This window comes from Monodon monoceros, unplaced genomic scaffold (genome assembly GCF_005190385.1).
Source record: "Monodon monoceros isolate NGI ecotype Baffin Bay Population unplaced genomic scaffold, NGI_Narwhal_1 Super_Scaffold_4, whole genome shotgun sequence".
Classification (NCBI taxonomy): Eukaryota; Metazoa; Chordata; class Mammalia; order Artiodactyla; family Monodontidae; genus Monodon; species Monodon monoceros.
Genome location: NW_021703781.1, coordinates 13,063,959 through 13,208,137, shown reverse-complemented (window position 1 = coordinate 13,208,137; position 144,179 = coordinate 13,063,959). Strand labels below are relative to the sequence as shown.

The window sequence follows — 144,179 nt, the reverse complement described above, 5'->3', positions numbered from 1 at the left end:
GAGGGCCTCCACAACTGATCTCATTTACAAAATTCTACCAGGATTTTACTCTGTTCAAGTTCTCCTTAATAACTATTAATACAGCTGAGGTACCTTCAGCAATTGGCTCTGGTGTCAAGGTATTTTTGAGAACATCATGTTTCTTTTGATTTGGGGTTTAAGACTTGGGATTTTCTATTTACACAGGTCATTTTTTCTTGGCTTAGAAAACAGTAGTAAGGCTCAAGAGTAGCACAGGATTAGCCAACCCAGCTTCTAGAAACTACAGGTCATTTAGTAACTAGTCAGCATACACAGAAGTAACCCAAATGGTTAAACCTAGTTGCGCACGTAGGTGCAAGCAAAAGATTCCTTGGAACCTGTGCCACCCTTAGATTTCAGGGCAGGACTGGCAGCTGTCTTAATATTCTAGAGATAGCACTGGTTCAGTTAACAAAAATTTATTAAATGCCTCTGCATGCTAACATATATAGAAATGGATAAAAGATGGTCTCTGTCCTTTAGAAATTTACAGCTGATCATTATCTTTCTATTTTCGGCCAAACTTGACTGTGAAGAGCACCTGCAGCTTCACAAAGTGCTAAAAGAAAGTGTAACTTCTGCTTCATAGTTTACCAGCAATTACATATTTACTATTAAAGCCTTTCTATATAGAGAGCCCTACAGACATTCAAGTTGTATGAAGAAGGCTCACCTTACCAAGTGCATAATTATAATTAGTGGCTCTTTAAGTCTTACCAAGCAGCCACCCACATTTTCAATATTTCTCAGCCACCTCTGACGTGCTGTGTCCAAAAGGAGCAACAGACTCATTGTCTAAATCCATGAGGAGCTACATCACACAAGCAGCACATAAAGCTTGCTGCATGATTGATGCGATCTCCAAAAATATCAAGTGATAGTAAGATAAAAAGAAAAGTTCATGATGGGTACATATAATGCTTGAAAATAGATGATTCATTCTCACTTAATGATAGTTACAACATTACAACGAAGATGTGTATTAGATGTTAAAGCAGACATTGAAGAGGAAGAAACTTCATTCGGACTTCATAAACAAATGACCGGTGAAGGAATGTCAGCTGCATTACATTACTACTTTCCATATTGGCTAACTAAACGATGTGCTCATTAGTTTATTGGGTTAATAAACGAGAGGCTAAAAAATGTACACGCTCTTAAAGTGAAATATTTACACAGAGCCAAAGGGAGACTGACTACTTTGAGTTAGATTTAAACCCTCTGTCTTTTGTAATGATTAATACCATGAGGCAATGAAAGAGTAATCAGCTTGTAATTCTGACTCGGCGGTGACTCACCAAGAGAACTTGGGAAATTCTCTTAACCCATGGGCCTGCATCTCCTCATCTGTAAAAGGTTAAGATGAAACTGATTCTTGGGGCTCTACCTAGTTCCATGATTCTGTGCCATCAGATAAAAATTCTAAGGGGTTTGTATTTGTAACTGAATCTTACATATAATAAAATTGGTCTGGTGTTTTCAAAGTAGTCTTGTAGGATCAAGGTCATTTAAGGACTGAAGTATATCCCGGCCTGAGAAACACTCCACGGCCAAGACCCATGATATAGCTGCAGTAACTAAATTGCTAAGCTCTCCAAGAAGAATGGGGTTGATGATATATTATCATGAGATATAATAATGTAAATGAAAATACTTTGCAAACTATTTGGGGCTATATAAATGTTGAGTGTTAGGCATTATTATCTTCTCCATTTATTGAGGGACCAACTTACAGAACTGACTTCAACAAGGCCATATAATAAGTCAGGGACAATTTGGAAGAAAATACGTCTTTTACTCTGACATTCCTTCCTTTCCTTCATCCCACCAATATTTATGGAGCTGTTTCTAAGTTTAAAGTACCAGTGAGGGAATTAAAGAGGTGTCTAGGACACTACTATTTTCAACAAGTTTGCAATCCAGTAAATACGTATGAAACAGCAGCATCTGTTTTTCTTTAATGATTTTATGTATAGAAGATGATTTTTCTTCACCAGGTTTTAAGCTCTTTGAAGTCCCCCAAAGACTTTTATTTCCTTTGACTACCCTTCACTATGCTCAGTGGACTATGGGGCATATTGATCCTAAAAATAGTCTTTGATGGGAAAATAAAAAATAACCTCTGTGATAGGATTTAGACCCTCTAAGGGGCTAAACAATATAACTTCTTACCATTATTTATGTTTGACGCTTCCTCTAGTGCAACTCAAAAAGACATCTAGACACTTAGGATTCTATAACTTTAGACTGATACTGGACCACTAACAACCAAAAATAATAATACAAAAAATAACAACCAACTTTTACAATAATGAGCTAATAATTAGTAGCGCTAATAATGATTAGCACTAGTAACGTGCCAGGCACTGTGGTCTGTGTTTATATTCATTATCTTATTTATTCTCCACAATAATTTTGTTAAGTTGGAACTGTTTTATTACTCCCATTTTACAGGTGAACAGACCAAGATTTAGAGATGATAACCGAAATCACATGGATAGTGAGGGGCAGAACTAGACACTGAATCTGGTCAGTATAGCTGCCGATACCCAAAGGGGGGGTACCATTTCTGGAAGCTGAATCTACCTGATTTACCACATTAAAAAATATCTAGAATTTTAAATCAGTCTAGACCAGTGTTCTCAATGGAGGACAATTCTGCCACCCAGGGAATATGTGACAGTGTCTGGAGACATCTGTGGATGTCATGACTTCACATGTGCTATAGAAACCAGACATGATGCTGAACATCCTTCAGATCAGAGCACCACACCCCCAACCCCCAACGAAGAATGATCTGGTCCAAAATGTCAATAGAGAAAACCCGACCTAGACCTGTCTTTCCATGCCAGGGCAGTTCTGAGGTCAATCAGGGACTCCCTTCTAATGGCTCAGGCAGTCATCGCAAAACATGACCTAAAAGGCCAGCACAAGAGCTCAGGGAAACGTAAAGAGGCAGCACATGTTCCCAGAGCTTCTATGAAAGGCAACATGATGTGGAATATTTTTTTCCCAGAGGTAGGAAGAGCATTCTCCTTTGATATGTATTATTTTTTGGTGAAATCTGAAATTTGTAAAGGTTTCATTTATAGTTCATTTCTCCCCAACTACCCTCCACACTTTTCATTAATTTAGAACAATGTCCTATTGTTTTTTTAAAATATAAAATCTAGCTGAAGATTATATTCAGCTGCAACTAACACAATACTGTAAATAAACTACTTCAATTAAAAATTTTTTTTAAATTTACAGTGTTTATTCATTTTTAGTACTTTGTTTTAAACATCTTTATTGTAGTATAATTGCTTTACAATGGTGTGTTAGTTTCTGCTTTATAACAAAGTGAATCAGCTATACATATACATATATCCCCATATCTCCTCCCTCTTGCGTCTCTCTCCCACCTTCCCTATCCCACCCCTCTAGGTGATCACAAAGCACCGAGCTGATCTCCCTGTGCTATGTGGCTGCTTCCCACTAGCTACCTATTTTACATTTGGTAGTGTACATATGTCCATGCCACTCTCTCACTTTGTCCCAGCTTCCCCTTCCCCTTCCCCGTGTCCTCAAGTCCACTCTCTACGTCTGTGTCTTTATTCCTGTCCTGCCCCTAGGTTCTTCAGAGCCATTTTTTTTTTTTTTAGACTCCATGTATGTGTTAGCCTATGGAATTTGTTTTTCTCTTTCTGACTTACTTCACTCTCCATGACAGACTCTAGGTCCATCCACCTCACTACAAAAAATTTCGTTTCTTTTTATGTCTAATATTCCATTGTATATATGTGCCACAACTTCTTTATCCATTCATCCGTCGATGGACACTTAGGTTGCTTCCAGGTCCTGGCTATTGTAAATAGCGCTGCAGTGAACATTGGGGTACATGACTCTTTTTGAATTATGGTTTTCTCAGGATATATGCCCAGTAGTGGGATTGCTGGTGGTTCTATTTTTAGATTTTTAAGGAACCTCCATACTGTTCTCCATAGTGGCTGTATCCATTTACATTCCCACCAACAGTGCAAGAGTGTTCCCTTTTCTCCACACCCTCTCCAGCATTTACTGTTTGTACATTTTTTGATGATGGCCATTTTGACGGGTGTGAGGTGATACCTCATTGTAGTTTTGATTTGCATTTCTCTAATGATTAGTGATGCTGAGCATCCTTTCATGTGTTTGTTGGCAATCTGCATATCTTCTTTGGAGAAGCGTCTGTTTAGGTCTTCTGCCCATTTTTGGATTGGGTTGTTTTTTTGATATTGAGATGGATGAGCTGTTTGTAAATTTTGGAGATTAATCCTTTGCCAGTTGCTTCATTTGCAAATATTTTCTCCCATTCTGAGGATTGTCTTTTGGTCTTGTTTATGGTTTCCTTTGCTGTGCAAAAGCCTTTAAGTTTCATTAGGTCCCATTTATTCTTGCTTTTATTTCCATTTCTCTAGGAGGTGGGTCAAAAAGGATCTTGCTGTGATTTATGTCATAGAGTGTTCTGCCTATGTTTTCCTCTAAGAGTTTTATAGTGTCTGGCCTTACATTTAGGTCTTTCATCCATTTTGAGTTTATTTTTGTGTATGGTGTCAGGGAGTGTTCTGATTTCATTCTTTTCCATGTAGCTGTCCAGTTTTCCCAGCACCACTTATTGAAGAGGCTGTCTTTTCTCCACTGTATATTCTTGCCTCCTTTATCAAAGATAATGTGACCATATGTGTGTGGGTTTATCTCTGGGCTTTCTATCCTGTTCCATTGATCTATATTTCTGTTTTGTGCCAGTACCATACTGTCTTGATTACTGTAGCTTTGTAGTAAAGTCTGAAGTCTGGGAGCCTGATTTCTCCACCTTTATTTTTCTTTCTCAAGATTGCTTTGGCTATTCGGGGTCTTTTGTACTTCCATACAAATTGTGCAATTTTTTGTTCTAGTTCTGTGAATAATGCCATTGGTAGTTTGATAGGGATTGCGTTGAATCTGTAGGTTGCTTTGGGTAGTATAGTCATTTTCACAATGTTGATTCTTCCAATCCAAGAACATGGTATATCTCTCCATCTGTTTGTATCATCTTTAATTTCTTTCATCAGTGTCTTATAGTTTTCTGCATACAGGTCTTTTGTCTTCTTAGGTAGGTTTATTCCTAGGTATTTGATTCTTTTTGTTGCAATGGTAAATGAGAGTGTTTCCTTAATTTTTCTTTCAGATTCTTCATCATTAGTGTATAGGAATGCAAGATTTCTGTGCATTAATTTTGTATCCTGCTACTTTACCAAATTCATTGATTAGCTCTAGTAGTTTTCTGGTAGCATCTTTAGGATTCTCTATGTATAGTATCATGTCATCTGAAAACAGTGACAGTTTTACTTTTAGAAGTATATAGCTAAAGTCTTGCCTATATTTGAGACTCTTTCCATCTAACAGTTATATGGCTTTATCTATGAGTAGCTAAGATAAATAGCTATGGCAATTTCATGGTAGTTAAAATCACATTTCTTAGTAATCTCTAGATTTTCAGGGACCATTAGAGATCCCTGTGTGAATCTTGAAATAATGAAAAGTACATTTTAGCAAATATTTTAGGTATTCTACTATTGCTGCATTGATTTAGAAACACATTTCTAAATCAATTTTTTTCCCTGCAATTTTAACTTGTAATAAAATGAGTCTTAACAAAAGCGCCCTTTGCAATCTAAATGCTTAGTCTGAGTAACAGAGGGCCAAATTGAGAATTAATTAACATTTTGAAGCCATAGTGCTATATTGCTTAATCCTAAATTGTACTTCAAATAGGGATCGATTTCTACACTGGAGCAAAAAAACCCCTATTTTCTCTTTCCATGCTTTTTTTTTTTTTTAATAAAAAATATGGATGGCATGTCTTTAGACAATAAGATTAAATAATGCAATCATTAAATGTTTCTGATGAGGCCATAATAATATCCTATTACAGAATCCATGTTCTCCAAGTCATCTTTAAAACTTTGAGAAAACAATCATTACTGAATAAGGAAGACAGAAAACCAACCAATACTGAACACATTAGTATAATTTAGTATTCATAAAACTGATAATAGACATCTATTTCTAAAAATCCTTAAAGCACAGGTAATAATGGAGCCAGTCAGCAATTTGCCACTTGCAATTAATCACTCTCTTCATATTCACAACATTCAATTCTTCTTGCTATTTGAGAGTAATGATTAATTGATAAAAGTTTAACAAGTGCACTAATAGCAGGTGCTCCTAATTGCAAAGTCTTCAGAATGATTCTCCCCAAACCTACTTTATGTTAATTTTTACAGCATGAGTCATAACACTTTATGATTTTACTTTTAAAACGACTTTTCTTTTAGTCACCCTAATTTAATTAAGAATTTTAACTAGGTACATGTATCAAGAACACCAATGAATTTTAAATTTGTGAGTTTGATTACCGTAAGAGATTAACAAGAGGACTCATAAAAATGCACGGCTGCCAATTAGAAGCACCAACACTGTGTAAATTAGAATTTGTTAATTGGTTTAGCAAATGTAAATTCAATTTTTTGAAATTTTATGAACTGAAACATTGATTATATTTTTGTGAGCCTCCAGAAATATCTTATTAGTAATGGTATTTGTTTCAGCAGTTCCTGAGATTATGCTTGTATTTTAGCCATAAATATTTCTATTTCATTTATTTCAAAAATATCTCATTATAGAATTCATTTTTCATCCACACATGTTTGCCCCTCACCATCTACACTATTAAGTGAATATTTAAGTACACATTTTTCTTTCATCTGTCTTTCCTCTCAGCAAGACAGATAAAATATGCATTCAAGGTAAGGTTTGTTACTTTGTACTATAATACTAAAGTGCATGTAATTAATTTAGTTTCCTTAAACACTATGTGTTTATGACAAAACCTACAGATGCTTTTTACAAAGATGAATACTGAAACAGCATTTCAGGTGTGTAGATTAATACTGTTTGCCTCTAGGAAACAGACCCAGGAATCTTGTACGTTTTAATTATAAGAGGAGCAGAAGCTGTACTTCAGTATGCATTGTGGAATGGCAGGGTCTCTTAGCAATGTAAGATTAAAATCCATTCTCAGCGACATATAGACACAGTCTGAACACTAACCTCCCATCAGTCACTCCCAGGCTGAATTGCAGTCAAGAAAACTGAGGGCAGAATTGAGGACAGGCCTAAAATACTCTTATGGCAGAGTCTACATACTGTAAGTGAGGAGCTGGGGAAACAGTGCATTGGATTGTTCTGTGAACTCAGCACTCCATTTTCCAGATAATGTGACTCATTTGATAGTAACCACAAACACCCTCACTTGGCCCCTTAACTACTCCTACCCCTCCCAGAACTGTTTTTGAAAATCACAATGCATGATAATCTCTCCTGAAGGCTCCAAATTTAGCAGAAATTATTTGGCTGTTCAAAACCTCTTGCATTAATGCATTATCCTAAATTAGTGTAATCAGATTATTCTATCCATGATTAGCTCCCGAAAGGGATAAAACACAGGATGAGACCAGACGGAAAAGGAATCATGAACTCAGTGCCTTCCCCTTTTATCAATGTGGGTAGGAAAGGACTTGACATTTACAGAGAGCACGCCTCATGCGTATAGTTCCTCATCATCTTTAAGCAGGAACTGGGACCCACACAGCCAGATACAGGAACCAAGTAGCAGAAGGAAAGCATCTGACCTGGGAGGGCTCCTGCATGAACTCAGGGTTAAAAGAGATGGAGTTCCTAGAAGTCAGCTGGATCACAGGAGCAGAGCAGTCCCTGACTGCCAAGAAACAGGGTGGCTTTGATTTTTCACCCAGATCCCGTCCTCCTTGTTACACTCACCCTTCCCCAACATGATCTTCATGTTATACTAGTTTAAATGAAAAAAAAAAAAATGTGGAAAACCACCTCAATTTCCAAAAACCAAAGATTGTTTAATAAATTTAGATATTAGGGGACTATTATGCCACTATTAAAATAATAATGAAGACATAAATAGAGAGAGAGAGACATGGAAATATGTTCACTACTTCTTAATTCATTGGTTCACCGAATATTGTTGCATGCTTGTTATGTGTCAGGCTCTGATCTGTTTCAGCAGTAAAGAAAACAGTGAGAGATTCAAAAAATTAAAAACTAAACAAGTACATAATGTAATTTCAGGAATGATCGTTGCTATGAAGAAATATAAGGCAGGGGAAGGAATGGGGGGAGTATGTGGGAATGACACTTGAATAGATAAAGAGCTACTAAGACCATTCCCAGCAGAGGGAAAAGTCAGTGTGAAAGCTCAGAACTGGGAGTAAGAAGGCCAGACACATGGGGGGGAAAGAAAGCCTGAGGCTGAAAAGGAAGCAGAATGAGAGGTGGGACAAAGAATAAAGATTGCAATGGTGGCAGCAAACTGGAGATGCTCTAGCGCCCTCATTTAGCTATCCTTTCCCAGGATGGTTCCAAGGAAGGAACCATCATCTGTCCCGAGGTGGTGGTAGCTCTGGGTGTAAGAAGGCATCTCTGGATGCTGTGCTCTACACGTGTTAATAACCAGGGGTGTCGAATGCATTTGTCTCCTACCCAGTGGAGAGAGTGCAAGGACGTCTGCACCCTAAATATGTGCAATTAAAAATAAAACACTGTATAGGCCAGATGGATACATCTGTGGGCTGTATGAGGCCTTTGGGCTGGAAGTTTTTTCCCCCATTTTAAACCCATTTAGTGAACATTCCAGGACTGACTGTGCTGGAGAAATTAGGAAAACGTGTGTTGCAGTCTAAGGAAACTCCTTGAGCGGAGACTTTCTCTGGGAGCAGGCCAACTTTCTGATACATTGCCCTTTTCCGTCTTTTCTAGATGTACCCTGGGACATCTTCTCTAGTAACAGAAGCCCGCTGTAAGTTTCACCGCTTTGAAGCTCCCCTCATAATGTGGTATTGGTAAACTTTATGGCCTGCTCCTAGCCAATACAGGGACTCTTAACTCTCAACTCTCCAGTTGAGGTATTTTGGGGGAGTCCTGGGCAAACCCATGCCACTTGAAGCTACAATTTCTTAAGCTATTAATAAGGAGAATAATATTTACCTTTCCCACAGGGCAGTGTGATGGTTGATTAATAAGTGCTTAAAGGATGCTTTGAAGATTACAAGTGTCAGCTATTACAGTGATTATTATTAGCTGATCCTACAATCCAGAATTAAAATGAGCACCAGGTTACAGCTGACTCTTTCATCTTCTGTACACACGTTCTATCCACTGGAGGAATTAGATTTAAGCCCAGCATAATTAATTAATGTTTATAAAGCATGTTTTTAGTCTCAACTGCTCTAAGTGCTGAGCGCAGTTAGAAGAAACACCACAGCTTTGGTGTGAACCTTGTAGTAATATTACATTCTGATTGACTTCATTTACATCACAGATCAAGTACTCAGGGGCTCATTTCTACTTTCTGTGCAGTGCCCAGCAGCCTGCTGGCATATCATAACTATCCAATAAAAGCAGAAATAAAGTTGTAATCTCCTTTCCTTTTCTCTTGATTTGTCTTCACATATTAAAAAAAAAAGTAGACAGGAAAAAAGATGCTCTCTTATTTTTGGCAAAAGATGACTCAAAATCTTTGCTAATGGGAATATGGAATCTTCTTTCTCCTGCCTACCAATCAGGAAAATGAAAGTTATTTACTCTGGGATGTCTGGTTTTATCACTCTTAAATCATTTATAGTCCACTAAGTGCTTTGAATAATGGAGGAGCTAGGAGGGCCCCTGATTTAATTTGATCTCCTGTGTTTCTTTAGTATCTTTGTGCTTTCTTACATTTAGGGGAATAGCACGGAAGAGAGAGTTAAGAATGATTTTTTTTAAAGAAAGCTATTAAAAGCTTTTACAAGCTTTAGTAAAACCTCTCTGCATGCAGGAAGGCCAAATCTCCAGGGATTTGGAAAAAGGCACCCTCAAAGTTAAACATTTGAAGAGCAAACTAAATTCATGACTTTAACATCACTTCCTTTCTTCTCTCACCCTTATCCTCCTTGTAAGATACAACATTGGGTCAGCACATCCTTTAACCCAAAATCTCCAAGAGATTGCAGTATCAAATTATAACAGCACATATTTGTCTGACATTTTAGTTTATAAAATTCATATGTACTGGTTTTCTATTGCTGCCATAACAAAGGACCATAAATTTACTGGCTTAAAACAGCAACTTATTATTTCATAGTTCTGTAGGTCAAAAGTATAGGCACAGGTTGGGTTAGCTGGTTCAAGTTTCACAAGGCTGAAATCAAGGTACCTGTAGGGCTGTAGTCTTTTCTTGAGGCTCTGGGGATGTATTCACTTCCAAGTTCATTCACTGTTGCTGGCAAAATTCAGTTCCATGTGGCTGTAGGACTGTGGTAGCCGTTTCTCTGAAGCTGTTGGCCAGGGATTATTCTCTAGTTTCACCGGCCACCCACACTCCTACACTGACGGCTTGCTTTCTCCATCTGCGAAGACAGAAATGGTAGATCAACGCCTTTTCAAGCTATGAGTCTTTCTGATCTCACCTCTGCCTCATCGCTTGTCTGCTTCCCACCTGAGAAAATTCTCCTCTTTTAAGGGCTCATGTGATTAGATTGGGCACAGCTGGATAATCCAGAATCTCACCATATCAAGGTCTGTAACCTTCATTATATCTCAACGTCTTTTTTGCCTTGTAACATAACATATTCACAGATTCCAGGGATCAAGGCATGGACATCTTTGGGGATAGGACATCTTTCTGCCTATTATTTCATGGAACTATTCTACTAGGCAAGGAGAACACTATTATCCCAGTGTTACAGACAAAGAAATGCAGAATCTCAGTAGTATAAGTGATTTAACCCAGATCACAGAGCAAGTATATGGCAGAATCCAAGGGTAATGACTAAAGTCTTTCTGTTATTTTCAGTTATTCTTTGCTTTCAATAAATATTTAAAGGGTGCTTTTTAAGGGTCAGGTTTTGTACTAAGCCTGGGAATAAAGGGGTGAAAACTGAAATTTCTGCATTCAAGACGTTCACAATCTTCCAGGCTAAACTGACAAATATACAAGCCATTTTAATACCGTTTGTAAAGGCTTGATAAAGAATACAGAAAGAGCACAATCTCAGGGAAGGAAATGAGTGGGCATTAGGAAAGACTTCCTGAAAGAGGTGATCCTTGAAAAGGCTTTTCAAGAACAAGTAGGAGATCATCAATTAGATATCCAGGGTTTAGTGGGAAAAGCAGGTGCAAAGTCTTTGTGGCAAGAAAGTCTAGGGCTCCTTTAAGAACCGGCAAATGGGATAAAGGGCACAGGTGAAGAAGAATTAACAGAGAAGCTGTAAGGGTGGGTAGTACTACATTGTGAAAAGCTTAAAAAAAAATACTCCCCTTCCCACCATGGAAAGGAACAGTTGAAGCATTTGAGCCAGGTTTGACCTAATCTAATGAACATTTTAGAAAGGTATAAAATGAGGAGATTCAATTAAATGGAAGCTGAGATGCTGAACAACAGTGACCATCATATTCAAGGCACTTGTTAATATTTTGAGGTTTAAAAATACAAATTAAACATTTGTCCTTAAATTTTTTCATCTTATGTCAGAACTCTTTTGGTTGCAAGGAGCAGAGAGCCAATTCAAACTAACTTTGGCCAAAGAAGGAGAATCTATTGATAATCACAGGGATAAATGGTTTCAAGCCAAGCTGGATGCTGGAGCTCAAATTATGTCATTAAGGGTCTATCTCCACCTCTGACTTCTGACCTTCTCGTTTGGACTCATTTCAGAGAGCTTTCTTTCATGTTGTACCAAAGATGACCAGCACCAACTCTAGGTTTACATGGACTTTACAAGTAATAATCCCAGAGAAAAGAGCATGTCGGGTCTCCCAGCATCCTTATGATTCAGAAAAAGGGTTTGGTTTACCCATGCCCAGCCATGGACCACTCTGTTCACAGGGATAGGGTAAGTCGATAGCTTACCTGAGTTATACATCCACCTCTCTAGTAGAAAAAGTGGAGCCATCCTCATGTGTTGGAGTTGGGGTATTTTTTGAAATAGGGAAATGATAGATTTTCTGAAACAGAGAATGGTAGGTGAATATATCAGATCTCCATTACACCAGTGCCTACAAACCACCCGAGGATCTTGTTAAAATGCAGATTATGATTCAGTAATGTTGGGGTAAGATCTGAAATTCTGTATTTTTAACGAGCTCCCAGGTAATACTGCTGCTGCTGCTGCACGGACCACATTTTGAGCAGCAAAGCACTATGCTATCTATTGAGGGAGCCAAGGTCAGCATGTGGAAAGATATAACCATAATAATAAAAAGTACAAATGGTAATTCAAGATGATGACAGAAGACATGTGGAAAAAGGGAATGTCACACAAACTGTAAAGGCCATAGGGAGCTTAGGATTTCAAAGAAGAGAGAGTTTCCTTAAGCTACATCAGCAGTTTTCAAACCACGGTCTGCAGTTTGACATGGGACCTTTTCAAGAGGTCCATGAGGTCAAAACTGTTTTTTAATGATAATCCTAAGATGTTACTTGGCTGTTTCTTGTTAGCACACGTAGTAATGGTGTAAAAGCAATGATGAATCAAACAGCTGGCACCTGGGCATGAATCAAGACAGGGGCATCAAATTGTATAGTATTTATCATGGCCATGTTCTCATGAAAAGAAAAGAAAATGGCACTTTCATTTAAGAATGACCTCAATGAAGCAGTAAAAATTATTAATTTTTATGAAAGCCCAAGCCCGGATTTTATTGTCTTTTTAATACTTTGTGTGGTAAAATGGGAATTACACATAAAACAATTCTGCTGTATCCCAAAGTAGAATGGTGTCAGGAGGAAAAGCACTTGTGTGATTGTTTGAGTTATAAGCTGAAGTAGCCACTTGTTTTTAACGGAAAACATTTATTACTTGAAAAAGTGACTAGCAGATAAACTATAGTTATTCTAACTTGGGTATTTGAACATTTTCTTAAAAATAAACAAGTAAACCTACTTCAAGAAAAGAAATGATAGCATTCATTTTTAATGATAAAGTTTGAGCTCTCAAGCAAAATTAGAACTTCTGAAAATGTTTATCAGTCACCATGAGCTTCACAGCATCTCAATTTTTAAAGGCTTTTCTGATGAGAATGAAGCTATATTAATAAATGTGATTTTTTCCACATTGCTGTATCATCATCTGGGTGGTTTACATAATTCAGTGACTCAAATTTTCCAGATGGCCAATGCATAGTGTTACAAAACTATGCATGGGTAAAACACCCAATGAAAGTGCAAGACAGACCTATAGATTTAACTATAACATGTACAAAAATATCATTGATATGGTTTCAGATTCCATATTGCAATAAACCTGTAACAAACTACCACTTCTTAGGTTTGAGTGTAGTATCAAAGAAGAATATCCAGAAATGTCAAAAAAAAGCTATTAAAATATTCTTCCCATTTCAAACTATATAGTGTATCTGTGGGGGCCAGATTGTTTTCTTGTACTTCAACCAAACATATATTGCAGCAGACTGAATGTGGTAGGTGACATAAAAACTCAGCTATACTCTCTGAAATCAGACATTAGAGGGATTTGTAAAAATGTGAAACAAAGTCACTCTTGTCACTAATGATTTTATTTATCTATGGCTTTGGAAAATATATTTTTTCCTAAAAGGATGTCATTTACTTTAGCATGCGTTTGATTTAATGTTATTTTTAATGGCATAAAAATAGAAATTAAAAAAATTTTCCATTTCAAGTGTTCTAATTCTGTAAGTATTTATTGATATAATCCACGTACAAAAAGCTCTTGGGGTTCTTAATAGTTTTTGAGAGTGTAAAGTGGTCCTGAGACTAAAAAGCTTGCGAATTACTAAGCCAGGCTTATCAGAAAAACTTAAGATTGCTAGTTTTTTACTGCGATTTAATTATGGGTATATCATAAGAGAGCAAAAGCATGGATCCTCACTCTTAGAATAAGCTTCTGTCATCTAGTTGGGCAAAATCTTAGGTAATTTCTTAGATATGGTATTTGGAATAGAATCTATGCTTTTAGAATCTATCAGACAAAAAATAAAATAACCTCCCCAGAACACCCTTAAGTGAATGTAGTTGGTCTTATTTAAATGCCACTGAATAGAATGAGGCATTAATGTTTCTCCCTTTGTTTAAAATGTGATTCTTCAAAATAAAATTTAGAGATCAAGTCTCTCACATTTTTGAAATAAATGCTATTTGGCAGGGCTTCCATTTGTCCTGGTCTTTCTATTGCTTTTTGGGATGTCAAGACACCCTTAAACAGCTCTTTTGGGTTAGAAGTTCTCTTTTTTTTTGGCACTTTGCCTTCCCTTCTAATGCTACTAAAGGTTGGATCATTAGAAAATTGACCGATAGATGTATTCCACCCAAGGTTATCACCTCAAGATAAGGTTATGAAACTCCTTATATGGATAGCCATACTCCTTCTACCTGAAAATAAAGCTTTAGAAAAATAAAACTTCAGGGCTCTGTACAACAAGGTTTGTACCACTTATTATATTCCAAGTAATTTTCGAGATGCTTTACAAATGTTGACCCATTTAAATCTTGTAACAATCTTATGAAGGGACAATGAAATTGAAGAACATAGAGGTTAAGTTACTCATTCAAGGTCACACAGCTGTGGCATGAGAGTCCAGAGAGTCCAGACAATCTGACTTCAGACGTGTGTCATTAACCAGGATAGTATGCTGAAATAGTGCTTTAATTGGGGATAATTTTAAAAATAATATTTCAAATGAAGAGTTGCTTGATTTTGCTGGACATAATCTTAATTAAATTTACTTGTGCTTTGGACAAATACGCTTATGCTTATAAAACTTCTGAGAAGAGATTCAGGAGCAACTGAAGGCACAGGGGATAGAAGCTGCAATGATTTGGAGTTGCCAGAAATCTAGCTACGCTGCTCAAACTCTGCCAGTAAAATACCCAAGAATGGCAAAAGTATGAGAGCCTGGTTCTCTGGTACTAGTGACAAATGCCTTTGAAATTTCATGCTTTCTTTTGTAAATGTTCTTGAATTCTGCAAACTATAATACTATATTTTAATACAAAAATCATGTTTTAAATGACTCCTCATTGAAAATAAATGATGCTCCAAGAAGACCCAGTTACTACAATTCTTTGTTGCTTGAAGTGGTTCCTACCATACTGTCCCAATCTTAGAGAAGCCTGGCTCCATAGAATACTTTTGGAAGGCCCAGGAGGGTTATCTCCTTTTTGTATCTCTTCTTCATGCACTATTGTCCAGAACTCTATACAAGTCCGAACTTGGTTACATAGCTCTAAAATAAAATGACAGTAAGACAGTGCAGGGAGCAGCGGGGGGGGGGGGGGGTACTCTGTAAGCTCTATAAGTTTGGCAAAGCCATTGAATGGTCCCCCTTTCATTGCTCCTTTTAATTTAAACCCATAGTTATGGAGTCAAATACCTAAAGAGACAAGGCAGGCAACAAGAATGAATGACCCAAGCCAGGTGGGAAATGCTGGGGACTCGGGCACATGTGCTATTTAATGTGGGCTGCACCACACACCTCCAGCCCAGTAAGAATGGGTCCAGATTTGCCAGGTATCATTTTTTTTTTTTTTTTTTTTTGCGGTATGCGGGCCTCTCACTGTTGTGGCCTCTCCCGTTGCGGAGCACAGGCTCCGGACGCGCAGGCTCAGCGGCCATGGCTCACGGGCCCAGCCGCTCCGCGGCATGTGGGATCTTCCCGGACCGGGGCACGAACCCGCGTCCCCTGCATCGGCAGGCGGACTCTCAACCACTGCGCCACCAGGGAAGCCCTAAAATATTTTTAATTTTAGTAAATAATTCCATTTTATAAAATATGTGGCCAACCAAAAGAGTTTCAGGCCTATGCTATACATTCTTCTTTAATGTACAGCATTGAAAATATTAAAAATATTTTATTAAATTTATGATTTCTATAAAACAATTATTCACACTTTACTAAATTTCTATTCTAAATTTCTAGTATTTCTATTATCTATTAAACTTCTATTATTATCTACAATAAATTTTTTTTTTTTTTTTTTTTTTTGTGGTACGTGGGCCTCTCACTGTCGTGGCCTCGCCCGTTGCGGAGCACAGGCTCCGGACGCGCAGGCTCAGCGGCCATGGCTCACGTGACCAGCTGCTCCGCGGCACATGGGATCCTCCCAGGCCGGGGCACGAACCCGTGTCCCCTGCATCGGCAGGCGGACTCTCAACTACCGCGCCACCAGGGAAGCCCTACAATAAAATATTTTTAATTTTAGTAAATAATTCCATCTTATAAAATACGTGGCCAACCTAAAGAGTTTCAGACCTTTGGCCTATGCCGTACATTCCTCCCAGAAACCCCATAAATGTTCAACATTCACAGTGCACAACTCTATATGTCTTTGGTTGGAAGATGGATACTCTCTGGCAGTGTGTGTTTCAGGGACAGTGTGAGAAGAGAAACTTTTGTCCTCTGATCATATTAAAGTTTTTGTTTCTTCCTACTTACAAGTCCCAAGAGGGAGAATTAAGATGACTCTTCTTAAGTAGGATAAAGAATGACCTCTTTATCACGTTTATGGTATTATCCTCTGAGGATCACACATTTCTTTTGCTCTTTCTTTAGCGTAAAAGGGGAACAACTGTTTCCCGTCCTCTGAAAAAGTCTTTTTGTATTTTGAAATAGTTATTAAGGTTCTCCTTGCTCACATCTTTGTTCTCTTCAGACAAAATAACCCCACATCCTTCAACATTTCCTCAAGGATTTCTTTTCTTTTTAAATTTTAATTATTTTCATTATAGACCTCTGGACCCTCTCCAAGTCTCCCATATCTTGCTTATTATGTGGTCACAGTGGAATGACTTGTCCTCATAAAATCTCAGCCAAAACTAAGTACAGATAGAAGATTATTTGCAGTTACTACATGTTATGTCTCTGTGTGACTGTCAAATGGCATTGCATCTCTGACCAATACGTTAACCTGTAATCTGCTCCAAGCCCCGTATCATTTCCAAAGCTTTTATGCGAAGCCAGTTTTCTTCTTATTCTCATGACATAATTTGTGACTTTTACTGCCTTATCGTTCATCCTATGTACTTTTCTTTCTGTTTACTCTTTTCTCCATACCCAGAGTGCTGAAACTTTAATGCCAACATCTACATAGTGCCCAGTATACAACAGGTCCTTAAGATATGTTTACTGAGTGAAATAACTCAAAATACGATTTAGGCAATATTTCCACTAAAAAAATTTTATTGAATCTAGTAGAAATTTCTGGTACCTTTTTCAAAACTTGACTAAATATCTGGATTCTCTTTAGAGAAAGATCTGTGTATAAGTCTTGGCCCTTGATTCTTAATAGCTATTTGACTTGGATAAGTTATTTAAATTCCTTAAGCCTTTGTGTCTAACCTATAAAATATGCATAACAGTATCTATCTCAAGTTACTGTGACATTTATATGAGACATTGCATGTAAAATAATTGGAAGTGTTCTTAGTATATAATAAATCCCCCCAAGATGCTAGATTAAGAAAAATATACTATCCCAAACAGAGTTCTATATCTGAATAAGTTAAAGAAGAGATTATTTCATCTCAAGTTTTCCCTTCTAAAAGGTCTTATGCTGGAAGTTATTTCTGGACTCTAAGAATTCTTGTTCATGGTATTCTGTCTTGACACTTCACTTTCTCATCTTTCTGCTCAAATTGAACACAAGCATAAATGTTTAGTCCCAGTAAAATACTCACTACACAATGTTAGCATCTCAAAATCATCAGTAGTTTTAGTTTCATCTTTTCCTATATCTTCATGAGCTAAAAATCTAAATGGAAGATAAGAGTCCACTGACACAAAAAGAAAATGTATAACTGCTATTGAAATACTTTAAGGAAGAATAAAATATTTGAGCATTCAAAGAAGACGCCTGGTCCCAATGCAAGGAAAGAAGCAGGTCTTACCCAGACTGTGCTCCAAAGAAGGTGCTGGATAAGTGTCTCTTGGCTGATGGTGGTGGTGATGGTAGTGGTGGTGTTGAAGTCGTGGACAAGTTCCCATGTCACAGAAAACAGGGTGCAGCCACTAGAGGAACAACAGAGTGTTAAGTATCCCAGTGAGTATCAGACTATGGCAAATCTTTAGGAATGACGGGAGAAGTAAGAGGAAATGACAGTACAGAAGTGACTCACAGCAACAGGAATGTAACAAGCTGTCAGACTTCATGGATGTTAAAATTCACAGTTCTAAAATGGTCACCAACTTAACTCCTGAAGTGTGTGTCTCAGCAGAAATTGTAGTTTAAAGTGAAGATTTACAGCTTCTTTAGCAGGAGGTGAGTTGCTTAGGAACAAAACTTTTATAAGGCTTATTAGTTGCCAACAAATAATAGCATTTAGGCCTGTCATCTGTTAGCACAAGTGGCTATAAGGTGATAACTCACATAAAGTTTATATTAAGCTTAGGATTCATTAGAATAATTTTTGTAATCCAGATGACCTTGCAAGCAATTTTCAGTTTTACCACTACAGTAAATCATTTCATTTCCTACTCAGAACTACTTCAAAATTATAATGTGTCCCAAGGACACACTGAACTTCATTTTTGTACCTGCCCAGTTTTACCTTCTCCGTGAAAAAGGTCGTTGACAATGAGATAAATAAAATCATAAGATCCTATAATCATCACTACTACTATTAGGCTCACTGATTAGGATAAATCAAATAGTGAAAAGATTACACTTTTTTATGTTGAGGAATACAACACCTTTCAAATTATAATATATTACTAGCCTAAACATTTGTGCCAATTTGTTGTCTATATTTTCTTGGGATGATTGAATACAAAATGCCTCAAAAAACAGTGAAACTAACACAGGTCTAGGAATCAAATGACAGAATTTTGTATTAATTCTATCACATTTGATACCTGTATACCATTTGTTAGGCAAAAACGCTGAGCCTCATTTTTCCCTTTAGTTAAATGGGAATGACTTCACAGTGCTATTTACTAGTACAAAGGTGATAATGAAGTTCATTTAAGACTCACAAGGGCTGAATGCACACATGTAAGGCTCAGCTACTACTACTACAGCTACTAATACTACTTTTACTACTATTACGGCTATGACAATGGCTACCACCACCGCTAACAGCATTATTCTTTCTTGGATTTGCTTCAAACAGCTATTTCTCATCCTGGGTTTGTATATGATTAATATAGATAGATAGATAGATAGATAAACTACGTATGTACATTCCTCTCATACCTATATAATTAAAAACAATGAAAGATCATGGAGAGTGTGGTAATATGCTTTTATGTATTTATTTTTAATAAAATTAATACATATCAATTACAAAAAATGTCAAAAAATAATACAGAGTTTTAATGTAAAAAGTAAAGTATTTGAAGAAACAGAAGAATGACTGTCTTGTATTATTCTCTCCCAATTCCATTCCCCATTTGAGTCTGTTTTTTCAGTCTGCTGCTCTCAAGGCTAGCTGCTTAAGGAACAGAATATATACATTTTGAATGTAAACTGTTCCATACGAGGTAAGTTTCTACACAAGTACGTTAGCAGGTAAGGGCCTTCAAATACTTTGCCTTTTAGTAAAAAGACAAAGCTAACTTAAAATATTGTCATTGACAAACAGATTTTGAGTGCCTGTTAGACACGGTGCAGAGTACTGGATACACTGACAAGTACAAATTCTCAGCTCCATTTTCTGCTAAGCTTCTTGCAGACTGTTTTTCTCTTCTATCTATGGTGACCATTATAGCATCCCTCTTTTTATTTTTAATAGATTTTAAGATTATCTTACAGTTCCAACTTTGTAATTTATTGCCTCTGGAATGTGTTCCTTATTACACATATGAAGTCAATTCAATTACAGCAATCAAATGTACCTAATTTTATTCCAGGTTTCCTTAAGATAGTGATTTCCATCCATCTTAAATGGAGTAGCTGGAGATCTGAGAAACAAGATAAGGTAGACAGCGCTATAAATGAGCCTGCCCAAGATTATCCAAGGATTATCCAAGTGGTGCCGCTACACCGAGGTAAAATCTGGTTGCTGATACTGACAGAACCAAGGCTATGTTTGGTCTGCGCAGGCAGGGGTCATCAAAGAGTAAGGCATCAAGAAGACATAAAACATGCTCTCACTTAAAATTATAGCTTAAGCATTTCTCCATGTAAATTTAAATGACTATATGATAATCATGCAGATACCATTTACCACTGTTGTGTTACAGTGTTTCTAATGTTGCATTATAAATAATGGCTACGTGGAACGCATAAAGATCTCTACATATTTGTGCTCATTTCATTAGAGCGGAGTCCCTGAGGTAAAAGTTTAAGGTCAAAGAATATGAAAAATGTAATGACTACATACAATATTGCCTAACTCACAACAGTTTCACTTACAGCCTGGATGCCTGAGATGACGCATCCCGCTGATTCCTCCACCTGCCCTCTGACTCCTCACTCCTGGTTTGGTTAATATCCAAAATATATAAAGAAGCGATACAAATCAATAGCAAAACAACAACTAAACACCCCGCCCCCCTGACAACAATATGATTTAAAATGGGCAGAGGAGGAACTGAATAGAAGACATACAAATGGTAGGTACAGGAAAATGTGCTCCATATCACCAACCATCAGGGTCCATGGTGCATGAAATGGTGCATGAAAAGGCACATGAAAAGATACACAACATCACTAATCATCTGGGACATCCAAATTAAAACCACAATGAGATATCACTTCACAGCTGTTAGAGTCGTGATAACAGCCACTGTCTAGGATTGGGAAAAAGAAAACCCTTTTGCCCCGTTGGTGGGAATGTACATTGGTGGTTCCTCAAAAATTTTAAAAACTACCATATGATCCAGGAATCCACCTTCTGAGTATATATCCAAAGGAAATGAAAACAGGATATCAAAGGTATATTTATACTGCTGTGTTCATTGCAACATTATTCACAGTTGCCAAGATATAGAAACAACCTAAGTGCCTGTCAACAGACAAATGGATAAAGAAGCTGTATATATACATAAAATGGAGTATTATCCAGCCATGAGAAAGAAGGACATCCTGCCATCTGCCACAACACGAATGAACCTTGAGGGCATCAATGTTAAGTGAAAAAATTCAGAGAAAGAAAAAGACTGTATGGTATCACTTATATGTAGATTTTAAGAAAGCCAAAACCCATAGAAACAGAGACTGCACTGGTAGTTACCAGGGGCTAGGGGGTGGAGGAAAAGGTAAGATGCTGGTCAAAGGGTACAAACTTCCAATTATAAGATAAATGAGTTCTGAGGATCAAATGTATAGCATAGTGACTACAGTTAATAATACTGTATTAGATACTTGCTAAGAGAGTAAATCTTATATGTTCCCATCACAAAAAAGAAATGGTAATTATGTGACATGACGCACGTATTAGCTGACGCTATGGTGATAATCATTTTCCAATATATAAATGTATCAAATCAATATGCTATATGTCAATTATATCTCAATAAAGCTAGAAAAAATATTTCTATTTTTTTCTCTTGCGAATTGCTGATTAATATGGAAAACCTTATACAAACTTTAATAGCTTGTTTGACGTTTTATATAGAAATGATCTCAACCCATTGTCATACTTGTATAATAACATTGCTTCCAGATTTTTTTTTTTGCCTTTTAATTTGGATTATGTTTTCTTTCATTTATAGAATAAAAAGTATTTTATGAAATCAAATTAATGGCCATTTCCTTTATTGTTTGTTTTATTTCCATTAAACAACGCAATTAATCACAGGTAATAATAAAAGGTCACTTAAATAACTCTAAACTAATACTACTACCATCACCAGCACCACCACTGCAGTTTGATGTTTATCCTTCATAGCTTTTTTTTTTTTTTTTTTTTTTTGCGGTACACGGTCCTCTCACTGTTGTGGCCTCTCCCGTTGCGGAGCACAGGCTCCGGACGCACAGGCTCAGCGGCCATGGCTCCCGGGCCCAGCCGCTGGGAGGCACGTGGGATCCTCCCGGACCGGGGCACGAACCTGCATTGGCAGGCGGACTCCCAACCACTGCGACACCAGGGAAGCCCTAAAATATACATCTTTAATCAGCTTAAAATGCCCTGCAGGGATTGGCTCGTGTCTGTTGCTCCAGTCTCCTGCTTTGACTCTTTTCGACTTACAGCACTATTTTTTTTTTTTTTTTTTACATCTTTATTGGAGTACAATTGCTTTACAATGGTGTGTTAGTTTCTGCTTTTATTTTTCAGGTCCTTGGAGCTCTTTCTCAACTCAAGCCACGTACTGTTCCCTCTCCTTGGGCTGCTCTTCCCTCCCTATCATCTATGCCTGACTAACTCCTACTCAGTCTTCGTGTTATATATTACTCCTTCTGATTTGTCTTCCCACAGTTTCCCCAATCTAAATAGTATTTCTCTTTTTGCACTTTTCATTTTTCCTAATAATATGAATAACACGTATTAATAATCATTTGTCTATTTATTTACTTAATATTTGCCTCTGCCAGTAGACCATAAGTTCCATGAGAGGTTCTAGTCACTTAGTGGAAAGGAAATATTACCCAGGATCGAACACCAGGTAAACTTCTAAAGTGCTGAAAGCATTTCATATCTTGATTTTGGTGGTGGTTACGTGATTGTAGATATTTATTTTTACATATGCACAAGCATATACATTTGTAAAAACGAAGATTTCTGAAGTTTATCATATATGCATGTTATTCTTAATGTTTTATACTACTTTTTTCTTTAAAAAGTTTAATGAATTAAATCAAAGATACACATTTTAAAATTTTCATAGTAAATATCAGATTATCTTTCAAAAGCTGTAACAATTTAGGTTTCCACCAACAGTATACGAAGGTACTCTTTTATCCCCATGCCCTCATCAATAAACTCTTTCCACCAACATGACAAGCAAAAGATTGTATCTCACTGATGTTTAAATTTGCTTCCTGGATTATTAGTAAAATTGAAAATTTTTAACCCATCTTGGATTTATTTTAATGCATGATATAAGAATTAATTTATTTTGCCGATCCTGTTGTCTGAGTGCCATTTATTGAATAATCTTTCCCTTCCCCTTTGGTTTGTTATGCCATTAATCTTTATCATAGTTTTGTGATGTCAATGGCCTTTATAATATAATAAATTCTTGTATGTAGTAGGATCTGTGTCTGAGATATCTGTTCTCCTCTATTCATTTGTCTCTTTATTGTTTCACCAGTGCCATGCTGATTAAATTAACATAACTTAAAAACAGTCATCCTCATTAATCTTCTTTTTCAAATGTAAAAAGGATCCTGATACTCTAAATGATGTCTAAAATGGTTTTGTCAAGTCAAAAATTACCGACTGAGATTTTGATTTGAAATTCACCTTAGGTAGGTTTCATTGGGGATACAGACATTATGATGGAGATTTGCATGCAGGTAGTTTATGGAGAATGCTTGTGGGAATAACACCTGTGAGAGAGTGAAGGCTGCAGAGGAGAAGTCCAGCTATGATGAAGTTACAACAGAGGCTCCAGCTGATCCCATCAGAGGCTATACGGCTAGGATGATTCTTCTGGATTGACCAGAATTAAAACAAAGGGGCTACATTAACCAGGCAATAGATACAGGTTGAGGGCCAGTTCTAAGAGAAGGACTCAGCTCTGAGCTGTCAGGCGCCAACACTCAACCTCTGGAAGTGAGAGTCTCGATCCTGAACGGGGATATGGGTGGTGAAACCACAGCGTCCACTGCACAAGCTTCACAAAACTGCTTCCTTTGCCAGGGAAATGATTAGCCTTTCCTTTTATTCAATTTTTTTATATCTTAAATAACTCTTTGAGGCTAAAAATACAAAAGAAGACAACTGGAAAAACGAGTAACTTTTCTGTACAGTGACTGCTAGTCAAAAAATAAACTCAGTAGACTGCAATAATGAGCCCAAATCAACAAGGGAACTTAACAGGAATAAACAACCATCTTTTATTCAACGTTTGCTAAAAGTATAACGTGGCCATTAAAAAAAACCAATTCTTTCCTTTGCTTCACTTAGTTTTTTTAAACTCTTTGCATCCTCCTTGGGTGATGAAGTAAACGTTACAAGCCTCCTCTCCTTCTTTTTCCTGCTAAGTCTGCTTCTTTTGATGTAGCTAACAACAAACACCCAGCATTTGCCTGCACAAATATCTGCTGAACATCTCTTTCATCCCAGTATATTCATTATCTTTCTCCCTCAAACCCAGTCCTCCCTTGTGTTTTCTTGGGGCATGTCCAACTGTTCTCCCTCATAGCCTAGTTTCAGTTTGTGGTCAGGATTTACCACTTCTACCTGCCTCTTGTTTTTATTCTCAATGATATGGACAAAGTTCACATCAATGTCATTTGTTGCGTGGACTAATGTTGTAAATTTCTAATTGATTTCTGTATCTCCAATTATTCCTGTCTATAACCAATTATGTCAGCGACAACACCATCATCACCACCTACGCTCAAACTCATTGATGATTCTCTGTCATTTGTAGAACAATAAAATCTAAGTGTGTTAATACGGAATTCAAAGCTCCGTGCACTCTTGATCTCACCTAGAATTTTGTTCTATAACCCAGCTTTACTGTACCACTTGCATTCTCATTCTTCTTGTTGGTACTGCTTTTCTATGTATCTTTATCCATCTATAAATATAATTCTCCCTCTGTCCCTCTCTAAAGACAGTATATTTATCTTCAAGACTCAGCTCAAATGCTACCTCAGGGAAGTAGTCTTACATTTCCACAGCAGAAATTAATTGTGCATCCTTCTATTTTCCACAGTGGTTTGTTTATGCCACTTTTAACATGCATATTGCTTTATGTTTATAAATATATTTATAATATATTTTATGTGTGTGTTTTCCTAACTAGACTGTGTTTTAGAAGGCAGATGTTTATTCATCTCTGTATTCTTCACAAAGCCTAGCCTAGTACGAATCTTCACTGTGCAAAATATATGATTGTGGAATATAATTCTGACGTTTAAAACAACAGGGATGCAGTTCTTTCATTCATTTGGTCCTCATTGGACTGCTTCTAGAGCTAGATTGTCCAACATGGTCACCACTAGCAAAATGAGGCTATTTAAATGAATTAAAATGATATGAAATGAAAAATTCAGTTCCTCGGGCACACCAGCCACATTTCACACACACTATAGCCACATGTGACTAATGGCTATTGGACTGCACGGCTATGGAACATTTCCACCGTCACAGAGAGTTTTGTTGGACAGCACTGCTCTAGCACGTTTGCAACAGAAAGCTTTCAGCTGTAAGTAACAGAATATACAACTTGTCTTAATTTGAGTTCCTTGAAAACAGACCCTAGACAAGGTCTTAGACACATGTGATTTATTTAGAAGGTGATCCCAAGGTCAAGGAAAGCAAATTTGAGGGGAAAAAAAGTGAGACGGGGGCTTCCCTGGTGGCGCAGTGGTTAAGAATCCGCCTGCCAATGTAGGGGACATGGGTTCGAGCCCTGGTCCGGGAAGATCCCACATGCTGTGGAGCAACTAAGCCCGTGCGCCACAACTACTGAGCCTGAACTCTAGAGCCTGCGAGCCACAACTACTGAAGCCTGCGCATCTAGAGCCCGTGCTCCGCAACAAGAGAAGCCACCGCAATGAGAAGCCCTCACACCACAACGAAGAGCAGCCCCCGCTCGCAGCAACTAGAGAAAGCCCGCGCACAGCAACAGAAGACCCAACGCAGCCAATAAATAAATAAATAAAATAAATCTATTAAAAAGAAAAAAGTGAGACAAGGAAGGGAGACAACCCAGCAAAAGCTGAGTTAATAAGTGGGTTTCTGCTGTGGGCAACTTGGACTCTGTTGGAGCCCTTTGAGAAACCATGTTTAATGCGTTTCAGAGATGGGCCACCAGAGTCGGGGGAGACTTAACCCCCCAGCTCCACTAAATCCCATTTCCTATTGATTGAGGCTCAGGGGGAAGGGACTTAAATTCCTCCTCACCTATCATGTTTAGCACAGGACCTTCAAGAAGAGAAGAGGTTCAGGCACCTGAGGTGGAAAGCTATCAGAGTGCTGGCTACGAGCAGATCACCTCAGGTGGGCAAAAGGGAGGGGTAGGGGCTTCAAAAGACAGTGCTACAGTCCTAAATAGGGCTTAGGCAATAACTAAAATGGATTGCCCTACATAAGAATATCTGCAAAATGGAAAAATGAACACTTGTTAATTCAGTGGCTTCATAATAAAGGAGCCCTGGGTTGGTGGTTCTACAATAATCTTGGCTTTCCTCCTAGCATCATTTCAGGTCGTCTGCAGCACATCCAAACATCACCCCACGGGCGGGAAGGGGTGAAGCCCGGTCTCGGATCTTTTCTAAAGAGTGAAGAGAACTTTTCTAAAGGCTCTCCTGAAGACTTCCTCTTGAATGTTAGTGGCCAAGATTGCATCACATGAAGGTGGCAGGGTAATAAAATTGCCATGATTGACTTAAACTAATCAATATTCACCTCTGGGCTTCCCTGGTGGCGCAGTGGTTGAGAGTCCCCCTGCCGATGCAGGGGTTACGGGTTCGTGCCCCGGTCCGGGAAGATTCCACATGCCGCGGAGCGGCTGGGCCCGTGAGCCATGGCCGCTGAGCCTGCGCGTCCGGAGCCTGTGCTCCACAACGGGAGATGCCACAACAGTGAGAGGCCCGCATACTGCAAAAAAAAAAAAAAAAATTCACCTCTTGGGTCTGGGGGCGGGGCTGCCTTTCTTGAGCAACTACTACCACACCCTCCAATATCTGAAGAGAATAGGCCTCTGCTGGCTAAGAGAAGGCACAATCGGAATGGAGATGTGTATGCGCTAGGTGAGCAGCAGTCTGTCACAGGTATAGGCACCAAGTTTTGAGAAGGATATTAACAAACTCAAAGGAATCTGGAAGAAAAGGACCAGGATTTCCAGGGCTGGAAAATGCATCATATTTTGAGTAGAAAATGGAACGAGGTAAATCCAGATCTTGATGTCATTAAACCACCGAATTAACCAACCCTTGAATTTTCCTCTGTAATGTACAGAATAGAAAACTTAAAGGGTATTATGATAACGATCATTATTGAAGAAATACCATTGGATAGTAGATCAAGGTTAATTCTGATGTACCAGGGGATATAGCTTGAATCAGTGTGGGAGTTTTATATTTTTTTCATATATTTTACAGTTTTCTCTCTTTAGCAATTAGAGCTGTTCATAATAACATGATAAAGTAGTAATATCCTCACCAATATTAAAACTGAGCAAAAGCTGAGTGATGTTAACAATTTACATTCCAATAATGCTTTATGCTTCTAAGTATAATTTCATTTGACTACTCTTAAAATGCTATAAGGTGGTAGTGTGTAGATACTATTACTTCTATTTTCCTATGGAAGGAATGAAGTTCAGCAAGTTTAATGATTGCTCAAATCGTGAAGCTAATAAATGGCATAGATGTGACACACTCAGATTTTCTGACTCAGAAATATTGACAATTTCTAAAACTTTATAACTGGTAGCCTATTTAAAAAGTCTTACGTAATTAAAAATAATTTTGTAATAGACCTGGATGTGACACTCGTTCTGCTTTATTTCCTATAACTAGCACTATTTTCCCAGGAATGCCCATCATTAACCACTCTATTTCTCTCTTCCCTTGATAACTTAAACTTACATTTCTTATAGCCCCTGCTGCTATACTCTCATGTCTTACAGATTCTGCCTGTCTTCTCCTTTAGCTGAAGATGCTTTGTTTGGTATTAGTCATTATGTAGATTTTTTCCCCCTTTCCCAGTATTCTATGGGGTCCAGTTTGTGAATACATAAAAACACAGCTAGAGGAAGTGCCCTTGTTTCTCTCCTTGATCAGTCTGAATTTCCTTTCTTTCATGGAGTGGTCTGGTTTATTTCATGATTTGCTGGAACATAATAAACTCTCTCCTTCCCTTCCTTTGTATGACATATGAATGATTAGAACTGCTGTTCCAGTTACCCTGTCCTCTGTTCTTAACTTCCTTACTGGGTGGAGGTCAGTGCCTCCGTACAGCCAGCACCCATTGAGTTCTCTTCAAATCAATTAGGGAAGTCTAATCTGAGCTGTGGGATCTTTTGATTTAGTTCCGGATGTTGCTTTATGGCTCTAATTTTTATATTCGTGCAAACATACTATTTCTCTAGTTCTTGAGTTGGAATTTTTTAACAATCACCAGAGCTTCAAACTTTGCAGGATTTGAAGCAGCTATAGGTACAGGAAAAAAAAAACAACTTCCCATCTCAAATATGCTTGATGCAGGGGTTCCTTCAGCTTCTTACAGGGGTTACTTTTGAGATAAGAAGAGTGACTGTTATACTGTACTGGTGATTTTGATATGTGTTATTTGGGGACTAATCCAAAGAGTACCTAAGAATCTTTAACTCCAGATATATAGCAGAAAACACTAATCCAAAGAGTACCTAAGAATCTTTAACTCCAGATATATAGCAAAAAACACATGAAAAGATATAGATTAAGTAAATGACTTTCCAATTACTGCAGTGATGCTTGCTTGTTTCTTAATGTCCACTTTGATCTGCTATTTTCTACTAATTGGTGCTTTATTTTATAGTAGCAGTAACAAAAATAATAGTAAGTAACAATAACAGTTACTGAGAGTTTACTATGTCGGAGGCATGATTTTAAACATTTTGCATGTATTAGCACAAAAACTTGGTCAACAGAGTACCATTGGTACCCTCATTTTACATATTTGAAAACTGAGGCACAGAAAGATTAAGTAATTGTGCTAAGTCACACAGCTTTAAATGGTGAAGCCAAGACTGCTAGTCAGCCAGTCTAGCTCCAGAAAACCATACACTATTCACTATACTATTATATTATTATTATTATTAAATGTACTCACTATGTTGGAAGTTTTAGAGGTATGGCAAGAAAGCACAAAAGAAACTTGTGTCTTAGACGGTATTAATGCGTTTTTTATTCCCTTCAAACAAACTCCTGCTATTTCAACTTGCATGTTTATGCACTGGCCAACTTTATTTCATTTTTATTAATTTCTACACTTTGCCACCTACCTAAAGTGTGTATGTGTATATGTACATATATATAAAATAAATTGTTAAAGGTGATATTCTTGCATTAAGTCCTCTGTTTAGACCTCTAAAATCTTTGAGGTTAGAGAGTGTGCCTTGTGAATTTTCTGAAAGGTTGACTTGAACTGTCTTTGAAGGAAGCCCAAACCAGGAAGTAAAAGAGAGTGAGAGGAACAAAACTAACCAGAGCAGTGACGAGAAGGATTCTCAGCAGTTGTTTGGACAATGAAAGCAAGTGAATAAGTGAGATAAAAGGTTTAAAACACAAGTACTAAAAAAAAATAGTTTACATAGTACAAATATTCTTATCTAGGGAGAAAAAATTGGGAATGTTAGGAAATAAAAGCTAGTCTAATGGTATTATAAATTTAGGATTAATTTTTATAAATCAGAGAAAAAAGAAAAATTAAATTTCTACAAAGAGCTATAGATATATGCAGGAAAGAAATTGGAATCATTACTACAGAGCTTCAGAAAAATGAAGGAAAAGTCAAGGAGATGGATAGGGAAAAAAATGTGACAAAGCAGTGAAAAAAAAAACAAGAAAGAAAAATATTGAGGGCGCAATATTTGCAAAGACATTCCCATGATGTTTAATGACTAAAAGTCACAGATACATAAAATGTGAGAGAAAGGCAGGGTTCAGTCATTCCCACAGCTGGCTGCTGAAGGAAAGGCTGCAATGTTTCTTTATTATGACAACTGACCGGCCAGATAAATTATGATTCAGTAAGTTACAGGTGTGGGAAATGGAGTGGAAACGTACAAGGGACTCAGCAAACTGTAAACCTGCATTGGCTTTATCAGTGGACTTGTGCTGAGTCCATCTACTTGATGAACATCCTTATCAGCCAGCAAATATAAATGACTTATGGGAACAATATTTCAAGGAATAATGACACAGCTATATCTAGTATTCTTCTAAGATCTGGCTTATTAAATATTAAATATCAAAGCTGTAAATTATAGTAGCAGCTTTATATAACTAAATTAAATTCAAACAAAACCTAATTTCCTTAATCATTGGCTGTAATCCTCCAGGAACATATGCTATTAACTCAACTACAAATGGCACTGAAATTGTATGACTTCAGTTATTTGATATCAAATTCTAATCCAGGGCACACTTCTCTGTAAATCTCCTATAGGGATTTTAATACTTCTACAATTATATTGGCTTCTTACAGAGTAATCTTTTCATGCTCTTATTTCTCACTCCTTTATCCAATTTCTTTTTTTCATACTCTTATTTCTCAGTCCTTTATCCAATTTGTTTTTCTTTTTTCTTTTTTTCTCTCAGAGCATATTCTAGGTCAATTTTTCAAAACAAACTTCTGTGGAATTAAAAAAAATTATCCCAAATGATCACCAGAGTTAACATAACCTGAGATTCTGCACAGAGAAATAATTAAACTTAACTGGGGGGCTTCCCTGGTGGCACAGTGGTTGAGAGTCCGCCTGCTGATGCAGGGGATGAGGGTTCGTGCCCCGGTCCGGGAAGATTCCACATGCCGCGGAGCGGCTGGGCCCGTGAGCCATGGCCGCTGAGACTGCGCGTCTGGAGCCTGTGCTCCGCAACGGGAGAGGCCACAACGGTGAGAGGCCCGCGTACCGCAAAAACAAAACAAACAAACAAACAAAAACTTAACTGGGAGTATTTATAGATCCAATTAACTGTCTATGGCCATGTATGTCGGGGCAAACCCAAAATAGTAAAAAAAAAAAAAAAAAAAAAAAAAAGGAAGAAAAAAAAAGTGATCCATATAATTCAGCTCATTGTCTCCATGGCCAAATGTTTATCTTGGAGTTTGCTCAGTGATGAAGCGCACTGTGTCTATTGTAATTATGAACAAATGGCTTAAGTGAATTTATTTTGTGCTCTTCTTGGACAAATGTTATCCATTTTTTGAAGAGTCCATTATGGTCACAGGCTAAATAATATATGACTAAGAATCTAAAATTACTTAAAGTAAAAGATTTTGAGAAGGACAGAAGAATTAGTTCATCCTATGGGGACGTACACAGCAGTACGCAGATGAGAATCCTGGCAAAAGTAGATGCCTGGGAAGTTTGGGCTTCTGTTCATAAGTAGTGATGTGATGCATGGGGAGACTGGTGTTGACAGACACTTAGAAGAAGGAGAGTAATTAGTTCAGGTTTTAACCCTAGATGTCAGCCTTCCTCAGCGTAAGGAGGGGGCAGTCCAGGACTGCCTTGAATCCAACAAGACGGTAATTCAAGATAGTGGGCGTCAGCAAGAGGGGATGGTTGCCTTCGCAGAGAGCAATAGGTCATAGCTATTCCCCTCTGCATCTAAAGGCTGAAAATTCTTAAATGTTATTTTCTCCAGCTCAGACCTTCCCGGCCTTAAGGTTTTTCCAGACTCACTTTTGCTTGCCTATCTATATCTTCACCTGGATGCCTAACAGGAAGATCAACATAAAGTCGGCTCCTCTTATAGTCAGGGTCTCGTCATGGGATATCTGGCATCCTTGAAGGTTAACTTTCGTCTAAGCAGGCAAGTTTAATGAGGAAAAAGTTTACAGAGGTGTGGGTAGAATGAATGGAGCCAATACCTGATGCTGAAGCTGGGATAACATTGGGAAGCTGTTATCTCCTTTAAGCCTACAATGTAGGGACAAGGGCAAGGAGCCCAGAGAAAGATTTGAGCCACGGGACAGAGTCTATTTGATTGAAGCAGTAATCCCGGAAGGTAGTCACCGGCAGAGATGAGGTAGACAGGAAGGGATCATAAGGAATAAATTCTCCTATTTTTCTTTTCTCCTGTCTCCTGCTGTTATCTCACATATGTACACATCTATGGAATACACACATCATCTATCTATCTATTGGGGTGGCCAGAAAGTTCGTTCGTTCGGGTTTTTCTGTAACATCTTATGGTAAAAACCTGAACGAACTTTTTGGCCAACCCATATCTATCTATGTATCTACCTATCTATCTATAGTGATCTCTTATCCATATAAATTACAGAGACAAATTCCTCATTCATATATATTTCTATAAGCATGTATATATGTATGTATAAGTCAACTTTGGTCTATATTTTAAGTAAACGTAAGAATCAGTGTCTGTACTAGTTACTGTAGATATCTAGGCTGGCTGATCCTTACATGCGGCAACTGGCTTTGAACTCTTACTTCTAATAGGGTCCCTCCAATGCCTAACAGCGGAGTCCCCAAAGGCTGAGTCCTCAACCCTCAACTCCTTCTCCTTATGTCCTGTTCTCAGAATTCAACTATTGCCTTTATGCTACTGTGGGCTCTGACCTCAAGGCAATAATTCATAATTCACAGGAACAGTATTTGATTAGGAGTGAATTTAAAATGAGGTCTCTCTTTTGCTATGAAAAGGTGTAGAATTAAAAATTAAATAGACTCACTTTTGCCCTTTCTTGATGAAAACCGAAGCAACCCAAACAAAACAAACAAAAAAGAAAGGGAGCAGGTGGTCCGTCAAGCTAGCAGTGACCGTCTAAATTACATTCTTAACACTAGCCTTGGTTTGCTCTGTAATCATGAGCAAGGCTTGATCGAGTGTGGTTTACGTCATATGTAACTCAAATGTTCCCAGGTCTCTCCAGCTTGTGGCTCTCCAGCTTACAGTAAAGTCACCGAACGAGTCTTTCCTCAAGTCTCCGAGGGCCGATGGCTGTCAGGCATGATTGACACTCCCTCCGCCCTGTTTGAGGGTCAGTGCTCTTGAGACAGACAATCATCTCCATAAGGGCCAGGACTGCACTTACAGCTTCATTGCCACTTGCCTCGGACTCTCTGGCTCTCTTCTTTAAGGCAGCAGGAAAACGGCTTTCCTTTCTCATCCCTATGCTTACAGGGGATGTCCCATGGTGGAGTGGCCTGATTCCCTGGTGACAGCCGGTTGTGATACTCACCCAAAGCATATGGGTGACTTAGGGCTGGAGGAGTTACAGAACACCCAGGACCTCTCCTTCCTCCCCTACTTGGGCTGCTCACCTGAGTCTGACTCACAGAGGCAGAATCCTTCATCTAGCTTGGTAAGTGATTTCTCTCAGGGGCCCTCCTACACTTTGTCTCCGAATTTAAACTCACAACCTCCAACCCCAAGCTGCATCAGGCTACATCCCTGCTGTGGACGAAATTCAAGTCTTTTGAGACTTACGGGTCCCACAGAAGCCTGGAGCGTGGCTAGGTCTACGAGTTTGGAATGTACAGAGTTGGGGGTGACTGTGGAAAAGAAAGGATGAACAGCCTCTTTCTCTCTGAAGTCAGGAGAGCAAGTTTCAGCAGCCCTGTGCAGCGTGGGGCTGGGAAAGGGTGGGGCAGTGGCAGGGGGATAGAGAGGGAGTTCGAGGTGTGCAGGAAAGGGAACAGTCATCCACCTTCCATGCCAGCATGTCTAAGCCTCAGCTCTGCCCTCAAGATTCCTTGATAGGTTTCTGTGGCCAGCCACACCGAGGTTTCATTCCTTGTAATCAATTTTTAGCTTATTCCATTAAGGATATTTTCATCTGTGACTAAATTCTTCAGCTCTTAGTAGTTTGGGAAAATGGTAAAACTTGTCTTGAATACCCTTGACTCAAAATTGGATTTGGTTGATTCATTTTTGAACTTAATCTTGAGTTTCTTATAAAAAGTACCACTGTCTATTAACCTACTCCCTACTGTTTCATCATTCATCACTCATTTTACCAACCCATCTTAGGGAATTTGTTGTTGTTGTTAGAAGGCCATCAATTTGATAGGAGTTAGTAACTTAGCAGGAGCTGTGTTGAGATACGATTTTTCTTAAGGCTCTATGGGAAACAAAGGCAGCATTGGTATAATTCTTGGACCTTGGGCTTGTTAAAAAATTCCTTTCTTTTTCCCCCTACATTGGGGATTTAAAAAAAAAATGCAGCAGTAAGAACTGCAGTCAATTTCATGCTCAATACAAAATGTTATGAACTGAAAAGTTCTGGAGGCTTCAAAGGAAAAAAAAAGGAACATACGAACATATGGCTCATTTTAAAGGCATAAAGCTTACCTATTCAATTAGGTAACTTGGAGAGTATACCTTCAGCCATTGCTGCAAAGTCTCCACAATTTTCTGAAGAAAGTTACTCTTCAAACCACAACTACTGTTTTGTTTTGTTTTTTTTTCACAACTGCTGTTTAATAAAAAGAAAAGATGCCGTAGTCATGGTATTTGCACAATATTTCTGCATTATCAGTTTCTGACTCAGAAAGGAAAACAAAAAACAAAAAATCTTTTAGTTTCCCCAAGGAAAGTCTGTACCAATCTATTAAGTGAATCTATCATTGCGTCTACTGGAGAGTTTAGAAATAGTGTCAGAGAAAAATTGTGCTGCTTTTATTTACAGCTTCATAGGTCATCTCCGAAAGCTATGAAGGCAGTACAGTGAAAAACTGGAACAGTGAGGGATGCCGTAGACCCCACTCTGCTTGGCTTTTCTTTAGGACTTACAGCATAAAGGTGGTATATTAACATTGAAAATATTTCAAGAGCTCTCTTCAACTCTGTCAAAAAAGTAGTTTTGCCCAAAGAATGAAAACCAACTCCTTACAAATATAGGGGCCTTGCAACAAATTAGGGCCCTAGAAGTTGTGTGATTAAACACACACATACAGAGAGACACCAGACTCTGTGTTTGTCAGTCTAGTTTATCTTCTAGGCATGCGTCGATTGCAAACTCCTTAGACCTAAATCAAATCTTCTACAACTCAGCAGGTAGCACAATGTCAAGACATCAGGATAACCAGGCCATGGCACCTGCTAGCCCTGCCGACAGCCAAAGATGACAAGTGAAAAAGCATACACTCCCCCCAGTGAGGGAGGAGTAGCCTCCAGGTAAGCCTATATGTATAGTTGGTTTCTGCTAGAACCTCCAAATAAACTTTTTAAAATCAATGTTTTTTGTCATTACAACCCTAAGGATTCAGAGGAAGAAGTCCCCTAGCCCCACCCTGGAACCTAGGTCACTCACTAGAATACTACCTGCATCTTTTCCCCATTGTGTTGCAAAGGCTCAGCATATGGTAAGCTTTCCATAAAATGGACTGACCTTCTCCTCTCTTTTCCAGTCATCCCCTACTATTAGCAACTTTGCCATGCTGCCCCTGAAACAGCATGGGAAGATTCAGCAATTTATAATCCAGCCCTCAAAATATCAGGAAGGGTATTTTGGGTCTATGCCCAGCCTAGAAGTTTAACAGAATGGATTAGCACGTGCAGACAATTATTGGACTGATAAACTTTGAATAAATTCCCTCTTCTGTGATAGTAACAAACGTCCTCAGGTAGGGCTGTGGTCATTACATTAGTCAGCTCAGGACAAGATATCACATACTGGGTGGTTTAAACAACAGCCATTTATTTTCTCATAGTTCTGGAGGCTGAAAGTCTAAGATCAAGGTGTCTGCAGGGTTGGTTTCTAGTGAAGCCTCTCTTCCTGGCTTGTGGATGGACACCTTCTTGCTACGTCCTCATATGGGCTTTCCTCTGTGCATGCACAGATTGAGCAAGAGACCGCTGGTGTCTCTTCCTCTTCTTATAAGGACACCTATTCTATCAGATTAAGGCCCTACCCTTATGACCTCATTTAACCCTAATCACCTTCTTAAAAGCCCTATTTCCAAACACAGTTACACTGGAGTTTAGGGCTTCAGTTTTGAGGGAACACAATTCAGTCCATAACATTCCACCCTCATAGTACTTAAGTTATGACATATCAGTGGGAAGAGTAAATATCACTCAAGGGTTTTCCGTCCTCTTCTGGGAAAAGGCTTAGTGTGTTTGGCTGTACACAGGACAGTTGTGTCATGTTACGTATAAGGATGACATTGTTATTTACCTTATTTGGAGATTAAATATGGCTTAAGGAGAAGTATATGGATGACAAAGTTGACAAGAGGTGGACTTGTGATGATTAATTTTGTGTGTCAACTTGACTGGACCATGGGGTGCCCAGATATTTGGTCAAACGTTATTCTGGGTTTTTCTGTGCAGGAGTTTTGGGCTCAGATTAACATTTAAATTGGCAGACTGAGTACAGCAGATTGCCCTCCATAATGTGGATGAGCCTCATCTAATCAGGTGAAGGCACGCATAGAACAAAAGGCTGACGCTTCTACAAAAAAGAGAGAATTCTCCTGCTTGAGAGCCTTCAGAGTGGAAGCTCTGTTCTTCCTGGTTCTACAGCAGGCTGCCATTCTTCAGACCCCAACTGGGACACGGACTCTGCAGATCTTGGACGTGCCATCCTCCGTAAGCACGTGAATCGATTCTTTATAAGTAATACATGTACATGCACACATAATATGTACAAACGTAAATCCTTTTCTTCCTGGAGAACTCTGACTAATAGTCATTCATGCATTTCAAAGGCTGGCTATTGTCCACTTGTCACTTAATCATGTATACACACATTTATTGTAAACGTTTCCTGTGTATTCATGTTCACTCTTGTTGTTGCAAAATTTAGGAATCAGACAATCCTAGCCAGAGTTCCCACAGTTCTGTGACTCCTAATTTGAGTCAGAAATTTGAGTGGTTATAAAATATTCAGATGATTACAAAATATTTCCTTAATTCTCTAACTTACCAGCCGCACGAACTATGATGAGTTATCTGCTCTGAAATCCCGTTCCTCATTTGGCAATGGGGATAAAAATACTTCCCCTTTCTATACTGTGAGATCACTTTAGAACCTCATGGGATGACTCGTAAAAGCTCTTCTAAAGATACAAAGTGTCATCACATCACTGGCTGTATTACTATTACTACATGACATGCATATGCATTTGTAACTGTGGGTTTATTTTGAATTAAAAATTCCCAAACTTTAGGAAACAGATCTTATCTCTTATCATGACAAACACCTTAGGTTAAATGAAGGATGTTTACTAAGTGGCTCATGTGCCCACTGCCCTGGCCAGTATCCAAAGTCTACCAGGGATGCACTTTACCACTGAGCTTGGGAAGAGCTTTAGAAATCTTCTAATGCCTGTATTCCTGGCAGCCACGACCAGTGGACCTGAGTAGGCACACAAGTGTATACCTTGTTGTCATCTCTGAATTAGTTATTAATTAATCAGTTCTGTGGGCCTTATGGACCTGCCAAAGGAATGTCTAGATTACTGTTAATTTATATAATGCAGCATAGATCTACGTAAGAGTGAGGAACATATGTCCAACCTTAATTGCTGCATTTAGCAGCCATCCACTTTGCAGCTGTGTCCCACAGCCTTTGTGACCTTTGTGTTCGGAAATACAGACATGTCTGCCCTCCTCTGCAAATTTCTTTACAAATTCTGCAGGTCGTGGGAGCTGTCTTTGTAGAAGAGAGTTTTTTAAAGGGAACAAGAAATCAGAGACACTGTGCCAAGAGAAGAAAATAGGCTAAATTATCCACCTTCCTCACCAACCCTTACTCGCCTTCCTCCCCAACTAGAGGCACAACTAGTCCTTCTGGGGCTATTTTCCCAAGTCTCCTTCAGATTACACAGAAAAAAACAGAGCTCTCTGATTAAAGTTAGCCTAAGGTTTTATGTTTCTTTTTTCACTGAGTCATACAAAACAAACAAAACACAGTCAGCTCAATCAAAATCTAACCAATCATATAGCGTTGTTAAACACGGCATCGACCGAAAGAAAATATGAACTCCTTGCCCAGGAAGGATGAATGCCAAGAACAGAGTAATTTTCTGGCTATGTCTTTCATATCTATAAATTTTATTTTTGTGCAAGTCACTACGTTCCTGAATAGCTGTTGATGTTAAACACTGGGGGAAACTTACAAATGGGCAGTGAAATGCATTAGGGATTACCAGATGTTAGCTAGCCACACTCCGTGAGAACCTTACTCACATCTGGTTTTGACCTCCAGAGTACATAAAACACTTTCTTTTCTCTTCTCTTATTCAATCTCCTTATTTTCGTGGCCAAGTATATACTGGAGGCAAAAACTTTTCAGACCAAAACTTGGCATGTGAACTCTCGATTTGGCTGCAGTTGGGTTACTACCAATTTGCAAAATAAAGTATGAATAATAAGTAAGAGTGCAAGTAAAGTAAATCTTTACCATCTTATCAGGGAATATAAATCATCCTGGCACATACGTCAACCTTAATTTCTGTGTAAAAGTTCCAGATGTAGTTATGATTCTATTTTATAAACATAACCAACTTATTAGGAATAATGAGAGCGAAAGACCCCATGGATCTCATGAATGGCCCTTCCTCATGAACACAATCTGAGCCCAGAGCCTTGGAATTCGACTGAGTTCACTTGACAGTGTTGCCTCTATACAGGTTTTCCTGGTCTCTTTGTTCCCGTCCCTCACTCATTTAAACGCCTCTTCCCTCTACTTAATTTTCTGCCATGTATATGCCTCCTCTTGACCTACAAACAACAGATTAGCCTTTTGGGGTGCAATCAGGGCCAAAAAGGGCATTTTTTTTAGAACACATATCTGCAGTAATGATTTAGGATACCAACCTCCACTATTTTTTGTATTTCAAAGTAGGCTTCAACATGAAACGCTTGCTATGGGTTTTCAAACCTAAGCTCTTGGTCCTATCAGACTCCCACTGCTGCTCTGCCCGCCTGGCACCTGGGCATCAACACCTCTCTCTGTCCACTGTGTGCAGGTCTTGCGTAGACTGGTCAGACCACCTAGGATTAGCCACTGTCAAAGTTGGCTCTCCTTTATTAGGTACCACTTACTGTGGTCCAGGTGCATTACCTTCTCCAGCGCCACAACAGCCTGTTAGGGCAGAACTCTTAGAATGAGGAAAGGGAGGCCTAGATTCATGTACTTGCCTGTAGTTCCACAGTTAGGTCACTTGGTACCTAAACCCTTCACCAGGAGCTGCTTCTTTCCTGGCCATATTAGAAGCATCAATTCTGACCGCTCCTCCCATTTCTGCAATCCTTGGTCATTGAACAAAAGGTATCGCCACTCCATCTCCTCTCCTTGGTGTTTTTTTTTATCCCCTACTGCTCTTCAATTCTGTACCCCTGAACAATGCCAACACCCCAGGTGCATTCTCCTGGCACCCCATCGAGCTTTTGCCTTCATCTAAGTGTCATCCTCTGTCAATGTCATCTGGGTTGAACATCTTCTGCCTCTCTTAACCCTCCAGACATCTCCTTTCTTTACTCAGAAGCTTGACACATGGATTGGTTTTCTTTTCTAACAAATTTAGTTTTAAGAGACTGTGACTTTCTCTGATTCTTACAGGAACGTTGGCTTTCATGTCGCTTTTATTTTCTTCCAGTCTGCTGACTTCCTTCTTTCCCTTTTTGCCCTGCCCACGACCTTTACAGCTGAGGTCCGAACAGCAAATATTCACCATCCTTCGTTCTCTTAGATCCCCACACTCTGCTCACCCTGTCTGGGAAAACTGAACCCAAGATGAAGGCTACAACCTACTTTCTCTGTACTCTCTCTACCGCTGGACAGTTGAAGGCCGCCAGAGGAAGCTGCATATTCCTGTATGTTGTTGGTGCTAATGCTAGCTTGGAATGTTCGTTAACCCTTTACTTGCCTTGGATGAGAGTCCACTCTCTTCTCCCTCAGATACAGGCCCAAGGCTGTACCACACTCCTAAAGATCCCCACCCAGCGCCCTCCCCTCCCTGCCAGCACACGGCCTCACGCCCTACTTCACTGTGACGACAGCCCCTCGAGCCTGATATGTCAACTTCCCGTCTTAAGATTTTGCCTTATCTAAATCCACATGCTTCCTTCCTTCCTTGCAATCTCAGAGGACAAGAAGCCTCTTCTCCTGCCTGGAGTCCCTTCCCCCGTCTCTCCATTCGGCTAACTCCTCACTCCTCTGTTAAGGCATCTCAGATGGTCACTCTTCCAAGATGGGCTCCATCAAGCTGGTCCTATAGTTGGGTCAGGTGACTCCCATCTACCCTCGTGCTTCTGACGTGCTAGTGTAAAGCTGCTTAGGTGTTTGCTGCCTGGGGACCAGGCTGGGAGGTCCCCAAGGTCAAAGACCTGATCCTTCTCACCTTTAAATCCTCAATGTAGTGCAGGCCTGTCACCTAAAAGGGACACAGTTTTACTGATTTGTTTTTGTTATCAACTTCCTTCCTTAACTGAGTGTTTCCGTAACAGTCTAGACAAAAAAAAAAACAACCCAAAACAATCCTCCCCTAAAAAAACCCACCAGACTAACAGACCCAATGAGGACATCCTATGCTTTTACATCTCATTTCTATTAAAAAGAAAGATTTTATAGATAATGCAGTATATAACATATATTATGTGTGTGTGTATATATATATATATATATATATATTTATACATATACACATACCTATTCATAATTTTTCTAGTACTTTATGTGCAATAAAAAATATCTTTTGTTTTCCATTCTTAACACTATTATACACTTTAAATAAGTCACCTGCCCATTCCGGGCCTCAGTTTGCAAAGTGAGGAGGCCGGACTTGGTAAGCTCAGTGAACTCTTCAGTAATGAGATGATTGTTTGATGACAATGATAATCAAGCAGAGACTCTAGGCCTGGGCGACAGCAGAAAAATAATTGACTCTGCTATTCTAAAAGTATTTTCAAACTATCACATAATTATTCCCTTACCTGACATTTCTAAAGTGAGCTTTTGAATTTATAAGCTGCTTTCAAATTAAATGAAATAATCAGATACATTCTTATATTAGTATGTCAATTTCCTTTTTGAAAATACACTTTTAAATTTTATAATAATTTTAGATTTACGTAAAGTTTGCAAACATAGTGCAGACAGTTCCTGTATACCCCTCATCTGGTTTCCCTCTTGTTAATATCTTACATTACTACCAACTGAACTCTAGACCTCATTTGGACTTCACTAGTTTTCCACTGTCCTTTTTCTGTTCCAGGATCTCAGTGAGGACACCACATTCATTCATCATGTCTCATTAATTTCCTGTGGGCTGTGAGAGTTTCTCAGTCTTTGCTTGTTTTTCATGACCTTGATGGTTTCGAGAAGTACTGGTAGGGTGTCCTGCAAAATGCCCCTCAATTTGAGTTTGTCTGGTGCTTTTCTCATGGTTAGACTGGGGTTATGGGTTTTTGGGGAGGAAGACCACAGAGATACAGTGCTATTCTCATCACATCATATCAAGGGAATGTATACCAACATGACTTATCACTGTAATGTGAACCTTAACCTCAGTGTCCTTTTATGGAGCAATTTCATATTCGTTACCTCATGTGACTCTTTTAAGGATCATGGCATGTACAAGCCTGGCATCCCCAGCTCCATTTTACAAAGGAAGACCTTGAGTTGGGGTTTGGAGACAAGGCATTATGACTGTCACACTATCAATCTCTCCCTAGCCCCCTGACGGTCTCTTCTAAGTCACACCTAAAAGAAGCATTTATAAGAAGCATCATACGGTGCTTTCCTGTATACATTCATTTTAGTGCTCCTGTGGTTAAGAATTTTCATGATTAAATGCTACATGTTATCTTCACGACTACAGCTATAATCCTAGGCTTATAATCCTAGGCTTATTTGGACAAATGCAAAATGGATCAACATGTCCAATCAACCAATCAAGTAGCCAAATAATCATTATTTAAATTCACATTTGGAATGAACTTTCTTTTTTCAAACGGATGACTTGGTGTTTGATAGTCATACTTTATTTTCTGGAAGATTCAAGCCTTCTTACCAGACCCCAAAAATCTTTAAAAGAAAGTTGTTTCTTCATCTGTGAAATAGGCTTGTGATTTACATAGAGATACAATATTTTGGGTGTGTATTTCAATATGATAGGAAGGGGGCCTGATAACTGTCCCTCTAGAGACACTAGTAACAATAATAATCATTGGTATTATAATGATAGCAATAATAATAATAGCTAACATATTTAGCTCTTACTATGAGGCAGAATCTGTGCTAAATGATCATCTCATTTCATCATCAAAATCTATGGGTTAAGTGCTACTTAACCCATAGATTTATATCCTCATTTTGCAAATGAGAAAACTGAGGCTCAGCGAGATAAAGAAACATCAAAGTTTACACAGGTCATATTCTTGAAGCATTTACTTTGCTAGGGCTGCCATAATAAAATACCACAGACTGGCTTAAAGAACACATATTTGGGACTTCCCTAGTGGTCCAGTGGTTAAGACTCAATGCTCGCAATGCAGGGGGCCCGGGTTTAATCCCTGGTCAGGGACCTAGATCCCACATGCCGCAACTAAAATATCCCGCATGCCTCAATGAAGATCCCGCACGTGGAAACGAAGACCTCACATGCTCCAACTAAGACCTGGCACAGCCAAATAAATTTTAAAAATAAATAAATATTAAAAAAAGAAAAGAACAGATATTTACTTTCTCACAGTCCTAGATCACAGAGAGCAGTTTGCTTCTGTCTGAGGCCTCTCTCCTTGGCTAGCTGAATCCTCACATGGCCTGTCCTCTGTGCATGTGCACTCCTGTTGTCTCTGTGCACCCAAATTTCCTCTTTTTATAAGGACACCATTCAAATTGGATTAGGACCCACCTTAATGGCTACATTTTAATTTAATTACCTCTTTAAAGACCTTATCTTGAAATCCACTTACATTCTGAGTTACAGTACTAGAGGTTGGGACTTTTAACATATGGATACTGGGAGAACGTAATTCAGCCCATAACAGGAACTGTGACTCAAACCCAAGCTGCATGACTCCCAAGCCAAAATCTTAACTATTTAGCTATCCTGGGAAATGAATCTTACACCTTCAGGGTAGTAAAACCACCAGCATTTTTAGACTTACTTATCATCACAGCCAATCATGCAGTGTTTCCACTGATCTGTGATCTCCCTCCATGTGATAGAATGAAGCACTGAGCTCATACCAATAACATTTACTACTTTATTATTTACCCCATCATTTACAAGCAGCTGGCCTTAGAAGAGGACTCAGCTATGATGCCAGCTGGGGAATAACATATTTCTGTTTTGGGGTGTTGCTTATTCAGCTCTCACTCATATCTTCATTTATTTGTTCAACAAATATTTACTGAGTGCTTGCTATAATTTGGGCATTTTTCTAAGCACTTTAGAAATATCAGTCAATTTAATCCTCATAATACATGAAGGTATTATCATTATTCTTATCTTACAGATGAGAAACCAAGGCTCAAAGAGGTTAAGCAACTTGCCAATCACTTAAGAGGTGGTGACAAGGCTTGAAGAAGGCAACTTGAAAGCAGCCTCACTCCAGACCCTTTGCCTATACTTCAGATTTCTCTTCCTTTCTAGCTGTTAAAGTGTCTGAAGATGGATAATTACCTCTGACTTTTCCTTTTTTAAAATAAAAGTAATTATTACAGTTACTAGTAACTTAGCAAAGATCTGTTTTTCCTCTACTATTATATGTAATGTGAAATAGTTGCAATTAGAGTTCCTATTTAATCCTTATGTTTCAGAACAGTAAATAAATCTGTGAGTTTTTTGGTTCAAATTTGTGATCTAGCAGCTAAGACTTCACCTTTGAAATAATAGAAAAGATTTTTAAAGCCAGAAAGGATGCAATTAAAACAGTGCTTTGAAAGCATGGGGGGACAGACCAGGCATTTTGAGGAATTTCAGGAAGATAGAATACAGAGAGGATAGGGTCAATGGAGAAAGTAGAGCAGAAGAAAACAGCCTAAGAGAACAGAGATGAGCACAGCTCTTTCCATGAGAGCCCCTAAGACGCTAAAGTCATACCAGCAAGTGTGAAGAGCAGCTGTGCTCAAGGTATTTATTCAATAACTATATTCAGGCCGTCTATATTGGGGACCACCACTACTCCTTACCTAGAGCCCTCAATGATCTCGAGTTAAAATCTGAGAAGTGTTCTTGAGAGAAAGAGGGGGGTGGGCTGGGTGAGACTCCTAGTAAGGGTGTAAAGAGAATCAGAACACTCTTGGGGGTGGATGTGGCTCATGCAGCAGCCAGGGCTGGGGGATGGGGTAGAGGAGAGAAATCAAGGCAGCTCTACCAAGGCCTGAGTGAGACGCACTAAGCACCAGCTCTCAGAGGCTCATGGGAGCCCTCCTTACACTGACACCACTGCCTGCTTCTGTGAGTGTGCGTGTGCGTGTCAGAGTGATGTCTGAATAGGATCAAAATGGGGCTATGGGAGAAATGAACGTTATTAGGAGGTTGTGGCTTTTGAGACCAACCTGCAACTTTGGTAGCTCTGGATGCAGACATGACTTTGGATTGCATCACTATTGGGAGGCCATGGGTGGGACCGTAATTGCATGCACACTCTTCAGGTAGTACAGGCGGGGACACCTCTAGCCCTGTAGGTGTGGGAGATTTTTTTAATTGCTCAGTGCTTTTTTCTTTTTTAAAGATTATTGGACTCTTGGCTTGAAGGTTTCAAAATATTTTTCAAAGCTTCCAGTTTTCTAAAACGGGTTTAGGAGAAAATTAAAAAGAACTAACCTTAAGGTGCTCGTTAATGACAGTTTTGTTTTTCAGATCCAGACACAACAGAAACTATACCGAATCTAAACCTTCAAAACAGAGAAAAACAAAGATGTGGGGAAGATGTCAGATTGACCTCCTTTCTTTTCTGTTAACCTCTCCCCCTGGAGAGCCCTTCAGGAGACCTGAGAAAGAGAAAAGTAAACCCCTAAAGCAGGCAACTGGTCTGGCGCTGTCAGCCAGGTCTCGGTCTCCTCCTGGTGAGCACAAAAATTTCACAGCACATCCACTTCAAGCAAGGCCACTCTGTGAGCGTGATGGATCAAGACAAAAGATAGGACCACTCTACAATCATGTCTGAACACAGACAAAACATGAACATTGTCCAAACCACAAAAATGACCAAACATTCCCCACCTATCTAAATTAGCGTCAAGACACTCAATTGTAGAATTATTAACGCCTACTTGCTGATAGCATCCAATTTAGAGTAAAGCCCCACCTTCTTCAGCCCTCTTTAAAATCACCTAACACAAGCCCAATCCTTTCTAGTAAGTCTTTTCTAACCTTTCTGACAGCTTCTTAGTGAGACACCCCACAGTTCTCCATGGAGTGTGTACTCCCTCCCTAAAAACGTAATAAAACCAACTTGTTCAGCAATAGATGTGTTCCTGGTGGTGTCGGGATGGAGGACTTTGACAGGTCTTAGGAATGTCAAGTTTCTCTCTGCACTTTTATTATTACTTGTCTCAGATCATCAAAGAGCAGCTCCCCTGGACTAAGTTTCCTGGTCCAGGCAGTAATTGCCAACGTCTGCCAAGCTCTTAGGACGTGCCAGGAGCTTTATATGAATTAACTCCTTTTATACTCACAATGGCCCTACGAGTTGAGAGGCTTAGTACCCCATTTATAGATGAGGAAACTGAGGTACAAAGGTTACACACAACTAAGTGGCTGAGCCAGGAGTCCAGGACAGCCAGTTGAGCCAGTGCTGGGACTCCAACGTCCACACCATGCTGCTTCCCGCTGCACAGAATCACTGCTGTACAGTCACTGGTCACTGTGCCATCAGCCTGCACTGAAGGGCACTATAATAAACAGCCCCAGGATATCACTGCTAGGTTTCCTGTAAGATACAGAAGAATGCAGACGCACAGGAAAAAAAAAATCTCCTTAATCACAGCACCAGAAATAACTGAGTTTCTTTTAAGTAACTGGATTTTTTTTCACCTAATGAAGACAGTAATTGTATAATTCAGAGATTTCAACCTAATTTAAGACAGGTATGGGATGCTTTTAGACTGAATAAACCTAAGCAAGAAAGACAATTCTCTTTGAGTTTTACTTTCAATTTTACTAATGTGGTCAAGAGAGCATTCCTGCTTGGTAGTTAGAGGACTAGCTTTTTTTTTTTGGCCGCATCACGAGGCATGGGGGATCTCAGTTCCCTCATCAGGGATGGAACAGAGCCCCCTGCAGTGGAAGCCCAGAGTCTTAACCACTGGACCACCAGGAAAGTCCCAGGACTAGCATTTCTTTATTTTCCCAGAAAGAGGGAGGTTGAGGCACAGAGGCTTGGAAGGTAATAATTAATATCTAGCAAGATCTCAATAACTTAGCTTCATTTTATTCTACTGATTTTTACCTTCCATTTATAGCCTACTACACTGATTTTCCATTTACAAGTGATAAAAAGATTTCTTGAGTTCGTTTAAGGAAAAATGTTAATAGTGGTACAGGTGGTAGGAGACCAAACAAGGAAACAAAAATCATGAAGGTGCTTTGGGAAACGCTGACTTCAGTTGCCTCTTTGCCTTGGGTGCTGGCAAGTCGGAGTTTACTTCATGAGTCATTGATGTCAAGGGTACAGTTCCCTACTCCATGAATTTCTCCGTCTGACCTAAACCTAGCTTTATCTTGTCTCCCCCTCACTGTCCCCTCTGCCCTCTTGTCTTGCCACCCTACTTCCTTTCAGAAAAAATAGTGTGTGGGGGGGCGAGACATAATAAAGACTATCTCTTTGCTTTAATAACACCTGGTCCAAACAGTGGAAGTGACCCGGGCTACCCGTCCGCTAAGGGAGGGGCAGGGAGCTCTGGGAAAGCCCAGGGTGCCTCGTTTCCTCTAGTTCGGGAAAGCTTTAATTCTTCAAACTGGGCTGGAACCTTATTTCTAAACCTGCCTGCGCGGCAGATTCTCCGGCTCTCCTGCGTCCCATCTCAGAGTCACCGTGAGAGCCTGTTCCTGCAAGAAGTGTGAGTGAATTAAAGTACTTCAGTGGAAAAGTAAGGGAACCCCCCAGCCCCCGACGTCCCCCTCCCCCTTTCTGGCTATGCAGCCCCACGACCTTCAGTTCGCCTCCCTCTTTCCAATTCCTCGGAGCGGCGACGTTCTCGAGGACCCCACGGAGGCCGGGCGGCGGGGGTCGAGGGCAGGGACAGAGAGAGGCCTCCCCACTCCCCGGGATTGGGAGGGGGATGGGCAAGCGCGGGAGAATAACGCCTGGGAGCCCAAGCAGCGCAGCCCCAGACTCCCCGGAAAGCCCGAAAAGCTGGGTGCAGAATCGCCTCTCTTTCAAGAGTTCTCAGGAAGTTTGGGGGAGGGGCGCTCCGCTCGCTCCTGTTCGCGGGAGGGTGAGGGAGGAGGACAGCAGCGGCAGGTCTCGGAGCTGTGTCGCGTCCCGCCCTCGGACGGGCTCGGGTGCTCCCGGCGGCGGGGTCTGCGGGGCGCGGGCGCGGGCAGAGCGCGCCGGGCGGCATGGAGGGACTGGTCCTGCTCAACGCCCTGGCCACCCGGCTGCTCTTCGTGCTGCACTCGCTGGTTGGAGTCTGGCGAGTGACCGAGGTGAAGAAGGAGCCGTGGTACTGGCTGCTGGCGCTGCTCAACCTCTTGCTTTTTCTGGAGACGGCTCTGACCCTCAAATTCAAGCGCGGCAGAGGCTACAAGTGGTGAGCGCACCCTGGGTGAGGGATGGGCACGCCGAGTCCCCGGACGCTGTCCCCTGCGGCACTCTCAGGCGGCCCAAGAGCCCGTCTCCCCGACGATTCTTTACTGGGATGCGGAGGACACCCTTTGTCCTCGCTGGGAGCATCGAAGGAGCGCGGGATGCTTGGGCGTCGCTTGGACACAACGGAGTGCCCCAGGGTCCCAGGGCAACCCGGGAGAGGGGAAGGCTCCAGTTGCAGCCATGCGCCACCCAACCCCAGGTCTAGCAACTTGAAAGATGGGAAAAAAGAAGGGAAGCGCTTGCATGCTCTACAGAAAGTGCTCCAAAGTGGGAGAGTAGTGGGGCGACGGGGGTGTCATGTGCTCTGCGTTCTGAATTTGGGGTGTGGTTGCGCACGGCTTAGCCTGAGTGCATGCAGTTATGGGAATGCCTTTCGCCGGGCATCAGCGACTTGTGTAAGGGCTTGTGCACATCGGGCAGCGCTGGGGCAGCACTTCCCGGGGTGAGAAGCCACTCGCAGCACGTCTGTGGTTTCAGCCGCTTCGCCGCAAACCAGCCCCAGCATGGCACTAGCTTCAGGTGTCTTCCGGGCTTGGTTGCTTCCGAGCCTTGGTTAATGGTCAGCCCATCTTGTCAAATGTGTCATTTCTTGCTTGTTTCAAACAGTCTGCTTAGTTTCACTTAGATTTGTTCTATATCACCTTAGGAAGTTACCTTAGATATAAATGTGTGATTTTTGACATTGGTTTCACTTAACCTGCTTAGATTCATCTTAATTTGCTCTAACTTGTACTAAGATGGTACTTTTGAGATGAATGTGCATTCCTGAGCTTGTTTGCTCATATAAAGTTTATATAGCATTTACAACGTTAAAAAAAAAAAAAAGATGGGTTACGATGCTGGTGAAGGTACTAGCAGGCAGTGGTTCAGCCTTCACCTCAACGTGCCAAACCACAGACTCTTTAGTGATGTTTTATTTCCTCCCCAAAGACTTGGATGGCAATCAAAGAATTGAGAAAAAGATTCCCTGCCATTTACAAAGAGCCTCTACCTCTATGGCTCCACTCCCAGGAAATTTTCAGCCCAAACTTATCTGAGTTAGGCCTCTTTCTGTATTATTTTTTAAAACAATGAGTCTGTGTTTTCATGTATTCCGTATTTAAGAAGAATACCAACTGCTATGAGATAGAGGAAAATACTGTTAGCCAATTCAAGAATTGTATACATGATGGCATATTAAGAAAAATTAAAAGAAAAAACCCCTCTGGACAGTTTTACATATTAAACTACAAAAGGCTGTGTATTTCACTACAATCCAAGGGAGAGAATGCGTTGTCTCTTAAAATCATGTGAGTCTTGCTTAAATTTTCCACTGTCGAAAAATTTCTAGAATTATCAATGAAGGAATTATTCAAGTAGAATCAATTTAATACAACAAGGATTGGAGGAATGTCACTGCCCCTCCCCCCATTAACAGCTTATCAAGCAAGAGAGAGCTGAGGAACTTTCCAGTATGCCTTTCGGAAATCTCAAAAGAAAAATAGTATTAGTTCCCCAAATAAGCCTTAGGGTTAAAGAAACAAAATGGAGAAAAGTGTTCACCCAGCAAGCGGATCACATGAGATTGATTTAGCTTTTACTGAGTAGCTTTAACATGCTAGGGTAAAAAATATCTTCAGTAACATGAAGATGAAATCTGAGGCTTAAATATGTTCCATGGAAAGTAGTCCTGCCACCAGCCATCATCAGAGCTTCTGGGAGAAATGTCAACCTCAGAAGAAGGACCAGCTCAACTGGCCCTGAAATATCCTCCTTCTTCTCCAAGAGTGAGGGCTTAGCTCACATTTAGTCAAAATTCCATGCCAGTTGTGTAGAAATACTGTAGGCAATGGAACCTTCATGTCCGTATCACCATTGACCACTGATTGACCCAGATTGACATGTAACTTAAAACTGAGAGAGGACAAAAGGATGGGCCAAAAACTGGTGATGGTCAATATGGCAAATTAAACAGGAAACTGGGGACATGTTTGTATATGGAGCATGGATTCAAAATCAGACAGATAATGGAGTAAAAATTGGGGCTTTCCTACTTACTTGCTGTGAGGCACTGAATAAGTTACTTAACCTTTTTGAGTCTCGGTTTCCTCATCTATAAATACTTATCTCATAGGTTGTTATGAATTAAATGAGATAATATATATTGATGGTCAATGAATACAAAAGAAATGGTCTTTTCTAGATCCTAGAGTTTTTCTTATTTTTCTTATTATTAAAAAATATTCTGTGTCCAGTGGACATATTTTCTGTCTGTAAAAGTCAAAAAACTTTACCTGAGAGACTGGCCAGTAAACCATTGGTTCAGAGCCAAAAAGCAGAAAATAATTCTCATCTTTATTTCAGAACAGGCCCATGATGTATATTGTATATTATAGCACTAACTGAAAAAAATTTTTGCTGGCTCAATATCAAGATTATATTTGAGAGTTAGCAAAAAAAAAAAAAATCCTTGATAGACTTGGCTATTATAAAATTTCAGGAACAAATGAGTCTTTGTAAAATGATTTAAACAGAAATGTGATAAGTAATTCTTTGTTCTACTGATGTTACCAAATAAAACCGAGTCTACAAATATCGTCATTTTCATGATGGACAAAGGTCACATGCTGTTCTTTCATAAGTTTGAGAAAAAAATCAGAAAGTGGAATGCTAAAAAAATATAGAAAATTATCCTAGATATAACATGGTGACACTTAAAAAGGGTTTGATTTGGGACATACTTCATTTCTGGATTGAAGTTTTCTGAGTAAGGAAAAGCATGATTTTTTGTTGTTTTTGAACATTAAAAAAAGTTGTCATTAGAAAATCAAGGCTGATGGGATAAAAAAAAGATAAAGTAAAAATGATGGCAGTAGGAAAATGTTCCTCTAAGTAGGAAAATGTTACTACAGAGCTCTTTATGTAGATCTACATAATATAAAGATATATGTATCTTCTTCTTTTGGCTGAGTTGGGTCTTCGTTGCTGTGCATGGGCTTTCTCTAGTTGCGGCGAGCGGGGGCTACCCTTCGTTGCGGTGCGCGGCTTTCTCATTGCGGTGGCTTCTCTTGTTGCAGAGCACGGGCTCTAGGTGCATGGGCTTCAGTAATTGCAGCACATGGACTCAGTAGCTGCAGCATGCAGGCCCTAGAGTGCATGGGCTTCAGTAGTTGTGGAGCATGGGCTCTAGAGCACAGGCTCAGTAGTTGTGGCACACGGGTTTAGCTGCTCCACGGCATGCGGGATCTTCTTGGACCAGGGATTAAACCAGTGTCCCCTGCATTGGCAGGCGGATTCTTAACCACTGTCCCACCAAGGAAGTCCCTATATATGTATCTTTCGATCCATTGGTCTTACATTTTTGACTCTACCCTATAGAACCAAAAGTACCCATATGCAAAGACACACATACAAAAATACTAATTTTCATCTTGTTAGTGGAAAATAAAGCTAAAAGCAACCTGATTATTCACCAATAGATTGGTTGAAAAATTGTAATATACCCATACTATAGAATATTTTGCTGGTATTAAAAATAATGAACTAGGGCTTCCCTGGTGGCGCAGTGGTTGGGAGTCCGCTTGCCGATGCGGGGGGCACAGGTTCGTGCCCCGGTCCGGGGGGATCCCGCGTGCCGCGGAGCGGCTGGGCCTGTGGGCCATGGCCGCTGGGCCTGCGCGTCTGGGGCCTGTGCTCCGCAGCGGGAGAGGCCGCAGCAGTGAGAGGCCCGCGTAACGCTAAAAAAATTTTAAAAAATAATAATAATGAGCTAGATTTTATCTATTGACTTTGAGGGATGTCCATGATATGTTGTCAGAAGAATAAAGTTACAGACTTATGTATATTATGCCCTCAATTTTTAAACAAGCTTGTCAAAGAACTACCCTTTGTATCAATTGAATACATTGTCTATTTATTAGTCAAGAAGAAGAAGGAGGGGGAGAGGAGGAGGTGGGGAGGCAGGAGAAGAGAATGAGAAGAAGAAGAAAGAGGAGAAGAGAAAGAAGAAGAGTTGGAGGAAGAGGGACAACCCTCTCACACTGAAAATCAATCAATCAATCAATCAATCAAGGCCTGAACGGTGGACTAAACTCTGTTTACACATGAAGTGAAAATTTCTCTTCTGGAATATCAGATCCATGAAACTCCTTTAGACTGCTCTAGGCTAGTTTGAACATTGTTCTTTTTATTAAAATTTGCACCTGGCCCCAAATAAATTAAATCTATAGAAATCATGGTGCAATAAACAGAGCTAGAGAGGAAAATGTGAAAAAAATTTCTTGAAACGCAGCAAACATATTACACTTGTCCAAAGAATGTTTCTTTAGCTATTCTTTGGATAGGAAAAATGGAACTAGAGCTGCTGAGCTCAGCTGTCCAGGGACAGGCAACATTACATCAACACTAAGAACTTGCCAGTTGGAGGAGCTTAATTTGTTGGAATCCTATAGAATAAAGAGGGTAAGCCAACGACACGTTCCTTGTTAAGTCCAACAAATGTGTGCTGGTGGAATTTGGCCCTTTTCCCCTAGTATTTATTAATTTCATCTGCTCTTCACTTACTTTTCATTAAGATGAAAATTAGTTTCACTGCTTTATTTTTTCTTGATTTTGTTTTCTGTTGTCTGGGGAACAATCCAAAGGGTCTGTGAATCACCATTTAGGTACAGTCAAACAGAAGATAAGATTTCCAGTTGCTTTCTAGCTAATACTGATAAAATATTCCTCAGGAAATAGAAAAGCGATCAAGATTGTGACAAATTTGAAGCCTGTTCACTTAAAAGCAGGTGGTATCTGAGAATAAGTAGAAATCTAAGTTGAATTTATTGATAAAACTGTAGAATTGTAAGCACTGAGCTTTCTTCATCAAAATTTCAAGAATACAAGGTAAATATCATTGAGTTAATAAAACAGCTCACTTATATGGTCACCTTTCTGCATTGTCTCTTTCCCTTCTCTTTTTTTTTTTAAAATAAATTTATTTATTTATTTTTGGCGGTGTTGCTACCAGCAGGCTTTCTCTAGTTGCGGGGAGCGGGGGCTACTCTTTGTTGCCGTGTGCGGGCTTCTCACTGCGGTGGGTTCCCTTGTTGCAGAGCACGGACTCTAGGCGCGCAGCCTTCAGTAGTTGTGGCTCGCGGGCTTAGTTGCTCCGCGGCATGTGGGATCTTCCCAGAACAGGGCTCGAACCTGTGTCCCCTGCATTGGCAGGCGGATTCTTAACCACTTCGCCACCAGGGAAGTCCCCTCCCTTCTCTTTTATTAGGTTGAATCAGACAACTACTTGTTGACCTGCCTACTAAGTAAGCATGACACATGCTAGGCGCTGTGAAGAAACAGAAAACAGACACATTTGAGATTTTAAAATAAAACGTAGCATTTCAATGAAGTGTTCAAATGTGTGGGAATAAGAATAATTGTGAATATTTAGCATTTTGTGATGTTCGGGCTCTTTCAAGTGTTTTACAGAACTTCCCACTTGATCCCGACAGCAACTGTAGTTATTTTCTGTTTCTGTTTTCTCCCATTTTTAGGTGAGGAAGCTGAGGCACAGAGCTGTTAAACCATTTTAAGATCATTGAGTTGGTGATGGGGAAAACAGGGATGTTAAGACTCTAACAATTTAGAGGAGAAAAGGATGTGGGGAGGAGTGATGGGGCAGGGTGGGGACATGGCCAGGGGATGGTGAGTAGGGAGGGAGAGGGGGCTTTACAGCATTTGAGCCGCAGCAGGAGAAGCAGATATGAGAGAGAAGAGTGCCAAGGCTGGGTAAGTAAAGGACATCCTGAGGGAGGTGAGTGTGGGGAAACGATAACAGATTTCTCTGGAGGAAACACAGAGCCTTATCATTCTTCATTCAGCAAAAATACCTGGAACATCTCAAGTGTGTTAGATGTTTTTTTTTTAGTGCCAAGAATACGGAGGTGAATAAAGCAGGTAAAATCCTGCCCTGAAAGAACTCGTATCTTAGTCAAGGGACTCAGAAAATAAAGTAAATAATAAACAAGTGTGCTGACTGGGAACTGGATAAAGGCAGTCAAAAGGTACAAACTTCCAGTTATAAGATAAATAAGTACGAGGGATGTAATGTACAACATGATTAATATAATTAACACTGCTGTATGTTACATACGGACGTTACTGAAAGTAAATCCTAAGACTTCTCATCACAAGGAAAAACTATTTCTTCCCATTTCTTTTATGTGTATCCGTATGAGATGGATGTTCACTAAACTTACTGTGACAATCATTTCATGATGTACGTTAAGTCAAATCATTAATGCTGTACAACCTTAAACTCACACAGTGCTGTATGTCAATTGCGCCTCAGTGAAACTGGAAGAAAAAAACCAGGTGTGCTGATAAGTAACAATAAGCAGGTAAACAAATGAGGGATCAGAACTATGAAGGCCTAAGTGGGATGGGTTATAGAGGGATGGAGGCCCGGGGGAAGGTTCCACTGGGTGGAAAGAGAGATGTCTAGCTGGGGAGGCGACGTGTGAGCTGAGTCCGTTAGAGAGAGAAGGAGCCAGGCAAGGGAAGAGCCAGGGAGACGATGAAAGAAGTGAGAGGAAGAAGAGCTATGCGTGCTTTGGGACACTTCTGACATCCTCCCAGAAGACAGAGAAATACTAACTTTCTCTTCTAGTCTTCATTGTCTCTTCTCCCCATGTCCCCTGCCTCCAAGTGAGAAATTCCTTCTAAATTTTATATTTGATCGTATCTCATTTTAAAAAATTGAAGTATAGTTGATTTATAATGTTTTAGGCATACAGCAAAGTGATCCAGTTATATACACATACAAACATACATACACACACATATATGTGTATATATATAGTCTTCTTCAGATTCTTTTCCATTATAGGTTATTACAAGATACTGAATAGAGTTCCCTGTGCTATACAGTAGGTCCTTGTTGTTTATCTATTTTATACACAGTAATGTGTATCTGTTACCATATCTCATTTGAAACATCATGTGTTTGAAAATGTCTGGCTGGCCCCCAACTAAAAACAGGAAAGATAAATTAAACATCAAAAGAGATTCCATCCTAAATTGATTGCAAATTCAAACCAATTGTGTAAAAAACTCAGTGAAATCTGATTTGATTAATCAACTGTATTTAGACGGTTCAGCAGCGGAAATGAAAAACCTAGACTTGACAGGTATCATATGAGGTCTGATCCTGAACAAGTTTTGAGCAGTGTAGAAGAGCTCTGTAGGATTATAATGCTGTAGTATTTGATAATATGTATCTTCCTCTACCAAAACTGCTTACAAAAACGCCACAGAGGACGTTGGGAAATAAAAGCACTCTTCTCCTGATCTTGTTGGGTATCAGAGAGGACGAAATGAAGGCATTTAGAAGGAGACCCTATGATTTCCATATGGCCAGGGTGGGCACCGGAAATTCTCCCAGGAGATAAACTGTTTCTCTTCTTGTTCACATTTGCTGTCCAGATTTCCTGGTATCTCTCCTTAACTTTTTAGTTATTCCAATAATACTTTCCACTGTGCGTTGGACTTACCAGCACTGCCTGCAGTGTACATCCAGAGCTTTATAATATTCATTATCTTCCCATGTGTTTGTGTGTATGCGTTTTCTATCCTGAGCCTTGAGCTCAAGGCAAAAGGGTGACTTACATTTATTTGCATCCTTTTTGTAGGCATACACTGAATGTTACCAGCAAATGACTTTGTTTTTAGTGATCCGAGTCATGGTTTAGGAGGAAGAGTCTTAACCTATCTTGAGTTAGAACTATGCTTTGCTCCCAAGAAGAAGTCATATTTTCTTCCTTTATTTCACAATGAACTTGGGATCAAATCAATAATTATGGCTGCATTTAGAATGGGACCCCCAGGAAGTTGAACCACTGAATGATGCCCGTGTTTTTCTCCACCAGTATGTTCAAGTGAGACATTTAAAACTGAAAATTAAGGCTATAATATTTTGTAACTTCGTGTACTTGACTGGGAGAAAAACAAAGTACAAATTAGTGTGGGCAGCTCCCATGAGTCAGTGTATATGTGTATACCCCTACTTCTAAATTTCAAGCATTTCTCCTTCTCATAGCAGTGACATTATTATGCATACAGCATCAGGACGAATCTGAATAGCTTCACTTTTACAACAATGGAAAATTCACCTTTACATGGAGGTTTATTTTCCCCATGTGCATTTCCCTCCCTACTCCGGAAGTTCCTCTAAAGTACCAATATCAGGCGTGTTAGACCCGGAGTGCATAAATCATTTTGTGAAAGAAAACCCGTGGTTTTAAAAAAATAAAATAGTATTTTTTAATATGCAGGTATGAAAAAATGAACTTTCTTTGAAAGTCACGTTAAGGATTGTTAACAATCCACAATTTTAATATAAAATGCCAAGGTGGGGCTGATTTTGTTTAATTTTCCTGAATATAAACTTACCACCCATAGTTGTTCAGGGAGAGGGGTTATATTTTATCTTTGGGTTGTCTGACCTCCAAGAAGTAGCTGGTATATGACTGACTTAATGTTGTATGCTTATTAGAATAAAAATTAGTAATTCTTAGAAAAAAAAGAAGTCCTGAGGGAAGACATATGGGAACATATGTATATGTATAACTGATTCACTTTGTTATAAAGCAGAAACTAACACACCATTGTAAAGCAATTATACCCCAATAAAGATGTTTAAAAATAAAAAAAAATAAAAAAAAAAAAGAAGTCCTCTCTACGACGGATGCCTCTGGCAGCCTTGGTTGGGTCCTACAAGAGTCCTTTGCTTTCTTATTTCCCTGATTGAGCCCCCCGTCCCACACACCTATTTTAGTATTAGGAATGGCCTCTTAATGTATTGGCTGCGCCATTTTCTGACAGTCTGTTGATAATGGAGATGAGGATGATGATGAAAGTGATGGTGATAATGCAGGTGGTGACAGTTACTGAGTACTGAGTACTGACGATGCTCCTAGCCTGCTTTACATCCATTATCTCATGTGATCCTCACCACCACCCAATGAATTCGTTCTCATCTTTATTACTCTTTTATGATGAGGATGCTGCCGCGTAGCAAGGCTAGGTCACTTATCTAAGGTCACGACTAGTAATAATAAATCACAAAAACAATGCCTAGCATATGGTGAGCCCTCACTTTTATTGAGCCAGGCTTTTGCACTGAATGGATTACCTCCTTCACTCCTCACAACAGCCCTCGTGCTACTATTCTAGCTCCTACTTGCAAACGGGGAAGCCAAACTCAGAGAAGTATTCCCACGCTCGGATTAAACTCCATCAGCCTGTTTGTTGCGCTCTGCGTTCAGTAACCAAACTGGGTTTTGCCTGTGGACAGTATAACTACGTATATTTTGGGGGTCAAGGATTCCCTGCAGTAGAGAAAGGGTCAAAGTATTTACTCTGTTTCAAAATTGGGTAGGTAAATCTCAGGTGACTTGCTAATGAGTACTAGGATGGTTTTGCTTAGAATGTAGAAAATTTCAGACTCCACATGGCCACGACTCAGAGACACTTGCACAAGCAGACGTCCCTGTAAAATCAAAGCAGATGCAAAAGAAGACAGAAGAGGGGAAAAATTCTAGAGCGTCTTCATTTTTGGTCCTGAAGTGAAGAACCAATCTCTTCCACAGAACAGAAATAAATACCATTGTCTTTTATAGAGTGAAATAAATTGAAGTGTTATATAAATAACATCCATAATGCATTTAATCCTGAGAGACCATTAAAATTCATTAGTCATTAGTGCTTAAGTTCGCTTGTTCATTAAACAATCATTTATTATAGTAGGTGCTATGATGGTGTTCTTGAAGGAATATAAAACACGCGCAGTTATATGAGGACAAGACAAAACAATACTCTGAGAACCAAATAATTTTCCACAAATTAAGTCCAAGAGTGCAGAAAGGCTTCAGAATAAAGATACGGTCTGTATGGTAGACTTGTTGGACATGGAAAATTTCTCAGGTATGTGCTTTATGTCCTAGCCTTTGAAGTGGCTGGTGGTTTTACAAGAGTGGAGAGAAGAGAGAAGGGCTTTTCGGGTTGAGGGAATATCATGAGGGTAATACACAGGGTTTCAGTTGGAACCAGTTCATTTACGAAGATGTCACGATTTCCTTTGCCTCAGAAATTCTATGAGCAAAACAGTAATGTAAATCCTAAAAATCGATGCATATTTTGTCCCTAGAGCTCGTTTAGTCATCCTGAAGCATTTTGTTGAGGTTTGAACGTGAGCAACTTCAATTTTAATGGAGTTTGTTCTTGCTTTAGATATCATCTTGGAAATTCTTAAGTGAAGTGAAGTATGTAATACTAATTTTGCTAGTGGTTGATATTATACTTTGAGAATGTTACCTTATTGGAAAAACAATCAGCGACAATGAACAAAGAAAGTTATAATTAAAGGCCTAGTGTTCAGCTTCAGAAGTATTCTCCTTTTTACAAAACCTAGATGTGGGCATTCTTCAAGGGCTTTGGAAATCTAAAGAACGATTCCACTGTAATAGGTATTCCTAACCCATTTGAAGTTCCTCCCTGTCTCTTCTGTTCTCGTTATTAGTCTGCTCCCCCATAAGATCCTGGACAAAACAAACCCATCATCTGATCTTGGTACCTATTGAAACATACACACTCCATATTCAATTTTCCATTGCTGGGGAGTTCTCACCAGCCTACGGCCATTTGGTTGCGGCCTCCCCTCCCCCTGCTCCTCCCTTATGGGCGGGCACCAGCAAAGGGCTCTAGGAGGGAGTTGACAGATTAGTGATTTCCCAGGCATTTGGGGGTCGTGTGTTCTAGAGGAGCACAGGGTGCATTTTGAGGGGTGGCAGAGAGGTAGGTGCTATCTGGAGGCTGTCGTGTTGGACACCCTTACCCCCTGTGCTAACAGAAAGCCCTCCTGAGCAGCCCAGATGGAAACCGTGGCTGTTAAGGCCCACTTCAAGAAACCAGTCTACAAGTAAGGAGGCCAGACAGTCCTTAAGTTGTTAGACACGGTTTAGGGGCTCATGAAAGGATATCTTGACCTAGTTTCTTGATTTCCATGAAAATAAGCCTATTAATATAAAGTGCTCCAGAAATTTTGAAGACCCTCGAGGCTGTTTAACGTGAGATTTTGAAACCTGGGTCTAGTACATCCTGACAACTCCACACTGCCTTTGTAGAGTAGGAAATACTGAGCAGTGAAATATAAATAAAATCGCAGTTCGCATCAAAGTAATTTTGGAACATTATTTTTGCTCCATTTAAATATTATCTGTCTTCAGATGTATGCATATAATTACAAGATTAGAATCCTCATTGTTTGCAGAGAGAAAAGCTACACAGGGTAGTGGGTGATATTATGGTTAATTTTTCTTCTACTTGCCTACTTCCATTGTTGTATGTTTCTAAAGTGAATAAATGTTACTTTTTCAATAAGAAAACAATAATAAATATCATTTTGGGGAAGAGGAAAATGGAATCCTAATTCTACGCTAATGGTGAGTTGAAGTAGATATCCATTGCAGGACTAAATTGCTAAATGTCATGACATAATCATTTTGTGAAAAACACTGTCATGTTGAAATGACAACTTTGTATGGCAAATGATACTTTATATTTGGATGAACTGAACTGAAAATAAAGCAACGAGTATAGCTCTTTAAGAGCTCAGAGCAGTGTCTAGCATGTAGGAAGACCTACAAACATTAGTGAACAAATAAGTACGTAAACAAATAGAGAAAAACATCTTTTAATGTAAGGTGCTCCTGCTGTGTATTTAGAGAGAGTTGGTGTGTTGGCTAAGGGCTGTGAAATAAAAAACAAACAAACAAATAAAAAAAAATTTCTGTGGAGAAAAATTATCTTCAGGAAGGCTGGAATTTAGAAAAACTAGCTGAGAAAAGGGAAAGCAATTTGGCATTAAAGTATTAATGCTGGGCATCTTCTATATTGTGATAGGGTAGTGATAGCTGGAACTGTAATAAGTCTGAGTTTCCAAGGATAGGTAGCTCATCAGTAATCAAGTATTATCAATTTTGTAAAAATATCCCACCTGGACATGTCTTATTCATTTAATCATATATTTATCAGTTTTTGTCAGTCTCTCAATAGTGTAACATAATTTTATAAACAAGCAACCAGAAACCTGATTTATTTCTGAGATGGCTAGACCCCTCTCTGGTATTAGTGCTTGTGGTTGGTATCTACTTACTTTTGATACAATTAAGACATGAAAACTGGAGTAAAATGATTTGTAGCCCCTAAGAAAGGGCATGTAATTTGGTTAATTACCCAGAAAAAGGTGGGATCAGGCTTAGTTTTTAATTTTTAGAATTCACATTCTCCTTGGTTCCAAAAATGAATCACTGACAATGAACTATCAAGAATATGACAAACCTTCAAAATAATAAGTAACAGCTAAATGTCATCTTGAAATATTAAAATCCTTCGTAGTGGCAAAAAAATACCAAATTTATACAAGAACAGAATAATTAGTTTCCTTCAGAAGAACTTCTGATAAGAATCAATTTATGATGATATTTCAAAAAGAGATTTCTAGTCAAACCAGCAACAGAGTGTCAAGAAAGTTGGAATTATAAATCAACTAGGACCTTATGAAATCACTGACTATTTGGGGGAGCCCATCATGTGCCAAACACTGTGGAAGGAGCTGAGGGCATAACGTTGAGCAGACAAGACACAATCCTGTGCTTGTATCAGGTTGGCCAAAAAGTTCGTTCATTTAGTGACTACGTTGTTCAATAAAGGTCTTCATGAAAATGAAAAGCGGCCTTTATTTTTACTTAAAACCAAACGAACTTTTTGGCCACTCCAATATTACTCAGAATTGCTGGGAGACAATTAGTGACCACAGGTACACATACACATGTATACATATACGTATATATAGTCATAAAATTTGAAACTGTATGGGGTGAAAGTGAAGAGTGTTATATATAGAACAAGCGTAACAAGGAGATCTAATTTAGGCTGGAAGGACAAGGAAAGCTTTTCTGTGGAGTCCTATAGAGCTGACGTGAATTTTGAGGAGGAGATAATCAGGTGAAAAGTGAGGGAGAGAGGTATTTCAAGGGGGAGAAATACATGTGTGAAGGCCTGAGTTAGGAACTCACTCAGCTTTTTTCCAGAACTGAAAGAAAACACCATTATAGGAGCACAGTGAGAAAGAATGCAAGCAACAGAGACCAAGAGGTAGGCAGGGTGCTGATGGTACAGCATTTTATAAGTCATGATGAGCAAAAAGCCCACGCCAACCATGACTGTGTGACAGTAACTGCCTTAACCGTGAACGTGAAGTTAGACATAATGATGTCCACAGCACTGCAAACAACTTCCCTTGATTCAGGGAGTCTCAAATAGCTTTGGCTTTGAGAAACATAGTTTAAAAATGGGATTGATTTTAAGTTATTTGAAGAAACAATCTTCTAACCAGGTATTCTGTGGGTCCGCTTTAAGTGTAGGTGCTGAATATGTGGCCATGAGTGTATCTGCAGAGCTGAGCCTGGGTAAGGCAGCAACTCACATGTATTGAGCATATACAGTATCAAGCTCATAACACTGTCTTATTTAATCCTCACAACCACCCTATGAGGTGGATATTATTATACCCATTTCCATAGACAAGGACATTGAGTCTCAGGAAAGGTAGCGACTTTCCAAAGATGAATGAATAGAAGAGGCAAGATTCAAGTTTGGGTCTCTCAAGTTCATGAAAATGCTACCACAGTGTCACAGTTCCTCAAGGGACACAATAAGAGGAGCATACTTGTTACCAGACCCGCTGAAATGGGAAGAAAATGTCCTCGTAGATGCCAGCAGCCTCCATTCACTTCATTTGCTCAATCCTCCCTTTATTTATAAATTCAGGCATTCAAGCATTTCAGTATTTGCTTAATAGACATTAATTAAAGACTTAAAAAGACAACTGAGACCACTGAGGAGGGGAAAAAATGAAGGAGAGGGAAGAGGGAAGGGACATAAAGATATATATGACTCAGGATCTGTCTTCATGGAACTTAGGAAAGCGAAGTCATATATACACACGACAAGAAAACAGTGGAGAATGTGTTGGGTCACAAGAGAAATACAAGTTAAGATTAACTGCTGCCATTAAGTCCTATATTGCAAAATACAGGAAGGACGTCGATGGGTAGAGACGTAAGAGGAGGGCTTTCCAAAACAGGCAGTCATAATTTGAAGGGACGTTTGCTCCAAAAACCATGTCAGAGCCTCTCTTCTCAGATGGACCAAGCTGAAGGGGCAATAGAGCCCTTTGCTCTTAACAGGGACCCATGGTCCAATAAAACATATGCGACATATGGTTGAAATGTCTTCTTCATGTCCCAAATAAAACCTATCATACATGTTTTAATACTTCTCTAGATTATAGAGACTTATTTTCTCCATAATTAAAAAAAAAAGAAATTTCAGTTGTACAACTACCACAGCCTGCTACTGGGGGGGGGGGGGGGGGGGGGGGGAGGGGGAAGGAGAGGGAGCAAGTAGGGAAGGAAGCTCCTGATTCTCATTTGCTATTGACCACTTCGCAGACTAGGCATTTCGTTGGTAATTCTACCTGGAAGCCTTTGGAAATTCCAGCAAATCCTCTTAGGTGTAGGGTTAAGAGGGTGGGAAATAGGGGGAGAAAGACTATGGACTCATACACTCTTGAGCTGAATATGATTAATTCTCGGGGGGTTAAATGTGACTCCCTCTTCCCACCCCCTTTTCACTTACATCAAATAGGTCTGATGAAGAGGGGCTGAAGTGAGGGAAACTTTCTAAAACATTTTGTTTTGTTTCATTTTAAATACACAGCAGGTTGAAACTACTGAGTTGCTCAGCTTGATAGAATGTGGTAAAGGAAGAGGAAGGGGAAGGGGAGATAAGATTACATAATGGAGGCTTTGAATATCAGAGAGAGAATTTAGATTTTCTGTAGTAAGCAGCACAGAAAATCCTGGATTTGGAAGTTTTTTGTTTTCTAATATAACTAGATTCCTAATTAGAGGAAATATGTTGAACCAGGATAGTATTTTTTTCCAGTTATAGAAATAAATCTTATGCATAGAAGATGTTAAGGGTTATTGTTCTTTTTTATCCTTAACCTCTTTCAAGAGCTATGTTATGTTCAGTCTAGAGTCTCCCTAGATTATTATTATAACAGTATTGTTAGGGGAGTTAATCCCAAAATTAATTCCAAGAGAGTCAACAAAACTGCAGTCCAGCCAACATTTGATGTATCCAAACAGACATTTACATATTCCCTCCGACTGTCCCTCCAACCAGAATTCATTTCCTTTCCCAATTTCACAAAGGAAATATTCTCTCCTGATGTTTCCCTTGATATGGAAGGTCAAAGAATTAAGTGTTCCTTTTCTTTTTGAAAGCATGTTCAACATGGGGGCTTTTGATATCTTGCTGCAGCCCAGCCATCGTCTAAATCAGATTTTAATAATATCATGACGCATACCCCTTTGTTTCAAAATTATTTTTTGCAGGAATTCAAAGGTAGGGTAGTGTCCATTTAAATACTGATTTTTTTTTAACATCTTTATTGGAGTATAATTGCTTTACAATGGTGTGTTAGTTTCTGCTTTATAACAAAAGTAAATCAGCTATACATATTAAATACTGATTTTTTTTAAAAGACTCTCTTTCTTTTGCCCTTTCTCCCTTCTTCTCCTCAGAAGTTGAAAGGAGATATTAATGAAAGGGTTAACAGCCTTTAAAAAGTCCATTCTAAAAATTTTCCTGCATTTAGGTTTGCTCACTTCTTCCCCCACTGGATTATAACAGTATGAATTTAGTGGCATTTCATCTCAAACAATTCTATTTTTGAGCAATTAACATTTCTATTTTTCAGGTCACTTTAAACCATCACATATGTGTACTAAAAGTATTTTAATAAAATTATATTGACTTACAAGTTTGACTTTAAGATGATTCATAAAGCAAGATTCCAATCTAAATTAAATGAAATTGGAAGAAATAAATTTGGAAGAAATAAATTTGGAAAGTATGTAATTTTCATCTTCTTTCAAATTTTTAAGGACATGTTTTCATTGCACAATGTCCCATAATTATATTAGTGGTAGCTACTTGTTATTGAATGCCCAACTCTGCCAGGCGCTGCTTTATAGAAAGTACAGTTGATCCCTGAACAGTATGGGTTGGAACTGTGCAAGTCCACTTATATACATATTATTTTCAAGAAATACATACTATAGTACTACATGTCCCATGTTGTTTGAATCTGCGGATGTGGAACTGTGGATACAGAGGACCGACTACAGAGTTATATGTGGATTTTCAACTGTGCAGAAGGTCAGCGATCCTAACCTCCACGTTGTTTAAGGTCAACTGTATAATAAAAATTCCTGTGAGATAAATGTGACAGCTACGGACTGAACTGTGTTCTCCCCAAATTCATATGTTGAAGCCCTAACCCCCAATGTAACTGTATTTAGAGACAGAGCTTTTAGGAGGTCAGTAAGGTTAAATGAGGTTCATAAGGGTAGGGTCCTAAAATAATAAGATTAGTGGCCTCATAAGAAGAGAAGAGAGGGCCTTCCCTGGTGGCGCAGTGATTAAGGATCCACCTGCCAATACAGGGGACACAGGTTCGAGCCCTGGTCCGGGAAGATCCCACATGCCACAATACAGGGGACATGGGTTCGAGCCCTGGTCCGGGAAGATCCCACATACCACGGAGGAACTAAGCTGGTGCACCACAACTACTGAGCCTGGGCTCTAGAGCCCACGAGCCACAACTACTGAGCCCGCATGCCACAACTACTGAAGCCCACACTCCTACAGCCCATGCTCTGCAACAAGAGAAGCCACTGCCATGAGAAGCCTGCGCACCGGAACGAAGAGTGGCCCCCGCTCATAGCAACTAGAGAAAGCCCGCATGCAGCAACGAAGGCCCAATGCAGCCAAAAGATAAATTAAAAAAAGGGGCTTCCCTGGCGGCGCAGTGGTTGGGAGTCCGCCTGCCAATGCGGGGGACACGGGTTCGTGCCCTGGTCCGGAAAGACCCCACATGCCGCGGAGCGGCTGGGCCTGTGAGCCATGGCCGCTGAACCTGTGCGTCCGGAGCCTGTGCTCCGCAACGGGAGAGGCCACAGCAGTGAGAGGCCCACGTGACGCAAAAAAAAAAAAAAAAAAAGAGAGAGAGAGAGAAATCTCTTTCTGTCCTTGTGATGTGTATGCACTTAGGAAAGGACATGTGAGGATCTTAAACTTCTGACCTCCAGAACTGTGAGAAAATAAATTTCTGTTGTTGAAGGCATGCAGTCTGTGGTATTTTGTTATGGCAGCCTAAGCTAATATAGGACTGTTCCCATTTTGTGGATTAGGAAGCAAACAGAGGTCAGTGGCAACACTAACATTTGAACCTGATGTGTCTGACTACAAACAAAAGCACTCTCTTTGAATTGCCCTCTGAATTTTGAGTCTGAAAATAATTAATATAGATAGCTCTTTAAAAAAATACCAAACCCTTCACCTGTTGTTTGTTGGTATAGGCATACCTTGGAGATACTGCAGGTTCAGTTCCAGACCACTGCAATAAAGCAAGTCACATGAATTTTTTGGTTTCCCGGTGCATTTAAAAGTTATGTTTACACTATACTGTAGTCTTTTAAGTGTGCATTGTTTTAAAAATCAATGCACATACCCTTAATTTAAAAATGCTCCATTGTTAAAAAATGCGAACTATCATCTGAGCCTTCAGTGAGTCTTGGAAGTAACATCAATGATCACACATCAGCATAACAAATATAATAATAATGAAAAAGTTTGAAATATATGACACAGAGACACAAAATGAGCAAATACTGTTGGAGAAATTGCGCTGATAGACAGACTTCCTTCACGCAGAGTAGCCAGCAACCTTCACTTTGTAAAAAATACAATATCTGTGAAGTGCAATAAAGCAAAGCGTAATAAAATGAGATGTGCCTGTATTTTTATTTGTACCAGGTTTAGCAGAAACACACAAAGCCAGCTGATTTCCTTCAGTACATATCACCTGACTTTTGTCTTTTTGTACGTTACTGTCTGAGCTCTCAGAATTTCAGGTTAATGTTGAAAAATGTAGCCAATCTTTCTGAAAGCACAATGTTCAAAAATCCAAGATTTACTCTTGCTGTATTTGCTTTTTGTAAAATGTATTAAATACAAAATATGCAGTTTTGTGCGTGAAACTAATTGGCAGTATCCCATTAAACTACATTAAAATTAACATCTATTAATTGGATTAGAAATTCAGTGAGGATGACAGCTGCCAGTGCCTTTTACAGTTACTTTGTTTCTCTATAATCCATATGGCAGGAATCACATAATGCTTCTTCCCCCTTAGAAATAAACACTTGAGATAAAACGATCTGACTCAGTGTGGTCAGGGTATGTGCACTTGTTTTCTTTTTAAAAAATTTTGTAAAAGCTGAGCTATCTTTTTTTTTGCTCTTTCACAGGTTTTCACCAGCCATATTTTTATATCTGATTAGCATTGTTCCATCATTATGGCTTCTTGAAATGCACCATGAGACCCAGGTATGTCCTTTTGGAAAGTAGCAATAAACTACATTCATATTATAATCCAATTTCTGTCAGAAATGCACTTTTCTAAGGAACTGGAGTTATCAAGACTTGAATAAGTAAGAGGCCTCAGCAAAAAGGAAGTGAATCCATGATCTGTAAAACCCCATGAAAATGTTGCATTCATTTAAGATTTAAGACTACATCATTCATTAACAATTTGGGTTAGAGATCTTGTTCTTAAGACTTCCCCTCCAATATGCTACAGTTTACATGGGGACATACAATTCTGGTTTTAACCCTTGCCGCTTCAACGAGTTATTGTGCTAAGAACGGGCAGGGCTCAGTCATCTAGCATCCTATAAAATGACATTTTTAGGGACAACAGAAACAAAAAAGAAACCCCATCATCTGTACTCAGCTATACAAATACAATCAAACTTGGAGGGGCTATTTGAAGTAGTCTGTCTTAAAATACAGGCTTTACAGGTTACGGGAGATTCACTTTTGAGGGTCCTATGAACTGTCTCAGTAAAATAGGAATTTCACCCTAGGGACCCGAAATAAGGGTAAAGGAGAGGAGCCAGGGGACCTACCGTCAGGAAGGGTGGGCTCTCTGTTTTAAGACCACACTGACCTAGAAAACAAACAGTGGGTTCCAATAAGAGTCCCTAATCTATATTAGGGAGATACAGAGGGAGGTACTGATTTTTAAGTGAGTTGCTTCTTGCCTGGGCAACCCTAGGTAGCAGGCTCTAGGCTGGATTCGGTCATTGATTGTTGTAAATGCTCCTGTACAACACTGGGGGTGCCAGTTGGCGAAGTCCATCAGACTGCAGCCTGGACGTCACATCTTCAGGGTCCAGGTTACAGGTTCATATGTTTTACAGTAGTTATAATATTATTTTAGGACATTTACTGGTAAAATCTGTGAGACCGTTTCACAGATTTCTTTGCTACAGTTGGCCATTTTATAGCAAAGTTAAGCCTCTGATATAAGTTTCAGATATTCAAACCTCATCTGGAAAGTGCTTGCTCCAAATTTTAGGCACACAGAGGGGAATTTAGTTCTGTAGACTATTTCTGAATTCCACAAGCATGTACCAATGATGTAGGCATGAAGAAAACATTTGTCTGCCTAAATCTCCTGTTTAAAAAACACTGAAGTCAAAGACTCTCTATACGTTTGTAGCAAAAGTATTTTTGTCACAGTAGATTGGTTGGTTCAAGTTATTATAGCTTTTAAAAACTGTACCATAAGGATTAGGGGACTGTTTCAATTTCCTTACTACTTACTGCTTTCAAGGATATGAAAATAAGCTCTGGTGATTTGAATCATTTTTTTCCTTCACATCTAATTCTATGACGTGGCTATCATCCACAATAACAATTCATTTCCCCAAATGCTTTTGTAATATAAATGCATTGCACAGTTAATTGATATACAGGTCCAATCCTATTACAACAAATAGCATGCAACCAAAAGCTCTCTTTTTAAGAAAAAAAAGATTTTTGAGCCCTGGGCAGTACCTCTCTAATTTTCATACTACAAAAGAAATTGGACCTTTAGCAGTAATGGATTTGACTCATTTTGACACTGAGAATTAAAACGAATGCCCAGTGATTGAATTGGGCAGGCTGGGCAGAGACAGAAGTAGAAAAAAGTGAGAGAGAGACAAAAAAGTATTGGAATTGCGTTTAAAGAAATAAGAAATGGCAGAATAAAGGGAGGTAGAGAAATTCTTAGTCCATTCATGTAGGAAATTTTGGTTATGATAATAATCACTTTTTTCATATAGTCCCTTCATTTCGAAGTATTTTCAGATACATTTTCTCATTTATACACCCAGCAACTTCTTAAGTTAGACATGGTATATGGATTTCTATTTTATAGAAGAGGACCCTGAGACTAAGAAGGGTTAAGTAATTTTCCCAAGGCCACACAGCTAATCAACCACAGTTCTGGGGCTTAGAACTTGAGTCTTGAGCCCTAGTGCATTAAACCACACTGCCTTTCTCAATTATGTGTTCTATGTGTTACAGGAATTTGCATCAAAATCATCTGGATTTTTCATGATGGGAAAGGATAATTTAATTTCCTTTCACACTTTCCCTTTACTCTATACCCTAAATGCTCTAACCTATGACTTGGCATTTGAAAAACATGCTGACCTATTTCATGAAAACATTTCTCCTAGATGATCAATTCTGTACCTTCATTTCTGAATCTGGCTGGGTCTACCTGAATGGAAACAAAATGCTTATGACAACAGTTATGACCTTAACTCTTAGTCAAGTCTATTTATGAAGTGGCACAATTCAAGCAATGGAAATTTTCTGGTCTTGATGGTGTCACAGTCTGGTTGACCCAACGGAGTACTTTTGAAGCTGTTAAAAGTTATAAGACAGAGCCCACGAAAAAGTGACTTGTTGGCACCCAGATCACGCACATAACTCACTTATACAATGCTGAATGTAAACAATATTACCACGAAAACAACATAAGTCAGGTTAGGTCTTAGGAGTCAAACCCACTGCTCTTTGCAGTCCTAAGGCAGCTGCCACTTAAAGGAAAGTCGTATCAATTTATAACAAATAGAGCTCTAAGAATAAAGAGGGACTCAGGTCTTTATACCATAACACGAACTACAAAACTACTTGCTATCAAGTGATCTTATGCTGCAGTATAGATGATGATTTTTTAAAAATAACAAGATGTCTATGGATTTTTAGTGATAAGAATGTAAAAAAACATATCAGGGTCACCATTTTAAATATACAATCTGCTTTTCATGCCTGTAAGAGAAGTGGTCAAATTTGTTTCCTATTGAACATTAGGTTATTAGATAGAGTCACAAAACTCCTCTGCAATGAGGATTTGTTGCTCAAAGATTTAATTTGTTATCTTTATTATCTTTTCTCGGAGCCTTAGCTGTACAAAAAAAAAGGGTACCAACAACTGCACTTTTGTTCTTAGAGTTATGGCACATGGCCATTTTTCTTAATTATTCTTGTCATTTCACCTGTAACACTAGTTGTTTTGATGGAAGGGAGGAAAAAAATAGCTTCTTGACAGACTTTCTTTTCTACTTTTCCAAGTAGCTCATAGAATGATCGATGAAGTATCCAGAATAATTAAGAAAAATACACTTCTCACAATGTTAGCATTTAAAAAATAATAATTTCTCTCTAAATCCAAATGTGTGATCATGTGTGTGTGTGTTTGTGCATGTGTATGTGTTTCAAAAGTACGTTTGCTCTGCAGATGTTTTAAAAAAAAATCAACCATATATATATATATATATATATATATATATATATATATATATTTTTTTTTACCCACTTGTGAAATAATCATTGGCTACAGTTACATTTTCAAGTGCCACCCCTTTCCTCTCTTATGTACTTTTTTCTTCTCTTTCTGTACCTCAGATTCCCAGCATCTGGCTGGATAAAAATCATCCACAGTTGACTTGTAGAAATTTGCATGCAAAATGAAAGAACAAGAAGGGGAAAAAGTGCCATTTATTTTAGGTCTATTGTTAAATTTTTTATAAACCTAAACTGACTTCTAAAGTGACACAAGATGTATATGTTGGTGGGTGAATATGTTAATTTATTATTATTTTGGGGGGGTTGTTACAGTGCTTAACAGGCATGATTTAAAGTAACTGAATTATCTATATTAGCAAAATGGTATTTTAGATAAAGAGGCCTCTGGACAAGAAACAAAATCTTAGAATGAATGCTTTGACCAGGATCATACGTGCTTTCACTGGTTGTTGGTTTGTTTTATAATTGATCCAGGGTTCAAGGAAGGGAACACAGTGATCGATCCATAAATTCTACAGCTCTCCACAATGAACTCAGAGCATCTCATAGACTTGTGGAAAAATAAGACATGTATAGTTGACTCTTTTCTCATATTAGCTGAAAAGTGGTTTTCTATCTCAAGCCTATATTCTGATTTTCAGAAATGTTTATGCATACTATGAAATGTCACATATTTGCTCATAACCTCTTAGACACATTGAAGCCATCTTAAACTCTACCTACTGTGATATTTTTTGACATACTGCTTTTTAAAACACTTCTTAGTATTGCAGTAGCCAATCTGAAGGAATGTCAAAGAACACCAGCACCAAAGAAGACTTCAATCAAACTCTGTTGTCAACTGAACAAACCAACAGAGCGGATGATCTCATTGAGACGGTGAGAGCTTTCTCACTATATTAAAGGATCTAGCAGATCGCCTTTTCACTTGGTGAGGATAACGTACTCTATACCTTTCAGCTCATTCTTTCCTAGGGAAATTTGCCAATTGTTTGGCTCAGGAATTCGCAAGATAATTGTATTTAAAAATATTATTAAACATATTTAACTTGCATAATAGGCATATATATCTTATATACATTAATAAATATATTTAACCTGCAGTATTAAGGAACCTTTAACCCTTAGATCAGACAGTCTATGTACAAAGAGAGATACATACACTTGTGAAGGAATGATACAATGGAAAGACTGGGATCTGCCCTATATATTTTTTAGGTGTTTATGTTAATAAATCAGGGAAGATTTCCAGCCAAAATAGAATCGCTTGTTTGTCTTCTCATGCTTGATATTTGGCAAACTAACCATGACCTATTAGAAAATGATATACTGGAGAGGCTCAAGGCCAAGGCCCCTACCACTGAACCATGTTTTCAACAATAAGACAGGCTACAGATTCTGTGAGGTTTAACAGAGCTACTTCAAGCTTCAATCACAGCTTACCCAGATCACTTAGAACAAATCAATCTCACTGTCTCTCAGTTTATCATCTGACAATTGAAAATATTAACCCTGCTAGTATGCTTCCTCCAAGAATTAAATAAAATGTATGAGAAGTCTCAAAGAAGTGTGCGAATGAAAGATTATTGATCTTCACTCATGGCTTCAATCAGGTTAGCATCCTGCCTTGTCTTTTATCCTCCCTTAACCTTTACACTTGACATCAGCACGTGATCAAGAGGGGTAAATAAATTTTGCACAGATATAGTTAAGTCACTTGTATACATCAGTTGGAATCACTATCCAATCCACTTAAGATCTACACCCTTGTAGTCTTTAGAGATCATAACTGATAGGGCCAATAATATACTTTAAAAGTTATTTGGAAGTTAAGTGGGCAAGAGATGGCATCCAGAATACGTGAATGGGATGTAAATTTTTCTCAGAGTCCAAGAATAGGGGCAGAATAAAATTTGGCTACTAGCTTATGAATTTTTGAATAATATGTTAAATGTTCAGAGTAAAAATAACCTTATAGTTATTCTCTTTCTTTACTTTTAGGTAATGAATAAACACTATTATATATTTTCTCCTTTGATATAGTGGGGTGTTTTTTTTTGTTTTTTTTTGTTTTTTAAGAAGATGTTGGGGGTAGGAGTTTATTAATTTATTTTATTTATTTTTGCTGTGTTGGGTCTTCGTTTCTGTGCGAGGGCTTTCTCTAGTTGTGGCAAGCGGAGGCCACTCGTCATCGCAGTGCGCGGGCCTCTCACTGTCACGGCCTCTCTTGTTGCAGAGCACAGGCTCCAGACACGCAGGCTCAGCAGTTGTGGCTCACGGGCCTAGTTGCTCCGCGGCATGTGGGATCCTCCCAGACCAGGGCTCGAACCCGTGTCCCCTGCATTAGCAGGCAGATTCTCAACCACTGCACCACCAGGGAAGCCCTGATATAGTGTTTTATAGCAATAAAAATCAAAAGAGAAGATTTGTACCATGCTAAAAATATTACCAGATTAGTAAATTCCAATTTGAAATCTATAAAAGAAAAATACAGGAATTTTTAAATTTTAATATGGAATTTTTAAAATGTTGCTATGTGTTATACTGGTTACAGAGACTGATGAAATGATAAATGATAAATTATCTATAAAACATTGCAAAATTGGTTTTTAAAATATCATATAGTACAATGCCCCTAGTAAGTGAAAGGTTTAAATTACTTTCAGTTATAAGACTGCCCCATTTTAAGGACCACATTAGCTTTTTTTTTTTTTTAGCATGTTCAGTTGAAAAGAGTTGTGCTTTCTTTATTAAGTGAAGAATCATTTTCTGAAAATGACCTTCCACAAAAGCTAACTATTGACTGACAGCCATGGTGAAGAAGGCCTCTCTCTCTAAGGTGGTAGCTCATAATCCTTCTGTCTGTATGACATTTCTCTTAAACAGGCCAAAGTTTTTGTAAATAATTTATCTACAGTATGCGAGAAAGTTTGGACTTTGGGACTCCATCAGACATTCCTGCTAATGCTAATAATTGGAAGATGGCTTCTACCCATTGGAGGCGGGATTACTCGGGATCAACTCTCTCAACTTCTCCTTATGTTTGTGGGGACAGCTGCTGACATACTGGAATTCACAAGTGAGACCCTGGAAGAAGAAAATGTGAGGTAAGAAGGCCCTGCAATGAAAAGACCTTCTTTTCAAGGTCAGGCCCACACACCTGTCTTTTTGTTCTATTATTTATATTCTGCATGAATAAGGATTTTCAGGAGATCATATATCCAGTGCTAGAATCATAGAATTTGTTGCTGTTCAGGTACATGTTAGGTACCAGCCCCCTAACACACACACACATATATACATATGTATGTATATATATACATATGTATTACCATATATATATAAAAACTTTATACATGAATATGTCAAGGATGTTCCTGCTAGAGAAAAGGGGCAAATAATATTACCCATGGGTAAGAACAGAGAAGCTCTGACTGTTTGCATGACCACAGATTAGGTGAAGCCGTGGTTATCCGAAAACTTCTGAGGGTGGAATGACCATCCCTAGCTTCTCTTTCACGTGCTCAAGTGTCCAGGAATGTAGCCAGTCATAAGAGTCTCTTCTAGAGCAGAGCAAAGCTACCATTCCAGGGAAGAACCTAGAGGTGACATGGAGAAATCACTCCTCTAGCCAGCTGGGGAATTTATACTCCCTGACGTGAATGCAGAATGGGGCAGATTAGGTTTTATTTTACTAGATTTTATTTTTAGTCAGTTTTGTTCGAAGTGCCCAAAGGCTATCTGGTGTAGATGCCTATAAATTAAAACTTATTGAGTTGGTACTTTTATTTTTGCCACAAGCAAATAAACTCAGAATCCCTGATCACAGCTGCTTATGGAACTACTTTCTTACCTTTAGGGATTTAAGTCTCAGTGCCTAAATGTACTTTCAGCTTTGGTTGTTTTGCACTATGCTATAAAAATAAATTGCAGTGAGGCTGGCTTTTAATTCTACATTTTATGCTGTGTTTCTCAAACAACGAAACATAAAGCTGAGCAAAATACACTAACTTACCGAGTAAACTTAATACCCCAGTTGTAGTACAAAGTGTATCTGTAACCATAGCTTACCTTCACATGATCATTTCCTGTTCCATTTCTACTGAGTTTTCTTACACCGTAAGTAGACGTCGAATTTTTTTTTTTTTCCTAGGTTAAGGACAGATTTATTCATTGCTTTTTTTTTTTTTTTAACATCTTTATTGGGGTATAATTGCTTTACAATGGTGTGTTAGTTTCTGCTTTATAACAAAGTGAATTAGACGTCGAATTTTAAAAAGAATCCAATCTAAGTTGACCCATTGTCCTCAGAATGTTGACTTTAGCTTTGTAGCTTTAATACCAAATATTTGGTCAGTGCTTCACATTGTATAACACATTTTCAGATACATTAGAATACTTACAGTACAATGAGGTTACAAGAAAATCATGAAGAAATCATGACCGAGCACATAAAAACAATAAATAACTACAGGCACAGTGATATGGACATGACAATGTAAGGATGATTAATTCTACCTAAATAGAAGTAGACACATAAATGCCAAATATCTAGTGAGATGCATGGGAAATAGGGTAGGAGAGGGGGTTCAGGAGGAATATGTTTTGAGGGGCTGGTTATAAAAATGTGAGAAACGCCAAACTCAGCTACCTTAATGGCCTGTTTATGAGGCCCATCCACAAGTGACACCAAGAGGCATTTTATAGATCAGTGTTTCCCAACAGATGTTGCATATTAAATAAGTTAATGATTAAAATGTCAATCACCCGGGGGGGAAATACCTTGAAAATTACGAGGGATCATTCATGCACCAACTCTTGACTGATCGTCTAGTGTGGGCCAGGTAGTGTGCTAGTGCTAGTGGAGACCGGGGAGCAAATGGTGAGCAAGGGATGAAATCAAGGACACACAATCCTATCCCAACCCAGGTAATTTCAGTTCAGCAATTTCTTCACCCACCAATACATTAATCTGAGTGTTTTATAAATTGTTTTTTCTCATTTTAAACTTATACCATGTCCTGAGAATAGAACTGAATAAACTCTGCCCAGGTTATTGTTTTTAAGTTTCTTTTCAGGTTTCATGATCTCAGATGAAATCATTTTATTTTTAATATAACTGCATTGTGTCAGTGACCTTCTGTGGTCTCCACTAGACTCCTGCATGTCTCCATCATGACCCAAAGACTCCAAAATCAAGGCCCAGAGAGAACTGAGAGTTTTTAATTCCCTCCTAAGGCCCACCTCCCAAGTTCTGATTTCATCTCAGGCCCCATCTATACTGCAAGAATTAATACTGCAAATTTCCATCTCTTCAAAGGAAATATTAAATGCTTCTCACTGTAGTGTAGCTTTCCTCTTTGGCCTCAAAAAGACAATCATGAAGCATAAATTTAATATACATGTAAAAGATGTTTACATGTAATATAGCAAAGGGGGTTACTTCATTATAACCGACTTAGCATCACTTATTATTAAAACATTTTCTTTTCCTTTTTATTTTATTCCATAATTTGAGCTGATAGGTTTAGGAGAAAACCGGCAATAATGTCTACATCACAGTGATGTCTACATCTTTCTCCTGCATCCTGCTTAATACCTCAAATCCAGTTTTGTTTTAACCTAAATCAACTTCCTTCCGCATGCCCACATGAAGTTCATCTTCCTAATTCTTATGAATTTACAAGGACTTGTGAGATATGGCAAACTTTTTGTAACAGCTTCACTTTACACACCATATAATTCATCTATTGTAATTATACGGTTCAATGATATTTAATAAATGTATAGATTTGTGTAGCTATCACCAGAATCCAGATTCCTTGTGTCTGTTTGCGGTCAATTCTCACTGCCAGTCTCTGTAGGAATTCCTTTCCTAGAAATTTGATGCAAATGGGATTGTAAAGTTTGTGGTCTTTGTGTCTGGTCTTTTCACGTAGCATAATGTGTTTTTGGTTCATTTCCACTGTTGCATGTGTGGGTAGTTAGCTCCTTTTTAATTGCTGAATAGTATCCCATGTATATACCACATTTTATTTATCCATTCAGTAGTCAATATACATGTGTATTTCAATTTTCTTGCTATTGAGAATGATATTGCTATGAACACTCAGTTATAAGCCTTTGTATGGATCTGTTTTCAGTTCTCTTGTATAGATACCTAGAAGTAGAATGACTGGGTTTTATGTTAAGAAAACTGACAAACTGTTTTCCAAAGTGGCTATACCTTTTTATATTCCAATCAGCAATGTGTGAGAGTTCCATTTTCTCAACATCCTCAGCAACACATTTTTTTTTCAGTCTTTTTGATTATAACCATTCTAGTGGGCTCATAGTAGCATCATATTGTGGTTTTAATTTGCATTTTCCTAATGACTAATGACGTGTAGCATCTTTCCATGTGCTGATTAGCTATTCATATATCTTCTTTGGTGAAGTATCTGTTCAAATTTTTGCCCATTTTTCATTGGATTAATTTTTATTGAGTTGTAAGAGTTCTTTATATATTCTGGATACAAGTCTGGTATTAGATACATAATGTAAATATTTTCTCCCAGTATATCATTTTTTAATGTTGTCATTTGAATAACAATTTTTCTGAATTTTGATAAAATCCCATGTATCATTTTTTCTTCTCTGTAGTGCTTTGGGAATCATAGATTCTAAGAAATATTCTCCCCATCAAAAATTAGAAATATTTTCCTGTGTAATGTTTTCACTTAATTTTTGTGTATCATGCGGTAAGGGTCTAAGTTCATGTTTTGTCTTGTTTCATTTTGTGTTTTGGCATTATCCCAGCAGTATTTTTTGTCCCAGCGAGGACCAACTGTCTCAGCACCATTTGTTGAAAAGACTATCCTTTCCCTATTAAATTGCCTTGGTATCTTTGTCAAAAATCAATTGACCACATATGTAAGGAGTTTTTCTGGACTTTCTATTGTGTTTCATTGCTCTGTGTGTCTATCTTATGCCAGTACTACGTTATTGAGATTACTGGAATTTTATGGTAAGTTTTGAAACTGGATACTGTAAGCCCTCTAACATTATTCTTTTTTCAAAAATTGTTGTGATTTTTCTAGCTCCTTTGCATTTCCATGTAAGTTTTATAATTAGCTTGTCAAATTCTACAAAAAAAATCCTGCTGGAGTTTTGATAAGGATTGTATTAAATCTAAGCATCAATTTGTGAAGAAGTGGCATCTTAATAATATTAAGTCTTTCAATTCATGAACATAAACTATCTCATCTTTTATTCAGATGTTCCTTAATTTCTCTCAGCAAAGTTTTGTAATTTTCAATGTATAGGTCTTACACCACTTTTCCTAAATTTATTCCTAAATATTTTTCTTTTTGATAGAATCATTTTCTTAATTTCTTAGTATCATTTTCATGTTTTTTATTACCACTATGTAGAAATACAATTGACTTTTGTGTGACAATCTTGTACCCAGAAACCATGCTAAACTTGCTTACTAGTTTTGTAGACTCCTTAGGGATTTCTACATATGGGATAATGTCATTTGAAAGCAAAGATATTTTTGACTCTTTCTAATCTGTACGCCTTTTATTTCTTTTTCTTGTCTTATTGCACCAGCTAGAATTTCTTGTACAATGTTCAACAGAAGTATAAGAGTGGACCTTTCAATCTCAAAGGATAAGCATTCTGTCTTTCACTATTAAGGATGATGTTAGCTATAGGTTTTGCACATATATTTTTAATAGATGCCCTTGATCAGTTGGAGGAAATCCCCATCTAGGTTACTGAGAGTTCTTTCTTTTCTCTCTCTCTCTTTTTCTATGGACACTGAATGTTGTTAAATGTTTTTCTGTTTTTCTTATGATCATTGTGTGGTGGCTATCTTTTATTCTATTAATATGGTGTATTACACTGACTAATTTTCAGATGTTAAATCAACCTTGACTTCCTGGGATAAATATCACTTGGTTATGGTGTATAATCGTTTCTATATGTTGCTGAATTTGGTTTGCTAACGTTTTGTTCATAATTTTTACATCTATACTCATAGAGCATACTGATTTTTAGTAATATTTTCAAATGATATTTTTCCTGGCTTTGGTATCAGGGTAATATCCTTCAATGAATACCTCAGGAAGCATTCCTTCTTTATTTTCTGAAAGACTTTGTATAAGACTGATGTTATTTCTTCTTTAAATATTTTATAGAATTCACTTAGGAAGCTATCTAAGCCTAGGTTTTTCTTTATGGGAAGATATTTTATTACTAATTCAATATCATTATTTCTCATAAGTCTATTCAGTTATTCTATTTCCTCTTGGGTCGGTTTTGATTATATTTTTCTTTCAAGGAATTCTTACATTTTATCTAATTTTATTTTTTATATAAAGTTGTCCATAATATTATTCCTTTATACTTGTGTCAATTTCTATAGGGTCACTTATTATGCCCCTCCCCAACTTTTCATTCTGAGTTTGGTCATTTGTGTCTCCTCTATTTTTTCTTAGACTTCTCAACTTAGTCAGTCTTTTAAAATAACTAATTTTCGGTTTCATTGATTTTCTCTATTATTCTGTTTTATATTTCATTGGTTTGTGTTCTGATGTTTAATTTTTCCTTCCTTCTGCTTGCTTTGGATTTAATTTGCACTTCTTTTTTCTAGTTTCCTAAGATGGAAGCTAATTGATTTGAAACCTTTCTTCTTTTCTAATATGGTATTCAAAGTTATGTTTCCTTCTAAGCACTGCTTTATCTGCATCTCATAAGCTTTGATATGTTATCTTTTTAATACAGTTCAAATTACTTTCCAGTTTCTCCTGTGAGTTCTCCTTTGACCTATGACTTGTTTAGAAGTAAGCTGTTTAATTTCCATATGGGGATTGCCCAAATTTCTCCCTGTTGTTTTCTATTTTAATTCTGTTGTAGTCTGAGAATATACAAAATTATTTTAACCCTTTTAAAATACTGAGACTTATGGCCTAGCATATGGCCTATCCTGGAGAATGTTCCATGTGGGCTTGAAAGGAATGTGTTGTTTGGTTGAGTGTTCTGTAAATGTAAGTTATGTCAAGTTGGCTGATAGGGTTGTTCAAGTTTTCTATATCCTTACTGATTTTCTGTCTAGTTGGTCTATCAATTATTGAGAGTGAGGCATTGAAATCTTCAACTCTTGTTGAACTGTGTATTTCTTTTTTCAGTATTGTCAGTTTTTGCTTCATGTATTTTGAGGCTCTGTTTTTAGATGTGCACACGTTAATTTTTTAAACTTCTTCCTCATGTAGTAACTGTTTTTCATCATGAAATGCCACTTTTTCTCTAGTAATATTTCTTGTCTGAAAGTCTATTTTGTCTCATATGAATCTAGGCACTCTATTTTATGACGACTATTGACATGGGATATCTTTTTCAAACTCTGTATCTTTACATCTAAACTGTATTCCTTATATACCACATATAGTTGGATCTTGCATTTTTCTCTCAGACAATCTTTGTCTTTTAATTGGAGTGTATATTAATTTCCCAGGGCTGCCATAACAAACTACCACAAACTGAGTGGCTCAATACGACAGAAATTTATACTCTCTTAGTCCTCAAGGCTGAAAGTCCAAATCAATGTGCCAGCAGGGTTGGTTTCTGTTAGAGGCTCTGAGGGAGAATCTGTTCCCTCTTGTGGCTCTCTTGTGGCTTCTGGTGGTTGCTGGAAGTTCTGGTGTCCCTCAGCTTGTAGACACATCACTCCAATCTCTGCTTCTGTCATCACATGGCATTCTCCCCAGTGTGTCTGTCAGTGTCTCCAATTTTTCCCCTTCTTATAGGGACACCACTCACTGGATTAGGACACAGGTTAATCTATTATGACCTTCTCTTACCTTGACTACTTCTGCAAAGACCCTACTTCCAAATAAGATCACATTCTGAAGTCTACGCAGACATGAATTTTGGGGAACAATTTCCAAGCTTTTGCAATGTGTTTAATCCATTAATATTTAATGTAATTATTGATTTGGTTGAAATTTTTATTTATTTATTTGTCTATCTATCTATTTATTTATTTATGGCTGCATTGGGTCTTTGTTGCTGTGCGCAGGCTTTCCTCTACTTGCGGCGAACGGGAGCTACTCTTTGCTGCGGTGCACAGGCTTCTCATTGCAGTGGCTTCTCTTGTTGTGGAGCATGGGCTCTAGGTGCGCGTGTTTCAGTAGTTGTGTCATGCGGGCTCAGTAGTTGTGGCTTGCGGGCTCTAGAGCGCAGGCTCAGTAGTTGTGGAGCACGGGCTTAGTTGCTCCACGGCATGTGGGATCTTCCCGGACCAGGGCTCGAACCCATGTCCCCTGCATTGGCAGGCAGATTCTTAACCACTGCGCCACCAGGTAAGTCCTGATTTAGTTGAATTTGTATCTGCCATTTTGCTATTTGTTTTTCTCAATGTCTCATTTCCTTTTTGCTCTTGTGTTAATTATTTACTGCTTTAAAAATATTTTTAATGAACAATTTTAATTCCTCTATTGATTTGTGTATTGTTTTATTACAGTGGTTACTGTAGGGAATACAATATGATTTTAGATCTTCACATTCTATTACAAGTTAATAGCTCAATTCCCTCCCCCCTCTTTTTTGCAATTATATTGTCATATACATTACATCTTTATATGTTATAAGCCAAACAGTACAGTTTTATAATGATTGTTTTATAGACTTGTGTTTTTTTAAAGAAATTAAGAGAAGAAAAGATATGACTGTATGTTTATATGCTCTCTTATATTTACTTACATATTTGAAGATGCTCTTTATTCCTTCTTGAGGATTTGAGTTACTTTCTGGTGTCATTTTCTTTCAGCCTGAAAGACTTCCTTTACTGTTTCATCTAAGGCAAATGTGCTGGCAACAAATTCTCCTAATCTTTGTGGAGAAATGTGTGTATTTTTCCTTCATGTTTGGAAAAATAGTTTTGTTGTATGAAGAATTCTTGCTCCATAGTTTTTACTTCAGCATTTTATACGTATCATTCCGCTTTCTTCTGGCCTTCATTATTTCTGATGAGATGTTAGCCATTGTTTTGTCATTACCCTGTACAAATGAGTCATTTTTCTTTTGCTGTTTTCAAGATTTCCTCTTTCTCTTTGACTTTCAGCAGTCTGTGATGTGTCTAGGTGTGGGTCTCTTTGTCTTAAACGTACTACAACTTTGTTGATCTAGGATCTATAAATTAATGTTTTTCCTCAAATTGAGGAATTTTCAGCCATCATTTCTTCACTTTTTCTGACCCATCGTCTTTTCTTCCTTCTGGGACTGCTATTACAAATAGAAATGCTTAGTTGTGTTCCATAGGTCTCTGAGACTCTGTTCATTTTTCTCCTATCTGTTTTACCTACTAGTCTTCAGACTGGAGAGTTTTCACTGATTTATTTTCCAGGTCACTGATTCTTCCACTATCTCAAATCCATATGTAGAGTCAAATTGTAGAGTTCACCTAGTGAATTTTTCATTTCTGTTACCATATTTTCAAATCTAGAATTTCTATTTAATTCTCTTTTTAGTTTATATTTCTTATTTCAGTTATTTATTTGTTGAGTCCCTGTCATATTTTTCTTTAGTTTATGGAACATAGTTTTCTTTCATTCTTTGAAAATATTTAAGATAGTTGCTTTGATGTCTTTATCTGCTAAATCCAATATCTGGACCCCATTAGAGTCAGTTTCTATTGATTAATTGATTGTTTTCTTCTGAGCATGGGTCGTGCATTCCTGTTTCTTTGTATGTCTCATACTGTTTTGCTGAAAACTGAACATTTTGTATTATGTTTTGTAGCAATATATTATCCTCAGGCTTCCCCACATGCCTCAGGAGTCTTTTTGTCATCTTTGTTGTCTCAATAAATTGCCTGAACTTAATCTGAGGACTCTATCTCCCCTTGGATTGCAGTCACTGATGTTTCTGCTCGGACTTGTTTTTTGTTTGTTGTTTTAATTCTTATTTTTGTCTTTAGCATGGCTATTAGGGTCACACCTATGGTCAGCCAATGATTTGAGCAGGGTTTGTGATCAAACACTCTGAGCCCTTTTGAGTTCCACCCTCTGCTGATGGATCTGTGTATGAGCTGGATCGCACATTCAAGTTCAGAAAGTTTTCATATATAACCAGTTTTAAATTTCTACTGGGCCTTCTTGGATCGTCCCTGCACATGTCTGGCATACTTGGAGACATTATCTAGCCTTTCTATGGCTCTCTTATTTTTGGAATCTCTCCATTAAATGTTAAGTTAGTCTGCCCCTCACCCCAGCTGGGGCTGCAACCTCTAAGTAGGAAAGCCATGGGCTTCCCCATTTCCAACTAAATGTGTTACTTTTACGGACCACACCTTTAACCATGGATTTCACACTCCACTCCAAATCAAGTCAGCATACTCTGGTCACAGGGGGCCTCTGGTTTTCATTGCTAAACTCTCCCTGGTAAAACCACCACTCCGACTGACCAAGGCAGCCTTAACATTCCCCTTAGCTTGATTAAACTTTAAAAAAGTTTATTCCTGAATATAAGCCTCTGCTCTCCCTTTCCTCAGAGCATTGATTTTAGAAAACTTGCAACTGTAATTTCTTTCTATGTCCCTTTGAGATGCAAGTCTTCTCTTAGACTCTTTCCAGCTTTTACAGAGTAGGAATATCTTTCTCGAGGATGTGAGAGCCATCCCTTTGAAATGTGATCATCAGGAAAGATAACACCCCCATCTCCTAGTCTCTCTGCGACAACAGGAACCTAACTTATATCAGTGCCGATTAGCAAACAGATGGCCTAATCACATTGACCAACTTCCCTCTAACAACCTCTAGTACTGTTCCACTAGCTCACCCCAGTGTCTAAAAACTCTTCTGATTTTGTTTCAGTGGGGGTGAATTCAGTCTCTCTCCCTTACTGTAGACTTCAATAAAGTCTTCATTGCCTATTTAACTGTCTGGTGCCATTTTTCCTTCACACAGCAAAGCTGGAGGTTTAAGGGAACATCCCATGGGCAAGAATGCCTTAGACACTCACTGTTCTTGACTGAAGTTCTACCAGGTTTTCATGAATAAATGTTACTCAATTTTTCATTTGCCTTTGGTTTATTTCCAGAGATCTGAAGTGGTTGTTTTTGACAATTTGTCCAGTGTTATGTATGTTTGCTGGGGAGAGGGTTTGCTGACTATTTCATTCTGCTACAGCCACCCTCCAACATTTTAACAAGTCTGAATTTCAGTACAATTGCCAGGAAGAGTTTAGTAGTTATTTACACCTTTGGAGATCACTCTGCAGTCTTTTTTTAACACAGATCATTTACTGAAAAGAAAAAACACACTTGGTAAAATGTTCCCATAGCATTACTGCTACTTCACTGTGAATATCTGACCAAACAAAGGAGAGTTTTTCTATGTTTACACTATGTGTTCTTCTAGTTTAGCTTTTTTTGCTTGATGAAGCATTTCTTCCAGGTTAGCTTAATAGCTCATTTGCTTGCTTTCTTTCCTTTTCTCTCTCCTTAATTTTTTTGCTCCTCTGAAGAGGTCTGTGGGATGCTTTTCAAAAAGCTAGAGCAACTCTATCCACTGATTATCTCTTATTTATAGGAGTATTTACACTTTCAAAAAGAAACAGTTAAGCACATTAGCAATGCATGAGAATACACCCTCAAACCATGCACAAAAATAAACTCAGACTGGCTTAAAAACTTAAATATAAGACAAGACACCATAAAACTCCTAGAGAACATAGACAAAACATAAATCATACCAATGTTTTCTTAGGTCAGTCTCCCAAGGCAATAGAAATAAAAACAAAAATAAACAAATGGGACCCAATCAAACTTACAAGCTTTTTCACAGCAAAGGAAACCATAAACAAAATGAAAAGACAACCTATGGAATGGGAGAAAATATTTGCAAACGATGTGACTGACAAGGGCTTAATTTCCAAAATATACAAATAGCCGATACAACTCAACAACAACAAAACAACCCAATCAAAAAGTGGGCAGAAGATCTAAGTAAACATTTCCCCAAAGAAGACATACAGATGGCAAATATGCACATGAAAAGATGCTCAACATGGCTAATTATTAGAGAAATGCAAATCTAAACTACAATGAGGTACCACCTCACACTGGTCAGAATGGCCATCATTAAAAAGTCTACAAGTAACAAATGCTGGAGAGGGTGTGGAGAAAAGGGAACCCTCCTACACTATTGGTGAGAATGTAAGGTGGTGTAGCCACTGTGGAGAACAGTCTGGAGGTTCCTCAGAAAACTAAAAACAGAATTACCATATGATCCAGCAATCCCTCTCCTGGGCATGTATCTGGACAAAACTATAATCAAAAAGATACATGCGCCCCTATGTTCATATCAGCACTATTCACAATAGCCAAGACATGGAAACAACCTGAATATCCAGAGACAGATGAATGGATAAAGAAGATGTGGTACAAGTGTACACTGGAATACTACTCAGCCATAAAAAAGAACAAAATCACGCCATTTGCAGCGACATGGATGCGACTAGAGATTATCATACTAAGTGAAGTAAGTCAGAAAGAGAAACAAATACCATATGATATCACTTATATGTGGAATCTAAACTATGACACAAATGAACCTATGAAGCAGAAACAGACTCACAGACATAGAGAACAGACTTACGGTTGCCAAGGTGGGCGGGGCGGGGTGGAACAGCTCTTAGCTGTTCTAAGAGCTTTATATGTTTAACATATTTAAACAATATATTTAATTAAAATTATAATATAAAATCCAATAGCTATTATTACTGTCATCCTCACATTTGGGATTAGTAGATGCAAACTATTATATACAGAATGGATGAAAAACAGGTTCTATTGTATAGCACAGGGAACTATATTCAATGTCCTGGGATAAGCCGTAATGGAAAAGAATATAAAAAAGAATGTATATTTATGTATAACTGAGTCATTTTGCTCTACAGCAGAAATTAACACATTTTAAATCAACTATACTTTAATAAAAAAATTAGCAATTTATGACTTTATTTTTACTTTTCACCCAATAGTTGTGGTGCACTGATTTACCAAATGCCAGTCTTTTATCCTCCTAGTTTTCCAAGCAGAGAAGTGATACATCTATAATTATACTTCATATGATCTTTTGTCTCTATATGAATAGAGCCCATTGTCTGCTTACATGCTTCTCAGTTGACGTTTATGAAGACAGATTACACATGAGAAAATGGGGCAAGACAAGTTGGGGAGACAATTACACAACAGAGACAATGCTGGAGAAACTGACTCCAAAATTCCTTCACAAATTTGGAGTGTTTGCCATTTAAGCTCAGTGATGTATTTATATTCCAGCGTTTAACCTTCCTGGGTAAATTTTACTGTCTGAATTAATAATACAAATTTGTCTGCTCCAAAGATTTTCTGGCCATCTTTTCCAAAGTTATTTTTGATAACTTTAGTAATAGGTTTCTCAACACCCACATTCTCCCATATTGTGTGTGTTCAGATAATAATACTTGTGAATGCAAAAGACATATATTTGGTATTAGAGGGTTAGAGTTTGACTTACTTAGGGCTAAGGTCAGTTTATTATTTATCCCTGTTTTGTATAATAATAAAATTAAAACACAAAGAGTTTAAGAAATATGTTCACATAATAAAAATAAAAATACTATTACTACTACTAACAGTAGTAGTGGATAATATTGATTTATCTCTTGCTGTGTTCCAAGCACTGTTCTAAGGGTTTTAGTTGTGATGAGTTACTTAGTCTTTACAACACCACCATGAGGTAGATACTGTCATTACCACGATATTATAAGCTGAAGAATGGCAGGCAAGAGAAGTTGCAAGAGTCTCAAGGTTACGTGGTAAAAAATAATAATACTTAACTTGTGGTAGTATACCATGCTTAGCCTGTATCCAGTGCTGTTCTAAGAGCTTTATATGTTTAACATCTTTAAACAATATATTTAATAAAAATTATCATATAAAATCCAATAGCTATTATTACTGTCATCCTCACATTGAAGGTGGGTAAACCAGAGCACATAGGTATTAAATTACTTGTTCATATTCGTGTAGCTGGTAAATGATTAGTCTGGGACTGGAAGCCCACATCCTGTCTGTCTGGTGAGGGTTAGAGCTGGTATTTGAACCCTGGCAACCTAGCACCAGAGCTCATGCTTTACCACTTCTTTCTGCTGCCTTGCAGACAAATTGCACATGAGTTTTTTCGTAGAATTACTGAAGTCTGAGATGAGAAGAAACTTCAAAAGTGACCATCTATTGAGAAACCTATTTTACATCTGTTACAAAATCCTCTCCAAAATTTTCTCAAGTTTTTGTCCAGACTTTCTTTGAAAACTTTCACTAATAGAGAATATACTAACCCCAGGGGCAACATGTTCTATTTTGAATTAGTATTATTAGAAAGTACTTTCCTCTACCTGGATGAAATTTGGATTCTTACAGGTGCAACTCAAATCCTCTGAACCTGAATTGGCCCTCTGAAGTCGTAAGAAATAAGTTTAATTCCTTCTCCACATGATAACCCTTTAAATGTATGAAATCAAGTTTTAAAGCAGTCTTCTCTAGTTTTTAGTTCCTTGAACTATGCCATGTCTAACATGGCTCTGAGTCCTCTCACCACCCTAGTCTCTCCTTTTTGGACCAAAAATGTTTTCAGTGTTCCTCCTAAAACATGAAGGACAACACATAATATGTCAGATACACCCTGAATATTGTAGAATAGAGCAGGGCTAAAACTGTCCATTTCCTTCATGGAAATACTACCATGGAAAGGTAAAAAAGATGGATGCTGAAATCACTGGCCAAATAGAGATAATAAGTGTACGTACTTTGTCGAGCTGGTATGAGGATTAAGTGTGATCGCAGAGTTAAACATTTAGAAAACTGCCTGGCACATAGTATGAGCTCAGAAACGGCAGGCAAGATTATTTAAAAATTCAGGCACTTACTGAAGGTCTACTATATAGAGACATTGACTTTGCAAAGAGGGAAAAGTTATAGACTGCATTCCCTAGGCATTTTCACTTAAAATTCTAGACTTTAAACTTCTCGGGAAGAGACGTATGATTGCATCTGATTTTGGAAAATCATAAATCATGTCACACTGCGGACTCATAATTAGATAACAGGAAGGGAAAATCCTTGAGCCTTTTTAATGGCTGCTGCTGTGAAGTGCTACCTCTTGCATCCTATTCTAGGTCATCCAGTTACATCCTGTCAAGATCTTTGGGGATCCTGATTATGTCTTCTGGGGTATTGGTTTCTCATCCAGCCCCCAATGTCATATGTGCATATGAGAAGCCTTCCATCAATGTCGGCAACCAACTCAGTGATGAAACGTGAAGCAGAACAGAATCAAAGGCAGAGCCTGCAGCGACCCTTGGAGAGCTCCCTTTACAAATCCCTGAGTCCTTTACACAGTTAGGCATCCACCTAACTGAACGCACACTCAGAACATTTCTTAATCTTGCTCATAAGAACACTGTGGGAGGCTTTTTTCATGAGCCTTGTTTAAATCCAGTGTCTATTATTATGTATGTATCATTACCTGCTTAGTAATCCTAACTCGATTTTTAAAAAAAGGAGGCGGGGAGAGAGAAAATAATCTTAGCTGAGTGCCGTTGTTCTCAGGTAACCTGTGCTGATTCTCAGGTAACACTGTCTTCTTCAATAAGGGCTCTCAGAAATCTTTCAAATAATCAGTTACATAATCTAACTAGGGATTAACAGTAAATGTGCCTTTATGGTTGAAAATACACTTCTGCTTCATTTTGAAAGTTAAGACTTCATTTTTTTTGTCACCAACCTTGTCTTCACCGTTAACTGCCAGGACAGATAACGATGGCTTAGAAATCTCATTTACAAATTCTCTCAGAGTTTTAAGATCTAATTTTTCAGGGCCTCAATACTCGAAGCATTTAAAGATATCCCTTACAATCACCTCATTGAGTTTGGTTTCAATTACTCTTCCCTGATGTTTTTCTATCCCTCTCCATTCTGGAAATCCCTCTTGACAGAGAAGTTGGCAACGAAATCTGTTATTACACCACTAACCTCAAATTGATAATTTCCTCTGGGATTTTGCTGTAAAAAAGTGACTTTGAGACTTCTTTCGGATCCTTTGCGTTTTTGTAACCTCTCTTCTTTCTGACTTTAGTCTTCAAGACCATTTTCCTAGGTCTATGACATTTGTATTTCTTCCAAGTACAGATCCTTTGATTATTCGTTCAGCAGCTCCTTCCACAAATATTTGTTGAGTGACTGTTATTTGCCATGTACTGTTACAGGCACTGGGGAAATCCAATGGTGAATGAAACAATCACATCCTTTAATTTACATCCTAGTGTCCAATGTATATCTTTGATGATTGGATTTATCTCCCTACTTTTTGTTCAACTGAGGATAACTTTCTTTTACATGCTAAGCTCTTAATCGTTGAGCCTCATCTAGGCCTTTTGAGACGTACTTTTAAGCTAGAGTCTTGGGATCTTGGAACAATTTTCACTTCCCCTCCTTGAAATTTCTTGAAATCAGTCCTCTGAATTTCCAGGTTAATGTCTAACTTTTGTCCTAGCATTTCCCTCCCATAATGTGTCCGTGATTCTGTAAAACTAAATACAGCAATATAGGACCAAGAGGCTCTGCCATAATTCACACAGATGTTGGCACATGTGGAAGTTGGGTTTTAAGTCCCAGATTTTTTTAAACTTCTTTTTCATTATTCCATTTTAATCATGCATGAATTTTTCATGGATATCTTATATCACCAAGATATTCTGAACACTCTCAAGAGGTTTATTAGGATATAGTCAAATACGAGAACAAAAAGAGATGAGATTTTTCTGCATGTGTTCGTATTTTTCATCACTAATTTAAAATTTTGTCTGCATTCTAGGAATAGCCCTGCTCTGGTCTATGCCATCCTTGTTATATGGACCTGGAGTATGCTGCAGTTCCCACTTGACCTGGCAGGTAAGTGTCCAATGTTTGCTCAAAGAAACAGAAAATTACAGCTCTTGATTATGAACTGCAGTGAAGCTAAGGAAGCATTTGAGAGGATTATCTTTTTTTTTTTTATCACTTCGATATCTCAGTGTTAGTTCCAGTTCAGTTTAGAAGACAACTAGGTTGAAACTTAGGAAAGCCATGATCCACTCTGGTACGTGGTGAGCCTGACACAATTAAGTCGATAAGAGCACAGCTTTATGTTCATTTCATACAGTAGTTCCATCACTTGCAATTTGTAAAAGCTTCTGCAAATTAGTTAACACATCAGCGCCTCAGTTTCTCATCCATGCAATGGGGATGATAATTATTGCAGTGAGGATTGAGGGTCCTTGTGATGACAAAAATAAGACATAGTTTGTAGCGACTGTGCTTCAGCACACTTACTGGCATATAAATGTTATCTCCTGATTTCTTAAGGGGCCATTTTCATTCTTTGTCAGACCCTTGTATTAGAACTTCAAAGGGAATAAGAGCAGGTTCAGGGCCACATGGGAAATTAGATTTTTCCTCAGTATTGGCTCTTAGACTCCCATTGGGCTTATTTTAATAAAGACATAAACCCCCAAGACTTTGCAAGAAGTAAACGGTTTTCTGGGTATTTCATACTGATGATCTAGAGCTGCATTATCCAGTACAGTACCCACTAGCCACATGTGGCTGTTTACATTAACATTAATTAAAATTAAATAAAATTTAAAGTTCAGTTCCTCAGTCACACTAGCCTGCTCCGTGGCTGCATATGGCTATGATGTCAGACAGCACAGATATAGAACGTTTTCCCTAACACAGATGGTTCTATTGGAATGCATTGACCTGGAGTTATCCCATAACTTCTAGGAGCCCTGGAATTTTTTTTTTTTTTTTTTTTTTTTTTTGCGGTACTTGGGCCTCTCACTGTTGTGGCCTCTCCCGTTGCGGAGCACAGGCTCCGGACACGCAGGCTCAGCGGCCATGGCTCACGGGCCCAGCCGCTCCGCGGCATGTGGATCTGCCCGGACTGGGGCACGAACCCGCGTCCCCTGCATCGGCAGGCGGACTGTCAACCACTGCGCCACCAGGGAAGCCCGCCCTGGAATTTTGATCTGGAAATTCTCCTGGATGCCACTTTACTCTGAAGAAATTCTAGGATTGAATAGTTACGTTTTCCTGAAGTCTGACTCCTTTCTTACGGTACCCTACCTGATGGCCTCAGGGTTAGAATTAATCTTTGTACAGAGATATTTAATTTTTTTCTGCATCTTTTTTTGGTCCACTTTGATAGGCACAGAGGTTTTAGAGGCCATTTTAGACCTTAGCATCCACTTTGCAAAACAAAATTGCCAACAGAAGGAAAGAGTGGCTGTGGCTTTTTGGAAATGCCCCAAACCTAATTACTAGTTAATAACTGCAAACAAATGTATGCCAATAACACACACACACACACACACACACACACACAGATTTTGTCGTAATGTGCCCCAGAAGGTACTCTATACCATTAATCAGCTGGTGTCCTCTGTGAGAATTTTAGGCACCTTCAGTTTAGATGTCGAATAATACTTTTAGGAGGTCCTCTGGGAGCCATTTCCCAACCCTAACTTCTTAGGAACGGTGACTATTGATCTTACGTTGGTTTTTCTTTTGTCATTCCCTCTGCTGGGCCTCACCCTCCCATATCTTGTGGTTTACCGCCTTGCTTAGAAAATTTTTATTTAAGAAAGAAATTCTGTAAACTTTCAGGGGTGATAATGTTATGCAGCTGTTTGAAAAACAAAGACCAAATGTTACTTCTGACTAAATCACTATTGTATTTCCAACAAACGGTACATTATGTGCACCCATATCAAAGCAGCTTCATAATATTTGCAGGCTCCAGTAGACGAAGGCATTCTTTGTTTGAAAACTCCAAATGGAAGTCTTCATTATTATAAAAGGATTATTTTCTGCCCTTGACCCTGAATTAAATTTACATTTTAGAAATTAAAACAAAAAAGGTTCATTTGTTGATTGGACCTCCTTTTGTTCAACTGGAAAATCAGTAATTATATCCAGTCTTTCTTGTAAACTGTGAAACAAAACCATAAGGAATTAGACAAAATAAAATAACAATGGCATTTATTTGGGCATTTTTTCCCCACCCCTGTTAGAGAGATATGTTTAACGTGACTTCAGTTTGAATTTGAAGATAAGTGCTTGAATTTTCACAACACAATTTACATAGAGGGCCAAGTGAGTCAACCAGTAAATAGGCAGGTACCAGAGAGGGGATGCAGACAGCTCTGGGACACCGACACTCTGTTTCATCTCCCAAATTTAGCAGCCAGGTAAGTCATGAATTATCCTCAGGGAAAGACAGTGAGAAAGGAGAGGTGCCAGGGGTGTTAGTCTAATGGAACCAAAAACAGTCAGGGAATAGGGGCCCCTCTCCTCAAAGCTGTCATTGTTCTCCAGTTTTCAAAGGAGGAAACTGAGGTCCAGGCAGCCTAAGTAACTTGGCGTGCATCTTGCTGTTAGAAAATGAGGAAACCAGGAGAGGAAGCCAGGCTCCCTGACTTGAGGCTGAGAGCACCCTGCCGTGCTGCCTTCCGACTCTGCAGACTTCAAAGACAGACAGGGCGGCTTCTTCTGCTCTTTATCCTTTCTAGCCTAGTTAATTGTGCTTTCCCCAGTGTGAGTGAGGACTTGAAGACGAGATGATTTTTTTTTTTTTACGTGGATAGAAACCAGAGGCTGGCTTTTTTTCATGTGTGTCATTGGACTTATAACAGATGATCCATTTTGAATATAAAATGCCCAAGGATGTAAAATGGCAGGGTGGTTACACTTGTTTCCCTCCAGAATGAAATTACAGAATCACTCCCCATTGCGAATGAGCGTAACCCCCATGGCTGATGACTTGTCCCCACTTCACTCTGCCTTACTTTTCTGCATGTCAGAGAGCTACGGTAACTGGTCTCTCTTGCGTTTTCAGTACAGCATGTTGTGTGCCCTGTGTCTATGACAACAAGGGGGTTCCCCAGCCGGTTCTTTTGCCAATACAGTGCCGACCTCTGGAACATTGGAATCAGCATCTTCATACAAGACGGTCCCTTCCTTGTTGTGCGACTCATCCTGATGACCTATTTCAAAGTGATCAACCAGATGCTGGTATTCTTTGCTGCCAAGAATTTCCTGGTGGTGGTGTTACAGCTCTACCGCCTGGTGGTGTTGGCCTTGGTTGTCCATGCTTCCTTGCGGAGTCAGCGAGAACGCCTGAAAGGAGAGCACAGACGCCCAGGTGTACCAGCTGAGAGTGGGGTCTCACCTGGGGCCTGGGCAGGTGGTTCGAAGGAGGGCTTGGCTATTCCTTTACAGGCCTTGCCGGTCACCTCTGACGACTCTCCCCTGACCCCATAGTTAGTCACCGAGAGCAGCATGCCGCCAGAAGGCTTGACTTTCCGGTTCCTATAGACAGAATCTTCTCTCTCTCTCTTTCTCTTTTTTTTTAACCTTGGCATATAATAATTTTCAAAAGAACAACATAAAAAGTGATCTTAAACCAAAGCCGAGGAACTTCTTTTTCAACGGAATGAAAAGAATTTTGATTAGTGGCTGTCGCTACCACGTCTGTGTGATGGCATCAGATGCTAGTTGTTCAACCGCTAAGTGATTTGTTTGTCTTGAACTGTTTGAAAAGCTGTGGACAGGGTTACGGTGACACATGCCCTCAAGACATTTAATGCAGACAAACTGTCCTGGCTGTTACCTGAGAATAGAGAAGCTTTGAACTTTGGCTCTATTGTCAGCCTATCTCACCTGATCTTTCCTGCAATGTCCCTCTGACATCAAAAAATGTACATTCAGTGAATGCAGAATAAATGAAGGGAAAAGTGCCTTTAAAATTACCTCACTGTGGGCTGGAAGCAGTGAAAATCTCTGCCCAGCTGCCATAGCATCAAGAGCCCTATTCATCGCTGCACAGACCTTCCCAGGAAAAATCATTTTTCTGGGCTGCTGTAGTCTTCTGTCATGGCGCATATGCTCTTACGGAAATGTTACTGCTTTGGCTTGGGTGCCGCAAAATTCACAGCAAGCCATCCTGGTTACGGATCTATTGGTTGGGAGGCAGGAAATACTTGTAATGCTAGCAAAGTCACAATTTCCATTCTAAACATGATTTGCAGTATTCGTTAGCATTTCCCTTAACTCCACTTTACCATTTTCTATATTGCCAAGTCGAATTGCGTGGGTTGATGCAAGAACGCACTGCAGCAGTGACTAAAGGTGTTTCAGGCCCTTTAAGTGTTACCATAGTCGCTGGTGTCTGCCGGCTGTCAAGGTAGCTCCTCTGAACTGCCACATCTGGAGCCGGCCTTTGGTCTCAGGGAAGATGCTGGTGATGGAGACTTGCATTAGCCCTACTCACGGCCAACAGCCCTGGATTAGCGAAGGGGATCAGAAAATGCCCCAGCATCGTGGAAATCAGGAAATGCGCTTTTCTTCCCTGCATTACGACCGCATTTCCCCAGTACTGAAATAGCCATACGTTCCCTTTATATGCCTCTGTACTTTCCAGATGGAGGCGATTCAGAGCCTTTTAAAATGATCTTTTGCTTTTAAAGATACAGTGTGAAAATCTACCTGCTATAAAGTATAATTACTTTATAGTAGTAATTATGTAAAGCAAACAGCTCCAAAGCTGTTCCTTTAGGGTTCAAAGCATAATTCCTCCTTGCTTATTATGCTCAGGAATTGAAAGGGCATTAAAGATAAGGCAGGGTGTGACCTTAAATTGGGTGTGACCTACCGACAACCAACTGGGACAATTTCAACTATAAATCTATGTGAGAGGATATCTGTTCGAACCATTTAATAAAGAGTTGCATAGGCAAACTCTGTTCTTCTACAGAAAAATTAATCCTTTCCACTTAATAGCTTCTCCAGTGCCTGATAATGTTTCTATTTCTTTCTTTTTCTTCCTTGTGTTTCTAATTTTAACAATATGATGATTGTAAAATTACACATGAAGCTAATGGAATACATTTATAATTTTTCATAATCACTTTATGAAAGTTAAGATCAGGAAATTATATAAAGAACTTGACGACTTTTAAGGGCATGCTATGTAGAACGCTTAGCAATTGAAAGCAAAGTAATACCTGCTATTTATAAAGACGCCTCAGCAGAATCTGTTTTTATGTTGACTGTCTTATGTCGAATGTTTTCCTCCACAACATGTATGTGCTGCTTATTATTGCAGATTTGCTCCTGGGCATACTTTTCACGTTCCAGTTTTTTTCTTCCAGCCAAACAAATGTTGGGCCTCTAAAAATAGATAAAGTATAAAGTAGTATGGCTGTTACAAGGATATTTTTTCAATGCTTTCAAATCCGAGACTGGGCTTGGCTCTGTGAATGAGTTTCTAGTATTTAAGCATTCTGTAATTATAAAGCGCCCTGGACAGCAGTTACTTCCCAGAGGCTGACATTCTGGGGCTGGCTTCTATTGTACCTGTAATAACGTAACGGACTTAGATCATCTATAAAATGCGATGCAGGCCATACCTCTCTTCCAGCCTCCGCAGACACAGAACACGCATATCCCCAACCACTGAAGAAAGTGGCTTGTTTGTGGTTGCTGGTGCTATTGTTATTATTATTGTTACTGTTGTTATTTGATTGCTTGATTAAAGCTCAGTCAAATGTGCTTCCTAAAAACCTATCATTCCATTTGTGAGAAAACACAGTGCGCATGTTTTAGCGATGCTGTGTAGAAACACACCTCATAACCATCTTGTGGGCTTTCTTCACTTACTAGAGGAGTCTCCGAGGACATGACTTGACACTGCAAGATTAGTGATCTGTCTTTCTCTTTGACTATTCTGTTAATTTTTATTTAAACTGGAACAGATAACATAAGAAAATGGAAATTTTTATTGGCCAATAACATTCTTTCTAATCTTCCAAAATGAAGATTGTTACACAAATTCATCAGTTGGCTCTGTTGTAGTTCCACTAACATGTAGTAGCACTTCAGGCCTTTTAAGACCAAAAAGATGTGGCCAGTTAACTATCAGCATTCACTATCGTAATATTAATTGTTAACTTGTTATTTCATAGACTTTTCAAAGCCCTGGGAAGGCATGCATTTCAGTGCACGTTTTAGGATTTCCATACAGGTTTCAGAGATCCACACTGACTCTTATTATCTTTGGCATTTGATCTCAATGACTCAATCACCTCTCCTGTTAAAAGAGAAAGGATTGCATAGGGCCACTGTCCACCTTCACTCTACTCCAGTGCCAGGAATGTGACATACATGCTGACATACATCTAGAGCCTCAGAGATGTAAATGAAAAATCAAACCGTCTAGAATTATAAGAACAGAAGAGACTGTTACTTTTTTTCCCCTAATTTCAGACTTCGCTTTTTACTTAATGGACATTCTGATCCACTCTCAGAAACATCTGATTTGGGGTTAAACTAGGCAGCTGGACGATGTTTATGGCTTTGAGGCTTAAATAACTTTCTATATGATGGGAGAAACTCTAAACAACGTTTGAATAATCAGCTCCTACAGTCTTATATTTCATGGGTGTCCATCCTCTGAATCTTTCTTACAGAAGTATTTTATAAGAACATTTTCTGTGAATTATTTATATTTATACTGTTTTGGTATGAATGACATTTGTATTATATTATATACATTAAATAGTTTGTGTACAACTTTATCCTAATGTCTGTTTTTTGCCTGCATTTCCTGTCTTTGTTCTCTACTGTAATTCACTTTATTTATTTTTTAAGCTCTGGTTTAAAAAGAAAACTGATCTACTTAGAATATGACTAAAGTGGCATTTCAAACTAGTGTGGAAAGACTGACCAATTTTATAAATGATGTTGGGATATTTGGCGAACCATCTGGAAAAAATGAAGTTAGATTTTTATCTCATGCAATACATAGAGATAAATTCCAGATGGATCGAAGATCTAAGTGTAAAAGTGAAAACTATAAAATATTAGAAGAAAATATGGAATGTCTCGTTAGCATCTAGGGAGTGGGAAATACCTTCCAAAGCAAGATATAAACCCCAGAAGCTATGAGAGAAAAGAATGACAGATTTTCTTATGTAAAGATTGAAAATTTCTAAATGGCAAATGGTATCAGGAATACATCACTATTATCTACTTTTTGGAGAAAGGTGTCAGTGCGCTCAGACAAGAGAAATGAGAGGTAAAGATATTAGGAAGGAGGAGCGAAATTCATCGCTTACTTCTAGAAGACTGAGTCTTGAATATGCAGGAAAAGCATAGGAAAACCTAAGAAACTGTTACAAATAATCTGAAATCACGCAATAATCAATAGCTTTTCTATACACAAACCAACATCACATAGAATATATATCTGAATAAGAGATTTCCATTACAATACGAACTAGCATCATAAACTACATAGGAATAAACTGAATAAGAAATGTGCAAGATTCGTGTGAAGAAAACTTTAAAATGACTTTGAGGACCATCAACGAATAATTTAACAAATAGAAAGACATATTCTATTGGGAAGTGGTAAGAAGCCTTGATATTTTAAAAAGTATCAATTTCTCCTAAAGTGATCTATAAATTTAATACCATCTCCATAATGAATCAATAAGATTTTAATTTTTAATGACTACACAAGCTGATTCTAAAGATATTATGATTAAATAAGCATGAAAGAATAGCCAGAAAATACTAAAAGGAAGAAAAAAATTAGAGAGGGTGCTTTCAGCATATTTAAACATATTAAAGAGCTACAGTAAGCAAGAGAATCTGATTCTCTCAAGAAGAAAAATGGAACAGAATAAGGTCAAGAAATAAATTGAAATACATACGGATTTTGATACATGGTAAATCATGGGGCTGGGGTTGACAGACTATTATAAGTGGTTTCAGGTCTGAAAAATATCAAACTGGATCCCTGCTTCATCCTTGTAGCCAAAACATTTCCAGATGGATCAAAGAATTAAACATTAAAAATAAAAAACACAAGAGAACTTTGCTTTTACAATTGCAATGGTGAGAACGTTTTCAAAGCAAGATATAAAACTAGGAACCGCAGACGATTCATATATTTCAACTTGTAAAACTAAAAATTTTACATCTTAAAAATACCATAGGTCAATTCAAAAGTTGAACAACAAACACGGTAAATATTTTTGCAACAAATGTAACAAAGCATTAGTTTTCAGAGCAAACAGTACTTACAAATAAGAAGAAAAAAAATACCCACTGGAAAAAGGAGCAAAAGAGGTTACATATATGATTTACTGCAAAAGATACAGTTAAGAAAATGGAAATCAGACCACAATGAAATACCATTTTTCAAATCCAGACTAAACCACAAGATAGCATTTTTCAATTAGCAGGTTGGCAAAGATTCAAAAAATTTTTAGAATGCTGTATTAGAGGGGATCAAGGGAAGTGGGCATACTTATTCATTGCTGGTGAGGATGTAAATTGAAACAATCCTTTGGAAGACAGTTTGGCAATATCAGTCAGAATTAAAGGTACATTTATCATTTGACCCAGCAATTCAACTTCTAAGAATGTAGCCTGCAGATACATGTGTGCAAAAATATGTATACAAGCCTGTTCAGAGCAGTATTTTCTCAGTATTTGCTACAATAGCAGCATAGTCTCCATCAATAGGGTCATTATTAAATTACGGAACATCTACACTCCATAATACTATGTAGCTTTTAAAGAGACTGGAGTAGGTCCATAAATGCTGAAAAGGAACAATCACTTAGATATTTTATTACATCAAAGTAAGGGAGAAAACCATGAGGTGAGCATGTCACTCTTTTTATAAATGTTATCCATGCCTTGTCCAGTGGCTAGAAATAGAGGAAATGATGCTCAAATTTCCAATGATCATGGACAGCCCCACATTTTTTTTACCTTAATGCTTTCTATAATTTGAAAGTTTTAAGTATGCATTACTTTTGTAATTTTAAAGACAATTATTAACAAAAAGAAATCTCACTAACTTATAGAGCCTGCTGCTATGTACAGATACTCTAATATCATTTTGCAAATAAAGGAAAAGCACACCATTCTTTTTCACCCAAGAAGATAAAAGACTTTGCCATTATAACTAAGGATGCTTTAGATAAATCAAAGGTTTAAACCATATCAAATTCTGCTTGCCTTACGAAGTGTTAAACCTTAGGAAATGAAATAATGAATAGATCTAACAGAACCTGGAAAAATCAAACTGACCAAAATGATTCACTGGGTCTTGATGAACACCATGGAGACCACTTTACAAGAGCCAGTCTGACACTTTCACACTCCATAGAGTGTGAAAACCATAGAGGAAGACAAACCATAGCGGAATTTCACATTGAATTACAGAGTCAAGCTGATTTCCCCAGGAGAGAGAGAGAACTAAAGGAACCCTGAAAGACAAAACTTCAGAAAAAATCTGTGCATCTGTTTCCCAGTCCATATTTACAGCCCATCTAACTTGTTTATGTAAACTTTTTAGATTTTTGCCAAATATTTACTAAATTTATAATTGATTGTGATAAATGATCAAATGGATCATATGCAAATCTGATCAAACTAGTGAGGAAAACAAAAATTCCTAAACCAACTAAATGTCAGATATCATATAGTCTTTGTATCTAAACTAAGAATTTCGGACAAGGGAAATTGGATCTGCAAGACAAAATATGTTTTCTCTGTGGAAGGTGTTGTTCAGTTTCTACCAAGTGCGTAGCTGGAGAGTTCAGATGGTTGTGGTTCTGGGATCTTGGGGGTTGTTTCTACCTTCTGGCAACAAGTATTCTTCCCTAGTATTCAAGGGCTCCCATATGACCTGAGTGACAGCTAACAGCTGGGTCAAAGCTATAATTATTTCATCAGCTCTCTTGGTTTCAACTAACTCCTACCAATACCTAGTTATTGGCCTCTAACGTCAACCTCTTTCCTGGACTCCGTGCCTGGATTTGCATCTCCCCCCCGCCCCCGGATATGCTGCAAGCATATGCACTCAGTATACATGGAGTACAAGTTGTACCACACTTAACATGTAATATGCCCCTCTCCCTGTGTTCCATATAATGGCTAGTAGCACCACTAGCCTCTCAGGCACCCATGTTAAAACCAGAGGGCTCCCCCGGTGGCGCAGTGGTTGAGAGTCCACCTGCCGATCCAGGGGACACGGGTTCGTGCCCCGGTCTGGGAAGATCCCACATGCCGCGGAGTGGCTGGGCCCGTGAGCCATGGCCGCTGAGCCTGCGCGTCCGGAGCCTGTGCTCCGCAACGGGAGAGGCCGCAACAGTGAGAGGCCCATGTACCGCAAAAAAAAAAAAAAAAAAAAAAAATCAGAGATATCCTTGACCCTTGGTTCTTCTTGCTTATCCTTTTCCATTTTTAACCTGCCCTCTCTATTTCAACTGCTACCATCCTAATTTAGTGTCTCATCATTTCTTGCCTCACTGACTGCAGTCATTTCCCAACTGGTCATTCAACCTCCTGGTTTAATCCCCCATAATAATATTCCAAACTGAATTCAGAGCTGTTCTAAAATGCACAGTTTATCATATGTCTCTTCTATTTAACACTTTGGTGATGCCTTTCTTTCAACAAAATCAAGCATAAAGTCCCCAGGAAATCATTTAAGACCTTTCACAAGCTGGCCCTAACCTGACTTTTCAGTCTTTTTTACCATCAATCACTGCACTCATACACACACACACACACACACACACACACACACACACACACACACACACCTGCCACCATAACATACTACTCATGCCCCCCTAAACTTGTCATTATCCTTTACATTGCTATGTATTTGTGCACCATGCTATTTCTTTTCTTCAGATGCTCTCCATTGCCAGCACTCCATTACTGATACCTTGGTCTACTCACTCCTCCCTTCTCATGGGCAGCCCATTTCCCCATCCCGAGTTAATGGTTAGGGGAGGAAGAACAATCCCATCAGCCAAGATTATTCTGCACCCTAAGAGCACCCAGGAAAGTGAGCACAGACCTCCTCTGGGAGCAGAGACATCCTCCAGTCCTGGGTCACTGAGTTCTGGAGTTTCCTCTGAAGCAGCAGAGCTAATGAGGGCACCAGGTAAGACAACATGGACACAGAGCTATGGGATTTGTCACTTATCATGATCGCAAAGAAGAATCTACAGGAGAAGCGATGGGTCAGTGGTCCCCAGAAGTTTTCCCCTCTTCTTCTCAGATCTGGCTGAACTAGTCAGTTGCTCCTGTATTTACTAATCTAGCAGCTTCTATTTGTATTGTCTCAGTGATGTCTTCCCCTGCTCCTTATGAAGGGTCCCCCTTCTAGCAGTATTCCTCACCTTGCGATAGCCAACCGCGGCAGAAACCCACAAAAGCTTCAGAAGGCTTAGCTCAAAGATCACATTTGCCTGTTTCCCAGATTGAGTGACACTCCTCCTTTACTGTGTATTTACAGCACTTTGTACTTGCCTCTGTCCCAGTGGTTACAATAATATATGCAACGATTCGTTTATGTGTCTATGAGCTGTCCGAGGGCATTGGCCATGTTTTAGACTCTCATAATAACCAAGCAAATCCAGACACACTGAAAGTTTGTCTGTCCCCAGAACTCACCAAGCTTCTTTCTGTCTTGGGGACTTCGTTCCCGCTGGTGCTTTTTCCTGGGACAACTCCTACTTCCACCCCCCATTTTCCCAGAGCTGGCTCCTTCTTTTCATTTGGATTGCAGCTTAAGTGCAGGGTCCCCAGAGAGGCCGTCACTTTTTCCCTTTGCCAATAATTTCCACCACAACTATCTTTACTTTATTCCTAGCATTTATCATTAGTGGAAATTATCTCTGCTTTATATGTCTATTTGTTTACTGTCTATCCTACCTATAATGGAAATGTCAAGGTCAAGGGTACCTATCTTGTTCATCTCTGTGTCCCAAGTGGGTAGCACATAGTAGCTGCCCAAAAACTACTGTTGGGTACATTATTTTTCTGTGCTTATTTATACCTATAATTTTTTATAAAACTAAAATCAAACTACATATTTACATGTATATTCTGCTTTGTTCATTTATTATCATTTCTTGAGCTTTTCCTAATGTTAATTATTCTTTGAGAATATAATGCCCAGCTACTCTTTTGTGTGAATGTAGAAAAAGTTCTAAACACCATTTTTTTAGATGCCACCTAAAAGTGATATCATTGTTTTTTTCACAGAGAACTCTACTCAGTACTCTGTAATGAACTATATGGGAACAGAATCTGAAAGAGTGGATATATGTATATGTATAACTGATTCACTTTGCTGTACAGGAGAAACTAACATAACATTGTAAACCAACTATACTCCAATAAAGTTAATTAAAAAAACCATGGCCGCTGAGCCTGCGCATCCGGTGCCTGTGCTCCGCAACGGGAGAGGCCACAGCAGTGAGAGGCCCGCGCAACGCAAAACAAAAAAAAAGTGTCCTCTCCCAAATCAGCTCCTTTTCTTGAATGCTCAACGCCTACAAAACCACCATCCTTCCAGTCATTTTGGCTTAAGCTAAGGTGTCATTTTTGACTGACTCTACTCATTCACACATTTGCTGAATCTTACTTCATTTTTTTTTTGCATACTGAATATAATTTTGTTGCTTTTCTTTGATTACACAAGTCATATGTGTTCAATGCAATGATTTCAAACATATAGAAAAGAGGGTAAAAATCACGTGGGATCTCACCTTACTGTAATGTTCATCATTAATAATAATCATTCTTTCATGAATCTTTTACTTCAGATAGAAAAATGATAGACAGATGACAGCTAGCTAGCTAGCTAGCTAGCTAGCTAGGTAGATAGATGAGTTTATAGAAATAGGATAATATATTAATTAAATCTTTAAAGGTAAAAAAACATCAAAAGAGTTGCAAAAACTGTGGGTTAATTTAAATTTGTATGATGAATAATGTCAGCTCTCAATCTTGTCAGTATTATCTTTATGAAGGCATATATAACCTCATGTGGAGAAATGAAGAGTGTCTGTTTTAGGGTTTTTGTGAATTTGAAGCCTGGACCAAATGGTGCCCCTGCGGAAATTCTGGAATTGGGACCTTGTTTTATTCATCTTTCTATGCTCCATGGAGACTCTCATGGTCTGTGTAGAATAATATTTTGCTCTATGAATGATCAATGGCCTCGACAAATATCTTTTAATACCTACCATATACAAGCCACTGCTAGCTATGTGAGAGATACACAAATGAATAAGACATTGTCCTTGCTTTTGAGGAAATTTATAACTATGGTTTTTAAAAAAAAATGTTTATAAACTCCATAAACTTCGCTTCCTACCACCTGTCTTCAAGCCTGTGAAGAGCTCATTTTGGTTCTCTCTGGGTTTTGTGTAGGACCTGAAGTTTCCGGCCTTGTTCCTAACATACACGTTGACACATAAGAGGGGATGCAAAAAAAAAAAAAAAAACGGAGATCTGAGAGGGCCGATTTAAAAGAAATGAAAGTTGTTTATCTTTTGAAAACACGTTTTGTAGGTGATGGCTCTTGATCACTGTGGGACGGCCAACTGTAGGATCCCTCAAACATTGCAAGATCTCATCCTGGACCTGTAATCATTTTGGCTATAATCTGCTGTCTTCTTTTCAAAGGATGCAGCCATTCTGGAGAGGCTTCTGTCTGAACTCAGGCATATTTCTAGGCTCAAAGTAGTGGGACACTGCTCATGTGAAAGCACCATGGAAGACTTGAAAGCACTATATGGACCTACAGAATAATCTAAAGTGTGTTCCCAGTACATGTCCAGGACAGAAGATGCTCATTTGTCACATGTGAGGGAGCAGTGAAATTTATTTTTACAGATTCACTGGGCTGAAAGGAAGACTACGTGGGCCCATCACACTCTAGCAATTTCCATCACAGCAAAAACAATCTTAGAAGGAAGACATACTTGATCTCTACTTGAAGATTACAACCTCTTTCATCAACTCTTTGCAAGTACTTTTCAAAAAATTTAAGATTATACTTCAGCGATATATGGCATAAAAGCATTAGAGAGGGCTTCCCTGGTGATGCAGTGATTGAGAGTCCGCCTGCCGATGCAGGGGACATGGGTTCGTGCCCCCGGTCCGGGAAGATCCCACATGCCGCGGAGCGGCTGGGCCCGTGAGCCATGGCCGCTGAGCCTGCGCGTCCAGAGCCTGTGCTCCACAGCGGGAGAGGCCACAACAGTGAGAGGCCCGCGTACCGCAAAAAAAAAAAAGCATTAGAGAAAAAGCTAGTTGAAAATGTCAGTCATATTTAAGAGCAGATGTCCACCATTTCTCTCTGGGGAAGCAGCCCATTAAGCTGTATGCTGCTGAATCAGATGTGACAAAAAAAGTTCATTCAGCCCGGTTTATTTTGCCTTGAGAGTCAGAAGCATGAGTGGCAATGGCTGGTCTTTCTGGATCTGCTGTTTCTTTTACTTTCGAGACTGTGGAGTCGGACCTGACTGAGCTCACGGACATCTCTGGCTCTGCTGCACGCACACATGCGCCCCTTCACAGCCTGGGTGCCGGTGATCTATAGCATCCTGGTAATTTGTGTTTTAAAACTGCACACCTACCTGCCCAGATGTAAAATCAGCACCAAGCAGAATCAGCTTCCCCTCGAATCTGTGTGCTCTGTGTTTTTCCACAGGAGACTAAACACTGCAGTGTGGATCCGGGGTGCATGTTATACGGTGCATGACACCTCTGGGGGTGACAGCCACATTCATCAAAGCTCCAGTCCCTCGAAAGGGATAATGTGCAGGAACTGTGTGAGCAGCTATTAGAGAATTCACCCTTGCCTTATGGCTTTTCTAAAACTTAATAAAAATCCTCTTTTCAATCAGAATCTTCTAAAGAATACAGACCTCATTTCTCCAACTTCCTGGAGAAGCCAAAGCAAACATCAACTACTATAATTTCTAGTTTTCAGTTTCAAGTGCCTCAGAAATGCTCTTTCACTTAGTGTCATGCTGTTGATCTCCTTTCAGATTTGCCTACACAAGGATTTTACTCAGGACAGATTCTGCTCTTTATTTGTACTTTGAGTCACATACCTTTGGAGCCTTTGAGCTTGAAGGAATGTTAGATCTCCTTACCTCTTTGAAGGCGAAGAGATGAAAGGTGGAAGAAGAGAAGGGGCGTCCTAGTTTTACTCTAGTGAATGGCACAATCAAGACCAAAATGACCTGTGCACAAAAGCAAAATACATACAACAGAACAAAAATTAAACATTTTAAATTAAAAATTAAAGTTTTCTGCCAATAACATAGTATCTGTACCCTTAGGATAATCTTCCTTGCTCAACATTTTAAAGTTTATGCAATGCTTTCACATAAATTGTTTTAATCCTCACAACCACTCTAGATGCAAGTTTTTTTTTTTCTTAAACAAATGAGGAAATGAGCATTCAGGGTGCCCAGAAGACTGGCAAAGATCATGTCTTTGGGTCTGAACAGGGGCTCAAGTCCAAAGGTTCAGATCCCCAGGCAGGTATGCATGATGAAATGATTCTACCCATCAGCGAGCAGCAACTTAAAATATCTAAATAGATTTGCTTTTTCCCATTGGTCTGTAATTTTCCAAACTTAGCTTTGACCAGCAAAATTGTCCTGCCGTACCCAGAAGTGGGTCCACAGACACTTCCAGAAGGTGACAACAATATCTGTCAGAATGATCAGAATGGGATTAAATTACCACTCGATTTCTTTGGGCCCTAAACTGGTTTGTTCCCAACAGCTTCAATCCTCAGGAATATTAAAGTAATTTGACGGCTTCTTCCCAAAGAGAGATTTATATTGTGCAGATTGGTTCAAAGAAAACTCTTGCCATTGTTTCTGTGGTACTGGGATTAATTATGCCAGACTGTTTTCGTTTATTGTCTCCTTTTCTATATTTAATGGAGCTAGGAAAAATAAAACTCATTTTTCTTCCTTCCCACGCTGAAACCCCTACAATATTTTCTTAGGCAAATTAATAAAAGACACCGTTACAGGGAAGATGTGGGATTCTTCTACAGAAGACCTTCTGAGTTTCCCTGACACAGACTTCTTCCCTTCCCTTCCCCTCCAAGCTCTTCCTCTTTCATAGAAGCACTTTAAGTCATGGGGGTCAGGAGTCTGCAGCAAGTGAACGTGAAACGAAAACACTAAGTTTTCCTTTTTCTTCTTTCTCTGATTTCTTCATCTGCATAAATTAAAACCTATTCTAAACTGGCTTCTTTGCTCTGGCACAAAAATAAGTTCTTCTAGTGCTCATGAGGTGCCCAGTCACCTCATCCTGGGTCTTCTGCTTCCTTAACTTTTTGTTCCTCAACTTGCCAGGCATATCTCTTGTCAGACCAGTATAATTTTTTTCTGTAAAACCTGAATTGGTAACCTTGGAAAGTCTGAATTGCATCCAAAAGGAATTCATTACTGAGTGGCGGTGACTTTGACTTTCATGAAAATGAATGCTCCGAAACCATCAGCTTTGGAAAATAATTCATTACACTTCTTTTTTTTTTTTTTTTTTTTGGTGGTGGGGTGGATAAAAGTGCCTTTCATAAAAGTACCTCTTGTATGAGTATCCTGTGTGACCTATCTCTTATGAAAGAAAATGTTAGGACAGTCAGCTATTTGGAAACATTGTACATGCAAGCTTTTATGCTGACTTTCACTGAGAACAAGATGAATCATGAATACTTAAAATTATTTCCCTATGGTCCTGCTTAAATCCTAGTTTAACTGTTTCAGAGTATGCACCTGGGGGAAGCCATATGCAACATAGGTTTGGGAGTTAGAGCTTCCAAGAACTGTCCAGCTCTGTGGCCGGTGGGAATGCTGCTCCCTGGAATTTTCATCTCAGTCCCCTCTTGTCTCATTATTTGGGCAGATACATTCATATCTCTCTTTCTCTTGAGACAAAAGAATACATACCACTAGCCCGAGTATTTTGTAGGCTGGCAAAAGTTATGAGATTTTCCCTTAACTTAGAACAATTACATAGAAGAACAGAGTAAAAGATTCATACATCGAAGACCCAGATTTTTAAAATTTAATATTAAATTTGCTTCAGAAATTTTTTATATTAAATACATAAATAAAATAGGAATTAAGGAAAAATCTGCTTTGTACGTCTACTCAATGGTATTCTTTCTCCCTCCCTAGAGGCACACACTCTCATCAATTTGGGATATATTCTCCCAGACCATGTTTTTACATCTTTACTACCCATCTTTAAACATTTTATACTATTTGAGGCAGACGATTCTGTTTGCCCACCTACTCATTGTCATTCCCCTCTTCCCTTCTGTCAGGACACTGCTCTTGTTCAGGAAGCAGAGATCAAGAAGTCTATTCATTCAACCCTCCCAGGCTCTGGTGCAGCTAAAGAGTGGAGGGGTGGGTAGGGAACGACGTGACCTCGATTTGACCAAGGAGGTAGAAGCAGAAGTTCAGAAGATGAGGCTTCTGTAAAAACCATCATTTTCTTGGTAAGAGGGGGTATATTCAGATTAGGTTCAGATTCATCTTCTACCCTTTCTCTCTATGGACCTGACACATGGATGAACTGTGTGGTGTGGAAGCTCTCATCTTGTCATCTTGAGGATGAAAGAGTGAAAGATAGAATGAGCTCTGGGGAAGGAACCTTGGTTGCAGGTTTGAGGACCCCTAAAAACAATTTTCAAGCTCTCCACCAGAGATGGACTAATTAAACATATTTACATGTTATATACCCTATCCCCTTTCTGGACCACCAGACCTGGTTAATTGTACAAGTGGCCCATCCCTCGCTTTGTGGGACCTGACTGATGACTTCTTAGAGCCACCTTCATCTGGATCACCTTCAGCTGAACTCTTACAGGACAAAATTATAAACCTCTTTTTGGTTAAGCCACTGTCATTAAATTTCTTCTAATGCGACCAAACACAATCCTAACTGTTGATATATTGTTTTTAAGATTTTTAAAATGGTGGTATCCTAACAAGCTGTTTTACAACTTGCTTTTTTTACTCAAATTATGTTTGACCTCTATCCACTCTGATACATATCTAGTTCACTTACTTTTAAACTTATTTCCTCTATTCATTTCTTTTTGATGGCCCTTTAGATTGTCTCTAACTTTTCACCATTACCAAAATATTGTTCTGCACAGCCCCGTAGGCTCACACACACAAGAGTTTCTCTAGGATGTGTGCTAGATGTGGACTCTGACAGATCTTCCTGAGATTCTTAATTTGGGTCCAAGTTACTTTTTGAAAATAGAACTATTTGTACATTTAGAGGCAAGTGGGCAATGGCAGTCTCCAGGACTCTTTAAACTATACCATGTCACATTTCCTAATTTTCTTACCATATTTGTTAGGCTTCTGACAAAACTAAATTGAAAGCTAAAATCTGGGGGTGGGAAATGCAGAAACAGCAGCAACTAAGTAAGAAAGATTTTGATTTCCACCAGTTCTCTAACCATTCCTTCTGTTATTCCATTTTTGGCCATGAAACTCTATACCCGGAGTTTCCAACCACGGTACTATGGACATTTAGGGCTAGGTCACTTTTTGTTGTGGGACCTGTCCTGTGTATTCTGGGATGTTTAGCAGCCTCTCTGGCCTCTACTCACTAGATGCCATGAGCGCACCCCCTCCGGTTGCGACAACCAAAATGACTCCAGACACTGCCGAATGCACCCTGAACATGATACAAATTAAAACTGATATTTACTATCAAAGTTATTTAGCATTAGGGAGTGGGGGGGATCAAAATCACCCAGTTGAGAACCACCGCTCTACAGTTGCTAATCTTATGGTATTTAGGACCAATATAAACAGAGAATCCCACGGAGGCACTGGCAGACCAGGTGATTTTTAAAAAAAGGCCATTTTAAGCCCATTTAAGAAGCCTACTATGGATTCAGTTTCAGTAAAGCAATATTTCCAACCCTTAAGTTGGGGAAATTAATTTTGGATATTTATAAAACCTTTGTAAAATAAAAATATAAGAAATAATAACAACAATAATAATAGCATTTATACGGTATTGGGAATTTTCCTAAACATGTTACTATGCCTGCTTGTTTAATCCTCACAACCTAGCTGTGATACAGGTACTATTTTATACCCCTTTCACAGATGAAAACACTGAGGTACAAGAAGGTTAAGACTTGTTCTTCACAGAGATTCTTTTTAATTCTCACAACAAGCCTTCAAGCTTGTGTGTAGCCTTCAACAAGCCTACACACTATTACTGCCATTTTGCACATGAATAAATTGAAACAGAGATGAGCAAACCTATTAAGCAACTATCCCACAGTATTAAGCTCTGAGGTGATATTCAGTGTGGATTAATGTGGTTATACCCATGAACGTGGTATAAATGAAAATTGATATTTACTATCAAAGTTATTTATTATTCAGCATTAGAGGTATGAATCCCTTAAGATGAATTTAATTACCTCTTTTGTAAATACAGAAAAATTAGATGTTATAATTTGTAATAGAAAATTATATTTATGTCTAAGTTTAAAATTTTCAACTTTCTCCCTGTTTCTCTTCCTCCCTAAGCCCCACATTCTTTTCAGTAAGGATTTAGGTAAGGCAGCTAACCAGATGTATATAAAGCTAACTAAACATAATAAAACGTGTTATAGTAACATAAAGTGGATTCAGAAATGATGAGAAAACACTTCCTATATGGACCTATACACTGCTATGGGACGGCTATAAATGAGAATTCTGCTCTCTCACTGCCATTATTAAAAGGGAAATGTGGTCAATCACATAGTTCCCAGGGCCCATTAAATAAAAAACAAACCCATTACTCAGAAGTACCACCGTGGTTGGTACTAAGATCGGACAGGAATTTCTCCCATTGCACCTGACAAAGTTACACTGTACACAGTGTTCAGAACAGCATCCTCTACAGCATGCAAACAATAAACGCAGTGAGGATTTTCATAAGTCTGGGTGGGCTGCAAGCCCAATTCAGGGAAAGCGTGATTATCACTTGTGAGTTGTCCTTTTTATCCTGACTGCAATTTGATTCTCTGATGAACATTTCTGAAGTCATCAAAGTATCATCAAACTATACAAGAATTTTAAACATCATTCTGATCTTATTGGTTTTTGCTGATTCTTTGGGCTCTCCATTAATCTCCATTTGACACTGCCTTTATAAATCAACAGAGAGATTTACATATTTTAAAATATACTTTCTTTTTTAGATTTTCAAAAATTCCTGATTGTGCCTGTTCTCCAAAACTACTGTACTGAGCCACCGTAGGGTCACTGTGGTTTATGCTATTAGCTTAACAGTGATTTATGTAACTTTATTGCCCCAGCCTGCTCAGTTGCTTATATTCTGTAAGGCTCAGGGCACTTTATAAATTAATAATTTTTAAAAAGCCTACAATAATATTTGCACAGGTCTATTAGCAACCAGAACAATGGTGAGGATTATAATGGTTTTTCTTGCATTACATCTTTAAAAGAAGATTCAGCAGAGTAGGTCGAGGTGAAAATAGCTGAAACTTCTAGTTCCTATTGTAATTCAGAAAGTACTGATATTTATTATTATTATTAATAATATTATTATCATCATTATCATTACAAATAGTGAAAGTAGGGATGCATAAATAAAGTCTGCCCTAGGGGCAGCCTGAAGCTATATTCCAGCAAGTAACTGTGCTTCAGTATTATGAGAATTTTTATCCATCATCAATAAAAAATGAGCATAGCAGTTATTATAGCAGTTTCCACAGTCAAGACTGTTTCTGCTATTACATCTCTTAGTAAAAGGGGTGATACGCTCTCCATTATACGATGTCAACTCATCCACCTTTCTGACATTATAGTGTACAACCTTTTACATGGATTCTTCCATAGTGAAGTCACATTTCCATGCACTTGGGGCAAGGACACAATGGGGCCAAATTAACTGTGGGCAGAAAGTAAAGTAAATTACATTTTTTATAAACCAATAGGGGTACTGAGCTGCCTTCATTCTTTTTCTGGAAGGGAATGAAGTTGAAATAAATTTGATAAAATAAGGGCTTCCCTGGTGGCGCAGTGGTTGAGAGTCCGCCTGTCGATGCGGGGGACACGGGTTCGTGCCCCGGTCCGGGAAGATCCCACATGCCGCGGAGCGGCTGGGCCCGTGAGCCATGGCCACTGAGCCTGCGCGTCCGGAGCCTGCGCGTCCGGAGCCTGTGCTCCGCAACGGGAGAGACCGCAACGGTGAGAGGCCCGCGTACCGCATAAATAAATAAAAATTAAAAAATAAATATTTTACAGAGCAGGCCTACGTTCACCAGTGGTAGAATTATGCCAGACCAGTGCCCTTGATGCTCCACTAGGCACGCTCCCCGGCAACACAAAAGAAGCACGTACTTCTCTGCCCCTACACTCTCCAGCACCATGGATACGAATAGCAGCCTGAGCAGCTGCCTGGTGTTGCAGCCATCTTTCCAGCAGCACGGTAGTTGGCGCTGGGCTCTCGGAATACCAAAGTTCCCATCCCTATATGCTATTTTTTTCTCTCCCAAGCCCTTTTTATTTTATTTTGTCTTTTAAAAAATATATTTATTTAGGCTGTGCCAGGTCACAGTTGTGGCATGTGGACTTTTATTTGCAGCACGCACACGGGATCCAGTTCCCCGACCAGGGATCGAAGCCGGGGCCCCTGCATTGGGAGCGCAGAGTCTTACCCACCAGACCACCAGAGAAGGCCCTATTTTGTCTTTCTTTTTTAAGCCTAACTACTCTTGCTTATGATCATCAAAGGGATATAGTAGCTCCTTGGGTAACTCGCTAAAGAGTATGTGTGGAGAAGTCTGAGAAGCACAAGATTTGGAAGAGAAGACCCCACTTCAAGTCCAGCCTCTACTTTCCTTTGATGTGTTACCTTTCCCACTTCTTAACAGATATTTTTAAGGGTCTATGACCAGCTCAAAATGATCACCACTTCTCTGGGAAACTATGTCCATCCTGTCTGCACACTCCTCACCCACCACGAACTAGACCTTACCCATCAGATTTTCTCCCCCAACGGGGTTGACAAAAGGTAAGCTATGGAAAGCTTCATTCTGTCATGTGGACAAAAGAGCAGAAAAAGTTGATCTGCAGGTAGCAAATAATGTGATCGAAAGGAAGAGAAGAGGCAATACAGGAAAGGGAGACTGAGTCTTGTGTATTCTTAACCCATCCTAGGAAAGAAGCCAGAGTCACCTTGGCAGTGTTCCCATCCCATCACCTCCACTGAGACCCTACTTGACATCTGTCTGCACCCCTACACTCTGGTTCTGTGAGACCCCCTAAGTCATGACACTTGGAGTGCTTTCTATTGTTTTTCTAGATTTTGTGGGTCTTTGTTCCCTGCAACTGCAAGAATTCTAAAGACACTCTTGAAGTCTTGGTTTTCCTTTTTCTACCACAGAAATAAGAATTCCTGACCCGCTATTATCATGGGCTCAATGGGAGGGGCACATGAGTTGATGGACAAGGACGTTCTTTGTTAATCGTTTTCAAGCTCATTCATTTTCTCAACGAATGTTTACCTGGCATCCGCTATGTCCAATGCTCTGGATGTGAGTATAAAGCACAGAGAAAAAGAAATTACTACCAAACAGAATTTATGTTCTAAGGGAGGGAAATAGACAATAATTTTTTTTAAAGCTAGTAAATATATTGTATGACAGATAATAAAAGGAAGTAAAAATGTAGTGTAAAGGTGGCAGGGAGTGATGGAGGTGAAGGAGTTGCTATTTTAGGTGGACTGCTTAAAGAAAGCCTCAATAATGCAATAACACCTGAGACGATGCAAATTAGGGAGTGAGCTACGGGGACATCTGAAGAACAGCATTCTAACAGAGGGAAGGTCAATGCAAAAGCTCTGAGGCAGGAGTGGGCATGTTGTGTTTGAGGAACAGGAAGAAGACAGGAGTGACACCACAGAAAAGGAGATCCTCCAGGGGCTGATATCCTATGGTAACGACTTTGAATTTTACTCTGGATGAGACGGGAAGCTACTGGAAGCTTTTGAGCAGAGATAAGATGTGATTTGACTTCCACTGGAAAAGGATTATTGAGATGTTGTGTTAACAATAAAGGGGAAAGGTAAAGCCAGGAAACTTGTTGGGCAGCCAGTGCATGGTCCAGGTGAGAGATTTTGGTGGCTTGGGTAAGAATGGTGGCTGCAGAGGGACAAGGAAGTGCCGGATTCTCATTTAATTTGAAGGTAGAAGCTATCAGGGCTGCCGATGGTTTAGAGATGGTTTTGAGAGAAGACAGGAGTAGAGGAAGAATAAAGATTTGGGGTCAGAGAGAAAGATGAAGCTGTTGATGAGATGGTAGATGACTGCAGGATCCTGAGTTACTGAAGGAGGGAAAATGAAAAGTTTCATTTTTGGAAATGGGGAATTTCAAACGACTATTAGACATCCAAGTAGAAAAATCAAGTAAGAATTTGTATATGCAAGTTTGGAGGTCAGGAGAGAGCTCAAGACTAGAGATCTGGTTTATGTTCCTGCCTTTCTATTGCCCTTTCCCCTCCATAGAAACATCCCACTTGGACCTGCTAGAAGATTGATATTTTTCAGTCAGTGGGATTAAGAAGTAAGGCGATTACAGACAGCATGATACTTTAAGATCAAAGTGTTTGTAAGGGAAGCAAGAGAATTTTTTAAAGCCCCAATTGACTTTCTTGGCTTTCTGTAATTAATTTGGGTCAACATATCTTTTATCTTTGAATGAAATACTATCAGCAGCAAAACATCTTATATCTATAAATATATTTATTGGAAACACTGGGGATTCCGAGTCAGAAGACAAATATAGACATCACTATAATAATAATTAACAAATTACTCTTTGATGTGTGAGCTGTTGGATGAGCATGTCAGTCATTGAACATTTATCAAGCACTGACTTTGTGCTGCTGAGAATAGCCTAAGAGTGTAACACTAATAAAACTCAGTCCCTGCCTTAAGGGGCTTAGAGCAGAAAGCCTGAAATCTGGCATAATCCCAAGGTCAACTCACAGCAAACTGTAAATTTGCAAAATCTGTCTTTGGTCCTTTTCTACCACCATATTCAGAATTTAATTTATCCTATAGCACATTCACTTTCCAAACCAATCTGTAAACCAGAGAAATTGTATCCCACCGTATACCCTGGAAATACATGCAAATAAAAAGAACCTATATTTGAGATGTGAAATGAAGCTGAGAACCACGAAGGCAACACAATTTGGTGTAAAGAGAGCACGGATAGAGCCAACTTCTTAATCCTACTCAGCATGTCACTTACCAACTGGGGCATATACGATAAACTCATTGATATGGAACACTTCAATGCCTCACTGATGCGAGAGAGCAATTATCCTCCACTAAAGCCTTCAGGATTTCTATCTCCAGTCCTTCAAACCTTCTTCATTGTTTTACATAGCTTTGTTTTTTAATCCTCATTTTAGTGGGGTTTACCTACCCAACTCCAAAATATTTTATTGTGTAATTATCACACATGGCACTCATGAGCCCAGTAAATGTTAATTGGGCACCTACTGTGCTACAAACTGGTGACACGAAGAATGAGATGCACACCTTTTCAAGCAGAGAGGAAAAAACCACATAAACATAATGCATTACAGAAACTGCAAAGGTGGATCTTTGCATGAGATATTATGAGAGCCCAGAAAAAGGCACTTACCAACCCAAGAAGGTCAGCAAATTCTTGCTCAGGGAGTTCTATTTTTATTTTTTGGCACCGCCACACAGCATGTGGGATGCGGGATGTTAGTTCCCCGACCAGGGATCGAACCCGCACTCCTTGCAGTGGATGTGAGGAATATTAACCACCGGACCTCCAGGGAAGTCCCTAACCTTGCTTAGGGAGACTTAGAGGACAAGTGGGAGTTCACCAGGCCAAGTGACAAGCAGGCCGTGGGTAGGAAGAGAGACCATTCCTGCAGGTGGAGAAATAAGACCCAACAATGAGTCAGTTGCATGAGATTAAGTGCTGTTGGAATATAAACTTCAAGACAGAGTCATGAGAGCTGCAACTGGAGGGCAAAGTTAGGGTCAGATCATGGGGGTGTCTGATGTCCAAACTTAATTCTGCTTTTACTAGGGAGCCATTCTTCCCTAAGCTAGCTCAAATCCTTCTCTCTTTTTTTTGGAGATGGGGGAGGTGTAGGTGGGCCGAGCATGTTAAACAACTGAGAATGAAATAAATGACTTTATACAACTGTAGACGTTTCTTCTTTTATGTTTTTCTGATGCCTGGGGAGAAATGATGCAAAAGGCAGGAAAATAAATATTATGGAGATTAATTAATTAGAATATTGCTTGCTATATTTAAAATTCATCAGAAATAATGATACAGGCTACAAGCATCTTTTAAATGATTATTACCGATTACAATCAGAAAGCAAAAATATTAAGTCAATGACCTCTGGGGTCCCTTATAACAGTTGTAAGATTCCAAAATTATGACCTTGTTTTTTAGCTTGTGTCTGCAGAATTGCCAGAGGGGAAGTATCTCTAAAGAAGGAATTAAAAACTCAGTCTCAGCTTGTGGTGCAATATCTCTGTTCTCAGAGGTCACTTCATAGCAAACAATGAGGATATTTACCAAGGGTTTCTCAGAAATGATTTCAAATTTCAAGAAAGTGCATTATAGGAACTCAAGAGATTAGCCAGATAGAAGATTATAAGAAAGATACAAATGATATAAAAATATTAATTTAAGTAATATAGCAAACTAAGCTTACTATAAGCTTAGTTTATAAGCTGATAGTAAGCTTACTATCCTTATATAAGGATATAGATGTAAATATACAAACTATACCTCATTAGTGCTTTTTATGACATGTGTCTGACTCTACGACTAAAAATATTATCCACTAATACACATATTTTTGATCCAGTACACTTTCATTTTAAAAATCATTCCCAAAATCCTATAATTACTGAGATCGCTGACCAGTGCTATTTGAAAATTATTTGTAATCCAGGTTACTTATCATCATGTTGGATAAAAATAGGCAAATGACATCTGCTCCCTTTTAAGAAATAGAGGTCCTGGCTTCATCTAACCTAATTAACTGGTTAGAGTAGCCATCCATAAAAACAGAAGCTAGCACTTCAGGGCCCATTAGCATCACCCTATGAAGTTGTTCTCCTTAGCTGGCTGATTTCTCTCTTTCCAAGCCTAAGGATCCTGACCCTGAATTTGTGGTAGGTCCCATTCAAGTTTCCTTTTACCTTTAATTCTGTAAGTGATTAGAGTAGGATGCTAATGAGGTTAAATAATGGGCTGAAGTCCTAGGCAGAGTTTTTTGTTATTATTGTTCTTTGAGTTCATACCTTGGCCCCAGTCAGTTCCACCAAAATTAAGGTGACAGGCAGTCAGTTGTGTTTATATCAATATGTTCTCTTCTAGAAAGCACACTCTAACTTAAAAAAAAATCAAACACTGAATTTTAAACATTTGTTTCATAGAACACTAATTCTCAAAAAAAAGAAAGTATTACTTAAAAAGCAAAGGAAGGGAGGCTCCAAGGCTAACACCTACATGTTTCATGTTGACCATGCGTTTCAAGGTCAACACTTGAAGTGTTGCATGGATGGCTCATTCAGGAAGACTCCCAACTATGAGCACATTAAAGGTCCTGAGACTTTTAGCAGTAAAGAAACCTGTTTCCCTTTATTTAAACAGAATTATCAAGCCTATCTGATCAAGGAAGGTTTGTTTTTCTTGAAAAATATGTTAAATATTCCATGAAATTCCACAATGTCGGAAATGAGAGATATTAAATCAGAATTTTGGAGTCCGCAGTGTTCAAAATTTATTCACTTTATACATCTACAACAAATCCCATTTGGCAGATAATTTGAGGGTCATAGATATCATTCCAAGGTTGCCTGGCTCCTGTTGCAGAACTGTTAAGTGGCAATAAGGTTTCCTTATTTCCATTCCAAATCATCGCATTGTTACCAAGAATTCTTGGTTACTTGCCTGAAGATATTCTCCACTAATTTATCTGGAGGCCTAACACACATCCTACCAGACTTGGAGTAGGAGCATATTTATAATTTTCAATCTAATAACAAATTTCCAAACGTGCAAAATGGAGCAGAGTCTACATTTTTACCACGTGTACAGTTCCAAAACCACAGCAATAAGAGGTAAAGTATAATACTAGGCATTACAACGGTCCTAATAAGGCTTCCCAAGATAAACTCTTAAAGAGATGAGAAATAGAAGAAAAGGAAGATGGTAAACAAGACTGAATCCATGAGTCCACATTCAGGTTGTAGCAGCTACTGTGGGAAATTAAGAGTTCTAGATGATATTAGGACCAAAGCTAGAAACACTACCTGAAAATAGGGGCCAGGGTGTTCTCCTGCTTATGAAAAAATAAAGCTGGGAGAAAAAAAAAAAAACCCAACTACTGCTGACTTGCTACCTGGAACTAGGGCATTGTAGGGATGAGGGAAGGCAATGACACAGGCTCAAATGAAAGAATAATTAATAATTCCTATTTACCAAGAGCAAGAATCTATAAAACGTAAAATAAGTATATATATAAATAAAACATATGTACATTAATACATTCATAAATAAAACAAGGCTGGGGAAGATGAAACAGACTGAATCACAGACTCTGGAAGTGAAAAATACTCATTGAAATTAAAGAAAAAAACGTAATACTCATTAGGTGAAACAATTCTAAAGATGAAGCAATGTGGTAGAAAAGAGAGAATTAATGAATTATATGATTATACTGAAGAATTAACAAAGAATTCATCACAAAGAGCAAAATAAATTTCTAAGGGATAAGGAAAAGCATCAAAGAAATATGGATGAGTGATTTGAGAGGCTCCAGAATCAGAGAACAGAAGAAATGGTGAACGAACAATATCTGAACAGATATAACTGGCAATTTCCCAAAAGTGAAGAAAGATAAAAATGTTCTTAACAAATTATTGAATTCTGAGGAGTGTGCAAGATAAACCATAAAGCTAGAACTGAAACATTGAAGACATTAAAAATAATCCTAGGGCTTCCCTGGTGGCACAGTGGTTGAGAGTCCGCCTGCCGATGCAGGGGACACGGGTTCGTGCCCCGGTCCGGGAAGATCCCACATGCCGCAGAGCAGCTAGGCCCGTGAGCCACGGCCACTGAGCCTGCGCGTCCGGAGCCTGTGCTCTGCAACGGGAGAGGCCACAACAGTGAGAGGCCCGCGTACCGCAAAAAAAAAAAAAAAAAAAAAAAAAAAATCCTAAAAGCTGGAATTGAAACCTTATCTGAAGAAAAATGGCACTTAAATAGTCAGGAGATTTCTCTTTAGCAATAAGAAACCCCGAAAGACAATGGATTTACTTAAGGTGCTGAGACCAATACCTGTGACCTAGAATTTTATACCCAGTTAAACTAAAACAGTGAAAGCAAAACGAAGACATTTTCAAATATACTAAGATTGTTAACTACCACAGATACTCAGCTTAAAAAAATTAGATTGTCATCAAGCAGAGAAGTGAACTCAGAAACTGATAAAATGTCACTAAATTTAATTATTTATTGACTGCAAAAACAATTTCCTGTTTTATATGTTTTTAGAAATGTGAAATATAACTGAAAATAATTAGATGATAGACTAAAATGATTAGTTCATAGCTGTAGTATGATAGGTTCTGTGTTATGTATGAGAGAAGGGAAAAAATGTTGTGCAGCTGTAGAATTTGCTAGAAAATAAAATTAACCTTATATGTTTTAAAAAATTCCAGAATGCCTGGTGAAATAATAATATAATTGAGCTTCTAGGCCTCTAGAAGAAAATAAAGTAGATTAAAGTTTTTATTAATTCAAAAGAAAATAGTAGAGGGACTTCCCTGGTCCAGTGGGTAAGACTCCACACTCCCAATGCAGGGGCCTGGGTTCAATCCCTGGTCGGAGAACTAGACCCCGCATGCCGCAACTGAGAGTCCACAAGCCAGAACTAAGAAGTCCATATGCTGCAACTAAGAAGCCTACATGCCACAACTAAGAATCCACATGCTGCAACTAAAGATCCCGCATGCCTCAATGAAGATCCTGTGTGCCATAACTAAGACACGGCACAGCCTAAATAAAGAAAATAGGAGAAAAAAGGAACAAAGGAAAAGAATGTGAACAGAAAATACATAATGAGATGATAAGAATAAGACTAAACAGATGAATAAATATAATAAATGTAATAGATTTAACATTTAATAAAGCTAACAATGAACAAAAGACTGTGATTTATTAATTAGGTTTAGAAAACAAAATCCATCTAAGACAAAACTACCCTGAGAAATTTAAAATATGAATATGGGTATCTCATAAATTATAAATCATACTGCGTCATCCTACCTTCTTTTTTAACTTAACCTTATGTTTTTGGCATTTATTAATCTTGGTATGTGTAGCTCTAGTTCATTTTTCTAGAAAGTTGTATACTTAATCAAAGTTTTCAATTTTTTAAAACTTTATAGTGTTCTCTTACAATTTTAAAAATTGATATATCTGTGGTTGTGTTTCCTTAGTTCATGATATTTAAAAATGTTTTTGTCTTTCTTGATCACCTGGAAGTGTCACTATTTTACTAGTTCACTAAATGAACATATTTAGCTTTGTGATCTTTTCTTTTGTTTCTTTGACTCATTTTACAGTAATTTCTTATCTTACTTTTGAAATGTTCTTCTCCCTAATTAAGAGTTTGTTTTTTGTTACTTTTCTAGCTTCTTGCGTTGAAAGCGAAACTCAGTTATTTTCAAATATTCTTGTTTTTTTAACTAAAGGCATTTAAGCCTATGAATTTATTCAAATTATAATCTTAGATACAAGAACCATCTTAAATTTCTAAATTTTCTAATATTATCAATTTGTTGTTGAATTATTAATTCAATTTTATCTTAGAGAGTGTGGAATGTATGAACTCAATTTTAATAAATGTTTACTGTGTACTTGAATGAAAGTATACTTGCTACTTCTTTGATGTAAAGTTCTTTCTCTCTCTCTCTGTCTTCCCCACCCAACCCCTGCCCTGCTATTTGTAAATGTCTCATTCAAAACACCTATATCTATCTTAACTACTTTACTTTTGGCTGTTTGACCTATGGAGTTTCTTACAAGCTTGAGTTGAAATATCTCATCGTGATTGTGAACAATCTGTCAGTTTTTGCTTTATACAAGATGACATTTTTAGTAGCACACAAACTCATGATTCCTATGTATTCCTTATGAATTATTCTTTTTTATTACTTTTTGTTCTTACTAAGTCCTTCTTGCCTTAGGTCCTGTTTAATCTGATACTAATAATTCCCTGCCTCCTAACTTCTGATTAATGTTTATTTGACATCTTATATAAACTTATATACACAAATATAAATTTGAAAGCGCACAGAAAAACATCATATATTGTTTATGGATCCACACATATACAGAAATAGTCAAAACAGTCAGAGGGAATGCTGTTGCTGATAATAGCAGACAAGCAATTTAGATAAATACACCCATAAGGAAAATCTGTATGCATGTTTGCATGTATTCTGGAAGAGGCAGTTGAGAAGCTGTGGGTGAAAGAAAAAAAATCAAAAGGAAAAGTAGAATTTTTAATGTATTTTGAATTGATGATAGTGAAAAGACTACATATCAAAGCTTGTTTGCTGCACCTAAAGTCATGTCAGAGGGACATTTTTAGCATTAAATATGTTTATCAGAAAAGAAGAAAAACTAAACAACCACGAGCTAAGCACTCATCTGAAGAATTTAGGAAAGTAAATTAAATTCATAGAAAGCACAGGAAAGGAAATAATAAAAGCAGAAACTTTAATGAAACTAGAAAAAAGGAAAACACTCTTCAGATCATTATTTGAAGCCAAGAAAACTGTGATTTTTGAAAAAAAAGAAAAACTCAGACATCAAAAGAGAAAAATTACAGGCCAATTTTACTTAAGAAGATAGATGCAAAAATACTGAGTAAAATATCAGCAAATAGAACCTAGCCATTTATAAATGGAGTAGCACAACACAAAGAAACTGAGTTATTCTAGGAATGAAGGTCGTTTAACATGAGAACATCAGAAGTGAAGTCACCACATGTACAGCCTAAAAGAGAAGATAGTATGATCATTTCAACTGATGCAGAACATTTATTTAATAACGTTTATTATTTGTGGTAGGCTGAACGTACATATCTTAATCCCCAGAACCTATGAACACAATGCCTTAAATTGTAAAAGGGACCTTGTAGATGTAATTAGTTTAAGGATCTTAATATGGGCATATTATCCTGGATTATCATGATTGGGCCAATCTAATCACAAGAATCCTTACAAAAGGGGGGCAGGAAGGTCAGTGTCAGAGAAAAAAATGTGACAACAAAAACAGAAGTTGGCATGATGCAAGGCAATGAACAAAGGAGTGTAGACAACCTCTAGATCCTGAAAAAGGCGAGGAAACATATTCCCTCATAGAGCCTTGAAAAGCAATGCACCCCTGCTGACTCATTTTTGGGCTTCTGACCTCCAGGACTGTATGACAATACATCTGTACTGTTTTAAGCCACTAAGTTTATGGCAATTTGTTACAACAGCAATAGGAAACTAATATATTATCATTTATGGTTAAGAAATCTTAACAATCAGGAAAAGCAGAGAATTTTTTTCATCTTAAAAGGGAAACTACAAAAAATACAGTGTGAACATCATCCTTAAAGGTGGAATGTTGGAAGATTTCTCTCTGAAATCAGAAATGAGACAAGGATGCCCAATATGACTTTTTCTATTAAACACTGTACTGGAGGTCCTACCCAATGCCATAAGGCAAGAAAAATAAATGATAAAATGATTGTGAAGAAAGAAAGAAAACCACCATCATTTGCACATCTCATGATTATATATTTTAAGATCCAAAAGAATCTATAATAAATTTTAGAATAAAAAAGTTAATTTAATTTAGCAAACTGAGGAAACAAGTCTCCTTGAAGATCTTGCTAATCCCAAAATCATTACAGTAAAAGTAACAGATGAGTCTGGAACATTTTGTTATGTTGAAAAGACAAAAGTACTCCCAAAATGAAGAAGACATGTCAAAATTATACAGAACCAACTTGAAGACGCTCCCCACTGGCCATACTAGGGGAAAATTTACCCTCAAAATGAATAATGACAGTCATTACCATTGAATAAAATAATAATCCTTGACTCCGTGCTGAAAGGAAATAAACAAATATATAAAGGAGAACTGAAAGTTTTTTTTAACAGTACAATGATTATATAATTAATTCAGGCAAGAATCATAAATGAATGTTTATTGGGTAAATATTTGGAAAGAAACAGAATATTTACTTAATCTCAAAGTATCTCTCCTTAGTTAACTTAATTAAAAATAGAAATAAATGGTAAAGAGAAATAAATGGTAAGCGTAAGTGGACCACAGCTGGTGGACACCATCTTGATCAGAGGTAACATCACTAAAATGGAAAAAACTTACAATATGTGCCTTCTGATGTAATGCACTGGGAAGGAGAGATTAGATAGATAGATAGATAATACATAAATACTTATGTCTGTGTGTCTGGGAAATACTAAAAACTGGTAAATCTGGGTGAAGAGTAAATGGGAATTATTTGCACTAATTTAATGAAATATGTGAAATATTTGCACACGGAAAATTTGGAAAAATTTAGAAAAATTAAAGACCTAAATAAATGAAGAAGTATATCACATTCATCAATTAGAATACTCAATACTGTACAATTTTAAATTATCTTCAAGTATACCAATTTGTTCCATACATTTCCAAACAAAATTCTAGCAGATTTTTTCTGTGTAAATTAATAGGGATAAATACAAGTGCTGAGAATACCCAAAACACTCATGAAGAGTGAGTTCTCTCATCCTTTTCTCTTCTACAAGAGGCAATAAATGTGAGGGAAATTTCTACATCAGGTATCAAGGCTACAAGATTACAAGGTATAAAGCTACAGTAGCTAACTAAACAGTCTGCTATTAATACAAAGGTGGACAAATGGTTCATAATAAAGAAAGCAAATCCTCTTGTCTATGATTTATGTTAAACACACACTGAATAGCACTGGGTAAATAATGGCCTTTTAATTAAATGTTGCTGAATCAACTGGATATCCATATGGGGGAAAAAAATGAAACTATACCCCTACCATACCCTGTATACAAAAATCAATTCTAAGTAGTTTGAAGAACTTAATGTGAAAGGAAAAGCAATAAAGGTTCTAGAAGAAAACATGGGAGAATATCTTCATGACTATGGGTTGGGAAAATATTTCTTAAATAAGATTTTTAAAAGGCATATCCATAAGGGAAAATACTATAATATATACACACTAAAATTATGTACTTCTATTTATCAAATAAAAAATTATATGAATGAAAAGGCAAGTTGGGAATATATTTCTAACATACATAAATCGACAAACGGCTCACGCACATAATAGAGAGTTCCTACAAACCAATAAGAGAAAAAAACAGACAACTGAACTGAATACTGGGCAAGATGCTTGAATAGGCACTTCACCCAAATGAGCCAATAAACATAGAAGAAAAATGCTTAATCTCATTCATCATCAGGGAAATGCAAATAAAAATCATGGTAACACTTTATATTTATCAAAATGGCTAAAAGTTAAAAGGCTGATAATGCCAAGCTTTGCAAGGATGCAGAGCGATGGCAACTCTCAAACCTTGCTGGTGGGAGTGTGATCATTAGAATCACTTTGGAAACTATTTGGTATCATTCATTAATTCTACAATTTCCTTCTTTGATTATGGCCAATAAAAATCTACGGAGATGAACGCCCATGGCAATATTTATTAATATTTGGAAACTAGGCACAATCCAAATGGCATTAGCAATAGAGTGATTAAATCAATTCTGGTATACTAATACAACTGAATACTATACAGCAATGAAAATGAACAATTAAAGCCACATGCAACAACAAGATGAATCTCACAAACACCACTTTGAGCAAAAGAAACCAAGTTGAAGGAGATATACATTTTGACTCCTAATATATCAAGTTCAAAAACAGGTAAAACTGATCTATGGTCGTAGAAGAAAGAATACTGGTTACTTTTTGAGAAGGGTAGGGGGATAGTGGTTATAGGAGGTAAAAGTTTGGGTGGGGAGGGGCTTGAAAATGTTCTATTTTCTAAACTAGTGTTTGCATGAGCCTTTTTACTTTATGAAAATTAATTGAGCTGTACACTTAACATTTATATACTTCTTCTTTAACATGTATTTAAAATTCAACTAACGAGTAAAAATTGTTTTAATGCATGGGAATAGCAAATAGCAAAATCATAACAGTGGTTACTTCTGGAGAAAGAGGGTGGAAATTAAGACTTGGGAGGGGTTGATGGTGGGGCTGGGAAGAGTTCAACTCTGTGTTTTATTTCATTTTAAAAGAATATATATATAATGTAAATATTTAGCAAAGAATTAAGATGTAATTAAGCTGAGGGTTTGTTACATAGCTGTTTGTTATACTACCATTAATCTGTATATATTTCTGTAAATTCAAAATCCTTCCCACACCAACAAAAACCAATCAGTGAGGTTATCCTAAGTAGTATGTTGGTCAATGCAAGAGACACTTCCAGGATCATGCCATTATGATCTCCAAATTGCTCTCAGAGACCAGAAGTGTAGCAAGTGAAGATGTGGTTGAAGACTGTGCTCATTACATTTCACAATGCTCTTTACTAAGCCTTGGCAGAAACCTCCCTGGCATGAGTACTGGGAATGTTAAGGTTTTCCTTCCCTTGAGGGAAATAACAGACATTTGGAATTATCATATAATTGGTTTATTTTAACTTTTGTATTATTAATTAGAAACCTCAGAGCCAAGTTTGGGGTCCGTTCCTTATAGAATGAGTTTTTAGTATTAATCTAAATCTTAGACTAATTTTACATATTTTAACATTAATTATTGTTTGCCCCTATCTACTTTTAAATTTAATCTTGAATCATTTGTTAAGGCCCTCCTGGAATTTGACAAGTTAAATATTATTAAACACAGGGTTGAATTTGACCCAATAATTTTTTAAATGTCCTTTTCATCATGTATCTTCTGTGTTTGTATCCATGAAGAGATTTGCAGGACAGAAGAACTGGTTGAAGAGCAAGTGGCTCAAATGATATACTATTCTGTAGCCTAATATACTATTCTGTTCTCTGTAGGGAAACGTGAAATCTTGGTGACTTTTCCTAGGATAAACACCTTTATGAACTCTTCATGGGACCCACAAGCCCTTTCACATGGAGAAAATTTACATATTTACATGTAGTTCATATGGAAGGCAAAACTAGTTTTCTGACTCTCTATGCTGAATATCTTGTATTGATGTCATATTTTCAGTTTTATTACATTTGTTTTATATTTTTTGTTAAGATTATTTTATTTTAGTTTATAATTAAAAGATACTCTGGTTTATCCTGTTCCCCCATATTCCTTTCATCTGTAGACACACATGCAAACACACACACGTGTGCACACACACACACACATCTTTTAAATAATCATGGATGATTTGTAAACTACTTCTCACCCCATTTTCCATTTCAGTCTCATTAAAACTTCCAAAGTCTACCCCTGAGTTCAAGCTTTCTCAAAAGATCAGTGCAGACTTAACTTACCATTGGGTTTTGTTGATCCATCCTCCAGGAAGCTAATTTAAATCTCTCCCCACTAGGTAACATGCAAAGACACTACCCTATGTCAATATTTGCTTTAAGTTCTTTCCCACTTGATGGAGTTCATGAAATGTGTAAAGCATTTTCCTGGCTCTTCAAGAGTGGGTTATGTATGTATGTAAAAATAGAAAGGAAACGAGTGTAAACTTTTCCAAAAGGCCTTTCTGAAATAAATGATCATTTTATTATTTTTCTCAGATAAAATTCGTCACTTGAAAGAAATACAACACTCATATTTAATGCAAAGTATTGAGATGAGAGAATGAAATATATCTATACTTATAATTCATCATAACATTTTATATTCAATTTTAACTTTGCCAAAATGCATCCATCACTGTATTTAGAAAAATAGGGGAATTCTTAATACTTCACGAATGTAAGTCTGAAGGGGAGGAATTCCCTCTGGCTGCGGTTTTATTTCAATACAAGTTAGTATCTTCAATTCTTTGATGCGGGCAAATACCCCAAAGAAAACGTTTAAATGTTACAACGTCCTCTTACTATTTAAAATATGAGAAGTAACTTCCTAGACTTAGAAACACAGCTACAATAGCAACCTCCCACCTCTGAGCCCATCAACTGTAAGTCCCGATTATAGGGTGACAGGAGTTGGCCAGTGAAAGAATAACATTTCTGAGAGTTCATTTTACCCTTGACTCACTTTTGCATGAAGTGATAGCATCTTTTGGGGGCTGGCCTCAATGCCTCTCTCTGTAAATTACTTACCATATCATCAGTCTTGATTCAATAGACTATAATATATAGGTGCTCTTTTATTGGCAAGAACTTAGGACATTTTTACAATGGAAAATAATGCTCCCCAGCAGGAAAACTTAAAAGAATTAAGAGTTATGAGACTACAGGAGAATCCGACCACTACATCTCTTGAAAATTCCCTTCCCATGTCTTCTTTTCTAGATCTCCCAAGTACCGCCTTCTAACTCTTCTGCCAAAGAAGACTAAAGTTGTAAAAATAATTTCAACTCAACCTTCTTTGATTCAATTCACATAATTAATTTAACAGTAGCTCAAGGTTTCTTCTTTTCCTTAAACCACTCTTTTTTTCCCTAATTGCCTGATTTTCTGATAGGAACTGGAATCTTTTCTGTCCTCTCAGAGGCTGATTTAATCTACATCATAATACTGGGAGACTAGGAAACTGGACTGCATATTAAGCTTATTCTATTCTATTTTAAAGCTTTTTGAATTTGGTTCCTCTTGGATATTAAATTTCTTTAGTAGCTGAGAAACCATGGAAATGACAGTACAGAATGCTCTGATATAATCAAGAAGGATTTGTGTCTCCATCTTTAACCATTATAAAGCATTTCTCTCTGAAATAAAACTATATCTGGAGCACAGTTCTGAGTTTAAAAAAAATTAATTGCTGTGTTTAGTTTAGATGTAGTTTAAAAGGTTCAGAATAAAACGTGGGCTCAACCTTTAAGGAAACTGTGGCATAAACTCAGGCACACACGCGCACACACACACACACACACACAGGCAAATCCAGATAGAGGCTCGACGAAGAGCCATTTAGTGCAAATGAACTCTTAATAAGGTATAAATATGAATTCAGTTTGGAAAGAAAAAACAGTAGTGTGGTTCCCAAAGGAAAATCTTCACTATTAGAAAAAGATCATCATGTAAGAGTCACGCTGCTACCCAAGGTACTTAGCCTCAGCCTCTATTTTCCTTTTTTGTTTTTCCTCTTGCCAAGAAGGGAAACGAAAACAAGCAGACACCAAGCAAGAAATAAACAAGGCCGGGGAACGTAAAATCGTAAGAGAAATGAAAAAAGGTAGAATCCCCAAAACCAGAAAATGAGACAAGATGTTAAGGCAAATACGAGTTAGTCAATATCTCCATGCTAGCAAGCTCAACTTCAGGCAATACATTGCCTGGAGCGATGAATAAAATGTGTGACTCTAAAGAAGATAAAGTTACAACTTTTCATTTCATACATGAAAAACAAGGCTGAATTTACTAGAAAAGCACCAATGACAGAAAAGTCTTTCACAGATCCAATCAGTTTCTTACAAGAGAAACTGGGAGCCGGAGGAATTCAGTGACATGTCCAAGTTTATACATCTTGCTGATGATGGGATCAGGACTAGAAGTGACATCTCCTGGAACCTCCACTGGCACCCTTAATACTCAATACCTAAAAGGCTGTGTGTCTTTAAAAGTTTCATTAATTTGCACTCATTCCACATTTATCTGCTCAGCGTTTCCTGTGTGCCAGGAATTACGTCCAGTCCTAAGGACACAAAACAGACAAGTAGTATACCAAAGGTACAGTCTTTGTACTCAGGGGGCTTAGAGTTTTGGAAGGAAAGCAACATCGAACCATTAATTATGAAATGAATTAGAGCTGAAATGAGTGCTATAAAGAAGTGGAGGATAATACAACAATTCTGGAAGTATCAGCTATTTATCTAGGACTTTTAGTTCTACTGCTCTGCCAAAATCTCTCATGAAGGTCATTAAGACATATTTCTTTCCTCATTTTACCTGAACTCTCTTCAATTTTTGACATTGCTAACAGTTTCTTCCTTCTTGAAGCTCCCTGCTCCCTTGACAGGACCTTTGTTTTTGGGTGGCGTTTCATCTGCCTTCCAAACAAAGTAATACAAGGGGTTTGGGGATGCAGGCCAAGTTAGAGAATTACTGCAGGACAGGCTTGTGGTTGCAAACCTTGGACAACACAGGAGCTAAAACACAGCTCTGGGGCTGAGGCTTCAATGGAGTCAAATGGTTGGTGTAAACAACTCGGAGAACATGAGTATAGGCCAGGTGGACCCAGTGGAAATTTTCCCAAAGAGCTTCATTTTTCTAGAAATATCTAAAAATGCATATAATTTTTCTTATAGTACAAGAATTCCCAAAGCAAAAGTGAATGTAAAATAACCAATTAATTAAGAGATGTGATTTGCATTACATAGACTGCTATTAGACATGAAAAGAGGATAATTTAATACTAAAAATATTAAACATATATATTTCCATTTCCCCCTAAATCAGATTGCCCTGCAGCCCTTCTGCCATTATAGTTACAAGAAAGAAGGGCAAATAATACCTCAGGAAAGAATAAGATATGATGTAATGGAAATCCCTTCCAGTTATGGAAGGAGAAAAAGAGGAAAAAGAAGGATAACAAGTCTAGGGGAAATGTCCTATCCTTTTCAGAGTTGAAACAACCTACCAGGTGAGAAGAGTAGAAACACCAGACAGGTTATGTGTGCGTGTATTTGTATGTAGGGCGGATGGCAGCGTAATAAGAAAAGAAAAAAAACTTGTTAGAATCTTCAGAGATGGAGGGAGAACATGAGAATATTCAAGTAGAAGTTTTGTTTTCCCAGCACATCCAACAAGGCTCAGGGGTGACAATGGCAGAGAAGGAGGGAGATGAGGGATGGGCTGCAGGGTGTCCTGCTGGCTTTGCATCCCTACATGTGGTACATAACAGATTCAGAAATTTCTGAGGGCCTCTCCTCATCCAGAAAGCTGAGTTGCAAACTTGCAGGTCTGCCAGGAAGCTTTCCGTAATGAGAGGCAAAGTGTCCCCAGCATGGAAACTGTGGGGTGGACATCATCAATTAAGGGTGAGGCGAAGGGAAGTAGCTGAGAATGAGAGGATCTGCACGCCAGCAAAGGTAGAAGTGGGTAAATACAGAATGACCACATGACTCAGCAATTCCATTCCTAGGTATAGATCCAAAAGAGTTAAAAATAAATCTTCAAATAGAAACATGGACATGATTACTTATAGCAGCTCTATTCACAATAGCCAAAAGGTGGAAACAACCCAAATTTCCATTAAGAGATGAATGGATAAACAAAAAGCAACATATCCACAAAACAGAATATTATTCAGCCGTTAACAAGGAATGAAGTGTTGATACATGTAATGACATGGATGAACTCTGAAAACATGATACACAAAAGGTCACATGTATGATTCCATTCACACGAAACACACAGAAGAGACAAATTCATAGAGACAGAAAGTATACTGGTGGCTGTCAGCAGCTGGGGGTAAGAGGGAATGGGGAGAACTGCTTATTAAGTACATGGATTCCATTTGGTGTGACAAAAAACTTCAGGAACTAGAGTGGTTGCACAGTCTTGGAAATGTACTTAATGACACTTCCTTGTATATTTAAATAGTTACAGTGATAAATTTTATGATATGTGTATTTTACCACCACCACCACCATCATCGTCATCACCATCATCACAGCAAGGAGTGACGGCTAACTCCCCAGTGGAATACTCAACAAGCCTTATACCTTCCAAAGAACATGAATTTCACTAACATTATGACTTCACTAAACAAGCTCTTCATTTTTGGAGACCAGAGCTGGATACCCACAGGTGGTCAGTGGAGATCCAGAAAAGACTGTGAGGACCCTGGGCCCCAACTACCTCACCGTGAGGATAGAAAAGTAGCCCTGGAAACCAGAAGCTGCCTTGGGGAGAGAGAGGAAAGAGTTAGATTGGATAGGACTTGAACTTCGAGTTGCCTTAATAATTTCTGAAACAAGACTATTCCGACCAAAAGAAATTATGTGAAACTGAAAGGGCCCGAGGTACTGTAATTTGCAAGTTTTGAAGTATTTTTTTTCCTGCCATCAGCAGGCATGGTGCCTCAGCGTGAGATGAAAATAGTTAAAGAAAATTAAAAGGTCATTCTTTTGCTGCACATGTGAGAACAGTGTGTGTATTTCAGGTTTTAATGAGATGGAAATCAGAAGCAACTAATGCAAAATGCACTTGTGTTTATACCCATCTCTTTTGTTTGAGTGACTTTATGATTTGTTTATCTTAACCAGTGCTGAGGAGAGTAATGGAAAAGTAAGAAGTTCTGTATCAGTGATGGTGCTTGTGGTGAGAGGTGTTGTTCTTGGGCAGAAGTCTACGTGATGTCAACACTCCGTGATGCTTAGGTATTATAGCTCCACACTTATATGACGATAAAAACCACCATTACTGTAAAACTCCTACAGGATGAAGACTCATGTTTTAGAGAGTCTGAAACTCGAGCATGGACTCTCCACTTTCCCATTGAAATAACTGTTCTCATAAGGAACTTTCTGACAATGTGAGACTTCCAGTAGCTCAGTTATCATGTCCCAGCACAGAGGTCTTTCTCAGAGTTCTCAAAATAGTTTAATTGATTACTGTTTTTAAAAATTGTGGTATTTTATATATATGTGTACAGATTTTAAGTTTTCCTTAAAGTGTTTGTAGAGCTTGCTCTTGGGCTTGAGTCACCACGTGGCAACAATCAGAACTGGGTCTCTGGCTGCCCTTATTGTCTCAACAACGAGTTTCACTTCACTCACTTTACATATCTTGACCCGTGGACATTGGCGGTCACACTCCCTGCTGTAGCCAAGTGTGTGTTATTATATCCAACGGAGATGCGTATGTTGCTGAATCATATCATTTGGCTTCGGTGGCAAAATCCCAGAAATTTTCTATCTCTGGATGACCAACTCCCTAGCTCCAAAGGACTGAGGTCACAGCAAGTGTACCATCACCCTAAAAGCAGAACTCTTTACTAGTCAAGAAAGCATTATGTAAATTAGACTGTAAAGTGCAAAGTGGTCTGCATATATAAGGCACAGTTATAGTGTGGTCATCAATAAGCACCCTGGAGTTTAGCCAAAGTAGCTAGAAGACTGCGTGATGGTGAGGATAACTTTGGTCCAGAGAATACAGCCCACGGGACCCCAGATTATCTAAAAACCAAACTAGGAAAACTAAAAAAGCCTGAAGACATTCATTTTAAAAAAGTAGCATTTGAAATCTCTACATTTGTATTAGAGAGCAGGCAACCTTCCCAGCACATGGGTAAGTTAAAGCATTAATTCTGAAACACAGATTTTTAATTTTAGTGCATGAATCTGTGTTTCTCAATAGCTGTAGGTACTTTTAGGAACGTGATGTCTTTAGTCCTTCTGGCATCTCTGCTGATTTTGTAGTTTAACTCCCATTTTCACACAACATAAAAATGAAACAGAGATGAAGTAACTGGTTGAAAGTCACACAGTGACTCGATTCAGAGAAAAAAATGAACTGTGCCTCTTGATTCCCACACCAGTTTTATATTGTGACCTAATTCTTCCCAGGTACCAAGACTCAGTTAAATAAGCTTTTCATTTTTCATTTAATAGAAATTGATTAAATAATGGTTTAAGATTGTCATTGAACTTTTATTATTTTAATTGCATAGCTATCAAGAGTTATGTTGAGATTCATCAAAGATTGTTCTTGATGTGATGTAAGAACTGGTTTTCTTTCAGACAACTGATCACTCAGAATTTTGAATGTGGAATTCTTTTAGAACTGTTCTTTGATTCCTTAATAGGATTATGGTTAATCTCTTGATGAATGATAATGCTTCCTTTATTCTTGGCTTTATGTTTTTTAATAGTTCATTTTGTTATACTCTCTGATTACACGCTTTCTTCGGCTCTGTCAATAAGTACAAATATTGAACGGCCTAAGAATCTCTTTTACTGGCCTGCTCTCTCCCTGAAAAGTATTAGAAATAAAATGAGAAGATAAAAACCGTTTGCTATTTGGTATAAAATAAACTCACCGTGGGAGATAAAGAGAGACAATTTGCAAGATTTACTTGAAAAAAATCTACTTTCCTAGACATTTTTGTCCAGGGATAGGTATGTCATCATTTACGATCTCTGTGTCCTGTACATAAATTATGATTTTCTGGTAAGAAACAAAAATGGGACAGTGGGAAACACTGTAATTGAGACAGCGATAAAAACTGAAATTTGAGGCTGTGGCTTCCCTTTGTTTCAGTTGAGACACAGCTGAGGTTTTCTGCTAAGTATAGTGGAAAATAAGGGAAAGGAATTATTGCCAAAAAAGTAAACACAATGATGGCTGAATATATATATTAGATTATTTCCCAAGGAGCTTTTGTGTGAGAGCCTGTCTGATAATGTACTTCAATACATTTACATCTTGGAATTTTAAAGGGTCTGTCTATCAGTGTGCTTTCTGAATGGGTTTTCAATTGCACAAATGGTCTCTATCACATGAAAAGCAATACTGTTTTTTGAAAGGCAATGCACTTATTGTGCTACTCACATGGGACTATCAGTGCCTATTGGCTACCAACAATTACCTTTGAAATGAAAAATATTGTTTGTATCAAAGAGCTGTTTGAATCTAAAGAAAAAGCTTTGCAGCCTGCCAATCATCCCCATATCCTGAGGATTATATTGTTGGGAGTTTTATACAATTTACATGCAGAACCTGAAAATGACTTCAGTGAGTTATATAACCCCATGGGGTGTTTTCACCCTGGTTAGGTTGCATTTCCTGACACTGTTGACATCAGATTCTTTTTGTGGCCGTAGGAACCAATGTCCTTCTATTTTTAGATACCTGGAGTCTGTCCGGCAATTGTTATCATCAGTGATTACTTGGAATGCCTCTTGCCTCCTGATTTCAGAAAATCACCTTTATCAGTTCAGCTGGGGATTAAGGAAAACAGTTATTATAAACATCTCCCAGGATTACTGGTTTGGCAAAGCAGCAAATAGAATAATGAGTGTCACCTAGATTACCAGAATAATTTACCAAGGCTACTAAATTTCCAGTAACCAAAACAAGTTCAGGGATCTTTGTAAATCAGTATTTTAGAACTAAATTTTTAGCCAAGGTTTTTTGAAAAGCTTTATCATTCATTTTTAAATCATGGAGCGGAGCCAGGCTGTCATTCCAAAAGTCATTCCTTGCTCAAAAAAATGCATCTATAATTTCTTTATAGTGTGTGGATGCCATGGCAGGAAACTTCTCTGGAGACAGAAGACATGCCAATGTCATTAAACAATCCATATGTCTGCCTAATGCATGAGAGTGAGTTATTGTAAAGCTTGATATAAACAGATATGTTATTTGATAAATATATAATAGGGTATTTAGTGAAGGTTTAAGTGTTACCAGACACTCATGGGGTCTCCCTAGGCATATTTCCAAAGAAACTGCAGCCTTAGCCTTGTCTGAAATTAATTCTGATTATTAACAGAAAGAGATTTTTTATTTTAATCAAAAACACACAGACTTTATATTTCAAATACTAAAAGGCAAAAACAGGTAAAGGAGAAAAGGATTAAGGAGATGTAGAGAATATTACTGCTCGCACTTATAAATTAAAGCATACTGGAGTTATAAATATTCACTAACAGAAGGAATCACACCATGAGTAATACCTCTCTGTGTGTATGCATGTGTGTGTGTATGCAGATGTATTTATTTATATTTTGTACATAATCATGACCACAAGTGTGTCTGTGTATATATATATCATGGAATATATATTATAGATATACTTTTAGTAGATATACTTACTATATATATATATTATAGCATATATGTAATAGAGATATATAGTAGTTATTTTATATTTAGTTTTATTATTATTGTTTCAGATTCCCAAATTATCAAGAGACCATAGAGCAAGCATAAAAATCCCCCAAACCCTTTACTCTTGGAAACTTCCCCTTAATTTCACATAAATCCCAAACCACAAACTGGTGAAGTCAAGTCAATGAATATTTACTCACCGGCTGTTTGAGTGTTTAGGCTTCTGCTGTGTGCTATGACTAGTAGAAATACAAAATGGTATTAAAATGAGAAATTTTCAATCCACTCACTTAATTTTCCTGTGTCACAGAAAAAGATTCCCATTATTTGTAGTTTGCAGTGGAGCACGTGGCTGCCAATGAGAGTTAAGCATAGTTTGAGAGCCATTGTGTTAAGCAGTTGAATTCTGCGGATCCTTAAGTGGAGAGGAGATAAAATGATGAAAGCAGATCTTTTTGGCAGCAAGCGGGTGTGGATGCTGCAGACCTTGGGTGGCTGCTAGAGAAAGAGAAGGTGGCTGGTAGGTCAAGTGCGAGTCAAGGTCTGAAGCAGAATCATCCAGGCGAGTAGGAGTCAGCAACAGGTAGGTTAACTCTGAATCACCATGTACGTAACAGGAACAGAGTCTGTCCTACTCTCTTTCCTTATGGACTTCTATTTTTTATTTCTCTATGCTTGACCATCCTAACTCCTGAAAGAAATTAAGGTGTTTACAAAAGCCATGAGGTCAAGACAATTTCTGGGGCAGAGATGGATGAAAAAACTGGGAACATTTGAGTTCTGTGTTCAAAGTGATAATAGGCAGGGAAACTTGGTTTTGGGTCAGGGTATTGGTAACCAAGTAGATGGCAAGAGTAGGAACAGAAATGGACAAGAAAAATCACTGAGATTATTAATCTGGCATTTAGAAACCTATACAAAGAGGCTGGACCCAAAGGTGATAAGAAAGAAGACTGGACTGCAAGAATGTGACAACTCTCACTCTGATCTCTTCTTGGCAAGAAAGAAGTCTGAAGCTTAAGCAATGTGATGGCTCAGTCCAGAATGTTTGATATGCTTCCTGTTATGTCTTAAACAAAACCCCAAGCCTGTTGGGACTTACAGGGGAGAGAGATAGAGAGGTACCTGAAAGAAGTGGAGAAGAAGATTGATGTGAATAAAGGTATTCCTAGGAGGAAGACAGATGGGTACAGGAAGAGATTGAAGTCAAGGATACAGGTATGAAGTGATAAGAGTATAAACTAAGGGGAGAGCAGTAGGAATGGAGTGGAAAGGAAAAGGGACTCTCAATGAGAATGTGATATCGGCACTGAAATATAACTCTATTAATCTAGAAACGGCAGGTGCATGTCTATTCCATCTTTTGCTTTCTTTCAACACCCTTAACTTGTATTCTTACTAGGGTTGTCCTAGAAGTACTTGTTCTGTTCCTTTCTCTTCTGTCACTTTGTTCTCTTGTCCTGTTGTTGCTTAGAACCTTCTGTGACAATCTCAGAGCTGCTGGCATTTTAACATCAGAATACCCAAGTTGTGATGTCTATATATCACAACTGCTAGGATTACATTACAAAATGATAGTTTTCAAGATCCTAACCATGAATTAATGTTTTACATGTCTTCACATGCAGTGACACTAGAAAGAAAAACAACACAGCTTTGCTTTTATTGACAGGAAGGAAATGTTTTACGGTAGTGCCGTTTCTTCTCCATCAATGTTGCTTATTCCTGGCGGCCCACAGAACTTGTTTCTATGTTTTTCTATATATACATCATAATTTGAATGAAACCAGAACATTCTAAGCTAATTAAAAGAAATACAAGCTATTTCATGTTTAGAGTAATCTCAGAAATCTAAATTGAAGATATTTTCCCATTCTTTTCCACCCCACTCTCTCACTTTCTTTCTTTCTCTTGGAATTTACTGATTTCTTACAGTTTTCCAGGCCCTCTGTGAGGTACTGGGGAAATTTTACTAAAACCACCTAGTATCTTCTCCCTTGGAATGTACAATATACAACTCAATATAAGTGCTATCAAAGGACAAATAGAGGGTGCTAAACTGGCGAGTCTAGGAGTGGATGGTATCAAGATAGATTTTCCTGAAGAAACGGTTGCTTCAGTTAAGGGTAGTAGATTATAATTTTAAAAAGTTGGTGTGTTGGGAGAAAGAGAAGCCTGGAAGACTGTGCTGGGGAGAAAAAACATCATGTATGATGTGTGAAAGTAAATTTATTAAAAGAACTGAAAAAAATTCAAACAGAACCAGACTGTTGACTATGAATATTAGGGGAACTGGCAAGTGAAACTGGAGAGATAAGCAAGGGCCAACACTATACCAGGAATGTAAGGATGGTTTGATCTCTGAAAGTGGATTAATGTAATACACAATTTTTAACAGAATAAAAAAGAAAATTCAGTATGTTCATATCAACAGATGCAGAAAAAAGAATTCGATAAAAGTAAACACTGAATCAAAACTTTCCATGCAAACTGGGATCAGAAGGACACTTCCTTAACTTTATGAGTTTCTCCCAATAAACCTAAAGAAACAGCTTATTTAATACTAAAACATAAGAAGCATCTCCTTTAAAGTCAGAAACAATGTACTTTCTATCACCACTTTTCTTTTACATTATAATGGCAGCTGTAGCCAAATAAATAAAAACAAAAAGGAAGTAAAATATAAGTAGGGGGCATGCTTTGCTTAGGAAATTTCCTTTTCAGCTAATAAATAAATTATTGGATTGTGAATAGTTAGTCTAACTTTTATACAAACTGAGACACTGATTAAAGCAAATAATTTCAACCCACCAAACACTCCAGTTGATGATATAACTTAAATGTAGCAAGAGCTTTGTGTCAGTGAATTACTACCTAAGTAAATGGTCCATGTTTGTCCTTAGTATTTTTTTTATTTTTTATTATTTTTTTTTATTTTTATTTTTTGCGGTACGCGGGCCTCTCACTGTTGTGGCCTCTCCCGTTGCGGAGCACAGGCTCCGGATGCACAGGCTCAGCGGCCATGGCTCACGGGCGCAGCCGCTCCACGGCATGTGGGATCTTCCCGGACCGGGGCACTCACCCGTGTCCCCTGCATTGGAAGGCAGACTCTCAACCACTGCGCCACCAAAGAAGCCCTGTCCTTAGTATCTTTTACTAACCAACTGTCTTCAATTTCCTTGCCAGTTACACTTCAACTGTCACTTGATGTGTGCAAGCAAACAGTAAGGACTGTGGGAACATGCCCTGTCAGGGTTATTTTTTTGTAATGTACCCAGAATCTGGTTAAAAATTATGATAACCACAAGATTTTATTTTAATAGAGCCTTTTAGGACTCTATTAAAAGTCCTAAAGAAATTTTTTAACAATGTCCTCCTTTAGTTGCAAAAAATCCAAAACAAAACAAACCCAAAACATACTAAATGACAGTTTTGAATATTAACAACTATCTTGACTATGTAAATACCACAAAGGATATTTCTCTAGGCATCACTGGCTCTTTGGCCTCTAATGACTTTTCTTCACCTTGTTAACTGTTAGCTGGCATCTGTCATACTGAGGCCAAGCTTCACAGGAAACATTGTAAATCTTAATGTCACAGGTACTCTACATTTTACATAAATAATCTTAGGCTTATAAAAATTATGTTATGGAACAAATGTAGTATTATATGAAATCCACGGGTTTATGCATTTCAACTCCATGCTATACTACTTATAAAATCTGTAACCTAAGTACTATTTACTTAATGTCCTTAAGGCTTAGTTTATCTGTGCAATGTGCATGATAACACCTATTTTACAAGAATCTGGTGAGGATTAAATGAGATAAGTATGGTCGAGTCCACAGTGACTGCTACTTGGGGCTGAGTAAATGATAGTCCCTTCCCTTTATTCTTCCTGTCTAAAGTATCTAATAGTAACTCATGCCATAGCATCAAACCCTTAGCATGCTTTCCAACCTTCAAACTACTCATCGACTTACAGGGAATAGATATAATACCCTAACCCAGGGGCACCATTAGAAAGGCAAGCTCCAAAGATACAATTTGAGTGAGGTTAGGGACCATGTCTTTTTTATTCATTATTGTGTCCTCACAGGAGAACATATTGCCTGTTATAGAGTGGAGCCTTCATAGAAATTTACTGAATAAGTCAATGAATGAATGAACAAACTATCAGGGATCTTGAATATCACCCAGTACAGTCACCTTATATTTTTTATTGAGAAAAAATTCACATCATATAAGATTCACCACTTTAACAATGTTAAAGTGTACAATTCGGTAGCTTTTAGTACATTCACAATGTTGTACAACCAACACCGCATCATTTTCATCACCATCACTGCCCACCTCCACCAAAATACCCTGTACCCACTGAACAGTCACTTCCCACCCCCCTCAGTCCCTGTCAATCTCTAATCTGCTTTTTGCCTCTATTAACCACCTTATTTTTAAATGAAGGGAAGCTCGGGTCCAGAGACATCACATGACTTCCCAAGTTACACAGTCAGTAAACCTCAGAGCTGGGGCATCAATTCAAGTTTGACTTCCTTTCTAGAGCATCATTGCACATTGCTTCACATACAAGTCATCTGAGCAGCTTCTACATTAAGAAGTATCACTCATTTTGCCCTCTTTTTCAGGGATGCATAAGACAGTAATTCATCCTGATTTTCTTTCTCCGCTTAAGTGAGTGATTGAAGGAAGGCTCTCCATTTTCCAGAATGTGTCCCAAGACTAACTAACACATTGTCTCAGGCACTGTTCTAAGTGCATTACAGACATCTAACTCATTTCATCCTCACTACACCTACAAGATAGAGACAGATATCCCATTTTTCAGGTGAGGAAATGGCAGTACAAAGAATTTAAAGTGACTCATGCGTGATCACACAGCTAATAAATTCATAATCCAACTATGTTAATAGGATTTAATTTTTCAACTGGGAGGATTTGGAAATAACACAGATTTAGGGAATGTGAAAATCAACAATTAATCAGTGTTGTACACCACAGTATCGCTCAGGGCTTTTAATGATTCAATTGCCTTCAATGGATTAAGAGTCTTTAATTGATTAACCATGAATTCCTGAGAGGGGAATACAGGATATAATATTTCTCAAACATATTTGAGCAAAGGAATCTTTAAAACCAACTTACTGAGTTATATTTTACATGCAGTAAGTAAACTCATTTTGGAGCCACCACCATAATCAAGGTAGGGAGGCACTCCATCACCCCCTCCCAGGGGATTTCCCCATGCCTGGCCTCAGACAACTACAGGTACTTATGGACTCTTTTGGAGAAGCAGAAACCAGAGACTCTCGTAGACAATAATTCTCTTGGTTATGTGGTAGCTGTGACATGGAAGGAAAAAATAGAGCTGGGAGCACCTCCCTCATGTCTGACATTTTGTTGAGCATTTAACATACCTTACTTCATCAAATCCTGGAATGTTAGGAAGTCATTCTGAGGACCACAGTCAGAAAGTACTTTGTGGAAAGGATGAGTGCATGTGTGCGCATGCGTGTGTGTGTGTGTACACGCTGTGTTAAATACAACAGAGAAGTCAAAGAAATCTTAACCTCTTTCTGGATGAACTGAGCAGGTTTTTGTGACAGAATATTAATCTAGTTTCAGAGTGTAGACTGTTGGCAAGTGCTTTGTTGAATGTAATTAATAAATACGAAGGATTAGATGTTGAGTCTGATATCTGTTGACCTTGTAATTCTCCAGAGCTTACAGGCAATAAAATGTCCCTGTACGTTGTACTGAATCTGTGTCTTGTTTTTACAATTATCTTTGTAACTGGTCCTGCTCAGTTACCATTCCAGAGAGCCCCTCTTCCCTATTATAGCACTAATAAATTAGGGGTTCCATAAGTGCCTTTGTTCAGATTCATTTTCTTCTTTCAGTTAATGAACATCTGCAGCTGCCCCTCGATCTTAATCCATCTGCATGGAGATGCCATTGTTATACAGAGCATTCTATAAATATTGCTATGTTGACGAGCTGACTGCAGACGGGGGGAGATATTTTTATTATTATTATCCCTGATTAAGAGAGAGGCCAGACTGACAACACAAGGGCTCTGAGGTCCCTTCTCTTCTGTAAATTGTCTGTTCACATAATTATATTTCTAGTAACAATATTACGGTATGCATTACAATCATCATTGTGGTTATTTGTTATTCGCTGAGTACCACTTCCGCACTCTGCAGTGTGCAAGGCACAGCATATAGGAAGACAGAGTTCAGACTTGAAAAGATTAAATATTCATGTTGTAAAAAGGAATCTTAGCAGCCTAATAGAACCGAGCTGTTAAAGCAGACATAGTGTCCTGTGCCACATTTACATGCCACGGACTAGAGCAAAGGAGTTGTGGTGCACCCTCTGTTATGTCAACCCTTCTCTTACACGATGAGATTGGTCTGAAGTTCCTAAGGTAAAGCAATGCATTAGAAGAGAAATGGCTTCATTTAAATTCAGAATATGAATGCTTTTTTAATGAGACAGCTTGAGAGATGACAAGTTCACAATTAGTGGGAAGAACTTTCATTACCAATGACTTAGGCTGTTTCTACTCAGCAAAGTGGAACAGAAAGAAATGATCTAGTTGGTTTGGGAGAGAAAAAACCCCCACTTATCGTGTACCTAATATATGCTGGGTGCTGGGAACACAGTTGTAAACAAGACAGCAGGAGGTTGTGCTCTAGTGGACCAAGATAGACACTGAACAAGTGATCACAACTGTAATCACGCAGAAGAGCAAGGGGCTGTGGAGTATGTAACGGAAGGACCCATGGGAAGAAAGGCATTCAAGCAGTTGACCTGTAGTAGTTTGGAGGGTGGCCCCCAAAAGCTACGTTCACCTTAATCTCCAGAACCTGTGAATGCTGCCTTATTTAGAAAAAGGATCTTCTGGAATATAATAAGAATCTTGAGATACGGAGATCATTCTGGATTATTGGGTGAGCCCTAAATCCAATAACAAGAGCCCTTATGAGAAAAATGCAGAGGGAGATTTGAGATGGACAAAGGAGGAGAAGACACGAAAAAGAGGGAGAAGCACTGTGGCCGTGGAGACAGAGATTGGAGAGATGTGGCCACAAGTCAAGGAATGCCGACAGCCATGAGAAGATGAAAGTGGCAAAGAACAGACTCTCTGTCAGGAACTGAATTGTGCCTCTGTGGGGTTGGAAGGAGATTGTTCCCTATTCCCCAAATGAGAATGCAGCTCTTTTGACACCTTGACTGCAGTCTGGTGAGACCCTGAAGAAGGGATCTAGCTGCCTGGAGTCCTGACCCATAGAAACTGTGAGATACTAAATGTGCGCTATTTCACACTGCTGAGTTCGTGGTAAATTGTTGCATTGCAGTAAAAAGCTAATACACCCAATGAAAGAGTGTTGAGGTGTGGCAGGGTGCTCCAGCCGAAAGGAGCTATGAGTACAAGAACCTAATGCAAAAGAGGCTTGGCATGGTCCCAAAACGGTCTGGCATAACTGGGGTGTGCTGTCTGAGGAGGAGTGTTTGCAATGAGGGTGAAAAGCCAGATCTTACAGGGCTCTGGAATTCAGGTAAAGGATTTTAGACTCTGTCAGTGCAACGGCAAGCATTTGAGGCTTTTAAAGCAGTAGAGTGATATGTCAAACTTGAGATTTCACAAGATCATTTTAAGAGTTGGCTATAGCAATGATAACAAACTACCACAAATAGTGGCTTAAAACAGCACAAATCTATTTTCTTCTGTGGTTTAGAAGTCTGCCACAGTTCACAGCGGACTAAAATCAAGGTCATAACAGGGGCGCGTTCCTGTCTGGAGATTCTAGGGGAGAATCTGTTTCCTTGTCCTCTGGAGCTTCAGAGGCCACTTGTCTTCCTTGCCTAAGGACCCCCATTCCTAGTCTGCAAAGCCAGGAATGTGATATGTTTCTGACCATTCTTCTGTAGTCACATTTGCCTCTACTTCCAAGCAGCAGAAACTCATGATTAGGTTGGTCCCCCAATGCAACATAATCTCCCATCTCAAAAGCCCTTAACTCAATTACATGGGCCAAGTCCCTTCTGCCATAGGAAGTAACATGCTCACAGGTTCCAAGGATTAGAATGTGGACTTTTGGGAAGGCCGTGATTCTGCCTGCCACAACTGCTCTGACGGCCTGTGGAGAACAGAAGAGAGAGAGGCCGAAGTGAATGAGGGAGCCAGGGCAGAGGGCTATTCCAGTAGTCCGGGAGAGACATCATGGGAGTTCAAACCAGGTGGTGGTAGTAGCGATGGAGAGACCTCGTCAAATCTGCAAGCTATCTGGGTTGTGTTTGTACTTGCTGTGGAGGTAGGAGCGAAGGAAAGAGAGATCAAGGAGAACTCCCAGGATTTTTGCTTCAGGATCTGTGTGGATGACGGGGACACTTGCTGAGCTAGGAAATACTAGAGATGGAGTTGGTTTGCACTTCCAGCTTTCTGTACCGGAGAGCTTCCTTTGACTCTTCCACATTTAATCTCCTCTCCTCACCATCCTGCTCTCTGCCCCAGAGGCTGATCTTTATGTCCTACCCAATAGACGACTTTGCCCTCTCACTTCCAACTGGGTTCAATGAATGGGGCAGAGGAAAGAGATCAAAGAAAGAGAGGAGAGTGAGGATTGGGTATTTATTTCACTGGGTCTTTTCCTACTGGGTTTTCCTTGGTTGACTTTGTCCCACCATCTATCAGACATTCCTCTCCATACAGCTCTCTCGTGCTCTCTGTCTCTCTCTCTCTGGGCTCTTGTAACCACTTCCTTCTCTTGCCCTAAAGACTCAGAGGGCTAACAGCTTCCTGCTGTTACTAGGTCCACAGTAAACCATCAACCCATGTTGCTTTTTCTAAATCTTGTCCACCATTTTGCAAATAGCTTCTTTATTAAAATTTCTTCTGTTTCCTGCCAGAAGCCTGGCTGATACATGTTCAGTTTTAGACATACTGGTGACTGTAAGACATCCCAGTGGAAATTTAGATGCATGGGTTTGGAGCTCAGAAGCAAACTGTGACTTGATGGTATAAATGCGGATGCTACTGGCACAGAGATATTAACTGGAACTTTGGCAACTGATTAGGTTATCTAAGAAGGAAGAACAGAGTTAAAAAAAGAAAAAAAAATCTTAGGAGAGAACACGGAGGTGTTTTAATATTTAAAGGCTGGTGGAAAAGCAAAGGAGACTGAGTAGAATTAGCCTGTGAGATAAAAGAGAAACAAAAAGAAAAAGATGTCATGAGAAAGGACAAAAGGGATTTGTATTAATCTGCTTGGCTGCCATAACAAAATGCCATAGACTAGGTGGCCTAACCAACAGAAATTTGTTTTTCACAGTTCTGGAGACTGGAAAATCCAAGATCAAGGCACCAGTGAGAGCAGTTTCTGGCGAGAGCTCTTTCTGGCTTGCAGACGGCTTCCTTTTCATAGTGTTCTCATATGGTATAGAAAGAAACAAAGAAAGAGCTCCCTGGTGTCTCTCCTTATAAAGGCACTAATCCCACCATAACGGCCCCACCCTCATGACTTCATCTAAACCTAATTACTGCACAAAGGCCCAATTTCCAAATTACATCGCCCTAGGGTTAGGGCTTCAATATGTGAATTCTGGGGAACACAATTCAGCCCAGAGCAGGATTTAAAATGGGAAAGTCGTCAACTGTGTCAAATGGTGCTGAGGAGTAAGTTCCAGGGGACACTGAAAAGTGACCACTGGATTGTGCAAAGCAGATTATGCATTCGATAAGTGTGGATTTTAATAACTTAAGTTTATATAGCAATTTGCTAGGTGCTAATGGCATGTAAAGTATAACTCACTCGTTGAGCTCATGAAGTTTCCCACCCAGCTGCAGTGTCAAGTCATAAATATATATCAATTTAAGTACATCAGTAAAATAAAGAATTAGTACAGCACTCTATGAAGGTCTGAAAGAAAGAAAATAATTTCAACTCCCATTTATTGAGGTGTATTTTAGATGTCAGACACTGTGCTAAGAGCAATACATATATTATTCATTCTAATCTTTGTAAAGATGCCACAAGGTAGGTATTATTATTATTATTCCCATGATTATATTTTAACAGGAAAGGAAATTGAGACTTGGAGACAATAAGTTATTTTTCATGACCTATGGCTGCTAAATAAAGAGCTGGGATTCAAGGCTACTTGACACCAGAACCCAGGATCTTAACATGCATTTTAGGGCATAAATTCATTAAAACACCGTTTTTCACCTTGTTAAGAATAACTAATATATAGTCTATCGATTCCACATAACTCCGAGGGGATTTTAAAAACACTTTTTGTGTTAAAATAATTATACAGGAAGTTGCAGAAGTACAGAAAGTTCCTAGGTACCCTTCACCCAGTTTCCTCCAATGGGTACATTTTACATGATTATAGTACAATATCAAAACCAGGAAGTTAATATTGATACATATGCCTGGAAATTCTATGTCATTGTTTTTTTTAACTTGTGAGTTTTTTTGTTTGTTTGCTTTGCTTTCTCCCCCTTTTCTTTCATTTATTTATTTATTTTTGGCTGCACCGGGTCTCAGTTGCAGTACACAGGATCTTTAGTTGTGGCATGCAAACTCTTAGTTGCAGCCTGAGGCATCCAGTTCCCCCACCAGGGATTGAACCTGGGCCCCCTGCACTGGGAGCGTGGAGTCTTACCAGACCACCAGGGAAGTCCCAAATTCTATGTCATTTTATCACATCTGTAGATTAAGGTAACCATCACTACAATCAAGACACAGAACTATTCCATCACCAGGAAGATTTCCCTTGTGCTACCTCTTTAGAGTCACATCTGCCCCCATTCTCCTACCATCCCTAACCCCTAGCAAGCACTATTATCTATCTCTATAATTCTGTCCTTTTGAAAATGTTAAACAGAATCATAGAGTATAGGACCTTAGGGGACTGGCTTTTTTCAGGGGCATAATGCCCTTGAGACCTATCCCAGTTGTTGCCTGTATCAACAGTCTACTCCTTTCTATTGCCTAGTAGTATTCCACGTTCGACATACCACAGTTTGTTTAACTATCACCTACTGAAGGACCTTTTGGTTGTTTCCACTTTGGGGCTATTACAAATAAAGCAGCTACAGACAATCATGTACAGATTTTTGTGTGGACACAAGTTTTTATTTCTCCAACACAAATGTCCAGAAGAGCGATGGCTGGCTTGTATGGTAAGTATATGTGTAGTTTTTCAAGAAACTGCTGAACTATTTCCCAGAGTGGCTGTACAATCTTACATTCCTATCAACAATGTATGAGAAACCCAGTCCCTCAGCATCTTCAGAAGCATTTGGTATTCTCACTACTTTGTATTTTAGCTGTTCTAATAGGGATACAGTGATATCTCACGATGGACTTAATCTGGTTTTCCCTAATAGCTAGTGATGCTAAATATCTTTTCATTTGCTTAGTTGCCATGCTATCTGTATATCTTTTTTGATGAAATGCCTCTTCATATCTTTTGCCCGTTTTCTAATTGGA

The 144,179-nt window shown here is 38.5% G+C and overlaps 1 protein-coding gene across 1 annotated transcript; it reads left to right on the top strand.

Moving 5' to 3' along the window:
* The first annotated feature begins 47,311 nt into the window (after window positions 1-47,311).
* On the top strand, window positions 47,312-92,312 carry TMEM26 (transmembrane protein 26). The gene is made up of 6 exons (XM_029201294.1): window positions 47,312-47,576; window positions 66,097-66,175; window positions 70,259-70,372; window positions 72,380-72,600; window positions 88,396-88,472; window positions 91,459-92,312. Exons 1-6 carry the CDS (start codon window positions 47,386-47,388, stop codon window positions 91,881-91,883), a joined length of 1,107 nt encoding a protein of 368 aa, XP_029057127.1. The 5' UTR covers window positions 47,312-47,385; the 3' UTR covers window positions 91,884-92,312.
* The last annotated feature ends 51,867 nt before the right edge of the window (window positions 92,313-144,179 follow it).

Bases quoted from the DNA above. Each gene is read 5' to 3' on its own strand.
- TMEM26 (XM_029201294.1), top strand. From the start codon at position 47,386: ATGGAGGGACTGGTCCTGCTCAACGCCCTGGCCACCCGGCTGCTCTTC. The intron at 66,176-70,258 runs GTATGTCCTTTT...AACACTTCTTAG, and splicing joins AAATGCACCATGAGACCCAG to TATTGCAGTAGCCAATCTGA. The intron at 72,601-88,395 runs GTAAGAAGGCCC...TCTGCATTCTAG, and splicing joins CTGGAAGAAGAAAATGTGAG to GAATAGCCCTGCTCTGGTCT.